The sequence below is a fragment of the Ammodytes marinus genome (assembly GCF_949987685.1).
Source record: "Ammodytes marinus genome assembly, chromosome: 5".
Classification (NCBI taxonomy): domain Eukaryota; kingdom Metazoa; phylum Chordata; class Actinopteri; order Uranoscopiformes; family Ammodytidae; genus Ammodytes; species Ammodytes marinus.
In genome coordinates this window covers 16,972,798-17,094,693 of record NC_137234.1, presented here as the reverse complement: position 1 = coordinate 17,094,693, position 121,896 = coordinate 16,972,798, and the positions used below count along the sequence as shown (strand labels likewise).

The following is a 121,896-nucleotide window of genomic DNA, read 5'->3' as shown; positions in this document are numbered from 1 at the left end:
TAATAATTTGGAGCATATAGTGGAGAACAATGTCTGCTCTAAATACTGCCTACAGGTAAACATGATAACATATTCAGTTGTCTTTAGCTTTCTTACTTTACAGTCTGACAAACGGAATTATAATTACATAAGCTTGATTTGGAAATGCAGCTAAAATGCCAAGAAGAACTGGCTCAAAGGCAGAAATGAAAGTGGTCTCTCCCACACATTCCCTTTGGCAGACTCCTGTGATCCTGCTTGTCCTCAACATGTCTTTACACTGTAGATGGTGGGAATGAGAAGTGATGGCACCTGCTGACTGGCTTTGGCGATGTCAGAAACTCACACGTACACTTGCACACACACTTGCGCACACACACACACACACACACACACACACACACACACACACACACACACACACACACACACACACACACACACACACACACACACACACACACACACACACACACACACACAATTTTTCTTTTGCTTACAATGCAATCATCAAGTCAGAAAATCTGTGAAATTAAGTCCAAAATTATTATTATGCTTAATAGAACATAAACGTTTGTATCCAATTAAAGAAAGAATAGGCAGTTGGCTCTTGTTTTGAAAAAGTGGAAGACATTAGTCCATTTTGCTTACAGAAATGCATGTTTGTAAGTGTGAAATTTGCTAATAACCCCAAGCAACTTATGACATTGTGAATAATTCGAGTCATTCCAGGTGATTAATTAAATAATACTTGAAATTAGGGACAAAATGAATAATGGTAAGAGCAGTTTCATTCCTGACCTTGTTCAATTTTTAATGAGCTCAGTACGACGGAGACTACGTTTTATAAATGGTGCTATAGGCTCATGTGAATATTGTAGATAATTAAAGAGCGTCTGTTAATATCAGGATCTCTGTACATCGGCAGGAAATAAAAGGGGTGGCGGTGCTCATCAAGTAAAAAAGACAGCATGGTTGTTCGGGCTACTCCACCTTGCAGTTGATGAGCATTCAGCAGCAGTGTGTTTAACAGAGGAGAAAACTTAAAGAAACCCAAGAGACTTGTAATCTCAAGAGGGATCATCATAAGGACCTTTGTAGGCTGTTGTTTCTCCGCCTTGGGAGGAGGCTGGGGGTGGGGCACAGACACTCCACAAAGCGTACTGCAGTGTCAAAGTTGTGCAGAAGTAAGGGGGAAAACAAGAGAAGAAGAAAAAAACATCATCCCTATCATTTAACCTGTATAACGAAAACAATGAAAATGGCATTGATTCACCAAAGAATATTTGACTGCAGTTGACCACAAAACATCACTGGACGCGTCTCCGCTGACCCATATTCGCCTACAGTATGAGTTCTCATAGGTTTGTGCTATCTGCTCTACTTTCCTCAGCGAACTGATATCAGGAGGGTCTTTCATTCCTCCACACATTAACAGTTGCGTACTATTCTATGCTATTCCGAGCCGGCAGGGCCTTGGTTACTTTTAATCACAGTGGGTAATGAGAGAAGAGATCCAGACTGTGAGACACAGAGTATTTTTAGATCTTGATCTCGATTATCTAACACATCGCTGTGGTCTCCACTCAGATGCCACTTTGTTGGGAGAGTTTTCGAATCGTCAATAGGAGTTAAATCACTGTGGAGTGGAGAGCTTGAGCACTTTGAAACCATTCATTGAATCAACCAACACATTTTCAATGTTACTGTGATGATCCTTCTACATTGTAATACTTTTGTACTTTTAACTTAACAGATTCTGACCGGTAATTTAACAACTTTCTTTTCTTACGTTTGATTAGTAAATGGATTTGTACGGAACTCACACTGCAGAGTCCGCAATGGGTGACTTTCCCAGAGTTGTTATTTCAAAAGTCACTGACGCCAAAGTACAGTATGGCATTTGTTTGTCCCATCATGGCCGAATGTGTAGTGTGCAGCGAGTGGAGGACCAGGGATTGTTGAGGGGTGTCGAGGGCTTTTCACAGAGGCTGCTTTAATGAGCCTCAGATAATTAAATGTTATTCCAGAGCTCGGTGGTCAGATTGCTGTCTCAGAAAATTGTGTGACTCAGTGATCTGTTTGTGCTTTTCTCATTTACAAAATAAACATCTATTTCTTTCCTCACTATCGTTCCGTAGATCAAACTTGACTTATACAGTCTAATAAAGCTCACTGCATGAGATGCATGTTTTAGTCTCTTTTTTAATTGGAGAGAGAAAGAGTGTCTGGGTCTATTTGTGGTCTGGTGCAATGTTGGAAATGCCAGCTGTCGTGCATCAAAGCCTTGCTGGAACAAACCGTTATTTTGGCATGTCCCCGCAACTTGTTAAACAGAACTTGCCATGTCGTACATTTAAGTTTTCCCTCATAATTAAAGACCCACTTTACATGGACATTTGATCAATAAGGTTTAAAACGGCTGTTTGTAATCTACATGAAATTTTTTATTTTTTTTAACTGTAAACCATATTACAGTGAAGCTTAATGCATAAACTTAAAACGCATTTTCTATAAAACTGCTCACTATGTTGTTGAAAATGACACTTTTGCGTTCTTCCCAGCCCTATGGAAAAGGAGAGAATAATCCTCAACACCTTCTGGAGTTATGACTGACAGCTGTGGCTGCTACGGAGAGCCGTGAGCCAAGCTCCATAACATAACACATGCTTGACATGTCTATGTCCATCTGGGGTCCCAGCCTTCAAACCACTGCACCCCTTGCTCTCTGCCGGCAGAGAGACCAAGGGACAAGAGAAGGAACGGGGTGTGAAGACGGGCCTCTTAGGGCTCTGAAGGAAGCATCCAAAGCCAGCTGGTCTGGCTTTGATGTAAATCTTATGTGCAGAGTGAAAGGAAGACAGCAGAATTACGACAAAGAGTTGTGGTAGACAGAAGGAAAAGAAGAGGATAAGGAAGTCACGACTAGTACGGAGGGGAAAGTGGAGATTGGAACAGCAGGTTCTGTGAAGGCGTTTTTACGACAACAGACAGGTGAGACACAGGTGTCAGGAAAGGTCTTGACTCCTTGCACATGTTGGAAATGTGATGATGCCAATTAACACTTATGTCATGTCATTTCAAGATTGATTCAGATGTCCTATGGGACTCCAAGGCAAGATAGTACTGTATCTTCTATGATTATGTGCATTTGAGAAATGATCTTACCACATACAGTATACCTTATGTAGCATCACGTTAAGGTGAAACTAAATGAGCTGATGTAAAATAACTATATTAATTTCATTTTCTGCTTACATCCCTGTTGTGTTGGTGGCATCACTTTGGGAAGATGTGTGGGGAGGGGTGTGTGTGTGTGTGTGTGTGTGTGTGTGTGTGTGTGTGTGTGTTAAAAAAACAAGAGTGCTGCTAAAGGAGATGCTGAGAGCAATTTGGTTCTGCACTGTTGTCAGTTGGCATTATCCTGAAGTCGCCAAGAACCGCGACACTGCAGAAACTTTGCTAAAAACACTCCAAGAAAACAGCTGGGGACTGTTCCCGTCTGATTCTTTTTGTCATGCCCATTGTTAATCACCGACTACGGCGGAGAAAAGAGCAGACTAACACGCACCTGTGAAAAAACAATTTACACGTTTTGATTGATTATAAGAATCCTACCCTCACATGATGTTGCAGCAGCGTGTATCTTGATCTGTAGATAACAAGAAGAGTAAAATCAAAGTGAAGTTTAAGAAAAAGACAAATCTGAGTATCACGGAGAAAAACGATACATTTAGGACATTGGGATTAGGGCAGTGACATCAGTTGGAAGACAACTTATCAGAGCCGGTACCAACATCTCTATAAGTTTTTTGTTTCATGTTGCATTTTGAAATCAGGGCTTTTGTTTGTTATAAGCACATTTGGGTTCCAAATGTTTTTGTTTTATTCCATGGAATTTAATTTGATCCACACAGATAGTAAAGGAAATGGATTTGGCACAGTTCTATTACTATATAATCACCACACAAATATGATTACATATATTATCAAGAAGTGTCTTCATTATCTTAATCAAAACAATTGGTAATACTAATTACACCATAGATTAAAAAAAAACATGAGGCAACAGATGATATTCAAAAGATACCCAACAGGCACAGAAAGTAGTGCATTACAATGGAGCTACAATCTGTCTTTTATATGCAGCTAATGGTGCAATATAAATTACTTGTTTGTGTGTGTGTAAGCGTGTGTGCAAGTGTACGTAAAGCTCATGGTGCAATATAAAATACTTGTTTGTGTGTGTGTGTGTGTGTGTGTGTGTGTGTGTGTGTGTGTGTGTGTGTGTGTGTGTGTTTGTGTTACAGAGAGACACAGAAACAGGACTACTGTAGGTATCAAGCTTTACTGTGGCTTATGTATAACTTTGAAAGGGGCTGCATGTGTGATGGACACATTAATTCACATGTAATGTACAGTTATGCACAACTGGCAGAGGTTATAATGGACAAAGTGACACTTACAGTATATATCTACTGGCCTGTTAAAACCTGGCAGGTGGAACCCATGGATGCTTAAATACTGCTCTTTTAAAGCCCGAGTTTGCACAGGAAAGCAAAAGAGGACCAGGGCTCAAGCAAACTGTAGGGACATTTCATGTGGCCATAAAGCACGCTTCCATTTAACCTGAACTGGTGCATGGCAGAAAGTCAAGAACAGGATAATGCAGACTACATTTAATAAACTTCAAGCAGTTATCTTTTAAATTCCACCATTATTGCAGTTTTCTTAAAATAAACTAGGACATACAGTACATTAAAAAGATTGTGAATTTAACTATACATTTAATTTATATTTAGGACTAACTTTTGAAAAAGGTATCACAATCCACTAGTGGCCAGCAGGCTATACTACGTCGTAGACTAATACATTAGCCACATACAGCAGCAGCCGTACTTAGTGCAGTGCAGAAAAAAGGACACAATTAGAGGAGGACATTTAAATAATCACGCCTTATTTTACTATTCAATCAGGTGCAATGGTGCCATGAAATCAATGAATGTTTGCACGGATACCAGATTGCTTCGACTACTATTTTTTAAAACACTGTATGTAAGCGATATAAAGTAAAAATTTGGTCTGGTGACTTTTTGGAGTTTAAATGACAATTGAAGTGATCAGTAAGGCCTCCCTGTCCTATTTCATATGATATAGAAAGCAGTCATATAGTCAGAAACCATAGATAGTATATAAAATGGATGTGGCATCCGGGCTGACCTCAGTTATTCCATCTGCATCCAATCGTCCTGGCCTATGCGCATCGCCATCTTGTCAGAGTTTGACTCCACTTAATTTCGTCTAACCCAAAAAGAGCATTGATATTTATTTATTTAACCTTTATTTATACTCGATATTTCATTGAGGGGTGACCCTCATTTACAATGATGTCGAGGGGAGGGAAATAAGCCCATCTAGCTGACATGTACCTCCGAGGCTAAGTCAGGGCCAGCGGCCAGCTAGCTGTGACTCAAGAGACCGCGCCCCTTATTATCTGTACATTTTAACCTCCAATAGTTTAAAAACTAGAATAATCCCCCAAAAAATGCCCTCCCTCAGTGTTGTCATGGAGCTAAACATAGAGACTAGAATGTTTGTTTTTGGTCTAGGCCGTAAATAGGTTTAATAATGCTGTGAAAACGTCCTATCTAACAGGGGAGTCAATGAGAAATTGCTCTGTTTGGGACCACCTCTTAGTGGCCACTCAGGGAATTTAATTTTGTGTCACTTCCGCATTGGATGCTGGTAGAACTCCAGGGCTGTACAGTGCGACAGTTTTGATCGCATTTGCTACTGAAATTGATCACGTGCGATGATGAATACAAGTCCAGTCGCACCAGTGCTAATGAGCAGATGCTGTCTCTCTGAGACACAGAGGAGCGATGCACAATACTGCTTAGAGGGCTCTACATTAACACTCTCCAAATGCGGGTGAATGTAGTCTTAGGCGAGTAAGTTATTAAGTCTACCCTCCACTTTGGCTGGTGAAAGATGTGTGCTCGGGATCTGTGCTTGTGCGGCGAGATTATAGCGTCTAACTTCACCAACGGTTAAAAACAGGAAGGAGACGGCTCCCTTTACATTAAGGCAGTCAAGTTAGCGCGTGTGCAAACAGAACATTTCCTGTGCGCCTTCACAATAAAAGTCGGTTACTAGCCAAATGCGAGTTGACTTTTATTTTGAAGCAGGTAAGAACAGGAAGTTAGGCCGCTTCACAGCCCTGCAGTCAACAGCAGTAACTATCTATGATAGTAACTGACAAAGATTGACACAACCTATTTAATTTGGCCTGAATTGTATAAATATGTTTACTAATTTATTTAATAGGCTATATGTTCAATGTTTTAAAGTATGGTTTTCATTAAAAGAATGAAATGTTCTAAAAATGTTTGTTATTATTAGGCTAATATAATAATGATATGTTTATAAAAATATATAGGTATAGACATTATTTTTATAGTTCTATGGGGGGGAAATAATTCTGAATCAGCAAAAAAATTGCCATTGGCAGGTTAGACTCTTTTGTCTAAATTGCAATCAGTGCACCCCTATTCATTTTTCTACAATTACTACTGCACACTAGGATATCATATTCATTGAGAATCTCAAATGAGACCAAGATGACATGCTCAAAGGTAATTAGAGCTAAATGCAAGGGTTAGGGTCATGCAAGTTTTCGATCATACTTTGTGTGCTACCAAATCTATTTTTGTGCTACTGAATTTTTTTGCTTGCTAGCACCAGTGCTACCACTTTAAAAAATAAGCGTACAGCCCTGTAGAACTCGCTGTGGTTGGAGCTTGTCAGAAACATGATTTATGACTTTACCGCAAGATATTGATTAGCATAACTGAAACTTTACTAATAATAGTATAACTCCTTTAAAGTGGACCGATTATACTTTTTCGACTTTTATGACCTATAAACGTTGTTATAATGATTTATAGTCATATTTAACCATACTAAAGTATCAAATAATGACTTGCATGCATTTAGACGTATTCCCTGCTGACCGTCTGGGGTGGCTGTGCAGAGCGCTAAACACTAGGGCAGCCGGTCGAGAATTCACTCGTTCAAATCAGTTCAAATTTCCTGCAATCGTGTCGTCGCGGTTCCGGATTTTTCCATGTATGGTAATGCTGCAACGTGCTAGCGCGCTCCGGCCATGCCCCCACCTTCCTGCGCACATCTGCCCGCGCACTGCTGAAAGTGCTCCGGAAGGAAGGCAACCAATCACAACGGAGTGGGGTTTGCAGCAGGGGGGGGGGAGGGGGCGGAGATGGCCGAAGCGCAGTGTTGACAGAGCATGCTGAATTGCCCAGATGAGAGGAAGCGTTTCCCGAAAATCTACACAGTTTTTTGTGATGTGATTCGTGTCAGGTTGCTCTATGGTATAGCAGTTTTTAACAATAAATTAAGACCAGAAAAGTAGTATAATAGGAGATCTTTAAGCTCCAACTTATATCAGGTAAACTTGTGATTTAGGCTATGATGGAAGTAGATGATTTATTCAAATGCATCCTTTACTTAAGAAAACGTAGCAACATCAAGAGTTTTACCAAAATAGGCCTAATTATGGAAGTGAAATTAACCTTGTTGTCAGTGTTATTTTTGCATTACCGTGCCTTTTTTGATGATGCAACTGGTCAAGGTTGCTCCTCATAGTTGTTGTACACAAAGCTGATGATCTTAAATTTGTTTAAAAAAAAACTGTCTGCAAAATTTCAATAATCATCATTAAAATGTAGCGATTTATGCCATAAGAAGTATGAACCTATGCATGTAGTCAGCCTGGAATATGAGACGTAGACGATTATTGTATCACACCTGTTTCCATACCCAGTGAAAACAGTAACAGTGGCCCGGTAACCACACCTCCTGTAATCCTGCACGTACACGTGACAGGCTCCATATGGGAGTCAAGCGGTTCACGCCTTCCTCCCTCTAATTGGCTGCTCAACAGACGCTGCAGATTTCCATTGGCTGCATGAGGTGCCCTTTAAAAACACATTCCACTGCTGTTAGAGATGTGACGTCAAATATTTAATGTGATGAGGCTGAGCCGAGTAATTTTTAGGGAAATTAGTGTTGTTGTCCCAAATCAATCAAATCAAATCAGTCTCAAAGGATCAGATTTATTTAAGTTGAGACTACACTACATTGTCTTATTCTTTATTTGTTGCGCCTTTTAGTTATGTCAAACTTTTTCTAGCCTATAGGCCTACGTTTCGTTGGTTTATAGCCTATGAACTAAAAAAACTAAACTAAATCGTCGTAGGCCTATTCCTAATACTTTGACCAAAAGGCCTATGGAGCCCAAAATGTTTTAATTTACAGCAAGACTTTTATTAGGTAGTCTACTAATGTTTTGACGGTGGTGTGCGTAGAGAGAGAGAGAGAGAGAGAGAGAGAGAGAGAGAGAGAGAGAGAGAGAGAGAGAGAGAGAGAGAGAGAGAGAGAGAGATCGTCAGAGAAGGGGAGGAGTCTCTCACTGACAAGAGGGTAGCCTGGCTTTTCTGAGTTTGTCAGCTCAACCTAAAATAGCAGTCAGCGTGTAAATGTGAACTGAAAATACGTTTATCCACTGGAGCCACCGATATAGAGTGTCTACACGCGGCGACTTACTTCGGGAGTAAAGGTGAGTAACGGAAATAGAAACAATGTTGCGGAGTGTGGCAGGCAGGCAGCAGCACTAGCTACAGTGAGTGAGAGTAGAGAAGCGCAAGAGGGAGACGTAGAGTGGATTTGGGACACGGCCGGGGACATGAACTGTAGCCTATTTCTATTTATCTCTATATCTGTTTTCCTCGGGGTACTGACAGAACACGAGATACGGGATGGTGAAGCCCCTTCGTGTCACTTGACATTGGTCGTGTTGACTTATCCGAGAGGTTCTGAAAACGTCCAAGTGTCTGTTTAAAGGGCGCAGCCAGACGCGCGCGCTGTTGATATCAGTCAATCGCGAGAAACTTTTACAGGATTCATCGTCAACTGTATAACGCCGGGCTGTACGCCACACTGTGGCTTCTGTACAGACGGCCCGTTTGTGAATTGTGGTTCGGGAAAACACCCTCACATTTTAATCGTGGGATTGACATCGTGAACTGCTGAACTGTGCTTTGTAAAACATGGGCATCGTTTGGCCAAAATTGTAATCAATGTGAAATAACACTGCTGCTTTGACAAGCTATAGCCTACAGTCCACACACAGTAATAGAAGTTGAGGTCTAATACTGAGTTTACAGCAACTTGTATGTCTGAACATTAACTCTTAAATAAACATGTAAACCCACCCAAACTAATTTTCAAAAAACATATAGTGAATCATGATGATCAAAATGTTGTTTTTGAATATAATGGCGCTTAAGGTTTTTTGACAGTTGCCTTGCATTAGTGGCACTGAAATGCAGATGGTGCTGGTCAGCCCGTTTACGATGACATCACTACACTTTCTTGTGGCCATACATGTTGTGGCCAGTGTTGACTGAATAAAGGACATAACAGTCATTAATCAATTCAACAAGACCAGACTATAGCTCTACTTTCCAAGCAAAAGTAGGTTTGCGTGACATCAAGCCTAAGCTTGATTTAGTTTTGGCACCTTTAACACGGAATGTAAGTGATTTCAGGTCCTTATGAATCTGATCTCCTGATTATAAAGTAAACAAATTCATTTAGAGGGAGATGATTGGGGGCGCATGGCTGGTTAAAGCTAGAAATAGCTCAGCTGAAATGTAGCCTATCTGGTGAATGAATTTCGACATGTAGTTGTTGTCTTTAATATGCTTCTTCTCACAACATAAGATCACTTGCTCTTTAATGATTCAAATTGGCAGGCGACACGGGACAGGGCAGATAAGCTGTATGGGCAGTTTGGAAACAGCGCTGGTGAGAGAGGATCTTCGCTGTCTTTTTGAATCTCTTGTGACCTTAACCTCTTGCCAGAACAGGCCATGGCATTGGCCAACAGTAACCTGACTTGTATGCCTACACTGTGCTTGTTTTATTAATGGTGTACAGGAGAAGCAGTAATTAATTATTCCTTATACAAGGAGCATAAACTAAAGTTGTTCTCGATCCACTTTACAATTGTTAATACTGGTATAAATGAAGTCTTTGGAAAAGTTTTGGTTAACATGTTGCAACTTGTAAAGCGTCTTTTGTGTTATAGTATGGAGCATATTTTCTAGAACTGTGTTTCAGCATCCTTTAAAGCTGTGTAGTTTATATATTGCTCTGTTTACTTTGCCTTTACCCCAGCAGTAAATATTTAATAACTTAACAGTATAGCCCGGCAATCAGGTCGAACCAATGACACATTTTATTGTTTAAAGTCATTCCTCAGGGACACGAGTTGTTGCAGCAGTAGGGAAACATAGCCTTATATTTTTTCACTATCTGTTTCGTGTTAGCGTCATTCTGATGGCATGTACATTAACCCAGCAGCTGGCTGCCAGTGATTTCTAAAGCAAAGCAGTAAAGCACCCTCCGATCAGCAGTCATTAGCTCCTGTGCTGCCCCGGGCCTCGCTAGTAATGGGCCTTGTTGCTCATGATCCGGCGTCACGTGAGCTCTTATGTCTAATGTGTGTATGAGGGATTTCTTCCAACGCTGCTCAAATGAATATCATTTTAACAATTTATGTTGCATATTAGTCAAAGTAATGAATATGATGTCTGCGAAGGGGCCACCGTTAATGTCTTTCTCATGAATGCAGTATGTTGCTCTAACCTCAGAGACTCCACTGGTCCTTCACTCGCACTCGCATCTAGAGGTTTGAGATTGTTCCAGTCAACAATATAAATCCATGCAGTAACACAAAGCTACTTGGACCGTTTTTCCAAGGCGTTTTACCGCTGTCTGTGAATTATTTTAGCCTGGCTACATGTTGTGTTTGCGTGGCCCTTTGCGTGTCTCTCAATGTGCGTGATGAGTTCTCAGTGGAAAAGAGAGAAGTGAGAGGTGGCGAACGGTGTGAGGAACGGGCAGCTGCAGCATCTTTTGCTGCACTCCTCATCCCACTTCAAGCTCAGTGTCTCAGCTTCTCCTTCCAGGAGAAATGTGGAGTGTGTGGGCGAGTCGGATCTGAAATTAACGCCGGTTGTCAGAAAGAGAATGCTGGCGTTTACACGATGCCTCTGAATCACTGAGCAAAAGTCTCTCTCCTCCACTCTCTCCTGTTCCCAGGACATTTTATTCCAAGGAGGACAAGCCACCATTAAGCTGAAAGCTAAGGATGTATTGAATGAAAAATAAGACTTAGAAGAAGATCGGTCCAATAAAGAGGATAGTGTTTCTTTGAATTTGTTGGTAAGCCAAGATGTTCTTCTCTTGTAACTGCAAATTTAGCTACAGCATTACAGCAACAACAGATTGTTGTACCATTGTTTTGCAATTGGTTTGTATTTAAAACATTAAAAAATAATATGTTATTGTGAATCAATTTTATTTAGTTATTTAAACTTCATTTAAATTCTTGTAACACTGAAGTGAAATATATACCTGTATTTCTGGCAAATATTGTGAATATTAAATGCAGTTTCTTAATTGATGAAACTGGGAATTAAAAGGTGCTGAACTGTCAGAAGGTTTGCATAGGGTCACAGGAAAATACATTGAAGTGACTGTAGCCCTTGTTTTTCTCTTAAATGAATAATTGTCTTTCATTTATTCTGTGTGCAGTTAATTTTCAGGCTCTGGCTCATGTTCTGGCTGATGTTTAGTGCTCTGGCGTACTTGAGCTGGTGTTTTATTTGATTTCTTTCTTCAAAATCTCTCAGAAATAAAAGTTGGGTTATAACATTCCCTGTCACATTGTAGCTATTAGACCTTCTCTTTGTTTAACGAAAGCATCTTAGCAACGTGATTCATTGTTTATTGGAGCTCTATCATCAATATGGAGATTCCAGCGTTTTCCTGTGAGACCTGGAGGTTGGATGCAGAATTTTGAGCCTGGCAGACAATGTTTTAGACCGCAGTTAACTGTAGACTGTCCACTGTGGACTAAAGAGAAAATGTTTTTTTTTGTAAACAAGTAGCTGGCCGTTGTACAAGAAACCACTAGAATCTAACCTAAACTATACATGTACAGCCTAAAACCTTCTAATAGTTTGATTGGAAGTCAAGAGACATGTTTTTTTAATAATTGATAAAACTTTTTTTTTCTGAGTTTAGTTAATGCTGAGTTAAATCAAAAGCCTTTGGTTAGCACTGTAATGCCACTGCAAGAATGTAATGGGTTCATTTCCTTGCCCCTCTTTCTCTGTGTGGCGTTTTCATGCATTTCCTGTGTCAGACAGGACGTTCATACTCTGTGATCATGAGCTGTCGGTATGGGTGTGAACTAGCACTGGGTGTCAGACACCAACTTGCTAAATATTTTTTAACGTTACCGTAGATGGAGTAGGTTGATTCAAAATTAAATACATTTTCACTTAAACGTTGAACTACAGCATATTATAGCCTATTATACAACTATATTATGCAAAATGCACTTTTTCATGTTTTTCAACATTAAAATGGATCCCCAAAGTATGAGAGGAAAAACAAAACAGTCATATTAAGCCACACCCCCACATTAACAACCTAACTTACAACTACCTCAACCTGTGATAAGCACACCCTCAGATACCCATGAATCTAACTGACGGTTATCAGAGCAGACTGGGCTTTTTGGAAGGCTGGGCTTAAAGAGACAGGCTCTACAACGGAGTGTTTCAGACAGATGCTGAAAAGAGCTGATTCAGCAATGGCACCGTGAGAAATATTAATGTTTTTTTTGGACAGTACACCATCAAATCAGATTTTATTAGAAACCTAACTTACAATTTTCAACCTGACAATTAGCATTATATGTGACCTTTAAACAAGTGGTTTTTAAACTTTCTGAATAATCTAAATGAATAAATGCCATAATGATAATAAATCACAATCTCGGTTGAGATTCTCCAGTGTTGTATCGGCCCTCTCAGAGGACGTATCCCTGACGTATGACTCTCGCTGAGGCCCTATTTGTATAGCAAGACAGCTTGCAGTGACCTTTAAACTGTCCTGCCCTTGACCGAGACCTCTGCTGGTAAGCCACCTTGTTTGGCTCACTCAGCACATGTGCTGCTGAGCGGGGCAGAGCAGCTTAGGGCCGCACTGTCTCCCCTGCTCTCCCAAACCAGGTCTGACCGGAGGCCTCTTCACCTCTTCAACGTAGACCACACAGGATAACCAGCGGGAGGATCCTTCAGCAGAGCCCAACTCTTAAGATGCTGGTAATCTGCTTTCACCACTATGATCCTGGTCTGGCTCTCACTCCACATCCGTATTAGTCGCAAGACTGTAAACACATGTAAACTAACATAACGGTGTTATGTATCCAATGTAGCCACAGTGGTATCCAAAAATAACAATAATAATAATAATAATAATAATAATAATAATAATAATAATAATAATAATAATAATTATTATTATTATTATTATTATTTCAGCCTCTATTTGTTAAGCATCTATACATACTTGTGTGTTCCCCCACTTAATGAGGGCCGTTAACAACGTATAAAAACCAGAAAGAATAGCACCCCAGCGCTATGTGGTCTGGAGGAGTTTAATGCGGAAGCATGCGGTGGGGCAAAGGTGATGACTTTGAGAAGTCAAGTCATTTAGCACCTTTCTAAGATGCCCTCCTACTCCTCATTTGGCTTTTGGAGTGCAAGAAAAGAAAACCACAGTATCACAGTGTGTGCATCATCTCAGTATGAGTGGGCTACGCTCAGAGGACACAAAACCCAACGTGTGTGTGCACTGTGGTTTGGTTGATTGTTATTTTCTAGCTTGTTTTCTTATTCTTTAAAAAAACATTTGACCTGCATGCAGACGCGGTAACAATGAGTGACGATGTTGCTACAATACTGTGGTGATATCATTAAGTTGAATCGCGTACAGAGCAAAATATGATAGTTGAAAAGGAAGTTAAGAAAGACATCTCTTTGCTGAGTTGCGTTTTAACTGAATTTTAATGAGTCTGTGGGAAAAAAAAACATAAATCAAAGGAATATATTATAATCTAATTTACTAGATCAAAAGATCTCCCATGATTGCTAACATACCCCACTGTATTGAATCGCTGATGTTCTACTGTAGATCTTAAAAAGCATCTCTCACTGGAGATTTCACTTCTGTGCCTTTTGTATGGAGTCGATTAAGTACAAGCACCGCAAACAGACACACAATTTGAATTAAGTGCAAAGTAAACTTTCCTCAAAGTCTGTTTACCTCTCTGTGATCAAGCTGTCTACAATGTTGTTTCCGGATGCGAAAAAAATAAGCAATTTGAAACATCAGTTATAACCTCTTATTAAAATGTAACCTATATCCTCCCATTATTTTATTTAATATGTATTAAGTGTTTATCAGTTGCTGCCGGTGTAGCAAATACAGCTGAGACCTGGGTGTCACAACCCCTGCAGCAAGCACATTGACTAAACGTCCAGTAGCTAGCTGCTGGTAGGAGGAGTTGGATCTCCTGCACAGCTGGACTGGCCTCCAGAGCTGCAGGAAGGAGGCCCGGCCTGTGATATAGTTGTTTTTCTGCTTGTCTGAGAAGCCATGTGAAGCAGGACAGCTGGGGGGGAGGGGGGGATTCCTCCCATTATTCTCCAGCACACTGTACACATCAGCCGTATGGCCGGGGAAGGGAAGTGACCCAGCCACCACAGGGCTCTGACTGCTAGTTCAAAGTTGTCTCCCTCTCTGCTGATAGGGCTGAGCTCTTAGCAGCATGGACACTGAAATGCCTTATGCATGTTCTTTTTTGGCTATGTGGGCACACGTTTAGACCGAGCCTCAGTTCGGTGCGTTTATGTTCCTGGTGCAGATTCGGGATGATAATGTGTTTAAAACATGTCCACTCTACAAAGTTTAAGCCTAGTTAAAGTGTCATTTTAATAAGCCATGATATCATATGTAGGCTTAGACAGCATCCTTTAGGTTAAACATTACTCCTCTTAACACTGCAGGTCAGTAGGGCAACATTTTTAAGTTGTTGATATCATCATGAAACCTTGCCAGTTGATTACTTTTACTGACACTAAAACAACAATTTTTTGTATTACATTTATTTAAATGTTTTATTTTTATAGAAATGTTTGAATAAATATACACATTTGGCAATATCTTACTTATTCTGTGTACGTTTGCATCTCATTAGAAATCAAAAATCTAGATGTTTGATAAAGCCAGAGTTCAAACCTTTAATTGAATGAACATATTAGTGTCCAACATTTTTACAGAACAGATATTGAATTCAGCCTTTTTTTCATTTTATAGATTGAAACATACTATGTACCTGTCTAAATAATTTAAAAACATAAAAAAAAAACAATTAAAAACGAGTCTTTTAAAATCAAGGGCGTTGATAAAAATATTGTCACTGCATCTTCCGTCTCTAAATCCCAGCTCTCTGTAGTGTGACGGCGATTGTGAGCGAGGTGTTGAGTCTCCCCGCTGTTTGTGCGTCTGCCCGTCTGTGCTCTCCCTTTCTCCCCGGCCGCTTTCCATCTGTGTGCTGTGGGCTGCAAACCTAGTTGAAAATGGTACAGCGTTTCCACCATTGGGTTGCCAAGCCTGTGTTCATGTTAGACTGGGTCGCTCTTGATTTTGTTTCCCCCTCCCTCCTCCTCAACCTCTGTCGCCGGTCCAACTGCCACCAGGGGTGTCCAGAACGTATGTGGGGGTTGAGTAGGAGAGAGAGAGAGAGAGGGGGGGGGGGGGACTTGGCCCTGGGACTCAGGATCAGAGGCTAACAGCAAACAGTTCGACTGAAGAGATTCCTGGAGAGGCATCAGAGCCTGTGTGGTCTCTCTCCTCTCTCTCTCTCTCCTCTCTCTCTCTCTCTCTCTCTCTCTCTCTCTCTCTCTCTCTCTCTCTCTCTCTCTCTCTCTCTCTCTCTCTCTCTCTCTATCACACTGTTTGCACATAGTGTTCATGTGACAGCAATCACACATCATCTGATTTGGCCTCAGATGCAGAATTACCCCTTAGATTATTTGCTCCGTGAATGGCTTTCTTTGATGTCAACATATTTTCAAATTGATATAGACAAGAGACAAAATAAAAACGATTTTTTTTTTGAAAGTGCTGTTGATTGTTAAAACACTTTCCAAAGCGGAATCTGAAATGTGGTTTCGCGGAGGCATTACAGAAACCTGAGAACATGAAGCCCCATGAAAAACTAACTGAGATGGATATACATTTTACAGCACCTGTATCTGTAACACTGTGTTTTCAGGAATGGGTGAGCAGTTGCTTTAAATGTGTGAATAACAGGTGTGTGTGTGTGTGTGTGTGTGATACCATTAACAGACTAATTATATGACACAAAACTGTAAGAGAAAAAAAATCAATGCTACTTTAGCTAGCCCGTTTCACTGTTGTAATGACTCATGGCCATCCTCACTCCTCAGATTGCATAAACCTTTTATGTAATGGAACACTGTGGGAAAGAGGCATTGAGTACAAGAGAAAAATGGGAAGAGAAAATCAAATATTTATCCTGAGCTTTTAACCCCTCCCCACCCCCCCATTAAAAGCCAACAGTAACTTTATTCTTAAACATTAAAGCTCCCATATTATACACTTTTCGGTACTATTATACACCATATTATATGGTCTTAGTGGTCCCTAATACGTTTTTCTTTAATTGTTTGCTGAAAAAAACTTTCAGATAATTTATTGTACTATGCTGATGTTCAGCTAATCTCACAATGGCCTATTTTTTAAAAAGAGCTGCAGCTCCCCTCGTAAATATACAATCTTTGAGCTGCCCCCGCCCCCTGTCCGGAAGCGAAGCCAGATACGCCTCGCCCTCTGTCTGTCAGGGCCGTGGACAATAAGAAATAGGGGTGTGGGCTGCACAGTGGAAGCTTCTGGCTTTCCAGTTTGTGAGGTCAGAAAAGGGGAAAATTCTGACTGGAGTATATTGGGGGGGAGGGGTGGGGGTTTCAGAAAGGGGGAGAGTGAGAACAGGAGAGATTGTTATTTTTTAAAATATTTTGGCAGTCTCTAGGCACACCGTGGACCCATGGATATGTTAGAACACATTTAAAAAGTGCATTTAGCATAATATGTGACCTTTAAGGTCTACCTGCATGTGCATCAAGGGCTCTTGTCTTTTCAGCAGCGTTAACTATTTATTTAGTTAAATCAAATTGGTCTACTGATCATCAAACACCGGCAGAGTTGAATATCTGGAATCTCAGTGTCTAATTCGTTTCCGAAGACGATTTAGATCGGGTAAATGTGCTGCTGCAGAGACACATTATGCATGATGTCCCTAATATCCTTACACTGTGGATTCCCCCTGGAGCAAGATCTTGGTTCATCTTTGCTGTTTACCATTTCTGATGCTGCGGCCCGCGCAACATCAAAAGGCTGCCACGGCACTTAACACAGCTGGCGGGGTTCCTGGGAGGGTGGGGTACTGTTGCTCCCTATGGTGTTAGCATTATCATTGTTCCCTGGTGAGAAGTCCATCAGATGATAGACAACTATGCAAATGGACACATACCATTGTACGCTATCAAAACACATTACCGCCGTGCTATAATGCAATGCAAATTTATAAACCTCTAGGACCGCTCGTGAATTAGTTTTACTGTGTCTGTGTGCAAGTGTTACGAAAACAGATATATAATTTAAGTACCATAAAATCCTGTCTGTATAAGATGCACTTTTAATGCATTTATTTTTTCATCTGAAAAGTGGGGTGCGTCCTATATACTTGTGTGACCAATATACCAGTATTAAATGCAGAGGTATTTAATTGTGTTTGTCTAATCGTTTTTTTTTTAACCTAAAATATGGTGCGATGATCGAGTAAAAGCTTTATCACGGACATGCAGCATCATGACCAGTGTTATATCCTCAAAACGGCAAATTTTGACTATGTCTTATACACCGCTGCGTATTATACTCTGGATTTTACGGTATTAACCCCACCAGTTCACAGGAGTTATACCTCACAAAAACAGAAAAAAACAATGCCTTACTTGTAACTCTACCAGCAGGAGCTAAGTGTTGCAGAGTGTGTCCATAAAATGGGTTGAATACTGATGTTGTGCCGTGTCCAGAGTCGACATTGGCTTGTTAAACTGACACTCTGTCACAAGGAATGTTGGTGATGGTAGGCTTTTGCTCAGAGACATAGTTTGTGGAGCCAGCGGTGTTAATGTGAAGCAAGTAGTTAGCCATTAGCCAGTCTATTGCATTTTGCCGTGATTCAGCAGGACAGTAGATTGGCTGATTGGAAATTATTTTTAAGTGGGCAAAGAGGTTAACCCAATAGAGAAGGTGATGCTTCACTTTCTTTATGCTATAAGAAATACTGTAGCCTTAAACAGGATACAGGCTCCATATTGTGCTCCTCATGTGTGTCACCCTTCCATTTGAGTCCTAGCACTTAGCATCGATGTTTCCAAAAAAACACGTTAATAATAATAAAGAATCCCTTTGAGGATACTTATTGTTACATTTCTAGAATCTTCAAAGACTCTTCGAACCATCTTGTTGGAAAAAGGTTCTTCAAGTTGTAACTGAATTTCCTAATTAGTACAGCCGGAAATGACATTGACTTTGGACTTTTTGTTAAACGCAAGCAAAATATCAAAGGTGCAAAACATAGAATATAGGAAGGAAACATATATAAGTACGATCATTATGTACCATAAATCATTTTGAGCAAGGTTTTATGTCATCACCAGCTACTACCGTTTGTAGGGATTATAAAAAAGGGGTGGAATATATTCTCATCAGGTTGTTAGACGGGTCGTTAATAATTGTAGAAACGCCTCAGAACAGTGGTCAGTTTTGTTAAAGTGTTTTTTTTTTTGCTTGGGGGATGGTTGGCTCAGTGACCCAAATGTATTATTAGTTTCTTGCAGGCACATAGTAAGGCTAACGGGACACTGTAGCCACGTAGTAACGTGTGTGTATGGTTTCTCAGTCGTCAAGCGCATTCATTTTTAATGAGACATAATTCATCACCTAACCCTTTGCATCAAGGAAGTTATCATCCGTTTTCTTTGTTCATGAAAGTTTCACTCATATATGCATCGAGGGATTTACCTTGAGGAGGAGAGTGGATAGTTTCCTTGGTGAAATGGATATAACTGTTAGCAGAGACTAGAGGGTCAACTCTTTATCCTTGAGAAACTGAGAATCCCTTCATTGGCTCGGCTCGAAAAACCTGACTGACGCAAATGGATCATTGGGAATAGAAGTGTCCCAGCAGTAATTATGTTACAACGCCGATGCCTGCCGCACACTACCACAGAGGTGGGGATGGGATGGGAGGGGTGCTTCTTTTTAGTCTTGTTTCCCTTACATCTTTCCACATAGTTAACACAGTCATACTGTCTTCTCTCTCCCCCACTCTCTCTGTCTGACTCTCCCTGTCCACCCTTCGCTCTCTCTCTCTCTCTCGCTCTCTCTCTCTCTCTTTTGTTTTCTCTCTCTCTCTTTTTCATACACACACCTGCTATCAAACCCAAACACATGTGTAAAGCGCAGTGGAAAGTTTTTCTGCCTGGTCCAGTGAATGTCTCGTCCCTCTGTTGAAGGATTCTCGAGCTAAGGGAAAAGGTAGCTGGCTTGTGGTTGGGTCACCTTTTTGTCACTGTTTGTTCACTCTAGATCCCTGCTGCCATGTGCCTGGAAGACTAAAGGAGAAATGTCTGCTTCATTCATTCCCCCTCCCTGCTATCCAGGGCTCTGTGGCACTAAGTCAGTTAAAAAAGAGACATGAAATTAATGTAATGTCAATGGCGTTTTTCTCATGAAACCCCTGGGCACTTCAGTCAAAGTCACCTTGCCTAGTCCTTCCTCATCCCATGACAGTACTGTGAGAGTGAGATGGAGGATGTCTGTCTGCTGTCAGTGTATGATGTCCTTTGGTTTTTGGTTCCTAGGTCCCTGCTCTACATCACCATTCACATTCTGTAGATTGAATGCATGTTTTCCTGCTATTTTATCTGAAGAGCGACATCATCTCCATTCAAACCTGGGCCTACGAAGAATGGTTTCCTCAGCGAGAACAGGTTCTTCATCCGGTGGGGGATTTCTTCACGTTTGATGTCATTTTGGAGGTGATAAGTAGCTTTCCGTCTCCTGGTCCCTGTCCTACAACACCATCCCCCAGCACCAAGCAAGGTGCTAGCAGCATGGAGGATTGTTTGAACTTGCATTGATCCAATGTGGGATTACAGCTGGGTCATTGGAGAGTTGGTCTGAGCTACCAGTCATCAAGGCAGATTAACCACTTGTCTGCCTTGGCTGCCATTTCAGCGAATGCTCTCACTGCTGGCTTTGTCACTGTCATTACTGTGCAGGTCACTGTTGCCTTTTGAAAAAAGCAAAAAATAAATGAAATCTTACCCTATTGAGTTAGGTTCAGAATGATTTTATATGTAGAGGAAACACATGACATATGACAAGAATGATACATGGCTTTAAATCTTAATTGTACAATTTCACCTGAAGGGTTTTAGTTTTTTGTACGCATACATTTTAGATTTTTACACTTTCAAGATATTCATATCACAATCATTTTACCCTCTTGTTCAAATGTTATTTAAATCATCCCCCGGTACGAGAAATGTCACCCCAAGCAATGCTTTACAGGAGGAGGGGAAGTGCTACCGAATGTTTTGCAGCCTGCCCCACCTCACTGTACATTTCTCAAAGCCTCCTTTTACACTTTTTTTTTGTTCACATGCCCTTGCAATAGCTCTTATTAATTATATCTCATTAGTTGCCTTGGAAACTGAGGTGAGGGAATGTATAACATGAGTTCAGAGAAGGAGAGAAAAAAAAGAAAGAAAGAAAGAAAGAAAGGAACACACGAGAAAAAGAAAGGGGGAGGGTTGAAAAGATGTGGAGAAAGTGGTTGTTGAGGGATCAGCCGTGTGTCAGATTAGCATCAGGAGACATTAACACCAGTGATGCTGCTGGGGACACAATCCTGCCTTACACTGCTGGAGAGGGAGATAAGCGGCGCTCTCAACAAAAGAGAAGAGGGAGAGAGTGTGAGAGGGCTGGCTTGCCTCCACTCCCCTCAGGCCAACAGCCCCAATTTACAGGTACAGCACCTCCTGATGAAAGCAAGAACAAAGAGGTGGATGTTCATTTCCTGCTGCGCTGCTGTTTAAGTCTCCATTGAAACAAATCACTAAGACTGTGGATCTAAGCCGATACGCTTTATGTCTTCATTCTGCCAGAAGCTAATCATAACCGCGCCAAAGCGTTGACACTTTGAGTTCGATACACTTCAGAACGTTGTCCTGGATTATTTCACAGAATCCCCGTATCAATGCACATCAGATTACCGCATGAGGCTACATCATACTAATGTTGTTTCAATGTATTTTAACTTGTGTTGTGAAGGCTGTGATTCATTATTATGTAACTGGTGGAGTGTTTGAATAACAAAAAAAAAGGTCTCTTCCTACTAATTGTAAAGTGAGTGGCCGAGTGCAGTGTGTGTTCACTTGGGCCAGCCTGTGTAATGGGCCTTCCAGTAAACATAATAAGCACACAGAGCGAAGCCACATGAGATGACCCTCTGTTGTTGTTGTTTAGTCTCGGACTTAACAGCCAGGAAGGTAATAAGGGGAAGGATCAGAGGGGAAGGGTGTCCCCAAGGTGGTCCCTCCCTTTCTTCCTCTGACTCCCCCGCAGAGGGCATGTAGAAGAAGAAGGGTCCTGAATAACAGGAAGTGGAGGGGCAGGAAGTTGAGTCTTGTCACAGGCCGTGGCCTGTGGTAGGATACTGAGGCAAACGCTGCCCTGCACAGGAAGCATAACTGTTGCTCAAGACTTTGGCTGCTGTCCATTACCTTCAAAGAAGTGCAGACACGCTTGCCGCACACATATTGGTGCTTCTTTAAAAGTCACATAATTTTCACATTTTCAGGTTCTGGAGTTGTGTCAAAAACATTTATATTTCTCACAGTGCCCGCCTTACAAAAAGCCCACTCTGCTCTAACTGCCAGACTCAGGTGTATCTGGGGATGGGCTAGTCACATGTGGAGGTAGTGCTAAGTTAGTTTGTTAATGAGGGGGGCGTGGCTGCTCCACTTATTACATCATAAGAGGAGATAAATCTGTCTGCCGTTTTTGAACACAGGTTTTCAGAAAGGACGAGGTGAGGAGATTTTCAGAAAGGTTGAGGTGGGGAAAAGAAAGATTGTTGTTTTTCTCATACTTTGGTCGTCTTTCCGTCTAAAAATTAAAAAGTGCATTCTGCACATTAGGTGACCTTTAACAGGGGTCAAATTGGATTCATTTTCAAATAACCTGTTTAATATATTAGATTTGATTTGAAAATTTGAGATGTGTGGAAAACATTATGGTGGTGTAGATACTAAACGGAATAACACTGGCCTCATTTTGTGTTCATTTAAGTAAACCCTGCAACATAAATCTACTACGTCATTTCATGTTACCTTTTATATAGGGCAACAGTTGAGGGAGTAATGCCTCAACTTTGTCTGGAGCGAACACGGGCATACAAGCAGAGAAGGGGGGTGGGGGAGCGCAGGATCCAGTAATTACGCTGGGGATTGAGCATGTTTTATTGATTGTGAAAGGAGCAGGCCTGTCACCAAGCCTCCCAGTGTCTCTCATGGTGTGTCTTAGAGGAGGCAGACTGGGCATACTGTCACTTGAGCAGCCTCACGCCCCGTCATGGAGGATCAAAGCGGCTCTGGTCGGCAGCAATTGAGATGCTTAGTTACTTTTATAGATATACTACGTGTTCCCAAACTGCAATGTGTATTCAACAGAAGGTACAGTAAGGCAGAGACTCGTTCTGTTAGCCATGTCATATTGACTTTCTGTCAAGCTGAGGTGGTCGTTCCTATGGCGACATATTCCCTGCACATTGATTTTTGTTGTGTTACAATTGTTTGGTAAGCAACTTTCAGAAGTGCTGGACTGGTTTATATCAAAGCGGACCAGGTGTACCATGTCAAGGGCTTTTTTTAAAGAGCATGTGGTGAGGTGCCAATGTACAGCCCTTACTACCAGTCTACCAGTGCTCTTTTTAATTTCTCTGTGTAGAATGTATTGAGAAATGTAACATGAAGCTGTAAATACAAAGCACTTCCTAATGGTAACTTTAACTATATAATTCACTTCTGGCTGACCCAAAAAACCCTAGCACTGCATTAAAATGTATTTATTGTGCGACATATGCAGGAAGTAGTGAAGTATCAGCAGTAGCCTTAAGCACGTCAGCTTACTGCTGTGAATGAACAGAGTGGAACAGAGCACTGTATTTAATATGTGAAGTTTGACCTATACCCAATGTGCTTAACAAGGTCACTTCTAATACAAATCGAACTGCAGCTTCAGTTGAACATACACTCGGCGTCAATGAACTGCACTCATTTTCGGCCTGTAATAATTCACACACACACACACACACACACACACACACACACACACACACACACACACACACACACACACACACACACACACACACACACACACACACACACACACACACACACACACACACACACACACACACACACACACACACACACACACACACACACACACACACACACACACACTTCTTTGTCATCTGACCATTTTCTGACCTGTCGATCTGGACTGTGGTGCCAGCTTTGTTCTGGAGATTGAGATATGCGTGGTCCGACCTACAGCGAAGTACGTTTGGATATGATCAACCGCAGCATTAGATTTAGAGTGATCGTTGAAATCCTGAAAAAATTAGTATTTTTCAGCTAGATGCTTTAGCTTTCCCACTAACTTTTGATCAGTGTGGACACTAAGTTGGGAGCGTGGCACACCTGCAGTCTGAAGGCCCTCTCAGCTTGTCATCTCGTATCTGTGTAAGCGGAATGTCATGACACAGTCTATTATGCCTCCAGACTTGAACTGTCCTGCTGTGACAGCTCGTCTGTTAAAAAGAGAGGAAAGGATGAGCGCATGTGTGCATGTCTCTCGACTCGTTCTGATTAACAGTTTCTCTTGTTTTCTAGACAATGAGCAAGACCGCTGTATTATATTACGTATAAAGTCAATTTGCCAGCACACCCCCATTCCAGTAAATTTCCTTAAGGTTTCAATATTATGTAAATATCATATAAATGATTAAGAAATTGTCACTTTTTGTAAATTGCACTATATTGCTTTCAGGGTTGCTCAGCATACTTCGTATTCAAACACTGCTCTTTCAGTGTGTGTATAAAATGGTGAATGGACAAGAATATCGTCATTCTCGCTGGTCTGCTGTGATGTGGTTAGGGGGAAATTCTTTGTGGGGGTTCGGGCGGTTACTTTCCTGGTGCAGACAGCCATGCGTGGGTAGTTAGCAAAGTGATCTCAGTCAAGTTTGCCTACAGTGGAGCCCCGATTCAGACAGCCAGACACCATAATGCCAGTCCATCTGTTACCCATAATGACTGTGTGCCACTGGAACTGGTCATTTTCGTTTTCACTGCCAATTCGGCCCCTGGCTTCCTGGCTTCACAACTGCTGACTGCATCTAATGGCCTGAGTTGTTAACCTTTGCTACATTTGTACTCATAGGGGAAATGCAGTTGTTTAGACATTTTCTATTTGCTGGGTTTAAGTGATGGATGCGCCTCCAGGGATGGGGGCTATCTCTCTTCTTGCAGAGAAGCAGAGGCAGGACAGAGTTAGATGTCCCCTGGGGAACCTAGCTGCCTGAACCACTGGCCAGGTTACAAGCTCATGTGGGAATATCCCTCCCCCCACCACCACCCACTCGCCCCTCTCACCCCAAATGGCTTCAACTACTGTCAACCCCAGACTGGGTGCTCTCTTAATCATCTTATGAGCAAAGCTGGCATTAGAGTGGGTCAGCTCAGGTAAGAGTAAGGACATGTTGCTGTCCTGTCTCTGAAGGCAGACACACCTTTAGGTGAAACCAGCTTTGTACAACCCTATCATAGCAGATAAAGTAGTTTGATATTTTGGGAAATACACAAATGCTTTCTAACCAAGAGTTTTATACCAGATTTACCAATCTCATGTCTGTAGGCCAGGATAAAAAATAAGCTAGGCTACAGCTAGCAGGTGGTTAGCTTAGTTTATCACAAAGACTTGAAACAAAGGCAAACAGTTGTCCTGGCTTTATCCAAAGATAACAAAATCAAAATAATATTATAATTTATATTATTTATGAGAATGTGTGACACCAAGTTAGTTAGTACTGTTAGTACAATCTGTGTAGCTGCTGCCCAGTAAGTGTGAAGCTCTCTCTCACCGAATTCAGCTGTGGTTCAAGTGCAGCAGCAGCGATAAGGTTTATGCCATGTGAGTCTCATACTCTCTGAAGGTGCAAGAGAACAGCAAACAGAGCCCTCCGGTGCTTTGAAGTGTCTGAGGAGACATTGTTAAGTGTCAAGTTAACTGTTTGCATCCCCCCTCTCTCCCCCTCTCTGTTTTTATCCTCCTGCAGATTGTGGTGTGGTCTATCGAAGAGAGAGAGTTTTGCGAAGGAAGAAGAAAGAGCGTATACAAGAAGAGAGATTGTTGCACCATGTGCTAGGAGAGTGGGGGGAAGAAATCGTGTTGTTTTTCTGATATTCTTAAAGTGTCAGAGAGACCGGAAAGGACGCAGCCATGGGGCGGAAGAAGATACAGATCACCAGGATCATGGATGAGAGGAACAGGCAGGTGAGTGTCAACATTTTCCCAAAACGTTTCTATTCACCTATCTATCTATCCATCTGTGCTACCCTGCTTCTTTACCTGTGTGAAGGTTACAGTCGTAATCTCTTTTGCCTTCCTACCTCCGACCAGAGTTCAGTAGCCGTCATGGTGTGTGCGTGGATCTAAACAGACGTACCTCCCTCCCCAAAGTCCTAGCCAGTCCCAGAACAGGGACCATGACATTTCTTTGTCAGTGCGGTCGTATTTACAGACACGATTCCCCTCTTGCCACCCTGCAATTTCAGCCGGAGAAGTTGATGAGGCAGCAGGAGCGCCGGGCTGCAGCGGGGGCCCTCCTGGCGTGAGAGTGGACTGAGGCTAGCGTGGTGGGAGCACAGCGGGCCGCCTGTGGCCTCCCCACACTGCAGGGCTTGTCCCCTGGCCTGCTGGCAGTATATGGCGGGGCCCCCATTGGCTGTAGCCCTGTGTGTTTGCAGCTGTTTGGTAGTAATTAGGAGCAGCCACCGCACCACAGCACCCTCTCATTTTGCAGGGTGGGTCGGCGGGACACACAGCACCCTTCTCTGCCTGGGCTACAGTGACTGGTCCCCGGGCTCAGCCGCAGAGTGGGAGAAAGCTGGAATTCACTCTGTCTGCTATAGCGTTAAATATAAACTCCTAAACAGCAAAACACTTCAACAAAACAGCCTACATCTGTTTAAAAACAAGAATAACAGGCTGAGATATCTATAGCGGGCAGGCTGGGTCCATTTCTGTTTCAGCTATGCCTCCTTTTGATTTAAGAGCTAAGTTGAGGAAGAATAAGCACAGTTTTGACGAATTATACCAATTAATGAAGATGTGTACGTTTCCCATAGCCAAATAAAACACATCTTGTTAACCCCCACTCAAAATTCACAGGTGGAACAGGGTTTCACTGTGTGCACATACATATAAAGTATGGAACAGTATTGCTTGCTATCCTGAGGGTATTAACGTGATATGGTACTAGCCGATCGGTACTCAGTGAGGCTAGCAGTTCAGCCAAGTGCAAAACCAAAATCCACACTGTGGGCCAATTATCAGTCTTAACACCTGGCGCTGGGTGGGATACAAACAGGAGGGCAGAAGAGGAATCTCTATGCAATGACCTCTGTCATCAGGGATAAAAATTTAATGTAATGTGTAATTTGTGAGAAAATTTATCAGCAGAACGCAAGCATTTATGCTTGCATTTAGTGGGTTTTAGCTGGCTCAACAGAAAATCTGACAAGGCCACAATAAAGCTTTGGTACATAGCTATATGCTTGTGTATCTTTGTCTATTTTTTTCGGGGGGCCATAAAGCGCACAGTGCCATATCCCCGGGGTGTGCTCCTAACCCAATGGGAATAGCCATTAGCATATGGTCCACACTGTCGGGAGACAATTTGAATCTTTATCTACGTTACTCCGCTGCTAGCTATCCATACTCATAGCATTAAAATGAAAGAAGTCCTTAAGTGGGCTAATTAGATAGTATTGCTTTACGGGATATTGTGTGTTGGACAACGAGGGCTCTTTTGCATTATCAGTGCAAGTGCTTTAGGAGGGCAGTTAACCTTTCAGGATTTATAATACACGTTGGGGCAAAGGCTGAAAAGGTCTGTAATTGCACCATCTATCAGGGAATTGTGCGTGTACAGTTAATACAGGCAGTGAACTTATATGATTGTTTTCCATACAAAAGTGTGTTTCTGTGCTATGTAGCATTTCAGAGGTGTATAGAATGAGACATGAAGGCAGCAAAAATGTCCTGTCATGCATACCGTAGGATAGTAAGGAGCCCGTTCTAGAGCCACACGCTGCATAAGTGATGGTCCTACAACACAGCGGCACAGCCATCAGTCAGACCAACATGCTTATTGCAAATACAGTACATACTATAAAGGAGCCAGGCAACAGCACTGCCCTGGTTAATTCACTTTACAGTTTTCACAGCATTACCTTTTTGAGGCGACAAAATACAAAAAAAATAAGAGTATCTGTTGTGTTTTGGAGGGGGACACGTTAGTCTTGAAACTTAGTTGTCGGGAAGAAGCTGGTGTAGCCTAGTGAACGTTGTCTAGTGACGTCCTCTGGATGCCATTAAGCAGGCTCACTGGGGGTAATTGCCCAAGTCATTAAAAGTTTGATGATTTTGCTCCTGGGTGGAGGGTTGCCTGCCCTTGCTGCGGCTCATTTTGGATTTGTGCTCCGGCACTTCAGATGCCTGTAGGCACGGAGCAACTCTCTCTTTCTCTCTCCCTTTCTCTCCGGGGAGCAACACAGCGCACACCTCCCATTCTTCAGCCTTCGCCCGTTCCTGAAGTTCTGAGCGGTCGTCATTATTTTTTTTGACAGCTAAAGAGCTTGTTGATAGAACAGAGAATCCCTGTTAAATGTGACAGCCACTGCATATATTAACATTGTTCACGATGATATGGAGCTTCCATATAACACTGAGCTGAAACCGCAAAAAGTTGGGCGATTGTGACTGTATGTCACCTGTCCACTGTTACAGAGAGGATGTACCTTGTAATGCTTCACTAAAATCCTCACACACTGAGATGACTTACACCCAGCAATATGTGTCTTATGACAATTTTAGTTTTTAATACATTAAAACAAGCTTATTGCCCCTGAACTGGGACATTTTCATTATCGATTCAACTTTTTTTCCCTTTTACGTTTTGTTAACTAGCATGCCATTATCTCCATTAAATGGTATCAGTCACGGCTACAGTACGTTTCAAGGTCGACCCCACCCCAAGTGCACGAGGCCTTTGAGCCCCTTAGTTGTCCACATACATGGGGACCCTTAGGGGCTGTCCTATCTCCCAAACGAGAGCTGATCCAGCTAGACAGTCGCGGTGGCCCTGGCCTGTCTCCCAGGCCCTGCAAACACTGGCACTGCGTATAGCCAGGGCAGCAGCCACAGGGCCTGGGTCACTCTGCCAGCTGGTGTCAGACCAATCTGACTCTCAAGCCTGCTCTCATGTCTGCCATGGGGGCCGTCATGAGGTGACATGAGGTTCTAACAAGGCTGCTATAGCCCCTCATCCCTCCCAAGGTGTTCGTCACTCGGGCATCTCCTGCCGTGCCCCAGTCACAGCTGCAGTCGTTAGTCCCAGATGTCTTGTTTGTCATCCTGGCACTTTGAGCCCAAGGACAGACATTGATAGACCGTGTGATTGACAGATCAACTCTGTGTGGATGTGTGTTTCGGGTAGGGGGTTTGTTGCAGCATATGTTATGATATACTCTCTTGAGGAGGATAAAAAAAACATAGAACAAAAATTTAAAATGGCAGAAAAGCATGAGTGACAGGCACATAGATTTTAAATGCATGTGTATTGGACACAATCTGTTATGTTATACATACAGTAGATTGATGATGGTTGTAGTTGGTAAAGAAAATAGAAAAAAAGAAGCTCAGCATTTTTATCAACCCAGCCAGTTTTATTCTCAAAAAACTTGAGAAAAGCTGGTGAGAGGATGATTCCCATAATCAACCCCTCGAGAATTTGATTTAGTCAAATAAGGTAAATCTTCACCACCCCTTCCATGAACAACACATTCCCAAATTATAAAAAGTATGAACTGAATTACCAAGCTCAATTAAAGTTCTGCAAAAAACTGATTATGCTGGTAGACAGGAGGACACTTTGGAAGAAGTTGGAAATGCAGAAAGTGTGAATTCAGGGCAGAATTACCGCCTCATCTTGACAGTGTGAGAAATTCTTAAAAGGTCAGGGTTTTTTAGCATGGCAGAGTCTCAATGATAATGCAGGTATAGCCACTGACGTGTCTGCTATTGTGTGAGCTGTTATAATGACCTTATCAAAAGCAGAAAAAAGTTGGAATCACTCCAGTTTATTGGATGTTTAAATGTGGCCTCGCTTTTCTTTAGCCAGGACTTGTGATTTCTGAGAAAACAGCTGTAAGATGCACTCGCAACACAGTTTAACAATACAGGGGATAATCCATTAGTCAGGTACCTAGACTACATTTGTACCACATATTACTACACAAAACAAGTTACATTTATAAAACCATATTGGGTGTCCCACTTGACCTCTGTGGTTTTTCACTGTCTCTCCAGTCACCCCAGAGAAGATGGGGGCGGATGGAAGTTATATTTGTATAGATATTTTTGTCTTTATGCTCAGAGCTCTTTTGTGTTATGTCTTATCAAATTAAGCTGAAGCACTCACATATTCTCACACAATAGACGAAAAACATGGCAAAATTGTACAAAATAGCATCCCTCTTTCCCTATTAAAGGTAACAGTCCAAGCGCATGGAGAGTAATGTGGTCGTCACCTTTAATAGCAGTGCAGCTGGCCGTTTGTAGAGGTGTTACTGTGTTCTGGGGCTGGGTCAACTGCTAGAGTCTCAGGGCTCCTGCTGCTGAGGTTGAAATGAAGCGGTGCCTGGGTCAGCAACCCTGCACTCAGCACTCTGCCACGCATCCAGGTGGAACAAAGTCCTCGCTCAGCGTCTCATCGCATTGCTCCCTGCTGAAAGGTGACATCTCCACGGCTTAGCGGCCCACATTCATCTGCTAAAGAGCATACAATTTGTTGATCGTTTTCCCCACCTGACAGTCCCGGCTGCTTTCCAGCAGGTTTAGGCAAACAAACAAATAAGCAAGCAGGGCAAATGAGAGGGAAGGGCAGCCCTGGTGTTAAGTCTGCTGCAGGTGCTAGAAACGGACCTGAGACCAGCCACATCATGTTCCACCGTACAGTACAGTACAGTGATCTTCCACCTTGAGATTATCATCCAAATGACAAGTACAAACCCACGCAATGCTTATGCTGCTCTGCCAAAGCCACTCATAGGCTTTATGTGTCCCCCCCGATTTGCAAAGAAAACATGTCATTTGTTTCAGCTTAAACCTTGTCATTTCAAGAAATGTAATTTTAGAATTTGATTTCGTCATTTGAGCCCGAGCGATGTTGATGCATTCAATTGCAAAAATGACATGAGGACATGCTCCTCCGTGTCTAGAATAATGGTCCTGTGTAATTACCTGTAGTGTGGAAGATTTGAAATTCATTTATCACAGTTGGAGTGACCCCACTTCTTCGGCGGTTACATAGACACCATGCAACACATAGGATTATAATGCATTATGCCAGTTAAAATGAGGGTATAGCCGCAAGCTGTGACCAATTAAAGTTGAACAAAGCCAGCTCATCTGCTCAACTCCTCTCTTAGTAGGTCACTGAAACTGATGGGGAATACAGACACTCCTTTGAGGCTATAAGCACAGCTTTTACTCGCGCGTTCACGAGCCACGTTGTATAACACACATTTGACAAGACACGCCACCCAAAATACAAATCAAACCAAAAAAAAATCTTGAAGACATGGTTTCAAATATACAAAAAGTATTTTCTGCAAACAACCATTACAAAACCAAAAGAGGAATCTTCTGCATTTGGATCGTCCCGCCTTGTGACCAATGTTTTCAGCTTTTAGAAATGTCTGTAGCTTACTGTAAGGACGTGGTGTAACATAATGACATGTGTGTATGGCTCGGAGGTGACCACAGAGACAGAGCTGCAGAGATACAGGACATAAAGTCACTTTGCAGAGAGGCTTGCGTTACCATTGGAGTGATGTATGACCCCAAGTCCCATCTGAGGGCTCATGTTACAAGGCTTATGCTGCACTACGGAGATAGCTTTCCGTATATGGAGTCAGGGGCCAAAGTAATGTATGGACCCCTGTTGTTGCCAAAGCTCTGACTCAGCTCGCTGACTCGTGCCTCTAACCCTGACCTCTGTGCTGATAACTAGACATTTCAGACATGCACTATGTCATTGCAATCATTCCTAAAGGAGGAATGATCCTGTTATCTGTCACCTTGGTTACAGTTACAATTTTGTAATATAATGAGACTGTTAATAGTCTTATTTTCCTAGCTTAGCCTAGTGTAGAGTGTTTTTGTCAGTTGCATTGCATGAACAACTTCAATTTGAACTATTAGCTCAGTTGCTTCCAAAATTGCCGGAGGTGGTTTCTTAATTTCTTGATTGCTATGTCTTACTGACTTCTTCTCTACTACATTTCAGAGAAAAGTATTGCATTTCTACAGATTTTTACAGCTGACAGTGCATGAAATAGTTCACATTTTCTCCATCCTGTCTCCAGCTACATTTGAATGTTGCTTATGCATTAATACGGCATTCAAAAAAATCAAATGAACAATGGTGCACATTGAGTATTTGGACTTGTGATACTTCTTTTGCTGAAGTAAAATATGTGAATGCTTCCACTTGTACAATAACCATGGTATTAAACTAGAGAAATAAACTATTGCCTTCTGTTATCATAAGAATTCGTTTTTTTTGCTCACTCAACTTTGGTCTTCCTTTTAATTCGGTGAATGGTTTCTCTCTTTGATCGATGGTTTTATTTTTCCTGTGTTTCCCCCTCAGGTTACCTTCACAAAGAGGAAGTTTGGCCTGATGAAAAAGGCCTACGAGCTGAGCGTACTGTGCGACTGCGAGATAGCCCTCATCATTTTCAACAGCACTAACAAACTGTTCCAGTATGCCAGCACAGACATGGACAAAGTGTTGCTGAAATACACAGAGTACAACGAACCCCATGAGAGCAGAACCAACTCTGACATTGTAGAGGTGAGTGAGCTTCGCCTCGCAGGAAAAAAAACTGCTTTCACAACACGTATTTTCCCCTTACTGTTTTCCTCTTCTTTATCAAATTTAGTCAAAGTCAATTATTTTCCCAATGGATTCAGAGTACTAAATATATTTGATTCTGCGACAACTGTAGGCTTACTGGGTTTTGTTAATGCCCCCAAGGGTAATGTTTTAAACACACAAGAGTGGGGAACAAGTAACAGTTTCCTTCTAGTCACCACTCAGATAGGGCACAGGAGGTCTGCACTCCCTGATAAGTTCAGCTTCTCTTGTGCCCGTCAACTGACGTGGAAAAGCTATCTCTGCACACCCGCACGCACAGTAGCTGCTGACCACCACCGCTGCCTCTGTTTCCCCTAGATATTGTACCTGAAGGGCTTAGTTTTCTCTGGCTGCTCCTCATCACAGACCATCAGCTTGGCTATTGCCGCGCTGGAAAACACAGTGTTTAGTGCGTTCCATACCGCTCTATAAAACTCAATAGGCACTTGGGTTTCCTGGCAACCCTGCACGCCCGGCGACTAGCGGAAGAGTAAGCCACTCGATATGCCAGTATACAAAACTGCCAGCCAAAAAGTGTAAAAGCCAAAGTAAATGAGAATGATTAGGCACACATCCTGTTCCAAACATCTCTCATTGCCACACGTGTGGTTTCTCAGCTTTAAGAGTGCTGGTCTCTTCATTCCGACCAAATGAAAGCATGTACAATGTATGATAATGCCTTTTGATAAGAAATCATGACAGCACTATAGTATAGAGTTGTCCATATAGATCGAAACCTGTTATTTGGAATACACTTAAACTGGCCTCTTCTGCAGTAAGATACTTTTTATTAGACAATGCAAGCTTCTGAATTGCAATACTTCAACTGCCACCTGCCCCCTACAGCATACAGCATTTGTGTCACTGCTGCCCAATTAAGAGAAATTAAGCGTTTAAGATGGGCTGAGACGGAGAAATTTCCAGAATCCTAGCTTTGGAGAAGGCTTCGACTTGGAGGAATTAGTGAAATTACATGCAGCATAAAGGAGTCAGCTGTGGCCCATTATCTTTTATTCATGCCGCTGCTGCTGGTGAATTACCTGCTTGGCAGAGCTGCAGAAGAGTGCTCTGGCATCCAGTAGACGCATGCATCAGGGGCCCTGAGAGCAGAGCAAGGGCTCACCTGCATAAAAAATACATGGATACATTCCTTCCTTACGTAACAGTGACCACAAGTTGGCTTTTGCCGTGACTCTTGAAGCTGTCTTATTTTAACCCGTTCAGAACCCAAAAAATAAATAAATAAAAATGAAAAAAACTTTGTTTAATTTTTCTTTGTGAAGCGTCATTTCTAAACATCAAGCCTCACAATTGTTATTAAAGCTATTCTTTTTTATAGCAACAAAAAGACGGAAAAGGAAAAAGAAAAAGAAAACGAGGAAATGTAATACTTTATTAGCCTATATGTTGTTTTTCTGTTTGTTTTTTGTTTGTTTATTTTTGTTTATGGATAACTATTATTAATAAAGGAAAATATGCTTTACCCACATTGCATTAACATTTTGTAATATTTTGACTAGGGCCCGACCGATATAGATTTTTGAGTGCCGATTATTTTCAGAAAAAAATTACGATAACGATTAAATCGGCCGATTGTTATTTTTTTTAAATCCCCAAAATATATATTGAAAAAATTTACTTTTTTTTAACCCTTAAATATATATAAATACTTTTTTACTGTCGATAGGTGTACAGGAACTTTTTATTAATTGAAATATGCATTATCTAAAATAAAGTGTTACAAATATTTCTAAAGTGACATGACGCCTTTTTAAACTCAGACATTAAGCATTTTATTTAACTGCACCCAACCCTCTGGAACTGCCTCCCTCCAAACATCAGCATCTCAGACTAAATAAACTCATTCAACAGTCAACTCAAAACTCACCTCTTTAAGAAAGCATAATGCGCCTGACTCCACTCCAAACCTTATCTTTAATTTGACTGTATTTTGTTTTCTTTTTCTATAAGTACAATTTTCTATATGTTTGATGTCAAGTGTCTTTCAACGACCTCCAATAAAGCACTATATTAATTCTATCAATTACTATTAACAGTCAAGAGATGACCAATGACTCTGCTATTGGTGTCAGCGGGAACTGTCAAGTGTGAATTAATCCAATGTATTACAACACACCTGCTGCTGTTGTTAATAGGCTATAACTGTAATGCTATTCATGTAGGCTACCTCCGTGGCAGCAATATATTTCACTCAACTTGATTGCTTGAATAAAAAAAAATAAATAAAAAAAACGCCATTTTGCCGATTGCCAATTTTTCGAAGATGTGCTATAATCGGCCGGCCGATAAATCGGTCGGGCCCTAATTTTGACTAAACATCCTTGTATTCTATAATTATTCTATATTAAGTTTATTGGCGTAATATCACAGCAGTAAAACTCTTTGAAGTTGTTTAAAATCCATAAAATGTCACCTTCTGATGTTACGTTGGAATATCTAACTGCAGCCTCTTAAATTTCCTGCTTCTTCTCTATCTAAACATCCTGGAAAATGGTCTGTCCATTGGAATGGACTGGGGATCTGAACGGGTTGAATGCGCAAAGTCAACAATGCATACTCAGAATCATTATTGGGGTAATTTCCCTCAGGCTTTTATACCACAATATCACATCTGTGGTTGTATGTTTGTGTTTACATCCGGGTGTAATTGGAATGTACATTGTGCCTAATGTAGCACCAGTGGTCCAATGCCGTTTTCCCTCTTAGCCCTTCTGGCTACTCTCAAGGAAGCTGCCCCACTGCACAAAAGACAAGAACAAGCCACTGTTGTCCCCGCTCATTCGGCCAGCATCTTTGTGGAAATGCACAAATCCCCCTCTGCCTTCTGGCTACGTGGTCAAGGTTCAGAAATGAAGAAGCAGAGCAGAAGTAACCAGCCCAGTCCTCTTCACATCGTCACCACACAACCCCAACCATTCACTTGGCTGGAGAGCTGGTTGATAATCTGTGAGAGCTATACTATTTTGATCACATTTTTAGAGAAAACCCTAATCTGGGCAGTTTTCCGGCTTGCCTCTCTTGGTAAAACTGTTTTTTAGTCCCCACAAACGTTCAGATCTTTGCACACTAGATGGATGAGCTGATGCATTTGCATTGATGGAAAGACTCCAGCCCTCACCCATTCATCCAGTAAAATGGGCCTCACATGAGGACACTTACACGGGACACTTATCTACGTTATTAAATTGTGTTAAACCAATCTTTGCCATGCAAACAATCATGTGCTCATTTGTCCAGTTTGGGAGGCCACAACAACACTCTCCCGCTTTTCGTTGGGATTCTGGTTGTGTGTGAGATACTAAATCAAAGGTCACATACCGGCTCAGTAGTACCATCTGTAGATAAAGGGCTGAGCTGTGCGGTGTGGGAAAACAGTGTCCATGTTTTCCACAGATGGATGCATGCCTGGGCCACAGTTTGATAACCCAGTGGAGGGCTGTGGACTTTGTCTCAAGCTTGGCTCTTAGTCCAAAGCAGACCAGCAGTAGGCTGTGATTTTTTGTTTCATTGTGTCAGTTGGTGTGTGCGCTGAGTGCATTGACGGTCTTACCAACCTTACCAACACTCCAGGAGACAGTTGAACTGCTGTATGAAATCTCTTGTTTTATGCATTCACCTGTGTGTTTCCCACAAACCATTCTCTTCCCAAAAATGATATTGTAAAGAATCAGGGCGCTAACTTTAGTTGCCTGGTACGTAAAATAAACCCTAGCCAAATCTCCCACTAAAAAAAGATAGACATTTGTTGTATCTTTTATTCTTAAGACAGACAGAAGAGTTACACACACACCGGTTCAGTAATCATGACTGAAGGTCTTGCTGTTGTTGTTCTTATTGTTCTTCGTATTGAATTCTGTTTACACCACAAATGCAAATGCTGCCGTTAGTCATTAGATTAATCTAATAATATTTACTCTTCCTCCCCTCTCCGCTATTGGAGCTAATGAGATTTAACTCATGCTCCTCTGTAACCTCGCACCGTTCTCCAGCCGGACAGAAAGGACACTGTGTCTGTGGGAGAACCCCTTCCAATCAAATAGCAACATCACAGCCGTCCTTTGGTATACATCAGGTTTGCCAGGATATCTAATCAACATTTAGTCAACACATAATTGTAATCCTATAAAATCAGAGTTGTGAAATAGGTTTAAACACAATTTTAAAATGCAATTTGAGCCAAATACAAATAGCTCGTAATTGTAAATAACTGGGCTGCACCATATGCAAAGCACTGCCTTTTCCCGGCTCTTTTTCCTCAAATGTCTTTCCCCCCGGTGACTCTTGAGAGTAAACAACCGAAGATCATTCATAGGGAAATTTGGCTTTTTCTTCCTCATGATAAAGAGGCGGTGGCCATTGTTAATGTGACTTGGGGAAAAACAGGCAATTCTTTCTGTAATTATTAAAGAATGCCCCCTCTCACAAGACAACAACAGTGAGAGGAAATAGGCATAATATTATCAGGTCATTTCCATTAGGTCTGATTTCATGATCTGTATCAGCTGTTGTTATAAATGGAGCAGTATTAATCATTCAATAAGATATGTAAATGTTGGCCATTACTGAATGTCAAGCCTGGTATTTTCAGCCGAATCACACATTCATTTTGCTATTTTGTTCCGGAATTTCACAGCTGCCCTTTTGAAAACTTTTATAAGCCAAGTACATAATCACACAATGGATACATCTTTTTTCCTTTTCAACAATAGAGAGAGTTAATACATTAAGATAAGTGCATCCAAAGTGCACTTTAAGCGACCTACAGCTCAAAGAAAACTTAAGTGTTATACCAGTCCGTAATGAATCCCCCACAGTGCTACGTATACAGTATATGGCCTGAATGCAAGGGCACCAGCAGTTTCAGACAGGGGATGTTTATGTTGTCAATCAAAGCCTGAGCAGTGATTAAGACTCATTTCTATCTTAATGAATGCAAATTGGCACATCTGCTATGGAGGGCTAGCTGTCCAGACTCTTCAATTAGCATGATTGATCAATTATCCTCCTGCTGGTGACTCACTGGAAATGGAAGCTTGGGAATTGGTCTAGGAGTAAGAGAAATGAAAAAAGCATGATGGGGGTAAAAATTATCAGAAAACTACACAGAACCTACACTCAATCATTCAGATTCTTTATAGGATTAGATTAAAAAAATAAGATAAAAATGCATTAAAAAAAACAGCATCTGATTTGCCATCGGCAGATTTTCTGATCAAATATTCCAGCAAGAAAAGAGCTTCAGCCATGCAAATATTTATTGGATCAGTTCTCTTTCAACTCTGAAGTCTGTTGAGGATATTCCTTTGCTCAGTTTGTTTGTCTTTGTTTTCACAGTAAGCGCAAATCCTGGAATATCAAAGCCCACTGGTGAGCACTATAGTCACCAGTGAGTAGCAGAGGCAGATTGTCCTGAGAGTGTATTTATAATTGTGACAAAGAAAAACAGGAGAGTTAAATGAGACTCTGACTGGCATAAAAGGAAACTGTCCCTACTACCATGTTTTAATATTCAATTTAGAGTAATATAATAGCTGCATTATAGATACTATTGCTATGCAGGCAATTGTTAATTTCATTTGTTGGTGTAAAACGTAGAATTGTTTGGATGCACTCCCTTGCTGAAGTACCATACTGTACATTACCATTGATTTAGCATGCATAAGCAACATTTCCAATGTATCATGTGCTTGACTGTACATTTAATGTACTCTACTGCTACTACCCAAACTGACATCACACCAATATGTCATATAATGGTATACTTTATAGCTACTCAACTATTTCTCAGTGAACTCCAAAACAACAAACTTAAGTGTCCAGTTTCATGTGGCAAACCCGATATGACAAATGAAAACATTCACACTGAAGAACACACAACAACATTCACAGAAAAAGTTTCTCTGCCTTAGCATCTGTGCACCAGATTTCCGTTTGTTTTCTTTTCATTTTTGCAGTAGCCCAGCCCTTGTAGGCTGTAACACAGTGGAACCGACAAACTATTCCTGAAAACAAAAATCCTGCTGGGGATTATACTGTATATAATGGCACTTAGTTCTACGGTACATCATATGCATTCAGCAACTTATACTACTGACTGATTTATTTCAAATGAATTGTATTTTTCAAAGATTAAGTGTTCTTAGCTAACCAATACAGTAGATGTTTAGTATCAATTGAGTGGATGACTTTACTTCATTCATATTAGAAATCAACTCATTATAATTGCTGGGTTTGAGCTGTATTAATCATTTATTGTATGAAACCTATGATAGCTCGTAAAGCTCTTAATGCAGTTTCATGTATTTTGGAAGATGTTCTTTCCTGTGTGTGTATAGACACTATAGTGGATCTTTTTCTCTGCAGCTTGTAATTCTATTTTCTGATTTTTATTCAGAAGAAACTGACGTTGCTGTTGACTGAAACATAAATGCTGTCACTTCCTTTGTGAGAAAACATCTATTTATCTGGAAAGACTCATAAACTGTTGTTGGGGCCACCTCACTGTGTTGATGTCCACGTATTAATATAAACAGGTCTATTCGTCTGTGTGTTAAGAGATAAAAAAGACTATTTGTGAAGTTTAGAGAAGGACGTTGTAAGAGTTTAGGTTTTTATCATCCTTCTTCCCTTGACTTCAGACCTGTGCTTAGTGGTACAGCTCGCAAGAGAAGCATGCATGTTGTTCTCGGGGCTTTATCTATTTTCCTATAAATGAACGAGTTGCCATTTTTAGAAAGGTAGAATATTTTCTTATTTCTAACTGGTCAAATTGCTCATTTTACTGTATATAATTACCCATATAATTATCTATAATTACACATCTATTTACCTTGGCTTCAAAAAATGGAAAGGGATATTAGCAGTCTATAAATGTACCAAGAAAGTCAAGAATTCAAAGAAGATTTTGATTGAAAAAAAATCTATTTATATATATATATATATATATATATATATTAGAATCAAACATCAGATTGGGTAGGATGTATAAGACAATTCAAAAGTGTCCATTAAAATACACATGCATGTTCAGTGACTTCACTGTCAACCTTCAATTACACTTTATATGTATCCATCTCCAGCTCATTGCCATTATCTTTCTACTTCAGTCTTTGGCCCCCACTATTCCATCATAACATTAATATTCTCCTCTTTGGTGTTTCACCATAGAGCTCACTGCAGCAACGATGGGAAATCCCTTTAAGCCAAATCAAATGTCATTGCTATTGACTTAGACTTATTGGGCTGATGTTGATTTTTCAGGGCTTTTCAATATATGTGTACAATTTTCTGCCAGTCCCTTTTTAATATGACAGGAAAAGAAGTATGTGTACTTTTGGTCTCCTGCGATTTAATGGAATGATATTGAAATCATTTTTTAAATTTTTTTATTTTTTCATTTTGACTGTAGGTCACATAACAGCACTGTAGATTATCTTAAATATGATGGTATTACCTTAAGTATGATTGCTATAATGTATAATGGAATTAAATAACTGCTTTTCTAATCAGGTAGAGGTTATTTCTTATCCTCTGAATGTTGCCACATTAATCCAAAGGCTGTCAGTCAATCAGTTGTCTCTGGAGGAGATGGTAAAGTAAAGGGCAATGGGCAGCTTTTCCCATTACCTCCTCTTCGTTTGGGACTCGCATGAACAAGCCGTATTGTAAAAAAATTAGCAACTTCCCGTTTCCCTGTGAGCGTTTTGTTTACGTGAGCGCAGACATTTAACCTCTCGGCCCGGGTTTCAGGCCGGGTTGGCTCATGAGTTAGCGTGTGTTGCTAGTCAAAACAAACACACTGGCTGTTCATACGGCAGCAGCATCTATTTTCAGACTAGTGCAGTAGAACAAGTTAAAAATAAATGGCTCACAAATGTTATAGTAAGAACGGAGAGAAGGGTTATCTTTGTTAGCCCCAGGCATACCTCTGATGGTGTTGCTTACAGTTATAGTATATGGTTTCAATTGTTTAGTAAGCCCTCGGAAGTCATATTTTGGGAGATAGTAAATAACCAGATATATAACCTCAAACAATACTATAAGTTTTTTGTTGTTTAATATTTGTTGAAAATTGTATGAATGTATTGGATAAATATTCACAATGCCCATCAGATGTTTCCACCTTCTGTTTATGATGTGATAATATGTCATTTCTAAATCAAATCGGTCATTTGATTTGTTATTTTTCTTTCCAACCTGGCATGCAGCCTTGCATCTTTGCATTGATATCTGTTTTTCGATTGCCTGAAAAGTCTTCTCTTGCCACCATGAGGGAAGCAGCAGTATTAATGGTTCTGTTGCAAGCAACATGCTGGGTTTCAAAGTGCCCCTTTTTATAGGACAAGGACTCCTTTTCCTCTGGGCTTTTAGTGAAAAAGGGTCACCAGTCCCCTCCTGTAGTTTTTTTTCCTCAAATGAAACAGTTGTGGTAGTGTTCATGCAAATATATCACAAGTGACCTCTGCTACGGGACACATTCACAGTAATTGTTACCTTATCGCAAAGTCATGGTCTTTTAACTCATTTTTGAAAAGGTAGTTTGATTTTTGTAAATACACTTTCCATACTGAGCAGTATCCCTGCTCTTTATATAGTCACATAGGGATATTTAACAGTGTCCCTTTAAATTGCTCAAATCCTTTATCGAATACTTTGCATTTTTAAACCCAATAACCCATCATATAATACATCTCATTGTTCTATTATGTCTGTGCCTCGCCGTTGTGTGATGCTGGTTACCAGGTTACTGCTGAGAGATTTTTGCTTTTAGCACATGTCGTATGTCATTGACGTCAGAGCTTTTTTCCACTCTCTCAACTACAATGCCAATGTCTCCTCTTAGAACGAGGGTGCACGTAATGAAATGAGACACAACCACGACATATCACAAGCCATTGTGCCATCTTGTAAACAGTATTTTCCACTTACACTAATGAGTAAATACTCAAATACTAAAATGAGATATGTCCTCAATATCGGGAACGACAGCACAGTTTGTTTACCGGACAGAAAAGTGTATATTTGCCATTTTAAGATTGTAAATTAAAAGAAAGTTTGAAGAAGACACTGCATTTGAACGGATTTCGTTGTACTTGGTTTTCTTTCCCTTAAAACTTCCATACATGAAATCAATTAATTCATTCATTCATTCATTCATTCATTCATTCATTCATTCATTAATATGGCATCAGACGTCAGTGTGTCCAACTTGCTGGACACAATTGAAGCAATGCAGGGTGTTACACAAAAATAATGTACTGTAATGAGCAACGTAATAAAAAAAAAATTTGTTGGGGGAAATATTAAGCTTATTATGTTTTTGCTATTAGGGGAAAGTAGCGGTAACTAATTGTTAATTACTGCAGCAACATGTACCTTTATGCATCGCTTATAAACTGAGCTCCAACCACATACCTGCTTTAAACTATGATATGAACCACATGAAATAGGTCAGACATTGAGCTGACCTAATTTGGCTTGATCTAGTTACAGAGCAACAGTGATAGTAGTTTTATGTTAAAAGCTCATTAGAACCGGGAGCCACCGGTCCACCCTCTGCTTGTTCTTCAATGACCTTGCGGGGCTGAATGGCTGAAACGAGACCTTGCCTTTAGTGCATGGCGGCTTGTGTGAGTTAGCTCGTTGCAACAATCAGCTTGCCCTTGTGCCCCCCCCCCCCCCACACACACACACACACACACACACTGTGCGTGCTGTGCGGCCAACCCCTCCTGCCCAGGGGCGAGGACAGAGCAAAGCCTGCTGGGATTGGTAGTTGGGGGGCTGGTGGTAAGCTGGCACCGTGCCACCTTCCCCTGGCTGCCCAGCCTGACTGGGGGCAGAGAGAGAGAGAGAGAGAGAGAGAGAGAGAGAGAGAGAGAGAGAGAGAGAGAGAGAGAGAGAGAGAGAGAGAGAGAGAGAGAGAGAGAGAGAGAGAGAGAGTGAGAGAGAGAGAGAGAGAGAGAGAGAGAGAGGCTGTGTGTCTCAGATTGATGAGGACAGGTCTGTGGTCTGGGTATAGAGTGTTGCAGAAACAGACGTCCTGCTGGCACATCCTGCCCTCTCTCTCTCTCTCTCTCTCTGCCGACACGCCCCCCCCAGCCCCTCCGTACTCGCCTTATCGGAACTCCTAATTGTCCTTATGAATATTTTAGAGGCGAGCAGGAATGGGAGTTCAGGGTTGGGGGGTATGGTTTCAAGGGCCCTGACAGCTAATGATCCACTCAATGACCAGAGAGAGAGAGAGAGAGAGAGAGAGAGAGAGAGAGAGAGAGAGAGAGAGAGAGAGAGAGAGAGAGAGAGAGAGAGAGAGAGAGAGAGAGAGAGAGAGAGAGAGAGAGAGAGAGAGAGAGAGAGAGAGAGAGAGAGAGAGAGAGAGAGAGATGCAATAGTCTATATGTAATCATTGTTGTCTGGATTGTAATTTTTGTTTTACATGTGTCATTTTAACGTATGCCACGTTTTCTTTATGTGGATTCATTGGGAACAGTGTGTGTTCTCATTGTCGTTTCATCTGTAGCTAATAATGACATTGGTTTGCCTTTATCCTCAATTTGTAGTTTAATTCCCCCTTGTCTATATTGAGAATATGCAGTACGCTGATTGAGACTGTTCTCTCTGACTGTGGTGGCTAATAGCTTTGTCACAGTCATTCACCGCAGTCTCAGAGCAGAAGGGCTCAGAAGGGACTGCTCACTGCACGGCAATTGCCGTACTCTTTCAGTGACATTGATGGGCTATATTTAATTGGCTATTTAGTTGGCCAAATGCAGGTAATCATTATGCATTATACAATATGGAATATGATTTGTTTGTTCTCAAATGTATCTATTGTTGCTGTAGATTTAGTGAGCAAGACTCTCATGGGATTTAATAGTCTGCTTTTAAACTCACAGTTCATTGTGGTCTGGCCATTGTCACAGCAGTGTCAGGTGGGATTGAATCTCACTATGTACATTGTGTTTTGTACAAGAGAACAATAATACAATTAAATGTAGACGTTCAAATTGAGACCTCCCCCCACACACACGCACACACAAACCACCCCCTGCTGCTCTTCCTGCCCACTGAGTAACTAGACAATGGAGTGAGCCAAAGGAAGGATGTGAATCCAGCCTCATATCCTGATATCAGTCCACACAGTAATGTGTAATGGTCATGAGATTAAACAAGATATGTCTGGGAATTACAGAGGTCTCCTTTTCTAATACCCCCCACCACCATCGCCACACACACACACACACACACACACACACACACACACACACACACACACACACACACACACACACACACACACACACACACACACACACACACACACTCTTCACAATATCTAGTGGGAAATGGATAAAAAGAAGAAGGCTTCCTATAGTAACCTACTGTATAGTACTTGGCCATGGCCTACGGTGCCTAAAGACCAACCAAAAAAAAAGAGGCTTTTATTCCCCTCAAGTGAGAACTACAGCACCACAGGGGGACTGGGAACACGGCGGTAGAGAAAGTCTCTTAAGATGTTATATAAGAACAGAAATATTCCTTCCTAGATAAAAAGCCTTCCCTATCAGCCGCCTCCACCATGCTGATTTCCTAGTGCATTCACACTCAAAGAAGCCCTTTGATAAGCACATTAGTTGGAACGGCCTCGACACAATGGTGATGTCATGAGGATTAGCACGCTACCTTGCTTGGTGTAGTGGCGGGCACAAGGGCTAATTCACAGCACTGCAGGGCTGAGAGGTAGGCTGGGAGACCCGGCTGAAATGAGGTAAAAACATACCGGTGCTTCTACGTAGTTTTAGAGGGAAGGCTGGAATAAACGCAGCACACATTAAACATTGATGTTGTTGTCCCCCCCACTTTTGGAACATTTTGTGTACTTCCCTGCTGTATTGCCATCACACTATACAGTCTGTCTTGACTGTTGAGGGGGCCTGTAATCAGAGCTGTGGTGCACCGGTCGCAGGTCAGGTGATACTCTGCCAATATCGAGAGCTACTGTAAGTGAAAGCTGCTGTGATTCAGGCACAATGGAAGAGACTATAGAAACAGCCTCTTCATGTCCTTCCTTTCTGCCATCTCCCCCACAATTTTTGAAGTTCAGCTTTTATGGCGAACCACTATCTTTCTCCTTTCACCCTGCCTTCTATTCACGTACAGTGCCGTGCAGTACATGAATAAGTTAAATGCAGAAAGCACTCTTGACACAAGAGAGAGAGAACATCAGAGTGAAATTGTTTTCCAAGACTCACAGCAGCAGAGTAAATTGCTTGGGCCCATTTCACTGAAAGTACTTCTCAAGGAACAGGTGATGTAGGTGGCTTATGCAATGGTTGGAGTTTTATTTTTAATCCACCAAATAGTGTTTGCTCCTATTCTGCCATAAAAAAAGAAGTGAATATGTTTCTTTAAAGTAAATCTAAGGTCCAGTATTCAGCATAATGTAGGCCCTTTTCCTGTAAAAATATCAATGTTTTGATACAAGTTGTTAAGGTACTTATTGCACATAACTGCATTAAAAAAGGAATTTACATCAATATCAAATCAAAGTGGAATGCAAGGTTGCTTTTGACTACACTATAGCCTTCTATTCTGAACATATCGGCAAATCTGGAGAGGTAGTTACCATGCTGAATGTTCCCCGTGGTTACAGCCAGGTTAAGGGCTCAGGTGGAGATGACGGATAGTTGTTTTCTTCAGTATAAGGAAGCCCCAAGGCCTCCAGCAATGGAAAACGCTTGAGATAGAAGTAACACACAAGCAAATTGGCGGACACACACACACACACAGACAATAGAGCCCAGTTGGTTTGACGTCAGCCACTCGGAGTCTCATTTTTATATGAGGAGCCAAATTTCTATCAATACAGGTTTGGACTGCTGTGAGAAAATAGCAGCTGGCCTCGTTCCCACTCATCTTTGTGAGCCTCTCAGGGCCTTGTGAATAGATTACACAAGTTCCCTTGTCTGTACTCTATGGAGCCCCCCTCCCGAAACAAACAGCCCATATCTTTCATTAGAAATGCTACTGAAAAAATCCCCAAACTCAGCTGTATTCACATCCGGCCAACTTTACTTACACAGTAGAAACTTTGCAAATTTGATTCGACATATCAAAATGGGTTTTAACTAACTACTCATATGACACAAGAATCTTTCTCTTTTTTCCATTCGGGTCCATCTTGAAAGTTGTTTCCCCTTTCTAGGTCAGAACATTGTAGTTTCTGGTGCAGTCTGCGACATTGACATGTAAGAGTAAAGTTGACTCGGGGTCGGGTGGCCTTCAGGGCTCCATGTGGTCCCTTCTACGGCCATGTCTCTGCGCGGCTGCCTCTGATTGGCCAGCATGGGGAGCCAGGTCCTGACAGGTGTTTGGAAGAGGGACACCTGTTTGGCCATGTGCTGATTTAGTGATCCATTTACCAGGAGCTGTGGGCAGCGTCTGTGGGACACCCAACACATGCCAAGTCATTTAACAAAGAATTGCAGCCATGCTGTCCCAGGCCTTTCATGTTATATGTATTAGACCGCCACGCTGTTGATTAACTCCTGCACAACAAAATGTGGCACGTACACATCACCCTCAGTGCATCCCTATGAATGATATGAATTGTAGTGATTTATGTCATGTATCATGGAACCGATCTGAGTGCTGCCTGCCCTTGTCTGCTGCTATCTTGTTCCCGCTCACACTGCAACCCCTCCCTAAATGGCTTGGGCCAGTGGGCGCGGTGTACTGAAGGCTGGCCAGGCTTGTTGTGAAAGTATAGCAGCCCTTCCCAATCTCGCACAGCCGTGCCTGACAAGTCCGACCAAGATATGCCCATAATAAGCAGGTTTGGACTTAAATTTGCAGGTTGAGATCAGATCTTTGGCTCACTGGTGGAGAAAGTGCATAGTTAAACCCCGGTAAACACAGGCCTTTCAGGACCCTAACTAAAGAGGGTTTCGTTCAGTAAACAGGAAATGAACCAGTGAGGCGTTTTCTTAGAATGAGAAGAATGCCATTGCTCTGTACCACATAGTGATGCATCTGTGGTACAGTCCTGGTCATTCATTATCCTAAAGGACCCTTCTCTCCCTCTCTCTCTCTCTCTCTCTCTCTCTCTCTCTCTCTCTCCTAGGCATTGAGGACACTTACAGTATGCTTGAAGAAGGGTGCTTTTCGGAACTTCCTTTTTTTCCCCATTTCATCTGCGCTCTGCGTCACATTTCAATTTCTACAATGTAGATTCACAATGTTTGCGTGTGTTTGCAAGGAGATGCGAGTTGGGTTTATTATCATCTGGTTTTAATGAGCAATAGTATTATGCACGAGTCTCATAAAGCCACGGCGCAGGTTTTAGGAAATGTAACTTACACTGAGGGTTGCGGTGAGCAGCACTAGGTTAGCCGCATCATCGGCACAGACCTAAACGTACTATCATGTCGCTGTCAGAGGATGTAGCAGCTGTAGAAATACCCCCTCACACACTTGGCACGCACGCACGCACGCACGCACGCACGCACGCACGCACGCACGCACGCACGCACACACACACACACACACACACACACACACACACACACACACACACACACCCCTACTCATTTAGTTTCTGTTTCTCTCTCTTTTTCTCTCTCTCTCTCTCTCTCTCTCTCACACACATTTTCCACTTTGTCGGGTGATACAGGACAGAAACAGGGAGTAAGGTCTCATTAGTGTGTGTAGGTTCCTCTCCTCTGGCTCACACTCTGACCCCTGCATCCACAGGAGTCATTGCCCTGCCTGTAGACACGAGGCCCACAGACAGGGCTGTGGACCTGCAGCAGCCTGATAGAGGACCCTTGAGAGCCACACATAAATCATGTTTTGATGTACACTGCCTTGATATCACAAGCTGTCACATGCTGTCAGCACATCTTGTTAACACCGCTATTCAGAGCTGTAATGAGGAGCAGAGAACAGCCCGGTATGAAAGTGAGCAAAAGAGTGCAGCGTTTCAATTATTTGTTTAGCTCTATGACATGTTTTTTTCTTCCCCCGACCCAAAGCTAGAATAGGCACTATTAACATAGTACAACACTACATAACACTACAACACCCGGCCCGTGTACTTAGCAGCTCTTTGCTTTTACAATAATTGCTGAATTTCATGCTCAAATAAGCATCTTTGACCACATTTGATAATCCGTTTTATTCCCCGCATGCATTAACTTTGATAAGATCCCACGAGTGACAGCCATACCGCATTGGGAGAGTCTTAGAGTGCTCCGCTGTAGGATCTTCTTATGCAGAGGTTTTCTTCCAGCTGGGTGGCTTATGCTAACTGAAATATAATGAAAAATGCAAAGACACAGTTGCAGCAAAAGAAGGAAGAACAGAGAGGGGTGTAGGGAAGATTGAACTGCAGTTTATACTAGCATTGTGGTAGCATTCACGTTGTGCTGCAACCAAAGCAAATAATGAAGCAGAAACAGTAGACAGTAGATTTAGATTTTTTTTTCTCTCATGTTATTTTCTGGTAGAAATGTATGTATAAGGTAACAAGCAGCAAAAACATATACTGTTTCTTTTCCAACTGTGCAATTTCATTTCAGAAATTGAGAAACAAAGGCCATAATGACTGTGCTAGTCCTGATCCTGATGACTGTTTTGGGCACAGCCCCCTCATGGACGACCATTTCGGCAAACTAAGCGAAGAGAGTGATTTAATGTACAAGCGCTGTGGTGTAAGTACTTCCCTTGTCCCCTACTGTTTTGTGTTGATTCCTGTCTTTATGTTGATGTTCACTACAGGCGCTAAACAAGAAAGAACACAGAGGTTGTGATAGCCCGGACCCTGATGCCTCATATGTCCTCACTCCTCACACAGAAGAAAAGTATAAAAAAATTAATGAGGAGTTTGATAATATGATGAGAAATCATAAAATCGTAAGTACTGTAAATGCAACAATCTTTGCTTGGCTTTTGTGGCACAGAGGATTTTCACTCTCTTTTTCATTTAACTTTTTCCTCTTTTCGTTACCCCCCCTCCCCCCCTGCCCCCTGCCCCCACACCCCCAGACCTCTGTCAACTTATTTCAGAGCTACTATACCTAAAGATTAATGCCCCCTTCACTTGGTGTGCATTTTTTTCTTTTGTTGTTTTGTTTCTGCAACTGATATTTTTAGCACACCCTGATAAGATCACATTTCATGTGAACAGGTGGATTGTTGCACGCTAGTATCATAGTAATATTATCATGAATTGAACAGCAGACACCGTTTAAATAGACAATATCTGCAGGTTCTGGGATTTATGGTTGGGTTTTCTCAAACCTGATTTTCATCCGTAACACATGTAAGAAAAAATAAATAAACAAAACAATATTTATATTCACAGTTCCTTGATAATGTGAAGTTAACAACTGTTCCTGTCAGATCTTTCTATTACCTCTCTTTCAGTGCATTCTAGCATAAAATACCTCTAAGCCCTGAAAATTTCCAGCAGTAAAGTGTTCCCAGAGCACACTAACAACACACTATCACCGTTAGTGTCTTCCTCCTCCTTCATCAAGCACCACACTGGCTCACCCTCTAAAAAAACACAAATCCTTTTGTGATCTTATCATGCGTGACAATATTGGAATTGTGCAAGAACATAGTGCTTACTAAGCAGACATTTTTTTTCTCTATGTTCCTCACATGGAGAGCATCACTTTTGCCATTAACAAACTAATGATAGCACCCCGACTGGCTCACTGGATAATGCTATGATTAAACGTTCTCACTGCCACCTGCCATTCTCACTTACGCTTTGCACAGTCAGCAATTTGTAGGTAAATGTAAGTGAGTCACGATTCTTGCAGTTGTGAATCCCCGCTCCCCCTCCACGCTGTGCTGAGAAACACACTGCACAATGACATTTTGCAAGGCAAAAGTGCGTCTGTAGTGCTGACTGATGCAATGCCAAAGTGATCAACTGAATGCATGTTTTGTGGATTTTTGTTTTCCGTGTGTTGCGGTAGCACTGACACTGACACTGATTTGTGTGTGTTCTGAATATTATGATGTTCATGATGATACTTTTTTGATGGTTATATGGTGTCAATCGATAGCACTCAGGTGTCGGGAAGAAAGGTTTCTTAAAATATTCTGTTATAAACCGAAAGTTTAAATGCACAGTACATCCCTGTTTTCAGTGTTCTCTGCCTGATTATCTTTGTGAATTTATTAGTGTATCAAAGGAAACTGTCAAGGGTTAAAGATGTTAAAGATGCCATGAAGACCATTGACCCATCAGTCCTTGGATGAGTGTGTTTGTGTGGTAAACAAGTGTGTGTCTGTCTCCCTCTTGTAGCCCACAGCATTGCCTCAGCAGAACTTCTCCATGCATGTGGCAGTTCCTGTATCCAACCATAACGCCATGTACCAGCCAGGAGGGAGTCTGAACAGCCAGGCCCTGGCAGCAGCCACGGCCTCCCTGAGCGACAGTGGGATGCTGTCCCCTCCACAGGCTTCGCTGCACAGGAATGTGGGCTCAAGCGGAAACCAGAGGCCCACCAGTGCAGGTTAGTGGACAACCCTGGTCAATTGAATGACGTAGTGTACTACGGATGATCCAGACCACTCGGAGCAGATTTTATTTAGTAGATTATAGTAGATTAGGAAAATTGATGGTCAACCAGGTCATTAGCCTAGTAGTCATGATATTAGCATAGCCTAGCATGGAAATAAGAAATAAGCAGAAAAAGCTACCTTTTTTGATTGTTAAAAAAAGATGTACTAACTCCTCCAAAGCTCAAATACCACTTTTTATTTTGTTTATTTAGTAAACAATGTGTAAAAAAAACAAAAACAGAGGGTTTTTTGAACAGTTCATCTGTGCTACAGACCAGCATTTCTCTCAGAGAATATGCTAGTTGCCTGGCAACCTCTTTTTTTCTTCTTATTATTATGTTTTTTATAAAGATGGCATTGAATGTAAAGGGCATAACTTCAAACACTCTTTCCATTCTAGCACCCTCTGACTGGTGTTTGTGTGGGATACTTGTTTTAACACCCTCAGAAATTCTCATCATTATGGAAAATGAGCTCACTCTATGCCAGGACTTGACTGGTCTGACTAAGTCAAGATAGCTTTTGCAAGATTCGCCTTCACCTCAAGCACAAGCAAAAAGGTGTAAAGTAACTCATTCAAAATCAACCACATATCAGGATTGGCTGACACCTTGGCATTATCAGGGTTTTTCTTGTGTGATGTTTTTTTTATTTATATTTTCATGATTAATTTTGGATCCGAATATTTCAAAAGCATTGTGGCGTACTAGCATTGTGTGCTTGAATTGTGTCTCCTGATAGTGTCAACCTGCTACCTAGCTAGCTACCTTATATCTAAGAATATTAATAATTGCATGTTTCAGGTCCTCATAATGGAAATTTGTATTCGCCATATCCAACTTTAAAACAATACAAACACCATACTGAACACAGCTTGATGTCGCTATCTTTAATCACACTGATGGGCACACACACATGCCTCCTGTTTGTGTGCTGTGAAGAAGATATAGAGCTACATGACATTTTCATGTCTGGTCTGGCATGTCCATCACATGATCTGCTAGCTTTGCAGAAGGATGCAGATGGCTAAGCATATCACTCTGTGCATCTCATTAGGTGGCATGCTGGATACCACAGACCTTTCATTGCCAAGTGGTGTGGGCTCTAGCCCAGTGGGTAAGTCCTCCCGGGGAGATTCATTAGCTTTCTGTTGCCCTGCCCAATAGGCCTTCTGCTTAGCACGCGGGCGGGTTAGTTGCGTATCCATCTGCAATTGGTCCAACACAGTTGCAAAGGGCCTTTTGCCTGACCATATTTTCTCTGCATGTAAAGAGAATACATGCGTTGCAACTCTCAACAGAGGAAATTTGTGATATGCTTACAAAAAGCATGTTTGAGAGACTGGGAAAGCATTCTCACAGTGTGGTGTTTTTGTTTGAAACCCACCTGGGTAAGTGGGCGAGGCGATAAGCTGTCCAACTGACTTTGGCAGGTAAATAAACGCAGTGTTTCCTTTAAACTTGTCACCTCTATGAAGCACCCCCCAGCCCCCCTCCATCCCTCCCCGTCTCCTGTTTCCTTCCCTCTATTGACAGGTGCATCTGTTTTCCCCCACTACTCTTGCAGCCCTTATATGGCCGGAGAGGGTCTGTAAGATGCCTAGACCAGCATAACCCTGTAGGTATTCGGGCCATGACATCCCACTAAGTCCTCAGTACACAATGACCGGACAGCCTGTCATGAGTGCAATGTGCTGTGTTGAGAGGCGGAGGCAGGTGGAGTTTAATTCTTTCCTTGTCCTTAAGCTTGCCGTCCTAGTAGTTTTGACAAAATGCAGTATGGCGTTATGAAATGATAAGACATTTAATATCTGTAGCTTGTGGCAGCCCACAAGGATATTAGGCTTACAATAGGAACATTCATTTAGGTATTGACAGGAACGTATGAGTTAGCAGTCAGCATTTTTAAAGAGAGACCTGGGTAGGTTTTTGGGTTTAGGGTGTGGTACCAGGTCGGGGGAGAGTTTTGGATCCTCTGCCAGGGGGGCGTCAGCGTTTGGCACAGTGTGAACATGCTGCAGCTGTTGTTTGTACCAAGTGTGTAGTACAGCAGAGACTGCAGGGAGGAGAGCCCTCTCCCGCCCTGCTGTCAGATGACCATTCCTGACATAGCTCAGATTTTTCACAAGTAGCAGCTATGACCGCAGCAGAAGTCTTTCAAAGTGACTAGATGGAAGATGTGCCGTGTGATATCGCCTCTCCTGTTCAGTGACGTCACGGCGGCGTGAAGATTCTGAGCATGTGCAGGAAGATTATTATGATTATTTTTTACATCAAGAAAATAGATAAGGTGAATTATTTCCCACACAAGCTCTAAGTCCCTGTTGGTTATGGGGCAGCTGTTTCAATGTTTGGCTCTTGAGGAGTTAGTATAAGTGAACTTTACATTACACAGGAAGATTTTTTTTTCCAGCAGACAAATGTCAGTTTGTTCCAAAAATAAAAAATGCCATTTGTTGTTGTTCTTGTCTAGTGTGTGGTTGAGATAATGGATCAACAGCTTCTACACCTTAATTAGAAAAACAACTTATATTCCTGTGCGCAGTTCTCTTACAGAGCTTTTCTTTCAACAACACACTCAATTACACCTAATTACAAGCTCTGGTCCTCGATGGGTGAGCATTAAGAACAATATTTGTGGTGAACAGGGAGGATTTAAGAAAGCTCTCTCTCTCTCTCAAACGATATGTTTGCAAGCTTTGCACGTCCGTACCCATAGTACTGAAGTGGCACCAAGTTTGTGTTGGTGATAATTTTACTTTCAGGAAGTTATTTTCTCTTATTGTATTTTGGTATTGCTTCATGTTGGGTTTTATTGAACGTTAAATATATTTTCAAAGTTTGAGGATGATTATGATTCATACTGGGAAAAATGACAGGAATTTGAACCGTGTCAGTTTTTAGGAAAAGCTTTGAGGGCATAACTTATTGTTTAAAGGTCACATATTATGCTAAATGCACTTTTTAAATGTGTTCTAACATATCCATGGGTCCACGCTGTGCCTAGAGACTGCCAAAATATTTAAAAAAATAACAATCTCTCCTTTTCTCACTCTCCCCCTTTCTGAAACCCCCACCCCTCCCCCCAATATACTCCAGTCAGAATTCTCCTCGTTTCTGACCTCACAAACTGGAAAGCCAGAAGCTTCCACTGTGCAGCCCACACCCCTATTTCTTATTGGTCCACGGCCCCGACAGACAGAGGGCGAGGCGTATCTGGCTTCGCTTCCGGACAGGGGGCGGGGGGAGCTCAAAGATTGTATATTTACGAGGGGAGCTGCAGCTCTTTTAAAAAAATAGGCCATTGTGAGATTAGCTGAACATCAGCATAGTACAATAAATTATCTGAAAGTTTTTTTCAGCAAACAATTAAAGAAAAACGTATTAGGGACCACTAAGACCATATAATATGGTGTATAATAGTACCGAAAAGTGTATAATATGAGAGCTTTAACCGTTTGTTATCGGCTTTGGTCTAAAAAAAACAAAAAACTAAAAAATCACCCTCTGCACATCCTGTCTGGTCTTTGTTCTGATAGACACAACCATAGGGCTGTGTATGGCTTCTATTATTAGAAAACTGTTTTAGCTACTATTTCTCCTCATGCAAAAAAATAAATATATATATATTTTGCCTGTACCTGACGCATGTGGGATGTTGGGCACAATACGTCACTGTGTTTTCTTTCCCTGAACCTAAAATGAAAAAACGGAACGTGTCTATTGTAAACACAAAGCCTTATGTAATGCCCCTTTCCCAGACCGTGTTAATAATTTAGGAGGAAGAAGTGAAACCAAACAGCTTGCAACGTACCGAGGTTCTAGCCAGAGAAGATTTATTGGCACAACCATTCCGTTGGATAGGGCTGAATATGGAATGAGGGCAGACATCAGAAAAGCTTGCCGAAATGTCCCTGCTGAAAGGCTGGGTCTTAACTTGTGGCTGATACCTTGGCTACAAAATGAATGTTGTGGTCTGAGTACTTGTCCAGACATGTGTTCCCTTCTGGGCAATTATTTGAAAGAAGTGTGGGATTTACTCATCATCAGACATCTGAAGTCACAATCAGGGGCTTATACTAAATACATGCAAGTCAGGTGCGTTAACCCGTGTCTAAATGAAGCAGTGAATACAGCGCCGAGTGTCTGTCTTTACCCTTGTGATGCGCTGGCTGTGTGTACAGTTTTGTCAAACTTATCAGCCCAGCAAATTTTGGTATGGAAGTGAAGGAAGAAAAGGACAGAAATACTAATAGATAAAGTCTGACTACATTCTTGTTTCAGTCAAGTTGTATCATGCAGAATTATTAAAAAGTTATTTTGTAAAAGACGACAACAACAGAGACAAGGAAAACAAATCTTTTCAGGATAATGCATATCATCGCTTTGCTTTCGGTGAACAATTGATTATTTGTTGCATTATATTCTATTTGAAGGTATTCGTACAACTTTGTTCTTTCCCTTTTAGTTTAGTATAGTATACAGAATGTGACCAGAAGGTGTCTTGTTATTATTATTTTTTGATATGATATCAGTATCAGTGCTTTCTTGTAGTCCCTTGACACCGATTTTAAAAACAGACTTGCTAAAGCCTAGGCTTTATTGATATAACATTGATAACAGATTCATTTTATTAAGATATAATGGTTTCATGGCAGGTCTGGTTTCTCTGCAGTTCTGTATGAGAATATATATAAGCTTGATTCCTGCTGTAACAAGTCGAAATGTTGTGTTGTGTTGTGATGAGGGCTGTCATATACAGTACAGTACAGCATATGGTACAACAACGTTATGTCTTGGGCAGTGCATGATGAGTCATACCAATGCTGTGTTGGGAATAAAAAAACATAACGCTGTTAATGTGCATTCCAGTTTGCCACGTGGCAACCCATAGCTTGACATGAAATTCTATGTGCACAAACATCATCATTCCCACTGAATGACATCTTCATCTTAATCACGTTTGCTATTTTTAGGACCCTTGGACGTTTACTCTGCTAATTCTGTTAACACTATTTTCTTGCAGCAGCCAAGTATTGCATGATCAAAGCCAAAGCTGATGGTGATGTCTGCTTGTATATACTGTTGATTCAGCTGTGTGATACAATTGTCGGCTTCATAACTGTTTATTTGACCCTGAATTGTTGCTGTCCTTAATCTGTGGTCAGAGTGGCTATTGTTCCATTCTGTTCCTACGCAAGAGCCTACTCATTGTGTGCACACTTTGTGTTTCACAGGGATACACTGAACACAATGGAGAAGTCAGCAACTTGTTGAAGTGTTACTGATCTGTTGATGCAGTGCTAGATACCATTCAGTCTTTCTTCCAGTTATTTTTTAGGATTTCATCATCTATATATTGAAATAGTATATATTTTTTTCTACACCCATGTACGATTTATTCGATTTAAAATTCAGGTGCTCTTGAAGTGTTTATTTTGTTTTTTTCATAACAACTCAATACTCAATTTTTATTCATGAGGACCTTGTTCAGATGAGTCATACTGTATCTCGCAGTTGAAAACAAGTTACTGTAGGTTGACAAAACCGGGACAAATTCATCTTTTTCTAAAACCTTCAAAACACAGTAGTTATAAACAGACTGTGAAGACAGAACTGTATTTTTGACACAGTAGTTCTGCTTCAGTGTGAGTTGTTTATATTGATGTATTTTAACACATTTCCTTTATATTTCTGAGATAAATTGTGCAAATCATTAAGGTCACATAATGCATTACATTAGCGTACACAATAAGGTACAGTATCTGAAAAGTGTGCTCTGAATATTAGCAGTAATGTGTTAGAGGGTGGGGATTTTTATTTATTTTCATTTATATAAATACTTATTTTGAAAAAGGAAAATACTAATGACCCTGGACATAAAGGTGTGAATGTTAGTGTCTAGAACTTTGCCGTTGTTTGTGTGCGCGGTTTGAAAACAACAACTAGAGATTGAACTAGAACAAGACTTTTATAATTGTTTGTTATTCAACTTTAATGGCTTCGGCTATTTCTTTTAAGCAGTCACAGTACATTTGTCAGTGAACTGCTCATCCCCGAGATGCTAAGAATTGACTTTGATCCAGTCATTCACAATAAAAATAAAGGGCTCATCAATTTTGGAATGGACATTTTATTTTCGTAAATGCGCTGGATAATTATCCAAGTCTATTAAAAGTTCCCAGAGGGTTGGAAACACTTAACGCTGCGTGCTGCGGCAGGAAAACAACACGGCGGCGAGAGGTTTGCTTGATGACTGGGAGTGTTGTCAGTCACAGTCCGTGGTTTGATGATGTGTTTCTGTTGCTGTGTACCTCTGCAGGGAACGGCTTTGTTAACCCCAGGGGCTCCCCGGGCGTCCACAACACACCCAGCGGCAATGGCCTGGGTAAAGTCATGCCCACCAAGTCTCCACCACCCCCTGGAGGGAATATGGGAATGGGAGGCCGCAAGCCAGACCTAAGGGTTGTTATCCCTCCATCTAGCAAAGGGATGATGCCCCCACTGGTGAGTACAAGAACACATCACTGCACACAAGTTTCACCAGCCAAAGGAGGAAGAAAAGCTTTTTTCAGCTTCTTAATCTAGACATTCAAAGCAGAATGGATGTTGCCACATAGATCAGTGTGCAGAGGACTATGTTTTATCTGCCATGTCAGGCCCTTTGCGCTCCTCTTGTGCTGCATTTTTTTTTAGACCGGCCTCAAAAATAACATGGACTGAGCCAAGAATCTGCAGCCCAGGTGTCATAACTCTCACTCAATTATTCCCATTTAAATGAGATGCTTTTCTCTTATTAAACTAATGAAGGTGCAGAGCGCTCTCACCACAGTGCAACACCTGGCTGAACTCCACTCTCCTGGTCATAAATCAACCCCCCCCCTCCCCCAAACAAAAAGAGAAGAAAAGCAGGATGAAGGATTCTCAGTCTTCGGCCAGCAAAAATACTATTTCCACCTTTTGCGTGTTACCAAAACTGATTGTGTTTTGGTAAATGAGCTACGGGTTACTGTGGGTACGCCTTCTTTTGCAGAGCCTCACCGAGCCTGAAGCAGCATGTGTGTTGCCATGTCAGCGCTTAGAATCAGTACAATAGGACAGGTTGTGTGTGTTGGTTATGGTTCTGAAACAGGTTAGGCAGTGGTGGCTGGAGTTATAGGTTCTTTTCCGTTCGAGCCAAAAGAGCACTTTGCAATGGTAGGGGCTTTGGCTGTGGCAGGTCTGCAGACAGCCTGTCATTAGGCCATAATGGTATTAAATTAATCACATCTCAGTGTGACAGAGTGTAGATGAAGACTTAATCAGGGGCTCAGGGTGTGAGCCAGATAATATCTTGTCGCCCTTGTCGTGTCTTCCTGCCGCTATTGATTGAGTGTGGGTATTAAGGCAGCCCTGGCCTGGTCGCAGTATGTCCCACAGCACAGGCAAAGATGGAAGACCGGTTTGGTTCCTTTAGAAATACACAGTACGATGCAGCCATTGTCGGAGTATTACCATGTCATTTTCTATGGTTGTGCAGTGTCACATTCTGTATCAGACGAGTGTGAGTCAATAGAATCCAGTACAATTACATACAAGATAACAACTGTATAGCCCAAAAAAGTGTAGCTTCAGAGATTTATATCCACACAGTGTTGGAAAATTCTGGCCACATGCTTTTGGGTAAATTGCTTCATATGTATAACAGACATAGAAATTAGTGTGATTGAACAACGACTATAGAAGTCATCCACACTTAATATCAAATCTAAATAGCTGGTGCTATTGTTACCGGAGCGATTTACAGTTGATCCCCTTCCTTTTCTGTAACCCTGCCTGTCTTCTTCTCTTCTGTTGAGGGCAGTCGGAGGAGGAGGAAATGGATTTGGTGAGTTTTGACAAATGCCTGGGCAAATGGCTGAAATGTGAACGTGCTTCCGGTGATCACACAAGCTAGACCAAAGGCAGTGCTCAAACCGGAGATTGGCTCTAGAGAACTGCCAGCAATAATACATGAAAAAAAAAAGGTTTTGTCACTGCATGTTGTGGGTTTGGCCTGTGAAAATTGCCTCAGCCTGTTAAATTGGCTCCTCCATTCCCAACCTGTTAATGTAAGTCATCTACCACTAGGAGTGTGAGAGAGAGGAATAGATTATAAGCTAAGTACATTAATGTCTTTACATTTTTTTAAAACACTATAATAGTGTAGTCACTATCTGAAACATTTTACGAAGAACAAAAAGTAATGGGTAAAAAAAATGTGAAAAAAACATTTCCAAGAAGGAGAGGATTGCGTCATCTTAAATGATATCATTCTGTGAGATACTTGGGTTTGGTGAAGTCATCTGGCAGCAGAGTGTTGGAACAATGCAAGGAAGCCATCAACTACTTCATGATGCAATGCTGCTTCAAGCGTAACCGCTGGCTGCAGTTTCTTACATTATATTCAAAAGGGATTGTTATGGTATTGTTCTAAACTACGTCTGCGTTTGATTAGTGTCGACTTAGTGTGTGCATTTGTAGCTCACGGTGGAGTTTGCTGCATGACCACACTGTGCTGTGTGGGTGTTCTTGTGTGGACTGCATGCCAGTCACTGCACTAAAAAACCACTGGGGCTTTGCTGCACTCACTCTTGGAATTGAAATGTCTTATTTATGTTATCCTTTTTGCATCCTCTCAGTTAAGAGTTGTTTATTTGATTATAAAACTGATCACTAGACTGGCTTTGATTTGTTGCACTCCCAATTCGTAGGCTACCGACGCGTGTCTCATTAGCCCTAACCATATAACAGCATTTGTTTTAATGTCTAACAAAGTTAAACTCATCATGCAAATCTGATTTAGAATGTGTCGTGCCTATAGTTACTCGTCAGTCCTTATGATTTCTGCACTGACTGCATCCATGAGTTGTCCACCCTAAAATAGTTGGAAGAAATTAATTATTTATTGCGATTTCTAAAATCCACTTAAATATTTTTAAACCAACGGTAACCAGTTTAATGTGTGTAGATCTGCAGTTGTTATGAACATATACATAAACATATACATTCATTTAGTGAACTATATCTGGATAAATATTAATCTATATATTAATATAAAATCCCTGTAAAGAAAGCGACAACAACATCACCATACTGTACAATCAATAATGAAAAAGAAACGTGACTATCATGCCATGAATCTACACCACCACCTAGTGGTAGCTTTTCTTATTACATCAAATCCCTCATTACCGCAAAGTGTGTAAATATTGGATATGTAAATGGTTGGCCCTTAATAAAATGTGAACATTTTTGTATGTCAATATTAGATTTTGGTGTTTTTTGAGTTCTATATGTTGGGCTAATGCATTTCCTGTGTTTTCTTTTTGTGTTTTCCAGAACACCCACAGGATAATCAGCTCCCAGTCCAACCAGCCTCTGGCCACACCGGTAGTGTCCGTCACCACCCCCAGCTTACCCCCACAGGGCCTGGTCTACTCAGGCATGCCCACCTCCTACAACCCTGCTGGTGAGTCTCGCCTTGCTCTCCCATCACAATCAAAACAACCTGCCTCAGCCGTGACTGTTTGCACTAAAACACAGTTGGTTCCTGCTTTTTTTACAGAGTTCACCCTGAGCAGTGCAGAGATCTCCTCCCTACAGGGCTTCAGCTCTCCTGGGCTCTCACTGGGCTCCATGTCGGCATGGCAACAGCATCAACTAGGCCAGGCAGCTCTTAATTCTTTGGTGTGAGTAACGCACTTCCAAACAAAGGCACACACTCTCTCTCTTCAGACGCCCGCACATAAACGCAACACCCACTGTGTGCTCTGTGATATCGTGCTGAATCACACTTAATACATATTCCTGCAGCTTTTTCACCATTGTTTTTTTTACATTTGTTATCTAATTTTTTTAGAGCACTAAACACTGAAATGTCATATCTCTCTTTCCCCGTTAGTGGTGGAGGTCACCTACCTCAGGGCTCCAACCTCTCCATCAACACCAGCCAGAACCTAAACATCAAGTCCGAGCCAATTTCGCCGCCCCGGGAGCGCGTCACCCCCTCTGGCTTCCCCCATCATCATCAGCAGCAGCAGCAGCCGCAGCAAGGTTCCAGCCGACAAGATGTCCTGGGCCGTTCCCCTGCCGACAGTCTCAGCTCCTCGTGTAGCTCTTATGACGGCAGCGACCGCGAGGATCATCGGCCGGACTTCCACCCCTCCCTGGGGCTGGGCAGGGCCCCCGCCGGCTCCGAGGAGAGAGAGAGCCCCTCGGTCAAGCGCCTGCGCATGGACACATGGGTGACATAGAGAGAGCCCCGATCAAGCCTCCAGTCACCAGCCAGTCAGTCAGTCAGTCAGTCAGAGAGAGAGGGGTTAGACATGGAGATAAAAGAAAAGAGCAAAAGGGTCCTTAGAGATATCATTACGATACTATTATTCAACGCCCCTTTTAATTTGCAAGACAAGAGTGGCAAATGTTATAATGTCAGGACATATCTAAAGTAAAAATTCTCAAACTGATTTTAGTAAAGATTTGAAAAATCTCAGTTGTATCGGGTGGTATCAGGTACTTGGTGCAATTCAGATGACGTTTGCAGAAGAAAGATGTTCAAAGAAAAATTGTTGAAGACAATAGGCAGTAGATTATTGTAGTCACTGGTCTAGTCAGACACTTACATTTAGTTGCTGTTATCGCTGTTGTGCTTGCAAAGTTGCAAACAATCAGAAAGTTGTGTTGCTTTCAGGGTGAGGACCCATAAATACGATGTTCAGTGCAAGAACTATCTTTTGAAATCATGCTGTAACCATACAAGACCCTCATCTGGTGTGGCCTCCTCTAACATATCGATTAAGTTGGTCAGAGGATAACGACAGCATGGAGTTAATTAAAATGCACAAATTTTGATCACACAGTCAATAATTGCAGCAGCTGAGACTACTGCAGTGAATAAATGAAACAATACAGTTTGAGCTAATAGAAAAAAAGCAACCGAATTGAATGCAATAATGACATACTATCCATTTTATAATTTAAAAGAGTAGGATTTATAAATGTGCAATTAAGATAATGCGAATCTGTCCAGTTGAGCTGGTGATAAAATCAACACGTCCACGTTTGTGTAACAGTTCATCAGTAATATAAGCCAAAGCTGTTCTTTTGTGTCGTTTTGTACAGTCGCTACTATTTCTGAACAATTCACTCCAACGCACCATTTCTCTGATTACAGTTTTAATTTCTACCGTGCTCTATGGGAAACAGTGTCAAGTCATGTCAGCCAGATCTAGGAGCGATATCTAAAGCCATGAACATTTGCTGTTCTGTTTGTACGATTGACAATTTGAGCCAAACATTTTCTTTTGCTGTGTAAATAACGACTATAATATGTATCACCAGGGTGTGAGTACAATACCGAAATGTACTGTACGATCACCATTTTCAAGAAAAGTATATTTTTGTGGATTACAGCCAAGTTTACAAGAGTAGACCCTAAAAAAAGTAGATCATTCACTCGTCAATATTTGCCAATTTGTTAATTTGTAAACTTGTTACCTCTTCTAAATTGAATATACAACATAACCTCCCATGTGTTTGAGTTCCAGATGGTCAATTTGTTTTCCCTTGCTTTTATCAGTGGTGACTGTGTGCCCAGTAGACATTGCTATAACAATGACGTGAGGTTGAAGTTTCACTATTTTCATATTTGTGGAAGGATGATCACAAGGCTAGGGGAAATAGGGGTTTATTCCCTCCTATTGTGTTAGCTTGTCTTAGTTGTATACCAGCAGCCGCTGAATACACTGCCAACTTCCAGTCCCAAGGTCCCGGCACCACACTGAAGAATAATCTATTGTTATTGCATGTTGCTCACCTGAAAGACAAGCCATCTCTCAAGCTCTTTGCCAATATCCTGTTATTGGTTCATGGAATTTCACAGATGACATAAACATGGCACAAGTGGCTGCTGACCTTCACAGAAAACCGAACATGCCCGTGCCCGCATCTTGTTGTAAATATCACAGTCCACTCAAAATCTCAGTCATGATAATGTACAAAGATACTCATGTTTCCTTAATTGGCGTCAGAAATTCTAACGTTAATACCCCATTACTTTAAAAGCACTATAGGCCTAGGAACTTGAGGAGCCAGATAAGTCAAATTAAAATAAAAAAACTCTGAAGGTGCTGAAGTCATGTACACATAATAAGGTGTTCCAATGCGAGGCTGTAGCCTGTCTTTTCGCACACTGCAGGGACATAAGGGGGAAAAAAGGGGGGGGGGGGGCTGTGACTTATTTCTTTCAACATCATTAAAGAAGCTAGTTCATAACATCATCAACAACACATGTCACTGACTTCAATCTCACTGCTGGATTGCACACATTTGTATGAGAAGTTTGCTGTATCTGAGAAAAAGGTATCGCTCTGCATTCACCATGGCATATCTGCTGTGTGTTTTTCTGAGGGTTTTATTTTATGTCCCGCCCCATCTTCAGCTCAGTGATAGTTCTCAGTACACACACACACACACACACACACACACACACACACACACACACACACACACACACACACACACACACACACACACACGTAATTATCTATGCAGTTACAGCCCCAATTCACATGACATACACCCAATATGATGTCAATTCACTTTAGTCCACTTAACATAAGGAAGAAGAGCATCTGAGGGTTGACTGTTAACGTATTGTTCCTGAAGTGCAACAACTGAATGTTGCTGGACTACTAAATTACATAATATATTCTTATTAAACTATTGGTTTGGTACCCCAGGGGCACTCTCTCTTCATGTTCATATACATTGGTAGACATACTTTACGTAATCCATGTAATCCAGTATGACACAGCTGGTGAGAAATAGCAATAATAAATGACTACAACAAAAATTGTCTGCCCATCTTGGCAGCACCACCTCGTAGTGTTGAGCACATACTTTAGCACTTGATAACATATCAGGGAATTTTGTAGTTTCTCTTTCTACAGTATATGCAGTTAGGAAATGCCTTATCCCAAAGAAGAAAAATTTAACTTTTTCCTTTATTATCTCTCAGTTAAAATAGAAAAGACAATGCAGATTTCACTCAAACCTGACCAGACCTGCCTCTTCTCAGAAAGGATTTGCACAATAAAATGCATGGTGAATGCACAACGATATGCTTTTCTCTTTTTTGGTCTGTTTCCCAGTTGTCCACAACTGATGAATGTGAAAGGAAAGGGTGATCAGTGAACCTTTGTAGAGGACTTTTCTTCACTTTGCTGTGTAAGAGTACACTGCTTTGCTTCATGGCTTTTATAAACAGAACTATGTGTTTGGTAAGTGTTTGTAGTTGATAGTTCACTTAACTAAAGAAGCTGTTTTCGGTTTGAACGCTCAGACCGTTTGGCGGCACAAGCTGGACTTTGTTGCCAATTATGAAATTATTTGTTTCAAAAATCGAAAGAGATTTTAAGTTAATCTACATTGTATTTCCCTTGAACGTGTTATTTTATTTTCATCATACGATAAATATTCAAGTGAACTTTTTATTAAACAATTAAGATACTATGCTAGATATTGTTGTACAACATTTGTATTCTTCACAAAAGTACAAATATTGGCTTTTAATGTGTAATTTAGTTTATCTCTCTTATTCTGTATAAAATGAAGTAAACAACTCTTACATAGAATTTGTTCTCCTGTGAAGTCCCAAACAGTAGAAACTGTCAACTTTATTAAACACCTCAGTGTATGCTCAATCTGAACTCAATGTCTATTCATCTTTGAACTTAGCTTACAATTGCATTGTATTGACTGCACTGCATGCATCAGCCAGTGCACTGAGGCCACTGTTTTTTCCCACCACACATTTATACACACTGAACCGACAGCAATTAGTATTGATTGTTCAATCATTTGGCATACTATAACATGAAATCAACGCTCTCAGAACGTGTACAAAAAGAATGCTGCTCATTTTACTGAAAGGGTGTCATACTGGACTAATGGCTTCATGCAGTGGGGGTGAGGTAGGCCTACTCTGATTCCTTGTGTAAATAGTATATCAATAACAATTAGTACTAGGCCAACTACAGTGTGAACAATTTTCATTGCAAGCAAAAGTGCTGCATTTAAAATCTTATCTCAGTATAAATAAATATGTAGGCCATTTGTCAGTAGGCTGTAAAAACACACGACTTTCGAATCCGTATTGTAGCTTGTTCCTCTTATCTTCAGTCTATGTCCTACATATGTGTAGGAAAAGAAAAAGAGATGTAGGCTAATAATGATACTTCCTTAAGCATTTCTGCAACGAGCTCATGCATTTCCACTATATCGCCAGCAGGGGGCACTGTAAAACGATACAATTCAATACACAGTGTAGGTTAGTGTGGCCTCTTCACAATACGCCTATCACGGTTCATACATGCTGTAGCTCGTGTAAAGGTAAGTTGGTAAATTAAAACAGTGAAGCTAACAGGTCAAAACAACTGGAACTAACAGAAGTATTATTTCGGGCAGCATACTGTTGGGTTAGCTCTTTTAAAATAGGATTTATCAGCCTATCCATAAGCGCCCAAGTGTGTGCACTAACTCAACAACAAGAATTTAACAATTAACGTAGCATTAACATGTGAAAATGGGCTTTGAAATCGAAGATGAGAAATGTAGTTTGCGCTCATTAAGCACAAGTTACTTCATGGTTTGGGGTATCGTTTGTTGTTGTCAACTTGTCACCGCTTTGGGAAAAAGTCCGACTGACTATTAGGGCCTACTAGAGCCTACACCCCAACAGTAACAGCAAGGTAAAGTTAGCCTAAAAATAAATCAAAGCTCTCTATCCTACTTTTTTTGTGTCACTTTTGGTGTTACTACTTAGTAGGCTAGCCTATTGCTTTAATATAGCCTATCTATACAAACTGGAAAAGTCAGAATCGGATCTCCTGTTTTACTTTTAGTTTAGTTTAGAATAGAAAACATGCAATGAATTAATTATAAATTGTAATCCTCCTTTACGGCAACACTTTACTTGCACATTAAACAGATACATTCCCCCTCTTGTTCAATGCCATTGATACACCCAGTGTTTTCTGCTTTTGTGTCCAATGTCCAGCTGGGTGAAAATAGTAGCCAGCCGAGATCCCGGCCCTCCAAGGCCCCCCCGGGAGATTTTTTTAAGTTTTTAAAGTGAAATGCATGAATCTGGTGCACTTTGAGAGGGAAATTAAGAGGCTAAAGCTGAATAATTTTGTATGAAAAAAATGGAGACACTGTGTCAGATGAATTAGAAGCTATTGGAGAAGGACATATGGATTTTCCATAATAATATTAATTTAAAATAAAATATTATGCAGGGTCTCCTGGGATGGGCTTGGTGCTCTTTTTAATATAATGAGTGCATTTAAATTATTTCAAAATTTAAAGGGCCATATTACATTATATTTTAGAAATGTGCCACGGGCCAATCAATCAGTTTTGACACCCCTGCACTAGTGGGTTTTTTTCAAATGGCCATATTACATTATATTTTTTAAATCGGCTGCGGGCCAATAAAAAGCGGGCCGCGGGCCGTAGTTTGGACACCCCTGACCTAGGCCTATATTTTATTATATTTTAATACAGTTGTAATGTTTGTTAAGTAAAGTAAATTAAATAGCAAAACGTACAGCACTTTGAGACAAACAGGGATTTTAGGTCAGCTGTGTAGTCTTCAATCTTTCATGGTTGTTTTGAAGTCTTGCGTGTGCATCACTGTATATTTGTCCCCGAGTGCATGTTCCTGGCTTCCCGTTCATCAAGCCAGCTGGGCTGCAAGCTGGAACAGGTCCAGTGTGCATGTGTAGAGTAACCGAGCAGGGTTTTGGGATGTTTGAGTTGTGTGAGAAGAAGGGCGACAGGCCACCTGCCATAGGGACTTGCCCTGTTCAGATCCCCAGCCCTGCCTTTCAACTGGGAGCCAAGTTGGGGTTCTTTCATGTGGGCCTGATCTCCTTAAGACATCAGCAAATATTGAACTAGACTCAGTCCAGACTCAAACACATCTGTTGTCATATAGTCTCCAGTGTTGGGCACACACAAGGAGAGAGAGAGTTAGGGAGAGAGAGAGATAGAGTGAACACCAGTAGGTCTGTTGCATTGGCTTACGTGTGGACAGAAAGCTTGAGTTTATACTTTGCAAACACAAATGCTCACTTTTGACGAGCTTAGGCTAAACCATGTTCCACTGTAAACAAATATGGGGCTGTGTGAAAGAAATGGAATTTGGTATGACAAGGCAGCCACCGAGCGCCAGATCCTCGCTGAAGATCAAGAATGAGATAAGATGAACAGAAAGCCAACATTTCCTATGCCACAAGTCATGTTGTAGAATCAATCAGCAGTATTTTGGGACTGTTTTGGACGGACAAGAAGGACAGTTGTATTGTAGAATTAGGCTAGATTATGGCATTAAGTAATTTCTTCCAACACTCTGTCCTATAAGAGAACACACACTAGAGGAAGTGTAATGCATACAAGTCCTAAAACTTACAAATAGCCTCACAAATGCAAATAAACAGCCAAATATTCAAATCAACAAGGAACAGACTGGCATGCAGGCAATTAAACGGCCTGTATATCCTGCTGTACTGTGAGGACTTGTTTCGTCATAATTGTAGTGCTTCAGTGTGTTTGATCTCTCACTACAGTGTCTTAATACGTTCACTATTTGTCATCAGTTTTTTTTTCTGAGCCCACACACCTGAAGTGATACTTTATGTAGTTTCTCCCGGTAGAAAGAATTGGGCAGGAACACAGCACTTAACTGTGGTATTGTGTGTCGTTGAAACTCACCCTGTGAGACTGGTATGGCTAGTTTCACCCTGTTTGGCCTCTCCACCAATCACTTGTGTTCAAAGTTGTCTTCAAGCAGGGAAGGCACAAGTTACATGTTGTGTTGCCTGAAACACTTCCCCATTTTTCATCATAGTTAGGATGTTTGAGCTGCCTTTCTAGACGTTTACTGCCGCTCTCGGTGTTTACTGACTCAGTGTGTGGATTTGCTGGGACAGGTAAAGTACACATTTTACCTACATTATACTTTCAGGATGTAATGCCATGTAGAAAAGTTCAGGGGAAGTAATTTATTCAGAAATTGTCTATGATAGGCCTACATTCTTTTCTTGTGATAATGTATCGTGCCACCAACTTTTGGTATATCGGAAGTACATGTAATTGTAGGTAGCAACTGAAAGTTGTCAAAAGTAGGTACAGTCTAGTATGACAATAATTCAGATGGCATACCAAAAATAGAGATATATGTTGTATTGCCCATTTATGTTGACAAGTCCTCTATAATGTATTACAGATTAGGTAAATATAAATCGAGTTTTCAATATTTTCTCTCAAAACTAAGTGTACATACATATAGCCAACATTTGTTATGTGTGTTTATAACTGTAATCGGTGGCTACCTTTTGTACATTTTACATTTGGCTGTTGTAGTTTATGTATTTTTCATGATCCTAGTCTACTGTACATAGAATACATTTCTGCATTTATTTTGGCCTGTACACATGTACATAAGGGACCTTGTAATCACAGTTTTGTTTTAATTTGAAAGGTATAGGTAAAGATGGATCCCAAGAAAAAGAACTTCTTGGACAACTTTCGCAAGAAACCTAAGTTTGTCAACTTGAAAAAGCCAGGTAGGAAGGCACTAGCCAAGCAGGGCCGGAACTTGGCCCATCGACGCAGTCTTTCTGTACCAGACCTAAGGCTTGTACCAGGTGGAGCATTTAGAGACAGTGGCTTGGCATCCAATGATGACTCTGATGCCATCTCCTTTGGCAATTCCCCTGGTGTCAGTGATACTGATTCTGTTGCAAGTGGCTATATCGCTGATGGACCACTTTTCGCAGAGATGCTCACCCTTTCAGTACCAGAAACTCGTCAAAGAGTTCCCGCAGTGTACACAGCTGCTGCTTTTCAACGAAGAAGTGCAATAGTGGAGTCACTGACCCTTTATGAGGAACCTGATGGTATGACAAATTCAAATTCAAGCTCAGAGATATTTTCTTTTGAAACTACTCCTTCACCAAGAATTGTTAATACCAACGCACCTGCTCCTTCATCAAGACCAGTTTCTAGGGAAGACACCCCAACAGAGAGAGTTTCTGGTGAAGACACAGAGAGTGTGTGTGCAGGTTCTCTTGCTGCAGCATTGGCAAGAGCAAGTTCAATGGGAGACCAAGTGAACCCTTACAAAGAAAAGAGAACCATAACATTTGAGCAGAGACAGCGACCATTTGAAAAAATGACTCCGCCAGCAGTCAGAGCAAATGTAGATAGAATGTCTCTAATATTAGATTCTTTAAGTACTCCTCAAGAGAGTGCAGATGGTACCTCTCTGGACTTTGCATGTGGCACTCCTATTGAGGAGCGAGTCGACATGCCCTGGACGACAGATTTGGAGGAACTGGAAGGAGAACCATGCACTCCACTTTCGATGAGGAAGTTCTTCATAGAAGAGACTCAAGAAGAAACCCATTCTGAAGAGGGCCGTGAAGAAATAGCAGAGGTCAGTTTTATTACTAGTTTATTGAACTACATGTAAAGAGGATTATATTCTTATCTGAAGCCTTTGGTGATGTGTTACGTAATGTGTTATGGTATGTTTTTGTCCTTAGCCTTTATATGCTGAATGGCATGGAGTTAGCAATCCTGGAGAATGCTTGTTGTCAAAATCTATGAATATCTCCTCACGATCCTCTACCTGTTTTTTACGGTGCGCTGTAGAAAGAAACTTCCAGTGTTACTACACAGCCTGGGTTCTGTAAAAGGGCATGTTGCTGACTACACTGGGCCCCCTTGTGTTTACATACCCTTTGTTTACCCTTTTGTGAATTTCTTTCAGCGCTCATACTATTCAGGTAGCAGATCGTGAGGAGATATTAACTGATTTGGTCAACAAGTGATTTTGACAATAAGCATTCTACAGAATTACTGATTCAACCTTTACCTGTACCTGTTGCTTGCTTCTATATAGGCATTGACTAAATGATTCATATTCCTTCTGTGACAGTTACGATTTAGTCTACTGGTGCAACATATCAAAAAGCATCCTCAGATTGTTGGTCTTGGATTTGACTTCATACAGCTCTGGTGTATAAAATGAAAATAAGGCTATTGTTCCCTTTTGTTCAGATGCCTCTTAGATATAGAAAACATGTTTTACTAGTAAGGGGGAATGTGGCAAAAAGTAAAAAAAAACATACTGCTAACATCTTACTTTTCCATTTGACTTACGAGAGCAGTAGAACATGTCAACAGTAAGGCAAAGTAAGATGTTATCAGTATGTTTTTTTTTAAAACTTTTTGCAGCTCTCCACGCCACATTCCCCCTTACTAGTAACACAGGTTTTCAACTGGTTTTCTACTGTATATCTAAGAGGCATCTAAACAAACGGGAACATTGGGCTTATTTTCGTTTTATACACTAAGGCTGTATGAAGTCAAATCCAAGATGGTCACTTAACATGCAAGACCAACAATCTGAGGATGCGTTTTGATACAGTGGAGGACATTAGTATTTGATCCCTCACTGATTTTGTAAGTTTGCCCACTTACAATGAAATGAACGGTCTATAATTGTATATATCAAAAGGAATATCAAAAGGAAAATCACATAAAAAAGATAGAAATTATTTTGCATTTCATTGAGTGAAATAAGTATTTGATCCCCGATCAAAACATTGCTTACTTGGTGGAGAAACCCTTGTTGGCAAGTACAGAGGTCAGACGTGTCTTATAGTTGATGACCAGGTTTGCACACATCTCAGGAGGATATTTGGACCACTCCTCTTTGCATATCCTCTCCTAATCTTTAAGGTTTCGAAGCTGTCACTTGAGCTTCAGTTCCCTCCACAGATCTATTGGATTAAGGTCCGGAGACTGGCTAGGCCACTCTATGACCTTAATGTGTATCTTCTTGAGCCACTCCTTTGTTGCCTTTGCTGTATTTGTAGGGTAATTGGTGTGCTGGAAGATCCATCCACGACCCATTTTTACGGACCTGGCTGAGAGAAAGAGGTTGTCACCCAGTATTTCATGGTACATGGCCCCATTTATAGTTCCCTCGATGCAGTGAAGTCCACCTGTCCCCTTAGAAGAAAAGCACCACCAAAGCATAATGCTTCAACCTCAATGCTTGAATGTGGGGATGGTGTTCTTGGGGTCATAGTCAGAATACCTCTTCCTCCAAGCATGGCGAGTCACTATGATACCAAAGAACTTGATTTTGTTCTAATCTGACCACTTCACCTTCTCCCAAGCATTCTCTGAGTCGTTCAGGTGTTCATTGGCAAACTTCAGACGGTTCTGTACATGTCCCTTCTTGAGCAGGGGGACCTTACGGGCACTACAGGATTTCAATCCATTACGGCATAGTGTGTTACCAATGGTTTTCTTGGTGACTGTGGTCCCAGCTGCCTTGGGATCATAAACAAGCTCCTCCTGTGTAGATCTGGGCTGATCCCTCACCTTTTTCATGATAATTGATACCCCACAAGGTGAGACCTTGCATGGAGCCCCAGACCGAGGGAGATTGATGGTCATTTAGTTTTTCTTTCATTTTCGAATAATCACACCAACAGTTGTTTCCTTCTAGTTTTATACAGGAAACTAGTTGAGATTAGGAATACTTTTTTAAAGCACGAGGACCAATCTGTGGGAGCCAGAATTCTTTATGGTTGGTAGGGGATCAAATACTTATTTCACTCAATGAAATGCAAAATAATATATATATTTTTTTAATGTGATTTTCTGGATTTTCTTTTTGATATTCTGTCTATCACTGTTAAAATAAACCTATCTTTAAATGTATAGACCGCTCATTTCTTTGTAAGTGGACAAACTTACAAAATCGGTGAGGGATCAAATACTTATTTCCTCCACTGTATGTTGCACCAGTAGACTAAATTGTACTGTCACAGAAGGAATATAAAGTATTCACACAATGCCTATATATATATATATATATATATATATATATATATATATATATATATATATATATATATATATATATATATATATATATAAGCAACAGGTACAGGTGAAGGTTGAGTCAGCAATTCAGAAGAATGCTTATTGTCAAAATCACTTGTCAACATATGTTAATATCTCCTCACGATCTGCTATCTGCTACCATTGGTTTTGTCTCTTAAATACATTTTCTATTGTCATGAGGAATACTTAAAGTTCCTTTTTGCATTTGAAGCCATACATGTCAAGCCATGGGGTATTACTCACAGATACATCTTCCCATTTTTACAAGACTAGGATGTTGTATTCTCATGTTTCATTAAATCTCATTGCAACCTTTTCCTATGTAGGGGTCCAGCGAAACCTGTGATTTCTTTGAGGAAAATTTGCAGGATCCTTTGGAAATCTGTGAACCAGCAGGACCTGATGTCCAAGTACCTTGCTCATTCCAGAGATACCTCCTGGATGTCAACATAAAGCGGGGAAAACACCTAGTCATACGAAACAAGCGCTCTGGTAGGTCTACAATCTGTTGAAGCTCTATAAAATCTAGGCTGTCACATCTTGTCACATCTTGTACTTGACTAATAGGCTGTCTCGCTTAACACATCTTTATAAACATAAATCAAACAGTTTTCTTAACAGAAAAATGGTTATGAAACACCATTGATAGATCAGTACAGATCAAGAGATACCATATCACGTTTCTTTTTTTAACTATTTGTTTTACTTGTTGGCTGTTGGCTACACCTAGAAGGATGAGTCTTAAATGAATCATGCAGTGCGTGTCCATCTTGTTAATCTTGCTGTGTTTATAAGACAATTAGGCAGTTAGGAGTGTGTGAATTGGAAAATGTGGTGTCGTTAATGAAGGCAAGATGGGCTGTGTTCATTCAATGCTTCTGTTCACTTGTGAGGACGATGTCTCCTGTGAATTGGCGTTCACAAAAAATAATGCAGTCAGACCAGTATGACAAAAGCATTTATAAAAGAGAATACCATGATCAGTAGGCCTACATGAAAACAATGGGATTGCAACTAAGCTAAACAGCTGACTTTGAAATGGTTCAGGTTTAATGATACATTTATGTACATTGATTTAAATAATCAGATGTTAATTTTTCACTCATAGCTTGATGGGCCTCCCCCCTAAACACAGCTTATAGATTTTCAAAAAGAGTTGTTATTTCTTCACATCATCCCACAAGTTTTCATATAAATAATTGTGTTGATGTATTAGGCTTGATGTTAGTTAGTTAGTAGATTTTATTTGGACATGGACATGACAATGTCATTGGACGAACCAGATGCATTGTTTACAGTGTATTAGCATAAATGCTAGTTTACAACACCTGTCCACAGGAGGCTTTTTAAAAACAACAAAATAAACTAAACAAGACAGAAACAAGATCAAATACTTATTAAAAAACTGATCATTAAAAGAGTAAAAATGCAGAGCAGCAATATAATGAATCAAATATATATACATACTGTAGGCTACATAGAGTAAAACAAAGGCAGCATGATGAAACAATAAACCAGTTGTACATTTTTTGTGTGAGCACTGTTGATTTGATTTGAGCCGTTGTTTAAGTTCTCTGTAAAAAGTGTTGCTGTTAGTTTCTAGTTTTAGATTCGTGGGCAAGAGGTTCCATAGTTTTGCCCCTTTTACAGAGAAAACAGACTGGGCGAAAGATGTCTTGTACATGGGAACAAGACAATCACCATTGATGGAGGCTCGTGTATTTGCACAACTAGAGCTCTGACGTCTGATGGCCAATTCAGACAACATTGGTGACACATGGTTACCGGTATTTACACACTTGAAAAACAATTTAAGATTACTAGAATTAATAAAGTTATCAAAGGTGAAAAGGTTGTGTTTTTTTTAGAATGCCACAGTAATGCCATCTCATGGGTTTCCGGTCCATGAATTTTATTATTTATGTGGAAAATGAGTATTTAGATGTTCCGTAGGTTGTTGATATACAGGTGAAACTCGAAAAATTAGAATATCATGCAAAAGTTCATTTATTTCAGTAATTCAACTTAACAAGGTGAAACTAATATATATCATAGACTCATTAAATGCAGAGTGAGATATTTCAAGCCTTTATTTGTTATAATTTTGAAGATTATGGTTTACAGCTCATGAAAACCCCAAATTCAAAATCTCAGAAAATTAGAATATTGTGAAAAGGCTCAATATTATAGACTCAAAGTGTCAAACTCTAATCAGCCAATTAATCCAAAACACCTGCAAAGGGTTGCTGAGCCTTTAAATGGTCTCTCAGTCTGGTTCAGTGGAATTCACAATCATGGGGAAGACTGCTGACCTGACAGTTGTGCAGAAAACCGTCATTGACACCCTCCACAAGGAGGGAAAGACTCAAAAGGTAATTTCAAAACAAGTTGGATGCTCCCAAAGTGCTGTATCGAAGCACATTAATAGAAAGCTAAGTGGAAGGAAAAAGTGTGGAAGAAAAAGGTGCACAAGCCAAGGATGACCGCAGCCTGGAGAGGATTGTGAGGAAAAGACCATTCAAAAGTGTTAGGGAGCTTCACAAGGAGTGGACTGAGGCTGGAATTACTGCTTCAAGAGCCACCACACACCGACGGATCCTCGACATGGGCTTCAAATGTCGAATTCCTCTCATTAAGCCGCTCCTGAACAAGAAACAGCGTCAGAGGCGTCTTACCTGGGCTAAAGAAAGAAAGAATTGGTCTGTTGCTCAGTGGTCCAAGGTCCTCTTTTCCGATGAGAGCAAATTTAGCATCACATTTGGAAACCAAGGTCCCAGAGTCTGGAGGAAGAAAGAAGAGGCACACAATCCAAAATGCTTGAAGTCCAGTGTGAAGTTTCCACAGTCTGTTATGATTTGGGGAGCCATGTCATCTGCTGGTGTTGGTCCACTGTGCTTTATTAAGTCCAGAGTCAACGCAGCCGCCTACCAGGAGATCTTAGAACACTTCATGCTTCCTACAGCAGACAAGCTTTATGGAGACGCTGACTTCATTTTCCAGCAGGATTTGGCACCTGCCCACACTGCCAAAAGCACCAAAACCTGGTTCAATGACCATGGGATTACTGTGCTTGATTGGCCAGCAAACTCTCCTGACCTGAACCCCATAGAGAATCTATGGGGCATTGCTAAGAGAAAGATGAGAGACATGAGACACAACAACACAGACGAGCTGAAGGCCGGTATCAGAGCATCCTGGGCTTCCATAACACCTCAGCAGTGCCACAGGCTGATAGCATCCATGCCACGCCTCATTCAGGCAGTCATTTGTGCAAAAGGGGCCCAAACCAAGTACTGAGTACATATGCATGATTATATTTTTCAGAGGGCCGACATTTCTGTATTTGAAATCCTTTTTTTATTGATTTTATGTAATATTCAAATTTTCTGAGATTTTGAATTTGGGGTTTTCATGAGCTGTAAACCATAATCTTCAAAATTATAACAAATAAAGGCTTGAAATATCTCACTCTGCATTTAATGAGTCTATGATATATATTACTTTCACCTTGTTAAGTTGAATTACTGAAATAAATGAACTTTTGCATGATATTCTAATTTTTCGAGTTTCACCTGTATGTTGTTAATTATAATACATGCACCTAGATTGGTAACTGGGTTACAATTATGAATTGTCATATCTTAATGGAAATGCGCATGAACTTTGAAAGATGGTTTTAATTTAAACACATTAGAACTGATTGATTTATTATTTTTACAATATGTGTGATATGCGAGAGAGATGTACAGAGGCACAAGTGGGAATTATAACGTTTACTTTGGGGAAGCAGCAACCTCATGTGGCAATAAGTGAAACTACAACATATGAGAAAATGTATGTCTTGCCATAAGTGAAACTACAGCATATGATACATTAATTTGTGGTGTTCTAAGTGTGGCTATTTACATACTATTTTATTTGCCCAATAAAAAAAAACAATTTAGTTAAAATTAAAGTTAAATTTGGTAATGATGAGTGTATTACTGTTTTTTTTTTACATTTTTATGCTTTATTGATAGTGCAGAGAGACAGAGGGGAGGGTAGGGGGGGCACCCAACCAACTGAGCTAAGGGCGCCCCAATACAACAGTATTTTAAAGTAACATCAATCTTATCTAACTGAAAATGTAAACCCTATGGCTGTGTTGTGGTTCATGGTCTAGCTCTTATATCTTGGATCTAATCAGCTTACAGGGAAGCTGTGAAAGGACTTTCCTCTTAGATTATTGCCCAACTGTTTTTTCCCCCTTCATGGTGGCAGGAGACCCACAGTGCCCTACTCCCTGCTAGTTGAGACCTTACCTTCCCTGACAAGATGGCACCATGATGATGCAATCCCCACACGCCCCCTGTCTCTCCACTGTTTGCCCAACAATCAACACCGTGCCAAAGGCTCACCAATAGCATACATTGTCATTACATATTCTGAAAGGACCCACGCCACCAGCCCCCACTCCTTGGTTTTGTTCTCCCTTTTTTCCCATTAATTTCCATCGTCACCGTTCTCAGTCATGCCAGAGCTTTTCTCCTTGCTAGCTGCCACATTCTCCTCCTGTCAAGTTGCCTGGAGGTTTCCCTGTCACAGGCTGGCAGGGTGGAGCTGCTGTGGGTCCTGCCTGCCTTTGCGAGATGTTCATTTGGAGTGGGGAGCTGACAGGCCTGACAGCCCATCCCCACAGGGCCTTTGTCATGTGATTCAAGCCTCCCTGCAGGCTCTCTCAAGCACCCCTTTATTCCCCTATACAAATGAAGGCATGGGACTGGCTTTAATTTTTTGGCCAATCTGCATGCAATTGCAGAAACAAAGAAGTCCCATACCCCCACTCCACTCACAGACAGACTTTCGTAACAGGCTTGGGAGATTAACACTGGTTGCTTCTAGATTTTGGTTTCTGGTTGCCTCATGCTGGCGAGTGTTTTTACTCTTTCACAATTAAACAGCTACGTCCCTCTGTTTTTGCTTTGTGTGGGGTGTACCTCCTCTTCACATATGTCATTCTCTCACACAACCAGCATGGGGGAAGGGTGTGTATATTTGTTCATGTGTGTTTTAATACGCAGTCTAGTTTTTTTTTTAAAGTGACATTCAATAATTAACTTTCACAATAGAGTGCTATAAAATGAGTGTTTATACACGGTGGTTGTATATTAACGTAACACTTAAGATAATTGCCACCTATTATCTTGCTGATCTGCTCGTTTTTGTTTTTAAAATAAGGTACCAGTGATCCTTATGTGAAGTTCAAACTTGAAGGAAAACAGCTCTATAAAACAAAAGTGATTTATAAAGACCTGAATCCACGGTGGAATGAGTCCTTCAGCTATGCCCTTCGAGACAGAGAGCATATCATTGAAGTTCGGGTAGGTATTGTTTGAATGGAAGTGCATTTTGTTACAATGCACGAGTGGCTTCTTACAGGAGCACACAATGTCTCTTTATGATACTAACGATGTTTCTAATATTTTTATAGGTGTATGATAAGAATCGGACTACTGATTTGTTCATGGGGTCCAGCACTATTCCCCTTAAAAGTCTTGAACTGTACAAGTGAGGAATATTTTATACATATATCTGTGTGTTTGTGTGTGTGCGTGCACGTGCGCACATATGTACATATGGTAACATATACATTTTGTTCATTTAAATTTCAGTTTGTTAATTTTCATAACGATATCGAAAAGTGGTCCTCATTTTTAATCTCCATATCCCTCTGTCTTTTCACAGAACGTATGAAATGGAGTTGCATCTTGAGGATCCAAAAAGTAAAGAAGTTGACATGGGAGTCGTTTTTGTTGACATTTGCTTAATGTTTAGAGATGCCACCATCAAAAGAAGCCCTGCTGTAAGAGTGATATTATTACTCAAATATTTGTTGAATCAGTTGATGACCTTAGTCTTTCCCGAATTGTTCTGATTTGTGTATTTTCCCTCCATAGAGATGGCCACAAAGAAAGAACAAGGTATGGATTTTTACATCATTACATAAACTTGCTTTGTTGAAATTGTATCGGAAATGCCATTAGTAGTCCTCGTTCAACTTGTCATTGACATGGCAGTGCTCACGGTTCCCCCAATCTAAGGCACTAGGGGGCAGTAGCTCACTGTAATATGGTGCAACAAAGAATGAGGCGTATGCTCAGGACTTAGGCTTTTGTGTGTAACCTTGGTTTCAGTACAGCCTATTTCTTTTGTGGTTTTATCCTGAACCTTTTTTTGCAATGCATATTATTTTCATTAGTCTAATTTGCTGTGAAACATGTACAGTACAATATTACATTCTGATCAAATCAAAAATAATAATATTGACTGAATATGTTGTCTCGGAAGAGCCCTTAGATGCGTATTACAGAGCAGTATTTGGATTTGTAGTATACAAAGTTCCATCTCTTCTCTAGTGGGTTTCGATATATTGCAGCTGTAATTAGATGCAGTGTGAAATAGGAGGGTTGCTGTTTGGGTATCACACTGCAGCGAGTGGGTTTATATTCACACCTATGTAGTCACTACATCTGCCACTGTGCAGTCTCTTGATGGTCTAGTAGACAATCTCAATTTGAAATTAGATGACAAAAGAATTAAACCATTTTCATACACATTGTAGGTTATCCACTGCAGATGGTTAAAGATACTCAAAGGGAGACAAACATGTGCAATGGGACTCTTCACAATGTTCTGCTTGCCGAAATCACAGTGCTAATTTAACAATGTAACAATGTCATTTTTCCCCCCCATTTCATTTTTGTCAAACGTACAATATCTTATTGCATTTAACACCTATCCTGGAAGTGCTGAATACCCAGCTCTTACGGCTCTACTCCCCCTCTTTCAGAACATAGTTTTCTCCCTGTGTGTTTACCACCACAGATACAGGGAATGGCAAGTGCCTAAGTAAAAACTCTGCTGTGTGATAGTGTTTCAAACAGGAGGGGGTCGTATGGGAGAAGTGGGAGGGAGGGCTCGGCTGTTCGAGGCATGTTGCCAGTGTGGGATGCCTAAGATCGGCAACGCTGATAATTCCCAGGCATAGCGGGCAATAACCCAGATGTTAGGATGTAATATCGCAGCTGTGGATGGACAGTGCTGAGGTACCAGCCAAATGGACCTGGGTCTGAGCTCATCGCGCTTGTCCCCATGCTGTCCCACCATATGGAAGCAATCGCACAGCCCTTTTAGAACCAGGAATAGATTCTCTTTAGGGGCCACTTACAGTTAAGTGGAATTGTTTTATTGGCCGCTGAGATAGAAATGTGTCCAAGATAAACACTTGGGATGACTTGGCTGAGGCCTGTTTTATATCGCTTCTCCACTCCCTCTGTTCCTCTTTCTTTTGAAGGGGGCTGATATTTATAGGGCTGTGCCTGTGGTATTCCATGTTAATTCGGGTCCCTGAGATGTGCTTTGATCCCCCCCGGATTGGGTGGCAATGTGGGTTGTGACCCTGTAGTGAAGAGGAGGGGCCGGAGTGGCAGGGGAGTTGTAGTGGAGGCTGTTTGAAGCAGCGTCGCCGGGGCAGTGGAAAGGAGGTGGGCAATCAAAGAGGCTAGAAGCAGATTACGGCCCTGCTCTTTAATTACAGTCAGCCCTACACAACCTCTTTGCTGTTTGTTTTTACAGCCCTGGCCTATCACCGCACAGCCTCACGGGAACTCTAACATGGACACGTATCAAGGCCTCTCGCTCTCACTCCCTCTGTGAACCACGGCAGGAGGAGGGGAATTATTTTGCCGGGCCTTGTCCTTGATTTCACACGAGTTCTCGAATGCACAACACTTTTGTTAGCTTCGTAGATTCACTAGTGCAGAAAAAACTTGTTGGTTGGTTAAAATTAAAATCGAATGATTTTGCCCACGTGCAGTAAACTCCGATGCTGCGCCATATACATACGGCATGTATGCATAATTTGCTGATGGGAGAGAGCTGTGTGGTTTGCATCATTACTCACTGTTGCCTGCTGTCTCTGGTGCAGTATGCCAAGTGTCCTGCCTCCCCACACTCAGTCTGGGAGCCAGTGATGAGTGGGACTGTCACAGCCAGGGACATCTGGCTGCTCGCTGACGTTCCTCTCTTCCTCTCCCTCTCTCTCTCTCTACAGGAGCCTCCGTGGTGTGGCTCGCCTGTCAGTAGAGAGATGTGCTAATGTGCTCCAACAGAGATGTGCTGTATAGTGTAAACCTTTGTCCTACTTTCATACACTCTGTGAACATGATGAGGTGCCAGGGCCGAGGCAGGAGCAGGTGAACTAGAGGGGAGCACACAGAACTCCCACACACTGTAACTGTTTTTGTGTATCTTTGCCCCCCAGCAGCAGAACCAGGCCGCAACACCCCAGCGGTCGGCAGAAGCACCCAAGAATCAGAAGAAGAACCGGATGTGGACCGGGGTGCTCGGTGTCACCTTGGTTGAGGGACTGGACCTGCCAAAGCATGGTCACGAGGACATTTATGTCCGCTTTCGCCTCGGTGATCAGAAATACAAGAGCAAGGTTTTACTCGTTTTTTAATTTTTTTTTAACCTTCTCTTTCCCTTTTTAATGTCTGCTTTTATACTCTTCTTCTTCCCAGCCCCTATCTCTTTACTTCCCTGCTTCTCTCGCAGCAGGTGCCTGTCAGTGACTCACCTCCACCTTGGCTCACTGGGCCATGGCAGAGGCAGCTCATTAGAATGGGCAAGGCTGCCACTCACTTCTCCCTGTGCTTCGGGTGCTGGGCTTCATTGCCTTCATTTGCATACCCAGCATGCCCCTGTTCATCTACCTGTACTTGCCCCCCCCCCTCCCCCCCATCCCCCACTGATGATTCTATGGTGCACTTGTCTTGTGTTGTCGTGTTATTTCTTTGTAAACGTCTCTGCTTTCCTCTCTGCTTGTTTGTTTGTTGGACAAAGCTGATTCTAATTGGAAGCTGTCAGTGTTTACAATCCCAGAGTGGCTACTGAGGTGTGCACATACAAGCGCACACAAACAAGAGACACGAACAACACACCTCTCTTTCTCCCTCTCCTGCCTCGTTCTGGCTGGACTGAATGAGGACTTAATCCACCTGTCATGCAGTAGCTGCTCAGTCTGATAATGCATTAGACCTGACATTGCGTCAATGTCTGTTTGTGTGTGTGTGTGTGTGTGTGAGAGAGAGTGTGTCTTCATGTTAGTGTATGTGCTGAATCTGTGTCTTTACTGCCAGAGCGTTTGCATTCAGGCCAATCCCCAGTGGAGAGAGCAGTTTGACTTCAATCAGTTTGAGGATACCCCAGACCCTCTGCAGGTAGAGGTGTACTCAAAGAGGGGGAGGAAGGCTGAGGAATCATGGGGCATGTGAGTATTTCCTGGTGGATAGTGTTCATTTTACTCACATGGGCTCCTACACAGAACTACTTGGCAGAACATGTTACAATCGACTATTTTTCTTATGCGACTCAGGTTTGAGGTTGACCTATCAAGGCTTCCATTTAACGAGAAGCAGCTCTTCACTCATGTGCTGGACCCAGGCAAGGGCAGGCTGGTGTTTCTGGTCACTCTCAGACCGTGCTGGGGAGTGTCCATCTCTGACATTGAAACAGCTCTTTTGGAGAAGCCTGAAGAGAGAAGCCAAGTTGTGGAGAAATTTGTAAGTTATCTTTGTTTTAGTTTATTTTTATGTAAACATAGGGGTCCCCAAATATAGGTATAACATCTTTCTGCCATTTATAGTTCAGTTAGATCGTACTGTCAGCTGATTCAGCAAGTGACGGTGGACACGTTTACAATAACATTAAAGGTCACATATTATGCTAAATGCACCTTTTAAATGTGTTCTAACATATCCATGGGTCCACGGTGTGCCTAGAGACTGCCAAAATATATAAAAAAATAACAATCTCTCCTTTTCTCACTCTCCCCCTTTCTGAAACCCCCACCCCTCCCCCCCAATATACTCCAGTCAGAATTCTCGCCGACTATTACGTAATAGTCGGCACAGCCACATCCCCATATTTTCTTTATATGTCCATGCTTCCCCCCAGAAACGTCCACCATGCACTAGTCTATGATAACCCCACCCCCCCATTTCTTATTGGTCCACGGCCCCGAGATCCGATGTAAAATTTTCCGAGCGACAGCCATGTTGTTTTCCCCGCTAAGCGACAAGATGCCCTTAGTACAGCCTGAATGTTACATACACCAACACAGAATGCTTTTGCTCATACTCCACTAATTTATCTCAACCACAGCAGTCTATTAATGCCTCGTTTTTAATAACACAACGGATAGGAAGCTACCTGTGCTTTTTTTTTAAACGGTGAAACTAAAATAATAGTTTTTATTGGTAGTTTTGCCTGACTGGTGTATAGCTATTAGCTTTGGGACAAGCAACCAGCTTTTGCTCATAACACGCTGTTTATATTCCCCACAGCAGTCTGAAAATGACTTGTTTTTAACATGACAAAGGATGGGAAGATATTCCTGTAGAAATCACACTTTGAAGCTACTGTTTTCACTGGTTTAAATCGTCTGAGTCTTATTTTTAGCGTTAGCGCCCATGTAGCTTCGGTTGTAGCACCAAGTTTTGCTCCTAATACACTAACTTAGCTTTCCCCTTGCAGTCTAATAATGCCTCGTTTTTAATAACACAACGGATAGGAAGCTACCTGTGCTTTTTTTTAAAATAAAATAATAATTTTTATTGGTAGTTTTGACTGACTGGTGTATAGCTATTAGCTTTGGGACAAGCAACCAGCTATGGTTTAGCTCCGGGTAAACACTGGCCCAATCCCAATTGACTCCCTAGGCACTCCCACTCCGTGAGCGAGTGTCACTCGCTGTGGAGTCACACTCGCGGCTGTGAAGTGCCACTCGATCATTAAGGGCGAGGGTATAACAACGGTGCGGCTTTGGCAAGCCCTCGCCTTTGTCAGACAGAAACAGGAAGAAACCTAGAGACACTAGTTTGTTAAGTCTTTATTTCTCACCCTAAAATACAATTCCACCACATTTATATTTGACCTGAAACACTCTTTACGTTCACATAGGCTACGCATGTGAGAGTAAAATGTAGTATTGAATAAAAACAAACTCACTCCCATGCTTTTTTGGCTGCATAATTTATTTGTTGTTAAATATTTTCTAACTGCATATTCTCAATTTTACCAGCTCAATCTGTAGTGGAAAAACGGGTGTTTGATCCGCTGTTTAATTATCCTTTTAGTTTACATGCACAGCAGCATACAAAACCAGGGAAAAGAACAATAGTCTGCTAAAGCATGTATTACACTTGTCATGATACGTTAATCTGCCATTACGACCGGCGAATCGCGGCAGTTAATTAGCGTGCATAAATTATAATGCACTGCAAGGGTAGTCATAAATAAGAAAAGTCATGCGCTCCAGCTGACTGACGTCACCGCCGCTATTACTACCCCTCATCGGCTTTAAATAACAGTAACACAAATCTTACTAACAATATAAGGAAATAATAATCACTGTCCCTTATTAACTTGTGGGCATTTTCTTCATCCACGGTCCGAAAAAACACTAAAGGTAGACAAGTGGCATAATCAAATCAACAAGTGTAAAACAACATGTTCGTTCCGATATTGTAGGCTACCCTCCGGTTCCGTCATTTAGGGCTATGCATAAAAATAATCAATCAAATGTCTGTTTGAGGTAAGTAGGCTATACGTTTCGTTTATAATTCGGGAAACAAACTCCATGGAACTCTCATTTGTAGGTTTGGCTCTTCCATTCCGGACATAATTGATTGGCAGACACCTGTGTGAAACGTAGGGCTGAGCCAACATCGATGCAGACTCGGTGATCGAGGGCTTTATAACCCACTTACACTCAAGGCTCGGTGGTTTGGGACGACACTCAATATGGCGGGCCCTCCCCACGAACGCGCAAACGGAGGGATAGTGGATAGGGATAGGGATAGGGTGTAGGGGGTGGATCTAGATTGGGCCACTGTGTTCGCAGTCACGCAGTGTCTCTCTAGTATCGAGAGAGCACGGCAGAGACGGTGGGAGAGCCCCATGGACATATAAAGAAAGCCCGGCAGAGAGGTGGGAGGGGCCAGCCAGATCGCACAAATATAGGTCATCCTGAGACCAGAGGACAATCAGGGTATAGAGGCTTGCTACAATAAATGATCTGAACAGGGTTTTTCAGCAAACATCTAAAAAAATAAGTATTAGGGACTACTTAGACCATAATAAATTGACAGCTAAGTGCATAATATGTGAGCTTTAATATAATTCTATTACACAACAGGTTTTGATAAGATAAATTTTAAGGGGTACATATATTATCCATGCCCCAAGCGGAATTTTCAATTACATGTTTTAGATTATTTTTTATTTATTTTTCAGAGCTTAAAGAACACACACCAGCACTGTGGTGAGGTTGGCTTACTTCAGGTCAAAGTTATAAGGGCAAATGATCTTCAAGCAACAGACCTCAACGGTAATTCATCCATAACAAACAATTAACTCATCCTGATCAGGGCTTTTTCTTTAAATTAAATTAATAAAACACTTCTTTGTCATCTGCAGGGAAAAGCAACCCCTTCTGTGTAGTTGAGCTCGGTAACAGCAAGCTACAAACTCACACACTCTACAAGACTGTAAATCCGGAGTGGAACAAAGCCATTACGTTGTAAGTAAGACATCTGTAAAAGAAATACAAGACTGCTGTCTTATTGTATTGTATTGTATCGATTGTAAAAATTTTATTTAACCTCTTGTGTTACAAGAATGTCTTCTAATGTGTTTTATGTATTTTAATCTTGCCCCTGTAAAGCACTTTGAATGGCCTTGTGTTTGAATTGTGCTGTATAAATAAACTTGCCTTGCCTTGCCTTGCCTTGCCTTACAGCCCAATTAAGGACATTCATGATCTGATAGAGTTGACCGTTTTTGATGAAAATGGAGACAAAGCCCCAACCGTTTTGGGGAAAATAGTCATTCCATTACTGACTGTAAGTTTGTTTATGATCAGCCACTATATTACTAGGGATTGTAACAGGATTGAATGAGCTAATATTTGTAAAATATTAATATATAATATACAAACATATTTTCCTTACAGGTTCAGAATGGGCAGGAGACATGTCTGTCCTTGAAGAAAGAAAACCTGGGAAGTGCATCTAAAGGAACCATCACACTGGTGATGGATGTTATCTACAACAAAGTAAGATCCCAACTAAAAATCTCCAAGCTTGTTAGATAGGTTATAATGTTGTACATCATACACTGTGAAGTTAAAAAGTAGTAAACTATGGTGTTTTTTTTTGTTATTATTTTTGTGTTGCAGGTCAGAGCTGCAATCAAAACCTTTCAGCCGAAGGAAACCAAACTAATGGAGGGAAACGCAAAGTTCTCTAAAAAGGTTATCTGCATTGAGGTTTTTAGCTGACTTTTTTCCACAAATGGATTTTCCCCCTCCCATAACGCTAATAAAGTAGCCACAACAAAGCTACCCACGGTCACAGTTTGAATCGGACATAGTCAAACCAATTTGTTTAATTGGCTTTAAACATTTGACTTCACAAGTAACAAAAAAGGATTGTAAAGCCGATTCAACCTCATTGCAAAGTCATAAACATTATGTCCAGTATCAAATGATACTAACTGGTGTTTTGTTCCAATTATAGGTTCTTGCCCGGAATATATATCGGGTCAGAAAAATCAGCACGGCAGTTCTGTACACGTTACAGTACATTAAAAGCTGTTTTCAATGGGAGAGCACGCAACGGAGTCTAATAGCCTTTCTGGTAAGTCATTGCCTCACGTTAATGAACTCTCTTTAAGCCTTGGGGCGAACAAGTTTTGTCCCATTTCACTGCAGCCCAGTTTTTTAACTCTTTCATTTTATGTGATTTAGAATCTTTTGGTTTTAGACATGTTCTCTCTCTGCCAGTCTTTTCCCATGAAAATAAATGGCTGTTTTTTTTTATGTTATCCCATGCTTTGTGATGGATGTGTCTTATCCTTTAAATCAAACCCCACTTGGCTTTCCTTCAGTTCTGATGACATTAGAGTATATTTGAAGGGGTGGGGTTTGAGCGTTTGTACATCTGACTTTCTTAGCAAAGCCTTTTCTAACCCGGGGGACGGTGTAAGGAGGATCACAGTCTCGGCTTACTTGGGCGGAGGAGTGACAGTCTGCCTCCGAGATTTGAACCTTGTTTAAATGTCTCTGTTTAGCTGTTTTTAATGAGGCTATGTGATCTAAGGTCCTAAGCTTAAATAATCTTAAATCACCCGGTGAATCCCCCTCAGTACAGCGCATGTAATGTCATGATTAAGAGTGTACACTTGCCACTAAAGCCCTGCCAGCACCGTGTCAGGGTGAGGAAGCGGTCACAGACAGGGTGTGTGAAGAACTCGCCTTTCAACGCCTTTTTCTTCTGTCTGCTCTGTCTCAGAATGACATGCAATTCATACCTGCTGTATTCTATAAGCCCTTCACACTGATCCCGAGGTGCAAATCCCCCCAGGCAATGGCCAGGGCTCAATGTATCACTGCCTTTAGAACAGCAAGGCACACACACACAGACAGGCGGGCAGACCCACAGACAGGAAGCTGGAGAACAATGCAGTCGATTGTATAAGGATAGAGTGGGAGGCAGGCTACTATCTGGGAAAAGAAAGTTGGAGTGTGTGGAAAGGAGGAAGACAGTTTGGTAAGAGGAGTGCGTTTCTTGGAAGGCAGATAGCGAGAGACTTTGGGGCAGGAGAGCAGGAGGATAGGCAGGCTGACAGGTGACAGGTCAGCGGGACGGGGCCATCTTCTTCCACCTATAATTAGATCCTCTGCAGGTGATGGGAGTGTGTGGTGGCACACTCTAATCTTCCATTTCCACTTTCTACTCCACCTGCTGTTTAGGAGTCCAGCACACAAAATAGAGATCTTTAGATGGAAGGAAAAAAGACTCACAATTCTCACCAGGATCCTCATTGTTACTGTATAATGTAGAGCTTCCCCAATCTTATTTTTGTCATCTTGTGTGTGTCATCTGCTCCCTGTCAGTGAAGAAGGTCATTCTTGACATTGAACTGCAAAGCTGCAGTTATTAAACCCCAACCATTCCTCTTATTTGAAACGACTGCTCTGTTTTTAAAACACAGACACTGGTGCACTGGTTGATATTTTTAAAAGCAGACAGTGCCAGGGTAGTTAAATTACACCTTTGTCTGCTGCAAAGAGGTTTGCTTCAAACAAGTGTTGAAATGTGCATGGTGAGAAGTGACCAAACAGAGTGAATCTGATGCAGTGTATTCATCACCTACTCATCAGCGGACTTCAACAAGCAAAACGTACCTTTTTTTTCAATGATTCACTACATCCTCAACGAGTAACTAGCACGGTGAAACATGCAAATCACATGTAAATATTGCGTAGTAGCAAGAAAAAAGTCAGCGAGGGCAACAGCAAGGTCTTCACTGACCGTCTTTACAAGCCGAGTGCCGTGCCACTATCCACACTAGTGCCCCTGCCCAATCCAATCCCAGTCGCGAGTACAACCACTCCTCCTCCTCCTCCTCCTAAGTCATCATTAGCAATTAGGTTAGTGTTTGGAGCTGTCTAAAGCAGCATGCCACCATGTGCCTTAATGAAAGCAGCTCCCACTCCTATCTTTATATCTTTAGGCAGTGGTAATAAGGTAACTGTTTCAGACATTGACAGATGGCCTCTGCTTGCCTCTCAGATGTGCATAATTATACCACTAGTGTCTGCTCTTTTCCACTGTGGCAGGCAAAGCGCAGGGCTTCTCAGGGTATGCCAGTAGGAAACGATGCAGCGGTGGGTCTAGCTTTAATATACATTACAATACATTATTTATCAAGCAGGCAGACCAGTCCTACCCTTTTACACCATATACATCCTGTAATGCATTACCGCTGCTGTGGTTTCTACTGGGACTGCGGGACGCTCGCGTAGTGCTTTACCAGGAATACTTAGCCATTATATCACCGAGTCCCACAGGCCAATTTTCTGACCTCCACACAGCATGCAGTCTACATTTGTATCCTGTTTATGTAGATTCATGTATGCATTATGAGGTGGTTGTTGCTGTGTGTGGTGTGTAAGGTATTCAAATTCTGCATGAAGGATCACTGCTCCGGTTCACATTAACCAATTGGATGGGAATGTGAATTATTTTCTGTTTTGTGGGGTGTTCTTTTCTCATATCAAAATAACTGTTCCTTTACGAGTGGTTATCAGAAAAGTACACTTCCATGAACATTTAAATGTATCATTTACAGATTGATGGCGTATTTGGTTTTCTGCTTCTACTGGCTGTTAGTGTGTTAGAGGAAACCCTGTTACTTGCAGTATCGTCACTGTTTGCGAGCGCAAGAGGCTACTTGTTTTGATTTGTGCAGTCTCATCATAAGCAGTCCATACGGTTTGAAACTGCTTTCGATGTGTTGCTGTTTTAAAATAGTCTCTCTCTAATTAGGTAATGTTAGGAAAAAAAAACTTTCTCACGCATTTAAACAAAGTTCTGGCAAATCCCCCTAAACATTACAGAAATACAAACAAGATATTTGGGTTTTTTTCCACCCCTCTTCTTGTTTATGCTACAGTAATGAGCCTAGGATCTGCACTTTTCAAGAGTCTGACAACAGCATGTTCCTTTCTGTGAGGGAGAGGAAATGTGACAGCTAAAATCTTCATAAAATAACGGCCCTTAGATGTGCTTTTCACTAAGACTGAGCGAGATGAATGTGCTATACATCAGCAGTGACTGCAGAGGGGTCACCCAGAGTTCTTTGCTGCACACAAGAACAGGACCTGTAGATGGAGCTACAGCACTGCTGGAAACGTGAACGGAAGGCGCTGGGGAGATCAGTTACTTTTCCCAACAGGAGCCATTTGTGGGAACAACTTGGGAGTAGATCCTCCATTCTGTGCAAAAGACCAAGAGACACAAGTTCCTTCCACAAAAAAAAAGAAAGGAAAAAAAGTTGCTAAACGTGCATGTATTAACCAGCCAAATTAATCTGCTTCAGAAGTTTAAAGTTGAGAACAATTTTGATTTTAGATGAAATGGATGAAAGTAAAAAAAGAAGAAAAAAAAAGGATCATTTACACTTGAAAGCTGATTTTGAGCTTTGCTGTCATTAGAGCGCTTTAAGTATTTAAGCAGAATTAATATTTTAACATACGAGGTACCTCATCTGTCAGGAGTTACGACTAGAAAGAAACCTGTGTACCTTTTTTTACGTGAGTATTTGAACAGTTTTTTCCTTTTTGACACTGCCAGGTAGCAACCGCTTTAGACATCATTTGACAGCCTGTGAAATGCTGATTGCCTCACATCACACACTGTAAAGATGGCATTTGATGAATGTTTGATGCGGTGCAGCTGTAAACACACTTGGCAGCTGCAACGGGCCTTTTTTTTGGGTGGTACTGATAGAATCATCGTCTCCCCCCAGATGAGGGGGGCAGGAGGACAGGGTCAGATCTGGCTCCAGAGGTCTCAGGAGACCACCTGTGTAGAGCTGCAGTGGTCTGGGGCCATTCACCAGAGCAACTAGCACCGGCCCCTTGATCAAAGACATAATCACAGTTGTCATAATTGTCCTTGTTAACACTGTCCCTGAAAATGAGATGCTTTAGTGAGTCTTGGGATCTGCTTTATCTGGTGGTTTTACTGCATTGCAGTGTGGCCGAGCTTTCTTAGTGAGAAACAGCAAGAGGACCCTGAGTGCACGGCTGTGAATTGTCTCCTTGATTCTGCTTTGCATCTGTTTTGTCTCTGATGAAAAAAAAAAAGTTTCTGGCCTCAAAGGAGTGTGTTCCTTCACTCTCATGGGGGTTACACTCTCCGTCCCCGCGGCTGTGGGAGTTCTCACGGACTGCGGTGGGAATGTGTTTAGTAGCGAAAATAAAGAAATGAAGACAGTTATAGTGATGTGTGTGTGTGTGTGTGTGTGTATTCATGGTTTTGAGTCTGAGATCTATTAATTATTAAATGATAGGCGACAACTACTCGCAAACTGCTCAGCACTGCCTCCTGATTTAACATAGTGGTATTATTTAGATGCCCTGAATGGCTATTGGTAGTTTGACAGCTCTAGAAGGTTGGCTGAATGCAGTGTGTGTCCTTGAAAACATGTCCCTTTATGAGTGGGATTAATAAGATTTCACTGCTAATATTCACTTCATTAGAGCTGCGAAAATTGTTCCCATTTTCAAATGCTTTTCACTTTTGAGAACACATTTTATTAAATTTGGGCTAACCAAATTCCTATTTATTATTAAGCATTCATTAAACAGCAGGAAGTTACTTTTAAGTACAAACAAGAGAACTGCCTTAAGATTTATAGTAGCTGAATGAATAAACACGTTGCCTCTTGGGAATGCAAGGTTTTATCTGTGCATCTGTTGTACTTGTACTGGTGTTTTTATCTTATGCTTGTTTTCAAAATAGATGAATATGCTCTTATGTTTAACCCCATTGCATGTGTGCCATCACAGTGACTCCCTTTTAACATTCTTGCCACCTTTACTAGTCACAGAGGACACCTCTCCCCAGGCAGCTGAGGCGGCGACCTAGTGTCCGCTCTTGTGTGTGTGTGTGTGTGTGTGTGTGTGTGTGTGTGTGTGTGTGTGTGTGTGTATGTGTATGTGTGTGTGGGGCTGTTCCGGGGCCACTCTCGGCCCTGGCGCGTTAACTTGCATGCAAACTGAGCTGACAGCGAGAGAGAGAGAGTCTATGCCACTCCTTCCCCACCTCAGGGGAAAAGGCTCGCATGGCAGATCTGTCACCCAGGAGGTCGCTCAGTGTTAACGCTCCCAACACGGATTAAACACTAGTGGCCAGTGCCGGAGTGCGGGGTCAGTGTATGGCCGCCACTGACAGGCACCACGGAGCCCCCGTCGACTGCCCCTGCTCCAGCTTCCATACTGGTGCTACTCTGGCCCTGGCATGTGTCAGACAGTTGGGGAGACAGCAGTCCAGAGCTGGCCCCCGTGAGCAAATGCTCATGCTTTGCTTCGCACGGGTCCTCTCTTCCTCAGTGCTTTGATAAAGAGCTGCTATCACTATTTGCACTGTACTGTGCAGGCGTCCTTACAAGCTGTGGCATTTGCTTATCATTATTTTTTTGCTGCAGCTAACCTTTCGTTTACAAATCAGAAACATTTGCGAATATTCTACTAGCTGAAATTAGAGTATACTATATAACAGTATGTTTCTACTATATAACAGTATTTTATAATTTATTTTTTATTTAGTATTTGTATTTGTCAGTGCTTATATTTAGCTATGGGTTTATAAGTAACATTTATTATTTTGTAACTTTTTATTCCATAAAGCTTCCATAAAGTAAAATAATATTAATAATTGAAAGCAAAGTGGAAAACCAATGAAGTATAGTAAGTAAAATACAGTATATATCATATAACATTTTTATTGTATTTTTATTTAAAATGTGTAAATTGTGCCACACTCCAAAACTTTTACAACTACATGCTTCTGCCCAACTGAAGAAGGACATAAGATTCTCCATTTTGTTGCTCTGGTTCAAAAGTAGTCTCTCCCTCTCTCTTCCTCCCTCTCGCTCCCCAGCCGATAAGACTTGAGCTGAGCATATGTGAAATATTTATTCAGTGTTAGCTCAGAGCACCATAGCTGCCCACACACTCTACCTGCCCCGAAGAGAAATCTTATCTGTGCTTCCTCTGCCTCCGACAAGCCCTGAAAGCCTGTCCCCACACTGGCCCGAGCTCAACACAAATTACATGTCTCATTGCTCTGCATTTACAGCTACTTTAAAGCCTGCCGCTCCAGTCCCCAACATAAGCCTCAGCCAGACTCTGTTTCAGCCCGACTGGAAAAAGACCCGCGTAAGCTAGGCTGCTACTTGTGCCTTTGATTCATTATTAATCTTGTTTTTGTTTGTGTATATTCCTTTAGTAAGTCATTCAGACTCATTTGTACTGCCCTTTATTTCACCCAGATAAAGAACATCTATTTCAGGGTAAAGACGATTCAAAAAGAGGTACCTCTTTATTTTGTCAAATAATATTCATTTCAATTAACTTTCTTAAATGTTTAAAATACCTTACTTACACATAGTCAGATGCAAGGATTCTCTCTCACACACACACACACACACACACACACACACACACACATACAAACACAAACCCTACAGCCTGTAGTAGTCAGTATTGTTAAACTCTTTCAGTATATGTTCACGTAATCTGGCATCCGTCCACAGCCCCCATGACTGACCCTCATAATGCTGGCTGGCGCTCTTCTCGCTTTGTTTAGCTTTCCAAGTGGAGTGCATCTGAAGAGAGTAGTGAGGATACGGCCAAGATTAGATCCTACGTGTTTTTGCATGATATCTCTAGTCTTAAAAATAAGGGTATTTTTCAAAACTACCTCATTAAAAAAATGTGGAACGTTTTATTTTTTCAAGGCAACAGTAATGATGTTGAATGACCCTGTGTGCTGTGACATTACATGAAATCGACCCCATCAACAGTATTATGTGCGTTATACTGATGTGATGCTTTTATTTAGTGTATAAGGAGAGCATTTGGCAGTCTGGTGGTTCGTCTGCCAGTCTGTAGTTTGGGTTGCTAGACTTGGCCTCCCCCTCCTCTGTTAATCAATTTAGAGGATGGTAGAAACTCTTATAGAGGGTGTCTTTGTCCCTTTGTTCCTGCTACGATCCCTTCTCCCTCTCCTGGGAGAGTGTGGGTGGTGGGAGCTGCCATGCTTGCTCAGCTTTAAGTTATTTTATTCACACTTTTAATCGCTGAGTGCTTTATTATTAGGTGCTGGATTCTGCTGGCCAGGGAATCTGCATGAGAAGGCGCAGAATGCATTTAGTGGAATCATATTAATGGCACTATAAAACAAATCTGTCAGGCTGTTCTTAACCCTGCTGGCAGAATTGCTCTGCCCAGGGTTGCCCCCTTCTCCAAGCGCTTACAGGTGGCTAAGGAGAGTGCATCTCCATCATCTACTCCAACGTGTGCTAATAGTTTTATTAATTCAGTCTTTTTTTCCCCTCTCTACGCACCCTGTGCATAATCATACAGACATTTTTCAGCTAAATGGTGTTTGTCAAGGGAGGTTTCCTACATTAGAGACACTCCTCCCAGACATAAAGACTAACACTTGTTCAATTAATAGTCGTTCGTTATCCAATTCTGCCGTGCGTGAACCTAAATGCTCAGGTATATCATTAATTATCACCTCCCTTGTTTTTTTGTTTGTTGCTTTATGCCCTTTTCAGTGAAAATAAATTACTTTTTTTGCCCCTCGAGCAAAACCTATTAGCATTGTCATGTTTAAAAAGTTCAAGGTTTTACTTGTCGTGCGCTATTTGTTGACGGACGAAAAATAAGCAGTCAAGAGCCCTCAAGACTGAAACAGAGTCCATCTTTGACGGCAATTACAATGTGGATTGTGAAATCTTTAATACAAATTTACACTTACGCTTAAGGTTGCACTTTGTCGAACATGTCCTTTAATCACTCGGCTGCTTGCTAATAAAACATAAACCACTTAGTGGGGAATTAGATCTGTCTCCATTTCACGGGAGCTCTGGAGAATGCGATGAGACAAGGGGAAGGTATAGTCCTGCCTCTGCTCATTACCGCCGGATATCTGACGGCAAAGTCTCAGTCTGTGCACCTGAGTGAAGGAATCCGAGAGCTTTTCCCAGATGTTTCTCTCCATCGTTTTTTTATTAGTATTAAAAAAAAGCATGTAAATCCCAAACACATGGGCTGACATACCATGAGGGAGGAATTGAGGAGATATTTCTGACAGTTTTGGTTTATACCCTCATTTAAGCACTCAGTTTAGACACAAGGCATTGTATTTCTGTAGGCTTTTATCTTGTCCACTGAGCCAGAACGCGGTGAGCAGAAATTTGCATTAGTGGGCGATTATGAATACCTGTGACAGATTCTCTCTGCCGGCTCCCTGGGTGGAAATGAATTGGCTCCCTCTGTTGACTCGCACAGGAAGACAGAGACCAAGCAATTAGACTTTAGTGGTTAATGTAGCAGCTTTTTCAGGGAGGGCAAGGAGGTTCAACATTCCTGCTGGGCTCATGTCAGTTTCCCTGCACATTTTCCCCTCTTCTATTTTTCCTTTTTTATGAGAATACTGGGAATATGACAAGCTACCTGTCCGCCAGCCAGCTGAATTCCTCTGGGGGTGAGGGGAGCGTCGCTTTAGAACCGCCTCATGGGAACTGAAGTGACAACACATGACGTAGGTTGTTCATAACAGTGGAGAGATATACTGCAGCTACCTCTGCACTTCATGCATATTCATTGTTTACCTTTTTTATATTCCCACCAGCTCTAGTTTGTTGCTGTATGCGTAATTTAAATTAGCTCTTGTTATGAATGATAACATGTTATACTGTTAATTTCTCTATAACTTAGTCATCCTGCTGTGTTCCTGTATATGGCTCACCCACCATCTCCCAGGTTATATTGAGGGATCATAAGCGGTACAGTGGTTAAGCCTAGGGCAGTTGGGCAAAAGTGTTGTCTGCATTACTCACGGTTCACGTTTCCCTGGTGGCCGTTTGAACCTAGCCCTGGTGTGGCAGTAGGTAGACTTGCCCCCAGAGCAACATGAACACACTCTGTATGGTTGCTATGACAGGAGCTATCTGCTGTTTACAGGCCCTGCTATTTGGGCCTTAAGGCCCCAGTGTTTCACATCCTGTCTCAGGCTTAACTGGAACATATTGTTCATACTCTAAGGTGCCTCCAGCGCTTTGAGCTTAGACTGCACAGTCCTACCATCATGTGGGTTCAAGCTAAGCTGGTATAGTTTTGTAGCTTGTTTTGAAAGAAACTTTGCAAAGAAAACTTGTTGGATGAAGCAAACTGTTGTTTATTAAGTGGACCATGTGTCGAGTGTATTGGCGCATAATCAAACTATAAGAGATTTTAAGATTCAACTTGCTGTGGGGGACAATTTTCTTTTTTTTTCATCCCTGTCAACCTGCTGGTGTGATCCTCCTCACACATTCCCGATCATATCAGTCGGAGACAGACTCATTAGACTGTCACTAAATGGGTTTAAATGCAGCCGTCCAATTAGTCCTCTGCTGTGAAATGCAGTGGGTGTTGTGCAACGTGCTTAGCACCACTCCTTTACAGAATTATGAGGGATTACTCATTCAGTGTGATCCATCTTATTTCTACCAGGGGTCTTGGCCTTTCTCAGTATCATTGCCACGGAGGGGGTAAATGTTGCAAATGCTTCTCCAGTTTGCCATATGCGCCTCATCAGAGAGCCTCGCTGCCTCCAAATCTAAGAGGATTTGATGTGCTAGTTAAAAGACAGCCAACCATGCCTATCCATGTCATACTTTCTGTTCTGCAGTAAAGCACTCTGCCAGCGCAGTATTATCTGTGTATATAAATAGGATTTCAAGATATTAAAAGTTGTCCCTGAATGTCTATTACTTTCAAACCACTGTGAGTAAAAATCTTTTGCCATGGGCTGTAAATCTCCGAGGCTTTACGGTCTGTAGTGCTTTTCATGAGATTTAGGATGTGGTTAAATCCATTATATATTTTGTTTGGGGAGCAGGCTTGCTGATATGTGAAGGCTGGGCCCTGCTCTAGTGAGATGGGCTTTGCGTTAAACTGTCATGTCCTGTCTTCTTCAGATCTTCCTTGTGACGGTGTGGCACTGGGAGCTCTTCATGCTGCCTCTCTTCCTGCTCCTGCTCATTGGCTGGCACTACTTCCAGCTCACTGCAGGGAAGGACGGCTCCAACCAGGACCTAGTAAGTGACGAGGAACTCTTCAGTATTCATCCATACACACTAGGGGGGGATGAGGGGGGCGCATGCTGTTGCAGTGCAAATTCAATCTATATGTTAACCCAACATGGGTCAAACCCTGATGGAATGAAATCCTTTTGGCTCACATTGGGCAAATTGCAGTTTTATTGTAATGCCAATTAACAACATTTAAACTTGCATGTACAATGTATAATACAGAAGCTGTTCTATGAAGTGACCCTCAAAGTACAGTCTGTTGTAGCAGCATAAACTAGTTTCTACATTGTCTCCAGAGGCCCAATAAAACACCAAGCAGTAAGAAGCCGCTAAAATGATATTACTGTTAATGTAAGTTTAGCCTATTGTCCCTTGCGCTCTAAATTCTGGACTAAGGTTCTCCCTACAACATAGCACTATATTCTCTCTCTCTCTCTCTCTCTCTCTCTCTCTCTCTCTCTCTCGCTCTCTCGCCACTGTTATGGAAATGATGTTTGCCCTACACATGTCTGTGAAGGTTAATGCTGTTCACACTTCCGACTGCCCCCCAATTTCACTGTGTTGTAAGCCTTCTCACCGGCCGGCCCGGGGCCTGGCCTGTTCACACCCCCTCCCCAAAGCCACATAGCCAGCCTCGGTGATTGTGTTTATGGCTGCTGGCATAGATGGCGTCCCTGGGCAATGTTAAAGCCCAGGCTCGCCCCTCATATCCAGAGTAGAGCCTCTGCCGCCCCCTCTGTGACCCTCTGGCCGGCAATGACACAGCTCTGTTCCCAGGCAATGTCACAGCGTGCACCACATTGGGGTCAGGGATGACTTGATATAAAGTGATCTAAGCAACAGCATCCAAATTAAATGTTTTTTTTTCCCTTTCTCTTTTCTGTTTTTCTGTGTGCTTATGTTGTGGAGAAATTAGATTGCTTTGGTGTGACAGTGCTCTTGTGAGGAAGGCCCTCTTTCACCTCTCCTTTTGTGTGAGGTCACCCCTGTGATGCAGTCTCTATGGAAACAAGCCTCTCCCAATAGGGGTGAATGTACTCAAAGAAAATTTCATTACTAGGTGTTTGTTAAAAATGCTCCAGTGCCCACATGTCCCGTTCGTTTGAAATCACCCACTACCCTTTTATTTTCTCCTAGGTGAACATGAGCATGGGTGACGACGAAGAGGAAGACGAGAAGGTATTTTATCTTGTCTCTTTCTTACAGTTCAAGGGATAATATGTTTTGGTGGAAAGGACCATTTTCATTAAAAATATAAATGTATCTTTACAGGTTTACTACGAACATGAACAGTTTTTTATTTAATTTTTTACATTTCATAGTTACATTTCTCAATGGTTTTTTGAACTTATCAGAAGGGTGAACCTCGTTAATATTTATTTTTGAATAACCAAGGTCAAATCAAACACACAAAATGTCTGCATTGCTTCTGAAGGGTACGAATGCCTGTTTGGACAAATAGCTGTCATTTTTATACAAATGAGCAATTGCTTCTAAGAAAATAGAAAATATTCAATCAAAGAGCCACACAGATTCTAGTCTGTATTTTAGCACGATGACAATGACAGCTATCTCCTGGAAGTCTCTTTTCTAACTAATAATAGAAATATTTTCATGCATCCCAAATGAGAGCAACATCTATGAAACAGTTGTAGCATGTACCTCTTTATTGTGTTCCTCTGGGTATTCAGTGTCACTTGACAAATGTACTCCAGAGAGATACTGCAGACCTTTTGAAAATCTATAAATCGAATATAAACAGCACAGTCAATTAGATTTTGCACAGCTGTCGGGGATAGAATCGGTAGATTATTTTGTATCATCTATATGTCTAAATGGGATAGGTATGTTTTAGAAAGACCTCTTACTACCAGAACAAATGAACAAAGTACAATAACACAGTAGTGAACCCCAGGTTATCAGTCATTTCCACTTGTTCGTTTGTGGAAAAACAAAAAAATTATGATGTTTATTAATATGTCTCTAGTGTTCCCTGAAAAAAACCAAACAACAGGAAACCTTTAAGTAGCCTGAAAATGATACTTCCCCACAGCAAATAATATTCAATTACACTCATCCCGCTGTTTTCTGTAAAGAAGGAATAGTTAACAGGGATGTGTATTATTGCTTTATGGCAATGAAGTGTGGAGCTAACGCAGAGCCTCCGAGCAATGACCCTTGTGCTGCGTGTATAGGGCCAGGATTCATATCCATAATGCGCTCAATATATTCTGTTGTGATGACCTGGGGCTGTGAAAAAAAGACAGATTCTTTTAAAAACACAGGCACATCCACCAAATCCCGTCTGAAAGGATGGGCTAATTCACAGATGAAACTCCCATGATATGTCTGCACACACAAACAAAGTGGGAAGGCGCACTCGCTATCATCGCTAGGAACTTATGCCCAAACAAACATAGGCGATACAGAAGATTCAGCATATTTATGAATATTGAATCAGACAAGATTAGCTTCATGCATTGAATTCAATAGCATTGCTACATAGAAAGATTATTATGTCTCTTTACCTTGAAACCTCAATAGTGAAATGTTTGCTGTTTTAGTTATTTTAGACGTGGCAGTGTCTTTAGAATGGATTCTCTCCATATACTGTGCGTGTTTCTGAACTCAGCCTTCGCCTCTTAGAGCTCACAGAAAGGTTTTCCATGAGCCTCCCTAAGCCCTTTCACATTCAGAGGAAATGAAATATCTCCTTTCATTTACTAATTAAGCAGTGGCCCATGTTTGTTTTAAGCTGTCAGCTTTAATTTAAAGTGGCTTATTTGAAAGTCTTGTTATGGTCTCGCTGTCACTTGGATGTGATATCATGCAGTCAGATCAAGCAGTGTAGCTCTACACCTCCTATCAAAGTCGTCTTTAAAAAATATTTGGGGTTAAAGAGTGATCAGTGTTAAATTTGACGACTTGAAAGCCTTCGCTTTTTCCCTCCCACTAGTCGTTTCCTCTAACATGTGAATAAATGCTTTTTTTTCCATCTGAGAAGGTTATGATTACCACTCAAATATGTTTTATCCCCCCTTTTTTCCCCCCTTGAGGAAGGAAATATTTAAAAACCTCAGACGGAGCAGCGCGAAATGTGAAAGCATGACGTTAAAGAGAGACGAAAGGCATAGGCAGTGTTACAAGCACAATAATACTGAACAGATTCTCTTGCCTGTGAACAAATCTGTCCTCGGGGAAAGAGACAGCTTACAAATTACGTGTGGGCAAAGTGACTTCCCTTTGGCCTTAGGTATCAATTGTGCAGATAGACAATATTTAATCATAACATAAAGAAACAAGAGAGGCAAAACAAACCCCATAGATCCCCAACAGATATGAACAGGGAAGATGAAACAGCCCATTGGTTTGCCCCCGGCTGGCATTGCTGGTCTTTGGGTTGACTTGCTCTCACAGCATATAGCCCTAGGGGAGTTGGGGGGAAGGGTTGGGTGAGGCGGTGGTTATGGTGGTGGGGGGGGGGGGGGCTAGATTGGGCTGTGTGTGTGTGTGTAGGGGGGGGTACTCCATCTCTCACCCAACGGTCCACAGTCACCGCTGGGTCTCCTTGAGCTCACCAGTCAGACAGACTGCCCATGTCATGATCGGTGGCGTGCATGATGACAGCTATGGCACATTACAAAAAGCCTCTGAAAGCTTTTTTGTGTTTAATCCTATAGAATATAGTTTGTTAGCTAATTTTTTTAGAGATTATTTGCCAGGAACATAGGTGTTTTTCATTTCATTTAGATCAACTTCCTATAAAAAAAGTCGCTAGAAAAATATACAGTCTGAGAATTCAAATTTGGCCCAGTTTGTTCTAATTACACTGATGCTAAATGAGCTTTTTCCAGCCTTGTTATAACACACCCCACATGTCTGCTGTGAGAGTATGTTTACCTTTGCGCAGGAGATCAAATTGGTTCTCCATTACTGCACCTTAAAAGGGAAGCTTTTACAATTTGATCTGAAATGAGAATATGATTTCACACAGGTTTTCTAATCAGTGGACATTTAGGATTCATTTAGTCCATCCCCAGTTTAACCATCCTTCTCCATTTCAGAAGGAGATCTTTTATTTATTTATTTTCTCTGCACTCATGTACAAGCAGAAAAGAGAAATGAACAAAGATAAAGAATATCATCAGATGATTAATGTAGGAAGGACTTCACTTTCCGTCGCTAAGGAGATAGACAATTTCAAGAATCTTAAATCCCATGAATAATGATAATCATGAGAGCTCTACCTCTTGATGCACACTTCAGAGCACATCTATTTGTCTGTTTTTCCTCCTAGAAAAATGAAAGCCAATATGCTTTCTCTTTTTTTCCAGCTGGATGCTGAATTTCTGGCCAAATTTGCCTTGCGTGTGTATCCACCGTAGTTAAATAATGCTTCATATCTCTTATTAAATTTGAATTCCAAATCATGTAATCGGGTCGCTTAAATAGGTTTAAATGGAAAATATGAAAAGGAAATGCCAGCCAAACTGATGAGACTCTCTATCAAGTGAGCTATCGTTCATCAGTGCATGGCTCTCTGGATCCATCAGGAACTCGACAACATGGATTTTAATAGCTTTTTAGCAAACTCTAGTTGTGTTCCCCTGTTTCATTAAACTTAGGATAAAGAGCTCAATTAACACTTGATGTGTGGAGTAAATGACACGCGTGAAGGGTTTGCCTAGCCTCTCTTCAATGCAGTGGAGTAGGGAGTGGAGTATAGTAAGATGATGTGTAAACATAGATAGTCCTCTATCCCCCCATGATGACACCATGAGATGTTAATCTCAAAGCAAGGCATATTTGTGAGAGTTTCTCCTTTTTTGGACAGCGCTTGTGCCTCCAGTGTCTTGTCCAGCTCCGAGCTCCAGTGGGGGGAGTTCTCTGCTAGTGTGGGAATTGCTCTCTTCCTGTAGCCTTTTGGTGGAGAAGAGACAGTGGGGAGTCTCTCTCTCTCTGTGCTGGCAGACAGTGTGTTCCCAGGGGCTGCCTAGCAAAGGCTCTGATAAAGGCATTATGTCTGGACCCTGTCAATGCACACAGGGGCTGCGGCTTCAGCTGACTTGTAACATAAACATATAGACATCCTCAAGCCTCTCCTGTTAGGGTCCATCAGAGAGCGCCCCTCCTCCTCCCCCAACACTCTCACTCCCCCTCTCTCTCCCTCTCCCTCTGTCATCATTTCTGTCATTATTTCCTCCTTTTGATGTGAGGCGTCTCAGCCCCTCTTTAGCTTGTGTTGCTTGTGATAGCTCTATAGTCACTCCTCTCTGCCTTCTGGAAGGCTTCAACCCAGTCGTTATTTTTGCAGCCTTGATGTGATCACAATTTATTTCATTTTGAGAGTGAGTCCAACCCCTCCAACCCCCTCTCACACGTTGACTTATTGCTTTGCCACACTCAGTCATTATTATGTCAGTGCATTAAAAGCAAATAATACTTTATGTGCGGTGTTAGTAGAACCGTACGAGTGAGGAGTGAACGAGTACACATACACACACCACTGATGTTCTTAGGGCAGGACAAAGTGTTTTTTTCATGCAGACAAAGTGTTGGGCATAGGTTAGCGAGCACCCGACCTGACAGATTTGGGAAAAACATGTTCCAACTTGTCACGTGCAGGCTGCTAGAATGGAATCCATCCTAAAGTCGGGAGGCCCCCTTGCACTTCTCGTCTAGGTCGTCTAGTACGCCTGATTGCAGGACGGCCATTTTGTGTACTTTTCATCTGGCAGAGGGTCTTGATTGTGCTGCACTTGTGCAACAGCTCTATTGTGCGAAGCGGACAAAAGCTGAAATCTCTCAGCCATCCACATAACAGCCTTTGAGCGCCGGGTCCGTCTCATCTTCAAAAGCCCAGTCTGAAGATGTACAGTGTTTACTCATTACGGGCCATTCAATAGATAAATCACACATAATAGCACGGCAGAGATAAACTGGTCTTTGTCTACCCTGCCCAACAATTGACATACAGTGTACCTCATCAGTGTCCCTGCATATGCTTTTTTTTTTATATATATATAGGAATCCGGCAAAAAAGGTTTGATGGATAAGATACACATGGTGCAGGAAGTGGTACTGATTGTCCAGAACGTTTTGGAGGAAATTGCAAACATCGGAGAGCGAGTCAAGAAGTAATTTTACTATATTTATTCGACCAAGTATCTTAATTTGAAATTGATAGTTTTTTTAGGGACCTTCACATTAACATGACATAATTATTATTTTTCAGCATATGCAACTGGTCTGTTCCATTCCAGTCGTGCCTGGCCTGCTTGGTGCTGTTTTGGGCAACAGTGCTCTTATATTTCATCCCACTGCGATACATTGTGCTGATATGGGGTAAGTTCTACATTAAATAACAGTTTAAAAAAAAATTGTAAATTTAATAGAACAATATTTTGCCTATTGGCTAAATATAAAAGTATTATTGGGTGAATATCAAAAGCTTACAAATTCCTACAAATCTCTTCGTTGCTAGATACTTCTTTACTTTAACCAAAACATGCAAACAAATTGTATTAACATCAGAGCCCATAGCATTGTTGAAGCTTATTCAAACTTTTTCCAAACTGGAAATTCCTGATTTAATTAAGTAGTGTAATTTAAGAACTCTGCCATCCCTACACCTCTGCAGATACAGAGATCAGACAGAAAGCTGCAGAGGTTGGCTGTGTGCTCAGTGTGGGCTGATGTAGCAGAGGCGAGGCCTAGGGTTTGTGTGGAAACAAAGCAGAGGTAGAGTAGCGAGCTGTATATAATACATGATGTCCTTGGGCAGTCTGTAGGCTCCTGGTCTAGCCTCTCATTATCTGCTGTAGTCATACCACAATACACAGTCATCTCAGTGGTCAGGGAGATACGCTGCCCTTAACGGGCTCTCCTCCTCCAGCTGTAAGCCCACAACCACTGTACTTCCACACTGCCTTCAACACAATCAATACTAAGAAAAAAACATCATATCAAACGAAAAACACACAGTCTGAGACACTCCTCTGCCTCTCCAGTTAACCCCCATCTCTGTGGTTGCAAGGCAAGTCTTTCAAGTTGCTTGCACATATTTACGTCCTTAGGTTCTTTGTCTGCATGTTGAGGTACAGGCAGTACCAAGCTGTGAATATAATGGTCCCATTACAAGACCCCAGAGATGTTTTCTTCTCCGTAGTGTGCAGCCATGTGCAAAGTAAATATAGATGTGCTAGAAAGGATCAGATAGAAGCGATAAAGTAAAGAAAAGTTGTCATGACTGTGTGCCTGTTTTTCAAAATAGAGTTAACGCTATCCATACGCTGTAATTGTGGAAGTATTGCTCTATCTGTATTTGTTTCCATTGTATTGTTCTGGCTTGAATTCAGTTTGGCTGAAAGGAACAATTGTTAACACTTTACAATAAGGGTACATTAAGAGTTAGTTCATGCTTAGTTAATTCTCTATAAGCATTGACTAACAGTTAATTAATGTACCCTTTTTGTTAACTGTTACAGAACTATTTGAACAGCATCATATAACGCAGTTTGAGTTATACTTTACATTGATAGGGTTACACAACCTTTATCATTAGTATATATGTTTTTACACTTTTAAGACAGTATGACACCGTTATTTATGAACGTGTTCTTGTTTTCACAGGCGTTAACAAATTTACCAAGAAGCTGCGCAACCCACATGATATTGCCAATAATAAAACGCTGGGTTTCCTCAAGAGGGTGCCTTCTGATGTTCAAAAGGTAAGGGTCCGATTTTACATACAGATAGGGGAAGGAATTCCCTGAAGATGTCAAGCATTATTTGCTGTACCAGAATTCCCAAGTGTTGCAGGGAAATATATCCTCTGGCTTTGTTTGATTATTAATGGACTCTCGCCTTTAAAGCAGGCCTGGCCCAATTATTCCTCAGTGCAGTCGCCGTAGTGACCGAGTGAGGAGATGCTCAGATCTGTCCTCATTCCATATTGCTGCGGCCTCATCCGTTATTAGCAATTTGGTCCGTCTGATTGAAGATGCTGTGACATGAAAGCACGTGATTGGTGGAGGGCTGGCAAGAGGGCTCCTGACGTCTCTGGCTGTTGTGTCAGCAACAGAAAACTCTGATGTGGCCTCAGTCACTTTCAGGGTGGCGGAGTCAATTAATGTAGTCGTGAGCCCCAGTCGTCTTGCTGGGTGCCATATGTGATTACATATTAGCCATGGCTGATATGCCATTTGCATTTACATCACAGAGAGCTGAGGAGAGCTGCCTGTCAGGGTGTAGTAAGTAACTGTGTTGCTGAGCGCTCGCCGTTCTCTGACTGAGGATTTTTTTTGCTCAGGCCAGGAAATGAAGTGCCACACACAGTGGCCTTCATCTCTCAGGTAACTTGCCAGACGGAATTTCAGCGAGAAAATCCTGACAGTCTGGATCTGGAAAGACACTCTCACCCCCAGTCTGTTTCTCTGCTGCGCCCCTTGATGTCCTCCTGCAGCAAGCCATCCCTGACTTGTCTGTGATGTGGGAGGGAGCCTGTGTTGTTTGAGATTTGGCTGACTGAGTTGGCAAAACAAGGTGGTGAATACATTTTGATTCAGAATCCTTTGTGTGTCTTTTTCCCCCATTGGGATACAATGTTTGAGCTTTGAAAATGACTCACTTTAAAAAATCTTGTGGAAACAATACTTTGCAGCCTGGTTTAAAAGAGAAATTGTGTCTTGAAAATAGCTCCAATCATAAAAAAACAAAAACACCCTTAAGATTCATCATGAGTATGTTTCATTATGTGCTGTGAAAAAAAAATAACCTTAACATCGTATGCACTGGAGACCCAAAAAACTGTAGAGCACATATTTTGTTTTTGTTGACTTAGAACTTCAATCCTCAGATAGGTGTGGACACAAAACAAATGCACAAAGGCTGAAAATTGACTCCTGTCTTTCTTGCAAATGTGACTTGGCAATTAGTGCCTGTGCACATCTACAAAGTCTGCCTCAAACGGGGACTTCTGACAACACTGTGTCTGTCCGGAAATAAGAAGCATCTGTCAGTTCTGAGGACATTTTCATGTTCTGATGCAGGAGGCAGTCACTCTGTTCCCACATTCCATCTCCCATTCTAATAATGGAGACCAGCTAATTAGCATAGAGCTCTTACCTTTTTTTCAACAGATTCCCCGTATTGTTTGAGCTCAGCAAGCGTGCTTCAAAAGCAATTTTTTTTTAAATTCCTGCTCTTCTCCTTTTCAGTGTACTATCATCGGTCCTCTTTGGACTATGGTGGCAGTTAAAAGAAAGAAAGAAAAGAAAATAGCAATACGGACGATTGAATAAAAAAATTTTAATTGCAAAAAGAACATAATTCTACACATACATTCATTTTGTTAATCCTTTTGTGCATCAAGGACGTCGAGAAAAAGATCATTCTATCTTGTGCTTAAATCTACATATGTAGCGAACAGACAAAAACTAGACAGTAAATTCAAATGTCACGTTTCAGGTCTTGTTTTTCCCTGAAGCAATCAAAGTCCCACCGAGCGGACCCTTTTTGCTCTGAAGAAAGTTGCACATCAACCGACGTTGGTGTAACTTCACCGCTGACTCTATGACTATTATCAGGCTTAAGCAAAGTTTTCTTCAGGGGAAATAACTTAAAGTGAGTGATTATGCAGTGTACAACTCTCTCAATGGCCTGGCAGGTCATCTCCACACAGTTGATGTCTGTTTCTAATATTGTGATTGCGGCGCAGAATGAGGGGGCCGTATACGTACGCTGGCTACGGATCCCTTGACTCTTCAAATCCTTCCTCCATGTGATTAATCCCCTCTGCTCCTGTGTTTAAAAAATGATTCATTACAGGCGAGCCCACCTCGCTTTCCCCTGCACCAGCTCTCCTCAGGGGAGCCATTAGCGTGCGCTCCACTGAGCTCCGATTACCTGCCTCTGACCAAAACTCTTGTTTGTTTTTACAGGTGCAGTACAGCGCACCGAGAGCGCCCGTCAGCCAGCCGCGGAAGAAAAAGTAAGCTTTGCGCCGACACACTGGATGAAAGGCTGTTCTCCCTTTTTGAATACGGTTACGAAGCAGTCTCCACCTTGACACGACGCTCCAGTGCCAAGCCGAGCCCACGACCCCGTGCCCCCCCTCCACCATACCACCCCTAACTCTGCCCCCTGCTGCTGAGGGCCAGCCCGCCGCTCTCTGGCTTGTGTGTTGCCACCCCCCTGACAGAGGCTGTGAACTGCAGCGGCTAGCAGGGCAGCACATGGCGCTGTCAATCACAAGCTTGGAGGTAAAGAAAAGAAAGCGCTGCCAGGCTCAAGCCTTCATCTTTTGGATATAATTTAGAAAAGGAATGAAAAGCGTCGGGTTCGGCTTACCTTAGACCCTCCACTGTTATGCTTTGTTTTTTGGCTTTGGTGAAATTGAGAATTTGCCTGAAGGTGAAGTTAACGCAAGCTTAGCAGTTTATGGAAAACAAACCGTGGCAATGTTTTTTTCTTTATCCATGTGTTAATATAATTAAAGTTCAACAGGTCATATATATCGGAATACATTTAATCATCTAAATTAATATGTAAGGAAACAGAGTACTGAATGATACTATTATTTTTTTCTTCTGGCAAGGATTTACTGTATATAATATAATGCTTGTTTGCTTTTTTGATTTGATCGCCGCTAAACAAAGATATATATTTATGGACTGTATGTGTGATATTTCCTGCTGTATATTAGACTGATTAATTTGAGTTTTATTTTACCCTCTCTCGTGTCTTAATCATCAAATGGAGAACTTGCAAGAATCCTGAATAAAGAATCGTGATCAGTTTGAGCTCTTTTTTTTCCCCCGTGTTTTTTTTTCAATAACTGCACTCTAGTGAGGTTGGATTACACCACTTCTTTACTTGAATACACAGTAAACACATCTGATTACACAACACAGCCATTGGAACAGAGCTCACACACCGGCCACCGCTGCGCCTTGGTTACCGAGCTGACATCAAAGCTGTGTGGCTCCAGTGTGCTTCTAATGCATTGCTTTGTTGCCTTCTCACAATAACAGGGTCCAGATATGAGAGAAAGAGCTCATCTCACAGAGAGTACTCTCTCCATCCTCAGCACTTAGTGCTGTGCATTTCCACTAAAATCACCTGGCCTATCTAATGGTAATACTCTGGTTTTTCCATCCGTCGCCCCACAATAGTTTTTTCCAAGTAGAGGGATGTACTCTGTATATCTATCCATTTTCTCATTCATATTTAGCTTATTTACAAGAAAATATATTATTGATGCCACCAAGATTTTTGGGAAAGAGTTTTAAAAATAATTTTTTATATCTTAACATAAACTTAAAATAACAGAAAAGAAACAAGTTCAACATATTTTCCAATTCATACCATACTGATTCAGATATGTTAAGTTCAATATTCTCCATTCTAATACTGGTTTGCATGGAAATAATAGTTACCTGCTTCATGTCTTGCTGACAGTAGACAAATGGCAAGTGCTTTCTTTTTAATGCATATATAGTTAGAACTGAAGTTGGGCTGAACTAAGGCTTGGACCCCACCGATGGGAGTTTGTTCCGACTGATTGGGGGACTGCGCATCACGGCCGGGTGTCCCCCCCACCCCTTCCTCTCCTCAACAGTCGCACACTGGTGAAAGAGCATCCATCTGTGCTTTGTGAGGAGTTTGATTGGCTCAGGGGGACCTGGTGGAGCCCCGGGCTATCTCTTTTGACAGGCTGATAGAGACATCACTGGGCTCTCCCAGGAGCTGCCACCAGGGGTCCATTTCAAAGTGAGAGGGTGTGGAGGTGACCCTGAGCTTCTGACGAGCTAAATCCCACACACTGGCTGAAACCCTCCTACATTCTTGGCTCCGTTGGGGCTGAGGGGGTGGGGGCCAGGTTTTGGCTGTGTTGCGAGGGAGGGGGCAGAGCTGGCTAGGGTAGTGGGGGTGGCGGGTACCAGCGGATCACTGGCAAGACCCGATGAAGTGTCCCCAAGAGGTGAAACCAATTAAGCAATACTCCCATGGTACTTTTAATCGACATTTCAGCATACAACCAAATTGCTGCACCCGGGTATCGAAATCTCTAACAGTACAAGTAAAAAATTAAAACCTGACCTAAATTAGTGAGTGCATGTGGCCCAATTTAACAAAAAAAGTTTAAATATTATTGTGTCATTGGCAGGTTTATTATTAAGGAAAATGCTAGTGGCATTAGGAGATGGCATATACAGTTTTCTCCCTCCAAAACTGTCACATCTTTGAATATGTGGCACAGAGGTTGCTGACTTGGATGTTCCTTGTATCGTTCATAGTCAGTGGATCATACAGACTGTCTGAGAGTCTGACAGGGTTGCAACAATTGTTGATTTGGCTCTGCATGCAACAATGCACACTCATGCCAACCTACCCAGACACTAAATCACACACATACATTACACACACAGTGGACATGCACAAACAAGCCCCTCTTCAAAGAGGTGTAATCATATTTAAGGAATAATTTATCAATGTATTTTCTCCTGGGAAAGGATACGACTCTCGGCAGAGGAAGTCACTGTGCAATATGGTCCCCCAATGCAGTAGGGGAAAATCCCTGGATGTTTTACAAGCCTGCTAATGAACATTTGAGCCACACAGCAGTTAACATTGTCTGATCACATTTTTTTCTCCAGTAGTAGTTGTTGTTGTTGTGCATGGTGTGGCAGTGATGTCTTCATCAGGCTGTCAAAAAGGAAGTGCCTGCAGCTGTGGCGGATCCCCCCGGAGCCTGTCACACTCCTTGTTTCCATGGCAGTCCTTCAGGCGGCACCACAGGCAGGCTGTGTGCAAGGACCCATACAACCTGTTTTTTCAGCAACCGCTCGTCTGATGTTCAGCCCCGGAGCGGGCGTCAAACTACGAAGTGAACTGAGAGAGAGAGAGAGATAGAACACTGCATCCCTTCTTTCTGCCGCAGTTCTTCTTTACAAAGGGATGCATAGCGGGGGAAAAAACTTACTCATTTGAATAAGCCACTATTCACAGCGCCTCCTTAGTAATTGTTACATGTGCAATGCCGTTAAGGTTCCATGACCTACTCTCTGAGATGTGTGCGCAGTAGGATACAGTAAGAGAAGCACGGCTCATAGTTGACTTACATGTGTTAAAGCTCTTGTGCATGTGTTGTGTGGCCTGCTTGTACCACCTGAGAAGCAGGTCATTGAGATCAGTGTCTGCGCTCCACGTCCCGACTGGCCTAAATCAAAAGGTGCAGAGGTTATGCTCTGCCTCCAGATAGAACCCTGACACCAATAAAGAGCAGAATTTGCTGGGCGTCAACACAGCGGAAAGACAAATGACAGAACACATGGAGTTTGCTACAGTGTACTGATTGTTTTTGCCTATATGGGCACATCTACCTGTGGGGGGCTTTCAATATGATGCTGCGGGCTGCTTGTTCCAGATTGTAACTTAACCAGACGGCCCATTGCTTGAGTCTCTTCCTACGATGGAAGATGTAAATAACGGCAACCAGGATTGATGTTGTCTCTGGGAATATGACTGTGATAACAACAGAGAGACGAATAGTCGCTAATAGCCGCTGTGTTCAGCTCCAGTTTACCAATAATTCATTTTGTGGGCCCACAGTACACACTGGTGTTAAGACATGGTAAACGCCATACTTCTTTATAGCATTAAGAATGGAAAATGGCCTTTAAGAGCCAGAAATTAAATCATTGGCCTTTAAAAGCATCTCTCCAAGGGGCAAGCAGCATTAATAAATTCAACTGATTCTGCTTTAATATTATTCAGAGTGCATTAAAATGAAGACAACAGCTGGGATCATGCCCAGTCTCGGGAGTATTGCTCGGGCCAACGAGATGCAAAGCGTGTCTGAGTGCAACCCCGCTTTATGGACGGGGGGACACACAAGGTCTCAGTGTTACAGGTGCATGCCTGACAGTTGCTGTTCCCGGATCAGAGGTTGTTGGGTACTGACACCGGCCAAAGGACAGCTACTGTCTACCTCAAAAACAATAGGTCACTTGGGAACAGACACTAGGGCCACCCAGCCAATCAGCCCAGCCGCTGCTCATGAGAACAACAGCCTTCAAACTATAATGCATGCTTTGTTTTTATAGTCAGTGTATTGAATAGTGATGGGCTTCCTTTGTTGTGGCGAAGGAGATTAAAAAAAACTGTGTGCAGTGCCTTTGAGAAGAAAGGAGGGGAAATAAAGTGTTAAGCTTTCTAACATTTGGTGTTACATCAGTGCTCTAGTTAGCACGAGCACGTGCGTCAGGAACCGATACAAAGAATAATTGAACTGCATATTTCTTTCTAATTAACAGTGATATAACGCAATGTGACCACCAGCCTCCTGAGGAAAGAGCGCCGTTTTTTTTGTTTGATGAATCTGCTAAAGCCACGGCAAGTCTCGCCACTAACCCCCGGGGAATCAGGTATCATTAGAGATATGAACGGATCTGCTTTTTGTCTCGGTGAGAGAGGGGGGAAAAAACACAATTCCTCTGTGCTGGCACATGTGTGAATGTGAAAAGTGTTCAATATTAAAAGCCTTTCATCAAGGACACAATTAGGACACCTCTATTTGACACATTCCATAGGATGGGAATGAATATGGATAAATGGTCCCAAGGAAGGAGCCACTGGCTGAATAACAAAGTGCTCCAGCAACCGCAGTGGGATGACGAATGCACAACATGACAATCGGGGGGCTGATGTATTTTTTTGATCCAACGTTAATTTAAAGGCAGCAAGAAACCCTCTAAGTGTATTATTATTAGCACGATTTATAATTCACGGCCAAGGGCAAGTTGTATATTTATCCAAATTAGCATAGCCTACACGCCGCTTTCCAAATAAACAAATGCAGCAGCACACACACATTAAAGAGGCCACATTGCAGTCATCTGGTGCACTTGGAAGTAGGCTATTCAGCAAACATTTGGAGAACACATAGACACTAGGCCTACTGTATGTGTGTGTTTCAGTATTTCTGCAGATTAAACCTTCACACATGGTCATGGACCAATCAGAGGTTCACATCAAGCCAATTTTATTAGTGAGTGCAGTTTAGGATGTGTCATTTTTTTCTACACCAGGAGGTCTTATGGTGCTGTCTGCAAAGCTAAGGTGTGAAGAGGGCTGTGGTGGTGGAGTGAGGAGACTAATCACATGTGTATCACCCCTGAGCACTGTCTCCTCTCCAAGCTCTGCTCACATTATGACAGCAAGAGAGTCATGTAGCACACGGGCACGGTTAGGCCCATTAACCAGAGCTGCTAATTATCGGCTCCTACAAGGTCTTCGGGGCTCTCAGGCATTGCACGCTCTCATTTCTGATTAAAAACATAAAATGCATGCAGAAAAAAAAGAGGATCAATTACGGCGAAAGGCAAGAAGAGATAACAGCACTGTACCAGAGTAATTAGGCTGGCTGTTTCATCGGAACCGCTTGCTCTGTGATGAAGGTTTAAAAGAAGTCCAGTGGCAGAATCACCAGCACAACTGTGTTTGTTTTATTTATGATGCGGCGGTGTCACCCACCGGGGCCCAATTAGCCTGCGACTGATGCCTTGGAAAGCATCCTCTCCTCCGCTCCCCTCTTTGACAGGAAATGAAAGCTCCCACTTGCTTGTGGTCCCTGTAGTGACCCGGGGGCTTCCACCTGTTATATGGGCAGAGCGGCCAACAGCACATGACTCCAACATGCCACCACAACCTCCTTTATGTGGCGGCCATTTGCCAGTATGGTTCAATCCCTTTAACTGTGTGAACAGAGGACGTCGACTCGTGGGGATAATGTGCCAGTTTTTGGAGGTATTTAGGGCTGCACTGAGTCCCTTTTCCTCGTCTCATTCCTCCTGGCTGATTTGATGGTGATGCTCCGTAATGTATATGTAACAACATGCCTTCTCAGCGTTCCTTTACCCACATGAGGGAGCACCACCATAAGGAATGTGCCTGATTGCAGTGTTGGCTTGAGCTCTTTACATGGGCTTCAAACCGTTTTGTCAAAGTAATTTCCTTAATTAACTGTGATGTGCTCTGATTAAAATAGTATTTACCAATTTACATCATATCAGCCCGCACTGGGTTTAAATTGGCTTTTATGGACATAATGCCCGTGTTTTCACGACATGAGAGCGAAATGACAGCGTAAATGATCCAGTCAAGCTTTGATGTGGTATTACAAATACTCTCAGAAAATGTTTTAAAGGACATGCTTCTCTTTCAGTCTTAATAACAGCAACAGCCGTTCTTAAAACTTCTGTAATAGCAGTCCTTCACACCTTCCTCTTTTCTCCATTAGAGCTACACAGTGCTTCATGTAATCCTTGATTTACTACACACTCACACTAAGAGGCACACTCAGAGGCGTGCTCACACACGCACGCACGCACACACACACACACACACACACACACACACACACACACACACACACACACACACACAGATGCAGACAGACATAGTTTATTAGTTTCAATAGGCAAATGAAAAAGAATGTCTATGGTCCTTTAAGCAAGCAGCAAGAGACCAATTAGCAAGTATCTCTATTCAATTTCTCCATATCTCTACTTAGTGAGTGTGAGGGAGAAGGAGAGAGAGAGAGAGAGAGAGAGAGAGAGAGAGAGAGAGAGAGAGAGAGAGAGAGAGAGAGAGAGAGAGAGGGGGGGTATGGGGTGGGGGTAGTTTGAGCGGCACAGACAGGAAGAGAGAGGAAAACAAAGCCATCATCTCCCAGTGCTTGCCCTCCTCTCCCCTCTCCTCTGCAGCTCCAATTATTGGCTCCTCTCCCTGCCATCAGTATGCAGCAGGGCCGCTCCTCTCCTCCACTCGCCCCAGGCCATTGAATACGTTACCTCCACTATGGGGCTGGGGGCTCAGGGGCACTGCACCCCCTAACCCCCTGGATAATTTGAGATTCCTGCCCCTGCCTCGGAGAGCTGAAAACAAATAAAACAGCCCGATAAATGAAGAAATAAGGTTGCCTCGCAAATATCCGGAGATCTACTGATTTATTGATTTGTTCATTCCTCCACTTATTTATTTGTAAATGGCTACTGATCCACAGCCACTCACACCGCCGTCCCAAACCAACTCGAGAGGGGTTGGGAACGCACCCCGCTCAGGTTAAAGTTTGGAGGCAGCTGAAGGAGATGAAAAGTCGTTTTTAAGGTTTTAAAAGAAATGTATTACCTCTACAAAAAAAATACCAAAATAAACACTGTATTAAGATGCACATTTCCATTTTCCAAGAAATATCTTACAGAATGAAAACAACCATCCTAAATGTCTCTCGTTTGAAATATTCTGCAAGGACACAATCCTTTTTGGTTTCATGCCTAGACCACTGCAGATGAGAATAACCATTTTCATTATTTTGCACCCTAAAATCTGCACAATGCACTCGAAGCAAGTCTATAAATCCTCTCAAACTAGACCGCCTTTGGCTTAGATTTCTTTTCCATCTCCCTGTCTTTGTCCAAGGTTTAAGGTTTAGGAAAGAGCTCAAAGCTACAATTCTTATTAAAGCACTCAAGGTTTCAGGCACAACACGGAAAGGTGTGTCTTAAACTCCTTCTTGAGAAGTGGAACAAAATCTCTCATGAAGAACATGTCGAACTATGAAAGCTCCATAATCTAGCCCCCTACATCACAACTTGTATCAGTTTCAAAGTGCTTACGTGGAGCTGAATGTACTGGAAATGCATGCAAACAACAGAGGGGAATGAGCAACATAGGAGTTGTCCGCTGGAGATGTCAAATTGTGGGGGGATAAAAAGTCTCTCTGTCTTTCTGGAACCTTTCATGTTGACAAACACCTACACTGTAGTTCTCATGCAGTGGTCTGCATCCGCAGCTGCTCTTCCCACTCGCCTGCGAGCAGATGCAGGCTTGTTTTTTTTGGGCTCACGACTGAATGAACCGTTTGGGATATGGGGATAACAATGAAAGACACGGGGTGGAGATGGTGGCGTGAAAAAGGAGATCTTCCACTTCATTGTACAGCTCGAGGAGGTAAATGAGAGCAGAACAACAACGTGTGCCGTCCAAGTCAGATATTCGCACCGAAAACCCACTTCATTCTCTTCGTGTTGACATTAATGCCTGTTTAATATGCTTCTGTGTCTCCAAAACAGTTGGTGTAAATGATTACTAGATTACTTAATGTAGCGCTGAATCAATTCTCAAATGTGTCCGTCCCTGCTTTGCAGAGCAGGCGGGCTGGGGGAGCAGAGGGAGACAGTGAGCATGATACAGCCATGGGGGGAATTATGAGACTATTAAGGACACTGTTGTTACTATTGGCTTCGTATGGGATTTGGTCAGTGGACGTATCCTCATTTCAATAGTTGGCAGCAACCAGTCAGGGTATGTTAAATCTGCTGGCCACATGATAACTTATATTGCGGTATATTGTCAAATAATGTGTTCACAAATTCAACCATGATGTAATGTTGGGTGAGGTAATCCACTTACAATTATTAAGAGGCCCCTGTTTTCTTCTTTCTTCCACCACAGTGCGCCAGCAGATTCCAGTTCCAACTTCAAGGCTTGTTGGCGGTAATGAAGCACTGCCCTATAATGGTCCATATGCAGAAAATTCATGCGTTTGAAACAAACCACATACAAGGTGGAATTTGACAAGCTCATAAAGCATCATCCGCCTAAATGCCTTATGACAATGTAAGATTAATGACAGTCCAGTTCAGTGCTAAGCAGCAGAGGTAGAGGAGGCACCTGCTCCTCAAAGGCCACCTCTAATCATTCTCATGTGGACTCCCCGCTGACATACTAACCTGCTGTTCCTAAAGAAAGGAGATCTGCCTCCCAGATCCTCAAACACTTTCCTGGGCCAGCCGTATTACTTTCCTAATTCAGCCCAGATGTGACGTTCCCACTCTGCCATCCTGTTTTCTTTTTTTCTTCCCCGCTCTGCTTCATCTCATTCCCACCTGCTAGCTGACCTGGGGGACCCAAGGCCCAGACTCTCATTTGGTTTGCCTCTCTCAAAGTGAAGTCCTGTTCTTTGAATTGCAGCAATCTTTTTTTTCTCTTTCTTTTTTTCCTCAGCCTGGAGGGTCTGTAGTAAAGCATGCGTACTATAGAGAGTCCTGGAATCTTCTGACTGTCACAGCCTTGCGTGCCTATTGTCGTCTCAATGAGAATCCCCTTGTTCATCGCAGAGTGGTCAGCCTGCCATGGAGATGGCTAACGACTGGTGATACCCACAGTGCAAACTCCAGTCTCCAATCATCACAGCTCATCCACACCACCTAACGTCATGAGGTTTATTCATTGTATTTTGAGCAGTTTTAGGATTACTCTTCATCTGTTCTTGTAACTAACAACTGATGATCTGGCATATTTCACACCTGTGTTTTGCCCTCAAAAGACCGATCAATGAATTTCAGTTAAAAAATTAGTAAAGTGATACCATTGGTTGGTTGGTGAACACCACCGGTTAGCACCGACCGCTTGAAAGATCTTTACTTTAATTGGATTGCTTGGCTTCCCCAAGCTGATGGACATACCTGTCTCTCAGGACCACTGAGCGTCTGTCTCCACTGGATGGGCCCCAGTAAATAATCTCTCTCCACTAAACGCTTACCGTTAATTGTGTTTTTTTTTCGTCTTCTTCTTGAGATGTGTTGGTTGTTGGGAGGGGTTGAGAAGAGAGATAATTAAGACAATGCCTCTGTGCTTCACTTTGGAGCGGGGAGCCCACTTGGGTCGAGGCAGGTGCCTCTTACTGGAAGAGACTTACTGACAAGACCTGCCAATCAAAGCCGCGAAGCTCTCTATTTCGTGAGCTCTTAGGTGCTCTATTCCCTTTAGTCCGTTTATTCCAAACACAGTTTTAAAATGCCTGGGATTAAGACGGTAGCAAACAGGCCCAGTCTGTTGCAGGGAATCAGTGTTCCCCAGCCAACGTGTACATCGTCTGTCTCAGCCGTCTACAGCTGCACTCATGCTGGAAGGTTTTTATCTTATAATTGATCAGAGAGCTCATACTTTAGAAGTGGAAATGTTTCACTAAAATAAAAACATTGTAACAAAGTTTGGAAGCTAATGGGAATGTGGATTTCACACAGCAGGAAAACGTCTTTGTATCTGTTTTACTTCAGTGCGCTCCAAAGGTTTCAAGTGGGTTGAACTCACTTAATGCCAAACGCTGTTCCTACGTTTTCTCCGCGCTTCATAATTTTGTTGAGCATTTGTATGAAGGCCAATATAACCATATGAATATCATTTGGGAAACATGAAGGAGACTCTTTTATCGTTATTCTTATACCTGACCCGGAGGGCTTTGTCAAACTTCGCAGAGCCATGCGGACATAGCATGTAGCATAATAACATAATCAAGGCAAAAACGTAAAAAAAAACAAAAAACATATCTCTTTCAACTTGCTCCTCATCTAGTAGACAGGCTGGAGAGAGGTGCCAGCAGCTATTCACAGCGAAGCGGGAAAACAGGTCATGGAGTCACGGCCACTAAGAGCCGCTGTGCTATAGAGTGCCATTGACAGGCTTGTACAAGGCCAGGGCCTCATCTGGCTGCAATGCCAAAATGTAGGCACTGAATATGCCATACTGTTGAAACATAGATAAGATATCCTTGCACAAAAAGAACAAGAGTATCTATTATCATCCGGAATATTTGCACTCTCTTGTAAATAAATACATGTTTGTATAAAAGAAATTAAAATATCACACAGAACATAAAAATCAGAAATAGTATGTTGGACTCCCAATATATCTATTTTGTCGATTCTCATGTAACATTTATTTTCTTTCTTTTTTCTTTCATTTTTTTGTTGAAAAATGGCCAGCCACTCGCTTGGTGCTAAATGTGATATGGGAGTTAAGTGAATGGGAGAGTAGGTCTGAATTCCCCAGCAAACCATAGCCACTCGTCACACACAGACAGGAAATGGACAGCCACTTTGGGGAAATTCAATTCAGTTGTCGTCCACTGTGAAAAAGATTGAATCATGTAGACATTTGAGGTGATTTAATGGTGTTAACATACGCACAGTGGAGCTCCATGACTTAAGCTGCACAGGCTCTGGATTATTGAGTTCGGTGTAAAATCAGTCACTTCTCCAGAGTCCATTTGACTGGGAGAAATGGATGGACATTAGCAGGAATTCTGAAAGTGATCCATTTTTTTTGGGGGGGGGGGGGAGGTGGGGATAAGCTTGTGATGAATTTTGCCCCAGGTGCTGTTTTAACAGTCGCTCAAAATCCACTGCATCTTACTTTTACTCTGTCTTCCTTCAAATGCATTTGGTTAACGTCACATTTTGACATTTTTTAAGTCATCTTGCAAGTTTTGATACGTTTAAAAATTGGAAATGTCTGATGTTCTGGATGGTGAGAAGCTGCCTTTGTTTCCTTGATGTGAAGGGTCAGAAGGTCTGGGGCATTGGTGAGACCGGCCAATGAACATCAAAACTTTTCTTTCACTGAGAACAATGTTAAAACCAGATTTTAGAAACGGTCTTTCACAAAGCTGAAGGAATAGTATAGTGGCAGAATTTTCACCATACATTGATATAGGCTACCCCCCAGAAATTGGCCACACTACATAAAAACATTAAGAAATATGATACTCATAACATCAAGGTTATTACATGCAATATTTTTATGCTTTGCCATAGTGATGATGATGATGATGTAATTCAGGACTTGATGTTCTTTATGGACATTATGCGTGTCCTGTTTCCCCTCCCCCCCAGCCTTTATCCATTAACTGTTGTTAGGGCTACATGCTCTTATATATATTTACAAAGCATACATTTATTGTTTCAGTTTATTTTAGTTTTTCATTTAAAATGTGAAAATGATAATTTTGTAAAAAAATAAATAACATATTTTACATTTAGAAATGTCTCTGAAGATTAATAAAACCACTCAACTGAGTGGACAACAACACAAACTCCTTACAAATACACTACATGCAGATAATGTTCATGCAGATAATGTTAAGACTAATAATAATAATGTGCACGTGCCTTAATTTTGCAGATGTATTTTGAGTTAACCAATATTGACAAAAGAGAATTGAACTCACAATTGTCTGTCTCTGAAATATAACTTTATCAAGTGTTGAACATTCACAGTTTTGTCCTAAACTCACAGCAGAGATAAGAACAATGTCTGTTTCCAAAGACACACTGATCAGCTGCGGAGAGCGTGGGAGTGTGCGTATCTGGAAACAAGCTTTAGCTGACTTTTTTTTTCAATTTTTCAACTACGGCAACATCCTCCTCTCTGTGCTCCGTGCACACATGTCCTCTCCCTCCGTGCATTATAACCCTGATGAGCTGACCACATCCTTGGAACACTTCACAAGATAAATAATTGAACTCTCAATAGCCCTTGATGGACAAAAATTGCTCCTCCAGCTGCCACTTCTTCTTTTGCTTTGTTCTCAAGGAGCAACAACAACAAATGGGCCGCTGCAGAATCCCACACTAAGAAAACACATTTCACCATGATAACACATAAGAGCTGGGGGTTACTTTACTCTCCTGCTCAGATGATTTGTGCCATTAGAGGTAGCCTATGTGTTGTACAAATAGTAATGAAGAAGCCTTCAAAAGAGATATGTGATCTTAAAAGAGTGTTTTATCCCGGCACATGACTGATGCCACTATCAACAGTTATCTGTTACCAGCTAACTTGTCTTTTCAGCAATCAAGAGACGGAAGACAAAGGTTTCAGAGCAAGAGGAGAGGACTCTGAACAATAGGTGGCAGTGTGCTACCACGGAAGGCAGCGCAGGGGGATCTGCAAGTTGTGTCTGAAATCCAGTCTTGGCAAAGGAAGGCTTGAGGCTGTTCTGCGGATTTAATTAGACAGAAACAGATACTCACATGTTCATTTCTCAGCTGCCTCCCATCCATTTCTTTACAGTCTGTTGGGGAAAAACGCTTTATGGTCCAATTGTAACTTTAACTGTGAGCACAGAAAGAAGCACACATTCATAGTGAAAAGCCAAGTGTTAAGACCTTGTTTCACACCTCCTAGAGGCAACCATTACAGCAGGTAGAGCTGTCAGAATCACGGGCCAACTGTTAAAATACACAAAAGAGAGGGCACAGACTTTTTTTCATTCACCACGGACAAAGAAAGTCTTTTTTTTCTGTTCTTTTTCAAGTCTCAAACTATTTTTTCCCGTCTGGAGACCACACCCATACTACTCAAACAAAAGCCCATAGGAGCTATACAGGCTCATAATTTTAGATGTGCAATTATTTCAAGACATTGACTTTCTTAAGCTTCATAGGCAAGCTTCTTGGTTTCGGCATTTTTTGAACATGCATTGTAACTATTGATTTATGTGTATTCATTATATTCCATAACTTGTTATTATAACTATTGTACTGTTAACTACTGTATAATGTCCCGGTTATCCATCATATTACTCAAAATCAAACAAATCAATACAGTCTTTACTCATGTCAATCAAGCTTTTCGTCCATGTGGCAGCCGGGGTATGCTAACATAATGCATGCTAACATACATGACGAATGCCAGCAGAGGAACAAAGCATGAAGGGGGTATAATTGAATCAGAGGGAAAATGTGGCGGTGCCATAGTGACAGTGGGAGACCAATATTTAGACCAATGGTAGTGGAGAAAGTGGCTTGGCCTACCACTAACCTTCACATCCATATTAAATGCAAGGTGTCACTGCATGCAAATTAGAAGTAGCCCGGGTAAAGCACTGCTAATGAACCCAGCCATTGAACTCCATTGCGGCGGGCTTGTCGTTAGATAGGTGCGCCATAAATAGTCCATTTGGCCGAGAGCCAGAGGGAAAGGCTAAGGCAGAGTTATACCAGCAGTAGGATAGGGCCTTTATTGTGTTATGACAGACAGAGGGGACGATCAGACAGGATAGAGATATGGGCTTTCCTTTCCAGATTAATTAAAGAAAGGATCAATTAACAGTGATGAAAACCATGGCGGCATACTGACTAGCTGATAGGCCAATCAAGCCTTGAAATGCAGAGTAGTTGGCATGTTTTATCTCTCCAAAATTTAATTGCAATTTTCCAGAGGGAATGACGTGATCAAAATGTTGGGGTGAAATTAGCTCCACATGAATAAAGTATTTATTTTATCCATTTGTTCTGTGATTTCGGGGTCTAAGTCTGTGTTGTATATTTTTATAGGGGACCATTTTAATTTCATTTTTTTTAGAACTGCCCACAGTAGTTTTTTTTTATCTCACAATTTATTCCCCCCTTGCTCACCTTTATCATGGTAATTGTGGACGCCATTCCACACCTCAACATTAGCTTTTGCTGAGTAGCAAAATGCCTTGGCGGAGGACAATTTGTCCCACACTGCCCAATCATGCCAGATGCATGTGGTTATACAATATGGAGCATTCATGAATTAATTTGCATATTAGGACACGGATTTCTTACCCCTCCACCGCTGCTGCTTAACGACAGATTTGAGGCAACAAACGACCTTACAGCAGATAAAAAAAGAACAAAGATTTGACGGCTCACTTGTGTGCAAAGAATTAAAGTAGGGAAAAAACATGGATATAGGAATGTACTGAGGAAGTATACCAGAGGAGCATGAGTTTGTGTAAGTAATTTAGCAACTGACCTCTAACCCAAGAAAACTGAGGTTATATTTAGAAGGCTTTGGAATAGTCCCCCCCCCCACACACACACAGTGAGTGAGCAGTGATGGAACCAAATAATTTTGAATCATATTTACAATGCTTTACAAATAATCTACCCTGTTAAATGTTGTAAATTAATGCAACAAATTCAAGTTGCACTGGTGGTCTCGAGAATGTTGCCATTTGCTTGTTTTTAATAATTTATCCGGCTATTATAACAATATTAGCTAAGATTAAACACACACACATTGCTCATTACCTTGGGAACACAGCCCTCCAAAAGCTCATTTCCTGTTGAGGAAGACTGCCTAACCCCGATTGACCCTAAGATATTCCCATTACCATGGGCCAATGTTTAAGGGAGAGCTTATTGAGCTACCTCAGCTGGAGGACCCACCGCTGATTTATGAGACTACTCCGCCTTGATAATGATTATCTGTTTATTTTTCTCCTCGCAAATCATATCAGAAACAAGGAAACAGGAATTATTATTCAAATGTGGCCAAAAAAAGGCAAAAAAAATAAAAAAAGGGGCAGAATAAAAGGAATCTAGTTCCAGTTGTCTGTTTTGCAGAAAAATCTGAAGTGAAAATAATATATAAGGAAAGAGAATTTAAGGAGTGGGGTTTATTAAAAAGGTTCTTTTTGAAGTTAATTTCTTATTAGGTTTCACTTCTATTGTAAATATGTGTTATTTATGTGCCATAACCCAGTAAAAGAGAGATGTCAATTATGCTTGTCTTCCTATAGGCCTATGACTCATTATTCTAATCCCTCTCCATCTTTAAATAGATTCCCGGTTCGAATAAATCCAGTCCACCTACGTTTCCTCAGACACCTTTCATTACGTGGAACAAGGTCTACACTGCAGACGCCCTAACCTCTGCTTTTCCTGCCGCTGTACGACCATTACACACAACAAGGAATCCCGAGATCTATCCATGTCAGTAATACTGCTGGATGGAGGAGAAGCTTAAGTGAGTCTGTCATGGTAATTATGGTGGATGGTTGAGGACTATCGGGTCCTCGGCTGCCAGTCTGATATACCCAGAACGTAAAAGAGTCTCCTGTGAGCTCGGGGCAAATTGAAAAGGTGCACTTATCTACCTAATGGCAATAGCTGAGGCAAATCACATGCATTTTATGGCGAGGAATAACTGTATTTGAGGTAAAGTATCAACGTGTGCCCTGTGGCCATATTCCGCTGCTGTGTTTGATTATCCATCATCATGGCTGTGTCAGAATGTGAGGGAAGGCTGCTTTTCCCCAGCTGACAGACTGTAATGTCACACGATTGTCATTCATTTAATAATTTGCTTACTGACAATCCGGTCAATCTTTTGAAGAGTGTCTGAACGCCGCAGCTAACATCTCCCCCAGTAACCATATAAAGCAGATAGGCTTGTTTTGTCTTGTTCTTTCCTTTTTTCATTTTAGAACGTATGGTGACAGCCTTTGGAGCTCTATGACGCCCTGTAAACAGAAAACATTGAACCACTTTTGCGTGTAGCACAGGAGACGGATGGGACTGCTTCCATGCCACTGCTGTATGTGGTTAAGAGATTTTTAATCCGCAGTGATGGTGTTGTAACACATTATCTCAAGTATATAAGTTACCTAAATGAGACAGCAGGACTCTGGATGAAACCAGAGTAAGCCAGTAAATGTAATGTGTCTGTGCATGGACATCAATGGTGAGGCAGAGACGTTTTGCAGTCATTTATCTGAAAATGGCAACATAATGTAATAACATTTGGGAAGCAACTGTTTTGATTGGGATGGGATAGTCTGCCGAGCTGAAGTTACATGCTGAAAACACAATATTAGTGTCCATCATTTGAGGTAACTAACAGGGTTTCAGTTTCACGGTTTTTTGGGGGGGGGGGAATCAAATTAGTCTGCCAGACATCCAATTTGTGTTTTTGGTTTAGTCAAAAGTAGCTGCTGCATAATATGCTGGAGGCCACAAGACAAGAGGGAAGTGGCCCATTTGTGTTACATAACACAACAAGAAGTTGCTCCTGATGTGCAATGGAAACTTTTATTTTGCTCTAAGCCAGGGGTTCTCAAACTTTTGATAGCTGAGGGCCAATTTAGGAACCCAACATTGGACCGAGGGCCGCCGAAGGAAAAAAAATTATAAAACTGAAATAATTTCAATGGCCAGCGTCTTTGCGTCTTTACAGTTTACATGTATTGGTCAGCATCCAATACTGTGTAATTAACACATTTAAAGTAATAAATGAAGGGCTAGGTCTCATTTCAACATTGGGGAACACACATTAAAAGCGGGGGTCTGGGGGTTGTCCCCCAGAAAAATTTGAGGTTCGAACACTTCATTTTGTGCATTTTGGTTAATGTTTATGCAGTAATTTGTGTCTTCTGTATTTATTTATGGTGGAAATGTTAAGGAAAAGACAACTCGCTCCCATTGACACACATCTAATGGAATATAAATC

At 41.7% G+C, this 121,896-nt stretch overlaps 2 protein-coding genes across 8 annotated transcripts; both read left to right on the top strand.

Moving 5' to 3' along the window:
- The first annotated feature begins 2,754 nt into the window (after positions 1-2,754).
- Positions 2,755-62,570, top strand: mef2aa (myocyte enhancer factor 2aa). Of its 5 annotated transcripts, none has more exons than XM_080027882.1 (10): positions 2,755-2,973; positions 25,484-25,701; positions 32,147-32,350; positions 48,212-48,346; positions 49,755-49,965; positions 56,336-56,520; positions 57,857-57,880; positions 59,374-59,503; positions 59,600-59,723; positions 59,936-62,570. In XM_080027882.1, the coding sequence occupies exons 2-10, from the start codon at positions 25,648-25,650 to the stop codon at positions 60,285-60,287; spliced, it is 1,419 nt and encodes a 472-aa protein (XP_079884008.1). In that variant the 5' UTR covers positions 2,755-2,973; positions 25,484-25,647; the 3' UTR covers positions 60,288-62,570. The 5 variants fall into 5 exon arrangements, with proteins under 5 accessions (XP_079884008.1, XP_079884007.1, XP_079884009.1 ...); XM_080027881.1 differs by lacking the exon at positions 2,755-2,973 and adding an exon at positions 8,478-8,617; XM_080027883.1 differs by lacking the exons at positions 2,755-2,973; positions 48,212-48,346 and adding exons at positions 8,478-8,617; positions 48,013-48,144.
- A 4,324-nt stretch (positions 62,571-66,894) lies between these two features.
- mctp2a (multiple C2 domains, transmembrane 2a) lies at positions 66,895-105,547 on the top strand. 3 transcript variants are annotated; one of them, XM_080027110.1, is made up of 22 exons: positions 66,895-67,028; positions 67,580-68,536; positions 71,352-71,517; positions 76,243-76,385; positions 76,496-76,572; positions 76,750-76,867; positions 76,962-76,985; positions 79,328-79,507; positions 80,220-80,335; positions 80,441-80,627; positions 83,362-83,455; positions 83,545-83,647; positions 83,867-83,969; positions 84,080-84,181; positions 84,305-84,379; positions 84,645-84,764; positions 94,672-94,791; positions 95,923-95,964; positions 100,813-100,922; positions 101,021-101,130; positions 102,418-102,515; positions 104,727-105,547. In XM_080027110.1, the coding sequence occupies exons 2-22, from the start codon at positions 67,592-67,594 to the stop codon at positions 104,778-104,780; spliced, it is 3,087 nt and encodes a 1,028-aa protein (XP_079883236.1). In that variant the 5' UTR covers positions 66,895-67,028; positions 67,580-67,591; the 3' UTR covers positions 104,781-105,547. The 3 variants fall into 3 exon arrangements, with proteins under 3 accessions (XP_079883236.1, XP_079883234.1, XP_079883235.1); XM_080027108.1 differs by having other exon boundaries at positions 80,205-80,335; XM_080027109.1 differs by having other exon boundaries at positions 66,950-67,028; positions 67,586-68,536; positions 80,205-80,335.
- Positions 105,548-121,896: the final 16,349 nt, after the last annotated feature.

Bases quoted from the DNA above. Each gene is read 5' to 3' on its own strand.
- mef2aa (XM_080027882.1), top strand. From the start codon at position 25,648: ATGGGGCGGAAGAAGATACAGATCACCAGGATCATGGATGAGAGGAAC. The intron at 48,347-49,754 runs GTAAGTACTGTA...TCCCTCTTGTAG, and splicing joins TGATGAGAAATCATAAAATC to CCCACAGCATTGCCTCAGCA. The intron at 59,504-59,599 runs GTGAGTCTCGCC...CTTTTTTTACAG, and splicing joins CACCTCCTACAACCCTGCTG to AGTTCACCCTGAGCAGTGCA.
- mctp2a (XM_080027108.1), top strand. From the start codon at position 67,592: ATGGATCCCAAGAAAAAGAACTTCTTGGACAACTTTCGCAAGAAACCT. The intron at 80,628-83,361 runs GTAAGTTATCTT...TTTATTTTTCAG, and splicing joins GCCAAGTTGTGGAGAAATTT to AGCTTAAAGAACACACACCA. The intron at 95,965-100,812 runs GTATTTTATCTT...ATATATATATAG, and splicing joins ACGAAGAGGAAGACGAGAAG to GAATCCGGCAAAAAAGGTTT.